The 121,896-nt window shown below is 42.5% G+C and overlaps 7 protein-coding genes across 25 annotated transcripts; 2 read left to right on the top strand and 5 right to left on the bottom strand.

The window, feature by feature from the left end:
* The first annotated feature begins 1,136 nt into the window (after positions 1-1,136).
* On the top strand, positions 1,137-11,698 carry ACTA2 (actin alpha 2, smooth muscle). The gene is made up of 9 exons (XM_038140239.1): positions 1,137-1,195; positions 3,683-3,854; positions 5,559-5,687; positions 7,008-7,118; positions 7,612-7,696; positions 7,777-7,938; positions 8,187-8,378; positions 9,290-9,471; positions 10,248-11,698. Exons 2-9 carry the CDS (start codon positions 3,726-3,728, stop codon positions 10,389-10,391), a joined length of 1,134 nt encoding a protein of 377 aa, XP_037996167.1. The 5' UTR covers positions 1,137-1,195; positions 3,683-3,725; the 3' UTR covers positions 10,392-11,698.
* On the bottom strand, positions 11,516-34,519 carry STAMBPL1 (STAM binding protein like 1). Of its 3 annotated transcripts, none has more exons than XM_038140230.1 (11): positions 34,469-34,519; positions 22,502-22,695; positions 21,405-21,622; positions 19,954-20,029; positions 18,432-18,527; positions 17,454-17,808; positions 16,742-16,866; positions 15,715-15,852; positions 14,953-15,065; positions 13,363-13,462; positions 11,516-12,420 (listed from the first exon to the last, which is right to left on the bottom strand). In XM_038140230.1, exons 2-11 carry the CDS (start codon positions 22,583-22,585, stop codon positions 12,364-12,366), a joined length of 1,362 nt encoding a protein of 453 aa, XP_037996158.1. In that variant the 5' UTR covers positions 22,586-22,695; positions 34,469-34,519; the 3' UTR covers positions 11,516-12,363. The 3 variants fall into 3 exon arrangements, with proteins under 3 accessions (XP_037996158.1, XP_037996156.1, XP_037996157.1); XM_038140228.1 differs by lacking the exon at positions 34,469-34,519 and adding an exon at positions 33,788-34,071; XM_038140229.1 differs by lacking the exon at positions 34,469-34,519 and adding an exon at positions 33,586-33,781.
* Positions 34,356-61,137, top strand: ANKRD22 (ankyrin repeat domain 22). 6 transcript variants are annotated; one of them, XM_038140245.1, is made up of 11 exons: positions 34,356-34,406; positions 49,185-49,243; positions 50,582-50,802; positions 51,644-51,717; positions 51,852-51,955; positions 57,562-57,710; positions 57,792-57,983; positions 58,746-58,853; positions 59,163-59,240; positions 60,083-60,181; positions 60,836-60,970. In XM_038140245.1, the coding sequence occupies exons 6-11, from the start codon at positions 57,576-57,578 to the stop codon at positions 60,911-60,913; spliced, it is 690 nt and encodes a 229-aa protein (XP_037996173.1). In that variant the 5' UTR covers positions 34,356-34,406; positions 49,185-49,243; positions 50,582-50,802; positions 51,644-51,717; positions 51,852-51,955; positions 57,562-57,575; the 3' UTR covers positions 60,914-60,970. The 6 variants fall into 6 exon arrangements, with proteins under 6 accessions (XP_037996173.1, XP_037996171.1, XP_037996174.1 ...); XM_038140243.1 differs by lacking the exon at positions 34,356-34,406 and adding an exon at positions 46,292-46,373; XM_038140246.1 differs by lacking the exon at positions 34,356-34,406 and adding an exon at positions 46,404-46,812 and having other exon boundaries at positions 58,749-58,853.
* Positions 37,235-46,302, bottom strand: LOC119702340 (lysosomal acid lipase/cholesteryl ester hydrolase-like). Its single transcript, XM_038140240.1, has 9 exons — positions 46,140-46,302; positions 44,166-44,280; positions 43,731-43,929; positions 42,841-42,950; positions 41,865-42,001; positions 40,797-40,937; positions 40,006-40,077; positions 38,652-38,720; positions 37,235-37,496 (listed from the first exon to the last, which is right to left on the bottom strand). The coding sequence occupies exons 1-9, from the start codon at positions 46,266-46,268 to the stop codon at positions 37,263-37,265; spliced, it is 1,206 nt and encodes a 401-aa protein (XP_037996168.1). The 5' UTR covers positions 46,269-46,302; the 3' UTR covers positions 37,235-37,262.
* Positions 58,039-78,188, bottom strand: LOC119702338 (lysosomal acid lipase/cholesteryl ester hydrolase-like). Of its 5 annotated transcripts, none has more exons than XR_005257335.1 (12): positions 77,839-78,170; positions 75,790-75,871; positions 72,395-72,533; positions 70,991-71,105; positions 69,744-69,942; positions 69,021-69,130; positions 67,382-67,518; positions 66,650-66,790; positions 65,450-65,521; positions 64,443-64,511; positions 60,025-60,167; positions 58,039-58,632 (listed from the first exon to the last, which is right to left on the bottom strand). XR_005257335.1 is itself a non-coding variant. In XM_038140237.1 (11 exons), the coding sequence occupies exons 3-11, from the start codon at positions 72,524-72,526 to the stop codon at positions 60,132-60,134; spliced, it is 1,011 nt and encodes a 336-aa protein (XP_037996165.1). In that variant the 5' UTR covers positions 72,527-72,533; positions 75,790-75,871; positions 77,839-78,170; the 3' UTR covers positions 59,258-60,131. The 5 variants fall into 5 exon arrangements, 3 of the variants coding, with proteins under 3 accessions (XP_037996165.1, XP_037996164.1, XP_037996166.1); XR_005257334.1 differs by lacking the exon at positions 58,039-58,632 and adding an exon at positions 63,120-63,465 and having other exon boundaries at positions 60,056-60,167; XM_038140237.1 differs by lacking the exon at positions 58,039-58,632 and having other exon boundaries at positions 59,258-60,167.
* Positions 78,189-78,332: 144 nt separating this feature from the next.
* LOC119702337 (lipase member M-like) lies at positions 78,333-88,886 on the bottom strand. 4 transcript variants are annotated; one of them, XM_038140232.1, is made up of 10 exons: positions 88,632-88,885; positions 87,093-87,204; positions 85,881-85,998; positions 85,001-85,199; positions 84,398-84,495; positions 83,522-83,658; positions 82,883-83,029; positions 81,792-81,863; positions 80,201-80,272; positions 78,333-79,060 (listed from the first exon to the last, which is right to left on the bottom strand). In XM_038140232.1, the coding sequence occupies exons 1-10, from the start codon at positions 88,646-88,648 to the stop codon at positions 78,827-78,829; spliced, it is 1,206 nt and encodes a 401-aa protein (XP_037996160.1). In that variant the 5' UTR covers positions 88,649-88,885; the 3' UTR covers positions 78,333-78,826. The 4 variants fall into 4 exon arrangements, with proteins under 4 accessions (XP_037996160.1, XP_037996159.1, XP_037996163.1 ...); XM_038140231.1 differs by having other exon boundaries at positions 84,386-84,495; positions 88,632-88,882; XM_038140233.1 differs by lacking the exon at positions 78,333-79,060 and adding an exon at positions 79,091-79,403 and having other exon boundaries at positions 84,386-84,495; positions 88,632-88,886.
* A 15,872-nt stretch (positions 88,887-104,758) lies between these two features.
* Positions 104,759-111,899, bottom strand: TMEM72 (transmembrane protein 72). Of its 5 annotated transcripts, none has more exons than XM_038141344.1 (5): positions 111,430-111,897; positions 107,486-107,552; positions 107,025-107,096; positions 106,210-106,349; positions 104,759-106,027 (listed from the first exon to the last, which is right to left on the bottom strand). In XM_038141344.1, exons 1-5 carry the CDS (start codon positions 111,497-111,499, stop codon positions 105,567-105,569), a joined length of 810 nt encoding a protein of 269 aa, XP_037997272.1. In that variant the 5' UTR covers positions 111,500-111,897; the 3' UTR covers positions 104,759-105,566. The 5 variants fall into 5 exon arrangements, with proteins under 5 accessions (XP_037997272.1, XP_037997277.1, XP_037997275.1 ...); XM_038141349.1 differs by having other exon boundaries at positions 106,896-107,088; positions 111,430-111,491; XM_038141347.1 differs by having other exon boundaries at positions 107,025-107,088; positions 111,430-111,491.
* Between the last annotated feature and the right edge of the window lie 9,997 nt (positions 111,900-121,896).

Here is a 121,896-nt window from a genome sequence, read left to right as displayed (position 1 = left end):
AAACAAATGCACGGTGCCTCTCCCTGTTGTAGCAAGACTTGCAAAGCAAGGATCTCACTTGGATTATCACATCTCTCTTGGCTTGTGTGCTTGGAGAACTTTTGAATTTTAAGGTTCAGTATTGGAGTTAAGAGATGCTGTTTCTTGTCTGTTGTACAAACTTAATGACAAAACATTGTTGGCTGTGAAAGGGCTGCTTCACCAGAATTAATCTGTCCACAGAACAGTTGGCTACAGCTGTAGAAATCCAGGCCTGTGCTGAAAATAACTTGAACAGTGAGAACTGTTCCTTTGTTTGCTAAAAGTGTGTTCAGGGAAAAAGATAGCTGGGGTTATAAAATTCAACAACTTTATTATGAACAATTTGGGATGTGAGTTTTGACAGTCCAGATTTGTGGGCATCAGTGGAGCAGCTCTAAGGCAAATTTGGTCTGCAGAGCCTATAGCTGGAAAATAAGCTTTCACAGAAACAGAATGGATTCTAACCCATCACAGACCAGAGGGGATCATAACAATCTTTTAACTGAACATTTTCACAACTTTCAAGGTCTTTTCTGTGAATCTTATACAACAGCTGGTACTTTTCTTACTACCCTTAAGCCTGTGGGCAGTATTTCTTATACAAGCAAAATTATAAGCTTTTAAAGAGACTTCATAGAAAAATTGAGCAGATGTTTAGCTGGCCAAAAATATTTATTCATTGTTTTTATCAAAATCTTCAATGACAGCAAGGTGCTTGTTTAAAAAGACTTTCCCTGTTATAAATGACTGCTCTTCCAATTTCTCATTCTGCTTCTTGGATGTTACTGTGTAGTCCTGGACTTCTCTTGTTTGAGCACATGATCCTCCTGCCAGAGGATGTCTAATGTGGGCACATTCTCTCTGTATTTTAGCAACTCTCCTGAAGTTTTAAAGTGTTTATCTTACACAGCTGAAAGTCTCCTCCTGTTTCATGAGCTCTACACTGGAATGCAGTGGAAGAGACCCAGGGCCTGTGGCCACCCAGATTAGAGTTTTTTGTATTAAGGTCCCTATATGGTTTTGTTAGAGAGATCAGCTCTGTCTCTGTCTGTCTCTGCTCCTTGTTTGGGAGGCTAGTGGGAGGAGAAGAGCTGAAGGGGCTATATAACCTCTGGGGTTTCAGATACAGAGTGTACCACCCTAGAGCAGCCATCCTCAGCCAAGTGCTGTCAGGGTAAGTGGCACGGAACCAATGGCATGATTTACAGGTTGCTGGAGGAGTTCAATTAAATAATGTCAAGTGGAAGCTGTTCAGGAGGATGTACTGCTGTGCTGTAATTTGCTTAAAAGACTTATTAGAGTTGAGTTGATAAAACGCTTGTAGTATCTATACTGAGTTGTCTTTATTTTATATTCTGAAAGGAAAAGTTCTACCCTAATAATTTTACTGCTTCTATCAGCACTTAGCAGCTGTATAAAGAAATGGTTTGTGTAATGCCACTGTTGGAATTGCAGATATACTCTGGTTTAAATGAACCCGTGTGACATTGGGGTGTTAGTATGGGACAGAGTTCCTGATGGGGTATGTAGTAGTGTTTTCTAGCAGATTTGCTTCAGTGCTTTCAATCAAGTGTGAGGTGAAAGAGTATTTCGTGAAATGTGACTGCTGGAAGTATGTAAATCAGCAGGGGCTAATAGGATAAAGTGAGGATGCATGTGTATTCATCCTTGTCTCTATGCATATGAAACTACTGTTCGTAAAATGCCAAACATTCATTAACAAGCAGGCTACAACGGCAGCACTTGTGGAGTTCTCTTTATAATTTATTGTGGAGATTGGGGAAGTGATTGATTATATTTGCATGTAAAATGGGGAAGAAAGAGGCTAAAGACTGTTTACTTGGGAGAAAAATTTCCTTTCTTCCACAGCACTCAGTGACATTTGCTGCTCTAAGATCTTGCTACTGCCTGCCATGGCAGTCCTGAGCTGTAACCCATTGGTTGGTAGCAGAGCCCTGTGTCTAATTTTTCAACTTTTTGTGCTTTATTACTAAATATGGTTTTCATTTAGAGTCCACTAAGCTCAGAAATGTAGCCTTTCCTGCCCTGTTCTTCCCCTCCCCCAAGTGATTTTTGGCATTGCATTAGCTGCATTGGTTTGAGCAACCCCCCTGACCTCAAACGCTGTTCCAAAAACAGACGGCTGAAAAGCATATTTCCTAATTAGGAAATGGTTTGTCCAAACCAGTCTGTTCATTCATGTTAGATAACAGTTGTACTCCATTCAGTAAATATTTTAATATAAAGAGTCTAAGGAGTTTAATAAATGAAAAAAATGCAACTTACTTTCCTTCCACAGCTATAATGATAAAATATCTGGAATACAAAGTTAGGATTTCCCTATCCTTGTGTTCTCCTGGGAGCTCTGCCCACGCAGCCTGCAGGAGCAGGGCTGCAGCCATGTCTCGTGGCTGCCTGGCTGGGAAGAGACAGAGGATCTCAAATGAAGCATTTGGAAGAACTGTCTGTGCCTGTTCCATCCATTGCAGAGGCTAAAGAGATTGTGGCCTCCCTTGCTCATTGGCCATGGCTCTTGCTGACCCCATTCTCATTTCTGCCTGCACTTCCAGTATTCCTGCAGCAGAAGGCTTTGGAGACTGCATGGGGAGCCAGCTGGTCTGTGGATGACAGCTGTCTCCCTTAGCTGTTAACACACTGCAATTTGTTGAACTCTGCATGGAAACCCAGGCTTGGAGTGGGCCAAGTGATTCCCTACCACGCTATAAATTCTGAGCAAATAGTTCTCCTTGAGTCCTGGTATTCAGTGCTTGTTTCTGTAATTGACTTCAATACAAAGCCTTCAAAGCATTTTTATTACCCATATTATCTTCCTGTTGCCAGAGGAAGAAAACAGTTTCTTTTTACTGAGCCAAGGAGCCAGCATAAATTGTTCTGTCACTCTACAAATGCCGTTTATTAGCTGCTTTGAAATGATGATAGAGCAGACATTATGGCCTGTTTTTAAAACACATACTGTCTCTGACTTAAAGGTGGGTTTATTTTTCTGACTGATTAGGGGAGAACTGGAAAAGACTTGCTTCCATTTTTTTCCCCCTTTTTAATTTGGAAAATTTCTACCTTTTTAAAAGGTAAAATGTAAACTTAATTTGCCATCTTCACCAGTGGATTAATATCTGCATCAGGAAACATTCCTGGTACATGCACAGCATTTAATATAGCTGGTTTTTGGGAAGCCCAAGACTAGAAGGGGAAGTTGAAGTGCTCTTACCTTTTAACAGCTATCCACATGTGTCAGGATTTTGTCAGGGTGATAGAAAAGCAGGAGAAGTTGTGCTGAATTCAATGCAAATGAATCTTTGTTTTTGCAGCTGTCAGTCCAGCATTCTCTTTTATCTTCCTCCCCCAGCCGTGGATTTCTGAGACCAAATTTAGACAAACATTTGCTGCTCCCTGATCTCTCTGCCCGTGCCGCAGGGCTGGAAGTCTCCTCTGGAATTCCCTGGATAATGTCTAGTGCACACAGGCATGGTTGATACCTCTCATGTTTTCAGAAGGAAGCCCATTCCCTCCCACAGCCCCGCAGTCCTTGTGATTCCCAGCTGGGGCCATTCCCCTCCTTGCAGGTTCTGGTAGCCAGGGTGGCTCTGCTACCCGAGTGTGATTTTGGTTTTGATTTAATTCTTCCCTGCTGTTTTCACAGGGCTGTTTTCTGTCTGGAAGAGCAGTAGGCATTGCTGTAGAAGATGTGTGAGGAAGAGGACAGCACTGCCCTTGTTTGTGACAATGGGTCAGGACTCTGTAAAGCCGGCTTTGCTGGAGATGATGCTCCAAGAGCAGTTTTCCCGTCCATTGTGGGTCGTCCCAGGCACCAGGTGATGAACTACTTTGGTTGCTCCTTACTGGGCTTGTGGAAGGCTTTGCTGCCCTGTCCCCAGCTCTTCAGCCTGGGCCATCTGTGTCTGGGGCTAGTTCAGCCTGGGGTCATCTGTGTAACACAGTATTTCCAGGCAAAATGAGTCCAGCAGCACACTCCCCTGAATCAAGGGAGGTCTCTTGCCTTGTAAAGGAATCCTTTTAAATTTTTTCACTCCCTTCTATGCCATCTTTTCCCTGCCCCTTAATTTTGAATCACCCGGAGAACTTGGTGAGTAAAACTAGGTCAAAGAAACCAAACCCAAAATCCAAATAAGCCCAACACAGGAACATCTAGAAATTCTGACTGCCCTTAAAGCTGATAATAGGTAATGTGTGGAAGACTAAAGGAGGAAGCAGAAGTTTTCAGTTAGCTTTCTCCTAACCTTTCTGACTTTATTCATTAAGCTGTACCAGAAACGGGTACCTGTCTAGGGTTGAGTTTCCTTAGCTTCAAGGCTTACATTTGAGTATATGATGCATTCCACTATATTTTAATAATTTGCAGAATACATTTATTATCTGAGCTGTTAATTATAGACCGTTTATGACACAGATCACCATCAGCACCAATTAGAGCAGCTTGTCTAGGTCACAACAAACTAATCCAAGTAATTAACAGATCCACCTAATTGCTTCTATGTCACTCTAGGCCCTGGTGGAAAGAGGCAAGCTCTTTGCAAGATGAAGACTTTATATACCCAGCAAATGCATTTTAAGTTCTCAGGGACTGGAGAAATACCTGCCTTTCAATATAGAAACTAGGAGTGGAGGGCTAATTGATGCCTCTGGGAATTACCATAATTTGAAAAGTGCATTCAAATGCCATCATCTTTAGCTAGTGTAAATGATAATAATTGCTCAAAACCAAACCATATAGTTACAGTGGAAACAAATACAGATTTCTAGAACCTTTCTTTCCTGATCATTTAGGATGCATGATCTCATTAACAATTGCAAATCTGGGATGCCTGTTTTTAAGACATGGATTTAGAGATGCCAAGGTTTGGAATCTGTAACGACTAAGTTCTGATAGGAGTAGTATGCACTAAAAGGATCCTACTATATTATATTTTTCTTTCATTATTTCTGACTTTAACATAGAGATTAGCATATATCCAGAGTAGTTTTCAGCTTCTGGTCCTTTAATAATTTCTACAGGATTTATTAAAATATCTGTAAAGAAGTCCATACAGTAGATTTAAATTGTCCATCCCTAATCACAGTATTATGGCATTCAAATAGAGGATTAAAAAGTGTTGAAACTGAGGTTTTGGGAAATGTCAAGTGTGTATCACTCCATCTTGACCCTTAGATGGCACAATATCACTTTCTGCTTTAACTCCGCTTTATTATCATTAAGCAGACTGTTCATCCCTAAATAATAACAAACATGAAACAACTCAGATTTCCCAATTTATCTTGATGCATTTAATATTGTACTTGTTCTGTTCACTTAACTGTAGTGGAAATATGAACTCCAGAGATTTAATTACCAAACATTTAATATTGGAAATTTAGGAGCAACTCCATTTTTTATTAGTAGTAAACTATGTTGTAACTAGTATAAATGGCAACTGGATTTATTTCACAGCTAATGTTCTGTCTACTTCATGACACTTTTCCTTCCCTGAAAGACTAACACAATTCGTATGATTTTATAGGGTGTGATGGTTGGTATGGGTCAAAAAGACAGCTATGTGGGTGACGAGGCTCAGAGCAAGAGAGGAATCCTGACCCTGAAATACCCCATAGAGCACGGCATCATTACAAACTGGGACGACATGGAGAAGGTACTTCAGCTTTGAAAAGTCAATGTGTACTACTGGTAAACAGAACTATTTGAACCAAATATTTACAGAATATCCACTAAATTTTAGATGAAAGTGTCATGCTACCCAGTATGGTTCAAGGAGAAGCTTGTTAACAGCCAAGGTTAAAATGCATCTAAAGCTTGAGTAGGAGTACATCAAAATTGTAATTACAAGTTCTTTTACTCCAGCCTGATCTTTGCTAGTTATTGAGAAGGGGGCAGGGGGAGAGAGAAGGGAAGGAAGAAAGGAAAAGGAATAGATGAATTTGCTAGTAAAAAATGAAATTTAAGAAGTTATCAGTTTCTGCAAAAATGCAAAGCATGTGTGTGATTCTGATGAGAAAGGCAGTCTTTATACACATACTTTTTAATGCTTGGAAGATTAGCAATATTGCAGTGCAATGCATCCATTTCAGAGCCAGTATTTGACTGAAAGGCTTCCAGAACCATGTTTATACTCATAGTCTGTACAGATAATACAACTTCTAAGATTCTAAAATGGTATCTCCATTTAATGTTGTTCTGTGAAAATAGGGATATTTGGAATGGTCTGGACATCCCAACACACTGCAAGTGTGTGGAGTCACCCAGCACTTAATGACTCTCAGTATTGTAGAATTTGCTTGAAAGCAAAATCTTTTAGATACCAAACATGTCAACCAGTCCCTAATGACCACCAGCTTGAAAATAAGCTTAGGAAAGACTTCTTGGCCTTCAGACTGAAATCTCTGGTTGCTTTACTTCTTATCAGTGTATTAACCTCCTCACTGCCGCATTTGGCCTCAGATTTTTACAACTTGTAGGAACAAGTGGAGGTTATAAACACAAGTTGACTTTCAACCTCACAAACCATTTATCTTCATTTCTTTTCATGAATTCTTGGGCTGGCCTGTACAAACCAAAAGAGGAAACTGTCAAGAGACCCATTATCTATTGAACACTGTGGTTGTTCTCTGAGTTGTTCTGGAACTGTTTCCCTCTCAGTCATTATTGAAATAGCATTGCTGGAACCAAGTGGGTCCTGTTACAACTTTTCTGTTGTAAGAGTACTGTATTCATTTTCCTTATATGTTCTTAAAGTAAGTCATATATTACTGGTAGCACCACCGGAGGATGGTGCTTTTCTTTCTACAGTTATTCTGGTAGTCTCTGTGGAGGCAGTAAGAACAACTGCATGAGAAACATCACCAGCCTCTATCTAGAGCTGTAAGCAGTGTTGTAGCTCAGTACCTGTCTGGAAGTGATGCTGAGCTGCTGACTGATGGTGTTTCTTTCCCTTGGCTTCTCTCACTATCCTCAGATCTGGCATCATTCTTTCTATAATGAGCTCCGGGTTGCCCCTGAGGAGCATCCGACTCTGCTGACTGAAGCACCCCTGAATCCCAAAGCCAACCGTGAGAAAATGACACAGGTGAGCTCACACTAAAGCTATGGAATAGTCCAACCTTTTCATTCAACACGATGTGAATGTCATCTTTCCAGTTAGTCATGCTGTCCGGCAGTCTGTCCCTCTCAGTTATGTGAGATGGAAAGCACATAGTGACCCCCTGTCAGATTTACATATTATTACATACAGTTTAGAAAATCAGTGTATCCACTTTGAATGTGAACATTCCAGTCTATCCAAACTTTGTCATCTTAATTTGTTTTTATGCCCAAGCCCATTATAAAATTATCTTTAATATGTGCATGTGGCTATATTAATATGATGAAGATGTCAGCCAAATACAGGGAGATACCTTACAGGACAAATATTTTTGGATTTAGATTTTGTATTTTCCTTCCTTGCTTTTACCAAGCATAGAGAAATATGAAAATCTTGCATTCTACCTCTTTTTCAGTAAATTGCTTCAACTAAGCTAAACCCTCTAGTGTTAAAGACAATTATTTTAATTGCATTTCAGATTATGTTCGAGACGTTCAACGTGCCAGCCATGTATGTGGCTATTCAAGCCGTGCTGTCCCTCTATGCCTCTGGACGTACCACAGGTAAGCCTCAGGGGAACACGGCACAGATCTAACACATCCGTGGGGATGATGGGAATGAAGTGTGTGTTACACTCTCACAGGGATCGTGCTTGACTCGGGGGATGGTGTCACCCACAATGTGCCGATCTACGAGGGCTACGCCCTGCCACACGCCATCATGCGCCTGGACCTGGCTGGCCGGGACCTGACAGACTACCTCATGAAAATCCTCACGGAGCGGGGATACTCCTTCGTGACCACTGGTAAGGACACACTGCTGGCTGAAAAGGAGAGTTGTTCATGGGCAGTGTTTCTACTGGCCTCAGAGAGACTATCAGTGGTTCTGCAGTTGAACAGGCATGAGAAGGTCTCCAGCATGAAAGTCCCTTGAAAGATTAGCAGAGGATTTGTTTAAAATATGGGGAGGGTGTTGGAGAATGAAAGGGAACAACCAGTCAACATGTATGGGTCCTTCCTGAGTGCCATTTTAAAGAATGAATCCTCTTTACAGCGGAGCGTGAAATTGTCCGTGACATCAAGGAAAAGCTCTGTTACGTGGCCCTGGACTTTGAAAATGAGATGGCCACCGCTGCATCTTCCTCCTCTCTGGAAAAAAGCTATGAGCTTCCTGATGGTCAGGTGATCACCATTGGAAATGAACGCTTTCGGTGCCCAGAGACCCTCTTCCAGCCATCTTTCATTGGTGGGTTCAGTGACTGTTCTGCCTTGGTAAACTGCACAGAAATACCAAGTCCCTATTTCCTTTCGCTTGTACTCCATTTCTAACTCACCCAGACCTACACACGAGCGTGTCCTAACACCCATTATAAAACAATCTTTTAGAACAGTTCTATAAATGTGGTGGGAAGAACTTCACGTTAAACAATTAGCCGAAATGCTTTCCCAAAATAAACCCACAATGTTTATTCCTGCCTTCTGGCATTGGGCCTGTGCCATTTTGTATGTTTGAATATGCTTGCCAGGAGTGGGAAGAGGTGGGAGGGGCATGCAGGCAGCAAGACCTACTTCTGTTTTTCCAAAAGACTGCTCCAAATTCTGAATCCATGGTTCACTGCCTTGTCAGAACAGCCAAGATGATGCCATGCTAATCAACATCCATGAAGGCAGATTTGCAACTAGGTCACACAGAAATCCAGTGTCAGTTCTGCCAATAGGCAGAATTTCAACTCAGAAATAAAGCAGTTGCATACCTAGAGGTATTAGGACATATTTTGACTGTTCTGTCTCTGAGTTGACTTAATTTGAAAAGAAAAAAAAAGGAAAAAAAAAAGAAAAGTAATTATCCCAAGACCATAAAAGGAATTCTTAGGACAATTGAGGTTGCCTGCAGAAGCCTAGTGGAAACTTTGCTATTCCACACCTCCAACTTTCTTTTTAAAGAGGACTTGTTGTGTGCAAGGGAGAGAGGAGGGCTGTACACCAAGGAACTCTTAAGCAAATAATTTAGGCAACTGCACAATGACTTTCCAGATTTCCAAAGCTCGGAGACTGATGTCTTCCAAAGAGTCACTAAACAGCATGTCAGTTCTGCATTAACAATTTTAAGTCTCTGTATGGAGTTGCTTCCTCAGTGTTCTTCTGTACCTTCCCCAGGCATGGAGTCCGCTGGCATTCATGAAACCACTTATAACAGCATCATGAAATGTGACATAGACATCAGAAAGGATCTTTATGCCAACAATGTGCTGTCTGGAGGCACCACAATGTACCCGGGTATTGCAGACAGGATGCAGAAGGAAATAACTGCTCTGGCTCCTAGCACCATGAAGATCAAGGTATGTATGGTGCAATCATTTGTAGATTATACGAGCTGGCATTTACAAAGTCCTCCAAGATCTAGTGAAACATGCAACACTTTACAAAGTGCGTGCTTTCAACCCATTCTGAATCACATCTGGATTATCTAGCAAATAACCACCAGCTAGTAACTTTGGTGCTGCAAAAAGAGAACTTTCTCTCATTTTCTTGTTCATGTTGATTTCGGTCAAATGTCTTAATGTGGCCAAAGAACAGCATGAACCCAGGAACATAAATTTTCCTCTGTGGCTGTATGTGAGCTTCTTCAGCCCTTCTAGTCTGAGGGACAGGGGAGAGAGGAAATGCTGGTTTTGTCTTTGGCTTACACATTTCAAAGAGACCCTGACAAGCTAATCTTTGTTCTGCTGCTTCAAGTCTTCTGTTCTTTACTTTACAAATATTTTATCAGCTATACCAAAAGTAGTGCTCCATAGCTTATTGATTTTTTTCAAGCCCAGCTGGACTGTCATTATATGTTTCCAGAGTAATTATCTCCCCTTTTCTCATATAAGCTCAGGAGCACATGAGTGCACCAGGGGTAGGGGGTCACTGAGGAGGCTGAGTCAGGCAGAGAATTTGAGGGCATAGATTTATATAACAAATTCTAAACTTTCATGCTTGCTGCAATGGATAGCACTAGCACATAGATGCAGTGTTTTGGTCAATATCACATATCACTGCTTTAGTATTTTTGTATAAAAATGTATTTTATTCATAGTTGACAGTCATACTTAATGTTTTATTTCTTAAACAGATCATTGCTCCTCCTGAACGCAAGTACTCGGTCTGGATTGGAGGCTCTATCCTTGCTTCCCTCTCTACTTTCCAGCAGATGTGGATCAGCAAACAGGAATATGATGAAGCTGGCCCATCCATTGTTCACCGCAAATGCTTTTAAATTGCTTTTTCTGTATATGTCTCCTTAGTGTGAATGTATGCAGGGAAGTACATTCTTATAATTTCATTCCATAAATCCTTCATCATAATTAATCTAATTAATTGGATACTGTGTATTTCTTAAAATAAATTTTAAATGTGCTATGAAATTGCTGCTCCTGTTTAAAACAAAAACAAAAGCCACACCATGAGTGTGGAGATGCCATTACAGCTGGCTTGAAGCTCCATCTTGTGACATGAATTTATTATTACACTCTACTGGGCTTAACAGAAATGGTGGTACCTTTAGCTTGATGATACCAATGCCAGAAGATGCTCATCTGTCAGGCTGCATGTTCTCAAAGTTTAGCCTCAGAAAACATTTTAATCTGCAGACAGAACCAGCTGTGGTTCTTACAAAGTTCTAGGCAGTACAAAGGAGCATGGCATCTGTTCAATATCAGAAATATCATGTTCAATATCATGGGCACGCTGCTTTGCATCTGCTCTATCCAGAAATATTATCTATCCACATCACTTCTTACTTCACAGCTGTCATGCTGGAAAAGCTAATTTCTTACAGTTCATGGCCCAGGGGTGTATGATATGTACCACAACAATCCTGTATTTTCTTTAAAGAAATAAAACCTGTTCCTTTGGGAGCATATCGAAACACTAATAGTAGGTCAAACATATAACTTTCCTATTGTATGCCCTCAGGATGAGTGCAGCCTATTATTTTTATTGTGTGATTTCTAGCAAGATCTAAAGGGTAATTAAGCTGGCTTAATATACTTTCTTTTCAGAACTTTTTTTTTTTAAAGGGGGGGAGTAATGTGTTCAAAGCAGCTAAAATACTTTTGGCAATTTTCTTTTTCTGTGATTTTTCTGCTTCCATTTATAATCTCAAACTCATCAGCTAGAAGTATATGCTTAGAAGCTGAAGCCAGTAATACTGTCTTAGAAGTATATATATATGAATAAAGAATTCACTGAGACAGACCTGGAAAAGGTCACTTCTAAGGAACTTGCTGCAATCTGTATCCATTAGAGTTCAGGATAAAGGATGCTATTTATTTTTGTTAACCTATTTTCCTCTCTTAACTCAATAGTTTACCTCACTTGCCTGTTACTTGTTACCTTTCAAACTGTAAGCTCTTTGCAACAGCACCTTATTTACCATGTCTTCATAACCCCAGGGTTTCAGATCTTGTCCAGCTTCTGACTGTTAGCACATGTTGCAAACCTCTTTGTACTAACCTTATTATTTAAAGTATAGGTCATCTAGGTTCTTGGAACAGTTACTAAATAAACTCTTGTAAAAGCAAATAACTTTGTATGGCTCTTTCTTCTAACTCTGTCTAGATCTTTTTATCTAACTCTAGATAGAGTGAGGAAATCCTTTTCAGGATAAGAAGTGTCTTTCAATTTAAAGTCTCTACTGGCAGGTTGCTGGAGAAGACACATTTCTCCAAGGGAGTCTGATGCATCCCTGCTATCCCAAAATAGTGAGGATCAGCTCTCAGGTAAAGGATTTGGATATTTCTAAGTATCTTCTGCTTAACAGCTGAAACTTGAGCTATAGAAGTTGGACAGGAGAAAAAGATGAAAAAAAAATTGCCTAAACTGATTGATTTGCCTCTACTACATATAAAAAGCCAACAACTGTTTAAAATACCTAATTCTCAGAAGGCAATTAATGCAAAAAAGTGACAAAAGAAACATTATTTCAACACAGTTACTGTAGGTTTGAAGTTCATTTTATTGTTGTGTTGTATGGGTGAGATTTGTTTACAGATTCAGGGTTAATGCCACTGAACTCCATCTTGACAGAGCAACAAAATAACTCCAAAACAGGCTAGAGCAATAAATATCAAACCATTCAATCTAAAATGTATAAATATAAAAGTAATTTCTGAAAATGTAGGAAAAAACAGGAATCCTTTTTTTTTCTTTTGGCCTTTTGTAGAGTACATTGATGTGGTTCATCCGTATCACCTCAGATCCAGCACGATTATCTTTATGTCTTTCCCAACCACATGGGCACATGGCTGCAGAAGAAGTCAATCCATTACTCTCAGAAATCTCAGTAAAATACCCAGTAACTTCATCCATAAACTATGTCTGTAAAAGACTGCTGAAAAGAGCCTACCTGGAACACAAAATCTTAACTTTTTTCAGAGTTGGACTACCTTCTCATTATCCCTACACTCCATGATGAAAGAACAGAACAAAACAAAAAACTCTGACCTCTCCTTTTGAGGACTAATGCTGACATTCAGAGAGCCTGACAACACAGTAATTTCCCATGTCTCTCAGCATGACTTCTCTGTATTGGATCATTTTATTTTAAGCTACAGGAGATGCCTCTGTATTTGAAGTGAACCCCATTGAAAAAACCCAAACCCTTAATTATTCAAAGGTAAAGGCTCTTATCAGAAATGCCAGTGTTAGCTGGAAGACAGTTCTGGCTGACTGTACTGCTCAGCCACAGACACACCATTGTGCTGTTGAAACACCAAAAGACAGAGCAGTTGCAGAGGAATGCTTGGAGGAGCCAGGGCAAACTTTTGGCATTGAAGGAAATAGGACTTAACCTACTTATAGATGCACTTTAAAGCAGCTGGGATGTTTTGTTGGGGCACCAAAATTGGAGAGATGAACTGATTCATTGCTTAAAAGCTGAAGAGCTCAAGAGTAACTCCCATTTGAAAATGTGGGTTTTGCTCTTTCTGAAAGCGGGTAAAAGTGGTGACTGATAGTAACTACCTCTGGTGAACCACCATTTGAATGGCAGCTTGTAACACTCACCTCAAGGCTGCTAATGACTGCTTAAGTAATCTTCTGATGTCTACCTTGGTCAGTGAACTAAGGGTAATGAATTAGTAAAACAGGGGGAAAATTATTAAGAAATATAATCTCAAGTTTCTGTTTGCAGCAGAACCGTGGTCAGGACCTGGAATAGTAAAAACTGTGTTGAATTATATACTTACATTAAATAACCTAGGGTCCTTTGTATGTGGATGGAATCCCTTCTTTTTACAAGCAGAAACTTCTAGCATGCCAGCATTAGTCAGTCTGAAGATGCCAGTGCTGAAAAGCAGAACAGGAAACTCCTGTTACACACTGCTCCCATAGCAGAGTCCAAGGTTTCACATACAAATTGCTTAGCTTAAAAGAAGGACAACAGAAAGGTGCTTGGTGACCTTCAATACACAGGAGCCCCGGCTGAGTTGGGTTTTTAAAGGTATTTTAAATCAAGGGGAGTTGTATTCCTGTAAAGGAAGAGATGATGAGGGGAAGGGGAGAAAAAGGATCCCAGTACTGGTGCTGTTCCTGTTAGATAGGTTAGGCCACTGAAGGATAAGGCTGGTTCACACAAGAACAGATGCAAACCAGAAACTTACGTGCTCTGGATTGCATTTCACCCAGGGCAACTTAAAAGATAACAGCCTTTAAACCAGCTGTGTAAATGACTAGTAGGAGTACATCCTCGCCACTCTTTTAGGTAACCACACAAGCATTAGAAAATGCACTGCTGCAATTCTTTAGGTATTGAATAAAACGTTACAAAGCCATTCTTCTGCAAAGAGAACCTATTACCTACAGGGCAGCGCCTGTCAATATAAATGTTACAGGTTAGAGTTGGTTACAGGGTATCAGCATCACGGTGAGAGAGACTTATAAGAGCAGAAATTTGGAAACGTGTGCAGGCATGCTCAGGGTTAGAAATGCTGGTGTTTGTGCCCTTGCCTCTCAGTCTGTGTTCACAGCTCTGCTACCTGAAGAGCCCATTTAGAAAGTTAGGGAACCAGGACAGGATTCACATCTACTGAGGCAGAAGGCCAGAAGGAAAGGCTGGAGAAATGCACACTCAAAAGAATGGAGTTAGCCCTCGCAATCTGAAATGCACACCAAAGGAGAATCACAAATTTGTTGAAGTTGGAAGGAACTTCTGAAGACTGTCTGGTCCAGTCCCCCTGCTCTGGCAGAATCACCTTGAGCAGGTTGCTAGGACCATGTCCAGTAATGTTTTGCATTTCTCCAAGGATGCAGACATCATGACATCTTGGGAAACCCGTTCCATTACAAATCTTCACATTAATATTTTCACTATTCTAGTTGTTTTCCAGATACATAGTTTGTAATTTATGAAATACAAAAATAGATCCCCATTATCAAAAAAGTGAATTTTACCCTTCTGCTTTGCAAACTGCAATTTTCATATCATTCTAGAGAAATAAGCCTAACCTCCCTCCACACTCTTAAGCAGACAGAATAAAGACAGATCTGTGGTAGGGCATTGGCAATCAGTACTCCAGAAGAATGGCACCTGTAACTATGTATAGAAAAAATAAAATTTAAACCCTAGGTCTGTGAAGGGCGGAGGAGAGAGAAGCCAGAATCAATGCTGTGCATAAAGACTGACTGAAATGCAAGTCTAGGCAACTTATAGAAAACAAAGTCACAACACAATGTTCGTGCCCTTCATATGAGTTGACATGTACCCTTTGCATTTGACCAAATTTTATGACAAGAGGCAGGGAAAATACTGAAATATTACTTTAAAAATCCGAACTTACTCATTATGCTTTGGTGAACAAACAATTGCAATGGCCTCTGGCAACATTAGCTGATAAGAACAATGAGTATGGAGATCAACACTGGATAAGAATGCAGTTTGTGTTGGATGTGTCTACAAAAAAGAAAGGGAAAACTCAACACCATGAAATATTTCTTACAGGTCAAGTCACCATACATTTAAGAAGGAAAAATAATTTGTTACAAGTGAAAGCATCAATACTTCCCCAGGCTGGTTTCTAAAGTTCTTATTAGCCCAGGGTCTATATTATTCTACATTGTTCACCCTGGAGGTTGAAAGAAGGCTTTTCAGGATGAGATTCATGGAGGCATGTTCACAATCAGATATACAAGCAATTTTCTGATCATGGGGGAGAAAAGGTAGAATGAAGAAGCACATGACAAATTGAAATTACTTAATTGTTGAAAATCTCTGAGAGAAAAATTAATATACAGTTTAGACAACACAGTGCTCCCCTCTCTGACTTCTGAATATGGCATTAGAAAGTAATAAAATACCTCTAAATCAACATTAAAAAAAGTTGCACCAGCAAAAGTAGGCCCATTGTGTCAACTGGATGACTCAATTGTGTTAAGGAGTTCTCTGTGGAGAACATGAGTGCTTATTTACATCACTACAATTTGAATTCAGTAAGCAAATTTGTATTACTCCAGTTGTTTCTTTTGTTTATGTCTTTCTTTTTTCCCCCCACATAGTATGTAGAGTCAATATAGGAAAACCAGAATCTATGAGTCATACATACATGGATCCAACCCAAAGTGAGGAGATCATACTGATCCTGAATACCAAATAATTCTTCCACGTTCTCCATGTCACAGTAGTCTGGTCCGGCAGTTTGCTTTGGCACTATTACATGTGTAATAGTAAATTCATTGTGAGTCTGCAAAACAAACATTGACTTGGGGTGGAACAGACTTTCTAAGGAATAAATGCTGAATCAAAATCTGAAAGATGTCAGCTAAAACAAAACAGTACAGCTGCACTGATTCCAGCTCCACTGATTCCAGTGCAGTTCTACAAACATACTGTACCTAAAAATATGCCTTAGCATTTTATCATGAAAGCATACAGGGTAGTATTAGTCACAACACAAAACTGTTGTATTGAACTGTTCTCAGTGATCAGTGTGAAAAGACTGTCCTTTAAAATAATAATTAAAAACACATAAAAGAGCTTTGAGAAAACTATAATGATTTTCTGTGAAACTTGGAACAAGACTAATACTGCTGTTCTTTCCCTTCATGCAGTTCAAATACACTTGGGATCATCTACAATTTGTCATGTCAGCATCAGCCATGACATCTTTCCCTGCTCTCAAAGGACATTAAATGTAATCTAGGTCAAAGGAAAAAAAAAACCAGCCTGAAAATCAAATGTTCTACAGCTTGATGGGGGGATTTCTGTTTTGTTGTGCCATTATTCATTTGATGACTCCAGTGGATTCTGGCAGTCTTTATATTTCATTGTCCTGTAACTAAACCTCACTTACCTTAGATGAATGCCAGAGAAAGTACTGGAAAAAGCCTGTATTGTACAGCATGCTGAAAAACTTGCTAGGCTTTACAACAATAGCAGCGTACTTTGAGCAGATGTTTCCCCAGTAAAGCAAGCCCGCAGTGCTGAAATATCCACTCAGGTTATAATATGAAGTTCATTACATGGAACAGTAACCATTTATATCTGCTTTTGCTCTGAAATCAATACATCACAGGATATTACAGCACTCTCAAGCATGTCTTCCCCATAAAAATATGAGGGTTAAACTGTACCAGTTTTCCACAGAGAATTCCACATGTCTCTATTCCTCTTACTGTATTTGCCTCTGCCAGCAGCAGAAATTTGTGACAGAGATCCCTGGGCAAAATGACACCTCTGAGTGCTTCGGCCAATTGAGCTAACCAAGAATAAAAGAAAAAAAAGAAAGAAAAAAAAAAGAAGAGAGAGAGAGATAAAAAGGCATTTACATCTACCAGCTAATACAATGAAGATCCCTAAAATAAGGAAATATACAGTGTATATTATACTATATTACAACAAGTGGAAGAATTATACTTACCACATCATAGACTTCTAATGAGAATAAATCTACAGGACAAGCACTTCATCCAAATTGAAGTCACCAACCCACAAGATACGGTCACCAGCCTGTCCCTGAGGTGACAGCTGGGACCACCTTCCAAGCCAGGGCTTTCCAAGGGGAACCACTGCAGGTTCTGTTTCTGTGTCCTTGAAGCCCATGGCAAGATTCAGACTTCATTTCCCAGAAACACTAAATCTCAATCTCTGTACCCATCCGTTGGTACTCAAATGGAAAATGTGAAACTGTGCAACTCTCCCTCTTAAAATGAAGAAACTATACGGAACTGCTGTGTTTGCACAAACCTGTTCATGGTTATTTCAGTATGGGCATCCTCACAGAGAATAAAGACATATGCAGGTAGACAAAATAAAATAGAGGAAGAAAGAAATGTCTGCACTTACTCTGAACAGCACTTAGAGTAGCTGCTGGCTTTAAGGCCCGTTCCACTGGCGGCGAATGTCCAGCACAGCCAGAGGTGCCGCGCCTCTCTTTTTTCTCCAGCAGCGCCGCAGATAAGGAGCTGTTCTCTGGTACAGAAATACAAGACAGCATACTTCCATCTATCTGTTCGGACATGACTACACTCTCTTTGATTTTCTGATCTCGAGCTAGCTCTTGCTTCTTAAGTTGATCCTCAAAGAACTGAAACTGTTCCGATTCGAGCTGCTGCTGCCGCATGTGTGCGATTCGTTTCTTCTCTGCCTCTATTAGCTTCTGGTGCTCCAGTTTCTTCAGAAATTCAGTTTTACATTTGTTCTGAAACATACACAGCATAGTGACATTCTCAGCACACCAAAAATGCTAGGAAAAATGGAAGGAAAGGAGCAATCTAACAGTTCAATAAAACGATAAAATCCTGTCATTAAAAAGGAACTCTTTTGGAACCTGGTTACTGAACTGGAAAATACAACTATATCCCCAAAGGTAGGATGGAAAACATAGCATTGATGGATGGAACAGAAAAGATGTTTCTTGGATGCTTTTTCCAAGACAAGGTTTTAAGCTATAGATCCTGTTTTCAGTGGCTTCAATCTCAATTCAAAGTAGAGCACATTTGGAGCCAAGGAATATTTTCCACTTATTGACATGAGTATCAATTTCATTTTCTTTATAAGGCAGAATCAAAGTATACAAAAAACCCGTTTGGATCTTTGTAGACATTATTAAGTAAATATGGCAGCACAGGTATTTCCTAGCACACGTTTGCATTACGTATTTTTAAATGACCAGCTGATTCTCAAGAAGAAATGAGAAATCATTCCTAAGCAGCTCAGGAAATTATTAGTTTCTTGTAAAACTGGCATTTTACAGCTTAATTTTTAAGTTTTATATGACAGAAAAATATTCATGTCAACATTTAATAATCCTATAAAACTTACTTTGTGTTGCATGTATTCTTGATATTCTAAGTTATATTTTTTTAAAAGATCTCTTTTCAGTTCATCTGTCCGTGGAAATGCAACCTCCTTCAATTTCTTTGAGGTGGGATGGGGAAAAAGATAAATAAGTTTACTTTTCACTTTTAAAAGAGCCACCTGGAAAACAAACTCAGCTGTAACACAGATTTTTTTGAAAATACAAAACAGAAAAAAACCCCTGCTCTTCTCACAGGAAAAAAAAATAAACAAAAGAGAAAATACCCACTATATCATCAGTTTATGAAACTTCTATAGTACACTGGTTTCAATAAATATATTGATTTACATTAGTGAAACATGTGACATCGCTGCTTCTTATCTCAAGGAAAGATTAGTCCTCTCAGAAGGAGTCTGTTATTTCTGTCTTGTTTAATAGGTGTGTGATGACTAATGTTTTTGTTGTAGGAGTAATTCTTAAAGAAAATGCTAAAGCCAACTTAGAGAGTTTCAGGTAGGATCATTGCATTTTTCTCTGAAACTTCCCAGTCAGAAATACGTCTGAATATGCCCATTTTCAAGTGGGAAAAAATGGTTTTAGAGATAGCTATACTTGTAGCTTTCTGTCACAGACCTGGCAAAACAACATTTCTTATAAAACAAAACTAATACCCAACGGTTTCCACTCATGTGAAGCTACCACAAAATAATTCAGAGGCTGCAGGCAAGGGAGGGAAAGCGGCCATGTGCTTAATGCTACTGAGTGCCACAGGAGAAAGCAACGTTAGATGCCCTTTCTCAGTAGGGATGTTCTCCTAGTGGACCACAGTTGGAATTTTGGCATGGATTGTTTTGGTTTTGAGTAAAACATTCAGTTTAACAGTAGAGAAAGCAAGCAAACATGGGGGCATGGAGCAAGAGAGACACTCATGGTCCTACTAGCAATTCTCACTGGGCAGTTCCAGATGTTTTAAGTTCAGTATAAGGCTATACTTAAAATTTATATAGGATTTATTTTCTAGAGGGAAAAAAACAAAAGTAAAACTATTTTGTATGGAAGTGGAAGGAAAAAATCTAGTAAAAACTAAGTAAATACATATTTGGTAATAAAGAAAAAAAATACTTCACTTATTTAGCAGAGTAAGCAAATACTGCACAGGCATCAGTAATGCCACACTTTTCTCCTTCTGTTTGCAATAGCCAGTTTGGACCATTTATCCATTCACATAACTGGGATCAGAATCAAGCTAAGTACTGTTAACATGTGCATTTTTAATATGCAAGCTTTCAGAAATAGATGTACCTGGGCTCCCAACAACCTACCAACTTATTCAGACCATTCTCATTCATGTTTTAGATCAATAATTTAATTTCCAAAATAAAACATGTATGAGTAGTGGAGAAAAGTATCAGAAATTGAAGCTGTGATGGCTGCTATGGGCTATGGGTGCTCTGGGGAAAAAGAAGCTATGGCCTATATGGGCTGGGAAAAATGAAGAAGTTCTGAATAAAACATTTCATAAATACCAGGAAACCATAACCCTACCTTAATAATATCTTGTTTTTCTGGTACTGCACATTGGTGATAGTCTCGGTGACTGGGCAGCTTTTCTACAAACAATCTAGAAAATTAAATATGCGTGTGTTTAGTCAGAAGAATATCCATAATAGCTTGCATGTTGGCAGAAAAATCAGTTTCACATAACTGTTAAACACTGAATTCCAGATGACTTGGACCAGGGTTCTACACACATGTTTAAACTAACACATTATGGTATGGACCTGTATGGGACACACAGAAGAAGGATGGGAGATTATTTTCCACATCTGATATATTTTGATTTCCATTAGTATTGGGTTAGGTTAAAAAAAAGGGCTAACTAGCAGCCAGCATCTAAAAATATCCCTCAAAAACATCCTCCACTCTAGTCAGTGCTAGTAAATCCTATTTCTACTCTCTTTATCTGCTCTTAGCCAAAATGCTGGCTCTCCAATGGAAGACAAGAATGCAACACTGACTGTCACTGAAGCAGGTATTTTTACCAGACCAAGCTGCACAGATAAATTATGGCAACACTCAGCTGCAAAGAGTTTGTAATGCACAGCTGCTATCATTCTTTCAGCAATTTGTACAATATTCACCTCCAGACCCTCTTTTTGTAGAAATAATTACATTTGAAAACAGGTGAGCTAAGAAAGGTTTGGTCTAGTTTTCGGAGTATGAGGAAAATAAGGAGGGAGGAAGGATGTTTCCTTTACAAAAATTTTAAAACATGCACATTAAAAAAGCCCCAAACTTTTCCGAAGTAATAAAAAAACCAATCAATCCTACAGCAAAACTAGCTAGGTTAAAAGTTTAAATCTGCCAGTGATATATTTTTCAGCTGTCTATTTTGAGACTTGTAATGAAAGCTGGCCAGATTTGCTCTTTTGTGGTAAGGAGAATAATCATGAACATGCATTGTAGATTTTGCATTTATTCCTGTAAGAAACAATAAATTATACTTAATCCTTTTTGGGGAAAAAAAAGTAAAATGAAAGCAAGAAAACACTTGTCTCATGCTTTTTTAATTATAGTGCAATACTACCATCCTTAAGATCAGCAGATGCTCATAGGACATAACTACTAAAGGCTTAGAAATCTCATTTAAACATTGCTTTTAAAGTCAAAAATTGTATTTAACCAATACGATGACATATAAAGAATAATCTGGGGGCAACAGTGCTCATGGTATGGCCTGGCAGAGTAAACTCAAACCTCTAAATGTTAGGTTAATTCATGCCTGGCAGTTCACACATGGATAGGACATCCACATGAAAAAGTGAGAGGAAGTTTTAACAAAGGCCACACTCAGTGTAAAATATCTCCAGAGAACAAGGTTGTTCTGCAAGAACACATTAAACAAACTTCTCCTTATCTAAAGGGGCTCTCAGGGCAGCTCTCCATTTCAGTTGACTCAGAATTGTAAGCTGTGATGGCTACAGCTGCTTTCTCACGTTATGAACTTGTTGTAGAAGACAAAAGCGTTCTCCAGGTTTCCCTCCTCCATGTACACCGAGGCCATGCGCTCCATCTCCACTCCCGATCGGAAGTAGCGCCGCGGAGTGATGTCCTCGTTGATGGTGATATTGCTGCCAAGCTTGCTTAAGGCACGCACTCTCTCCTCTGGGCTCACAGAGATGTCTGTGTGGTCAGGAATAGCTACCAGCTTTTTCTGAAAAAGAACAGTCTCATTAGCTGAGAGAATATTCCGTTTCGCTTTCAGTGAGTGGTCTCAGTCAAGAAGCTCAAGGGAAATATTCAGCTATTTTTTTCTGAAAATAGGCATTGGTTTCCCCACCTCTAGCCACAGTTGAAACATTACAACATGTTTCTCAATTGCAAGTAAATTGTGATCAAAAAGAAAAGTGGTTTTATTCCCTCCAAAAACAACAACAAAAAATGATAAAATTAGGAAAATACCTGTAGGAAAAAAAATTAAGTAAATTGCTGTAGAAATTACCAAAAGCAGTATAAAATGTGTCCTCTTAAAAAACTGCACGCATGAATTCTACAAGGTTCTGTCTTAAGTTACTGAAATAATTTGATGGATGTCCTGAATACTCAGACTCCCACTACATGATGTATAGCATTTGACTGCTAGAAATAGTTCAGGAAACAAAGAGCAATAAGCTCCCCTGGTGAGTCAACAGTTCACTTCAAATCTTCATTTCCAGTTTTAAATGAGGCAGTTAAAGACTAAGAAGTTTGAATTAACTACTGAAGAAGAACCATAGCTGCTTATTATGGTCATTACCTTCCTGGTAATTCATAAATAAATAAATGGCTGCTGCAAGTTGTTTCCCTCTTACTTTGATGAAATTTTTTACTCTTTCTATTCAAAATGCTCATTTCAACTTCTTAAAAATCTGGTTGCTGACACCCCATAAATCACCCATACAGAAGTACAATAAATTCCAACAAAACTGTCAGGCAGCATGCAGGAAGAGACCCATGGAGCTGAGAGCCACCACTGCTAAACAGCTCTCTTGAAAGTTTTCCTAATTGAAAGAAAAGTTGCTCAGCCACTGAAACATTTTCTTGTAATACAGACCAACGAGCTGACAGTGAATGGTTGCTCCATGTTGCTGTCTGCCTGTAAACCAAGGAGATTGCTCTTCTCCTCCAAAGTCTCCATCTGACTGAAAGGCCAGTATCAATCCTGAGCTCAGTATTCGCCACCAGATGTCTCAGGGTTCAACTCCCAAAGGGAAACTGGGATATAGATATGTTGATTGTGGTCGTGTGCTGGAAAAAATAAATAATTTGCATTAGAAATATATTCAAATGTCACTGTGACTTTGCATGCCAGCACCCACTCATTACTTTGGTGGCACAGTACTTACACATTTAATAATAATTTAAAACTTACCAGGTGTCTAGAATTTAAATTGGGAATGCATAACGGCCTACGCGCAGCTGTGGACTACTTGACCTGCACTAAGGCTATTTCAGTGGATTTGAACACAATAAATTATTTTTACAATTTTTATAGCAACTTAAAAACCCTTAACTTTCAAGTATTAAGTGAAAACCACAGAAGTTTGAGGACTTAGAATCTGTGCTTCCTTGAGCATATGTTTACAAACATATTTATAAAAAGTATGAATCTGGTATCTTTGTTTTCTGCTAAGCCTATAAGAAATAAAACTTTATACACAAATTTGTATCAGTAATATAAAGTAGAAAAAATACTTCAAACACCATGTGTTCCACCTGCACAGCTTGCTGACTTCAACACTCAAAATACAATCAACTCTGATGAGCCAACTAATAAAAATTCCTCCTTGCACAGATTTGAACAAGTAGAGAGAAAATGTAGATGTTGTGGTCATCAAAAAAAAAAACCCAAAAGGAAACTAAGCCAAAACAAGAAAACCCAACACTGAGAGAGGAAAGAAATACTCAAATTACACAGGAAATGTGAAATTTACGTTTCTAATGTGTTTTTTCACTTGTGTGCTCAGTCTAAACAGATTTGATCCTGCATGTCATAGGCTCTTCATAGGTTGCAATAAACATGCTTATGCTTTTGTAAAAGCATAGAACAGGTTCAGCAAATATATTTTCTCAGCACACCTTTCCCTAGAGGCCAGAGGACTCTGGGTTGAAGGAAACAACCCTAATGTGTTTTTAGATGGCTGTATTTCTCCCAAAAAGCAATACTATCTATTAGATCAGTCCTTAATTTTAACCATTAGTGCAATTCATTTTCAAGAAGTTTTGCTAATTAAGGTATTCAAACGGCTTGCACAATTTGTAACCAAAAAAAAAAAAAAAAAACAACAACAACAACAAAAAAGCAAAGCTTATACATCTGAGAAAACAACCTTAGTTGTGGTTGCAGTGCTAATAAAAATAGCTCTCTAAACCATTTAATTTTATGGACATGGAGCTCTGGTGTAAATGATCACCTTGGCAGGAGAGCCTATTCATTGCCTCTTCACAAACTGTAGAAAGGCCCCATGGGACAATGATAAGCAAATATTTTTGCTTTAGCCTACTCCAAGAAACTTTCTGCTTTAGGGCTTGTTCCACCTGAAACCCTTCTTCACGGAAGCACTGTAGATGTGGAAGGCTGTGAAAGGAGAGAGCTAAAAGCTTAGCCAGGGCACAGTTTGTGTCAGACTTCTGGCTCTACAGCCCAGATTCTAAGCAGAAATAAAACCTTCAATGAGACACTCTGCATGCATATGCTTTGAGGAACTCAGGAAAAAATACCAAAACCAAACCAATCAACCAAACAAAAAAGGATGTAAAAAGCATATATTTTACAAATATTTATTCATTCACTTATCCATCACATCCATAAAATTTTAAATTTTATTTCCCCTAGAAGCATCTGGGACAGCTAAAATACTTGAATGGAAGAATGAATTTGGTCTAAAGCATGCATCCAAGTGTAACAAACTGCAAAATGTTCCAGTCACTCATGTATATTAAAAATAATTGTTCAAAAGTAAAGGTGCAGAAATGTATTTCTCTCCAATTCCTTATTTCATTTAGCAGCTTCTGGCAAGAAATCTTTTCTGTAGCAGACTTCATTCTGCTTTCAAGGCTTTCTCCCTTAACAGTCCTTCTGCAAAGCCTAGAGAGGAAATGGACATTTAGGACAATGCTCTTGAGATGCTTCCCACTGAAGACGTGGAATATGGATCAAATGCTTCTTTCAACTGTTACCACTCCTTGGAGACCTTTCAGTCTAGCTGGTAGGCAAGTGCAAAAAAAAGTTATTGCAAGTGGCAAACACAGAAGCCACTAATTAGGGGTTTGGTTTGGTTTGTTTTTCTGAGGCCAGTGCTCCCAAAGAGGTCTTTGTTAAAGAAGCCTATGGTATTCCCCTGTCAAAATCTCTTTGGAAATGCCACAGGAAGACATCATGGAACCCTTTACTTGCAAATATTTCTCAACTTGACTGGCTCTAAGAATATTAAAGTTATAAACATAATTCAGTGAACTTTAAACCTAAAGAAGCATTAGTTAAAATAATTTTTTTTAAGTGTAATACGAGGTATTTTAAACAGGAGACATCTGGTAATAGCAGAAACTCACGCTTCCTCAAAATTGTGTCAGAGTCTGGAAAGGATGAAGAAGCTCTGCAACAGACATAAGTCACAGTGCAAGAGCTTAGCAGAAGAATGCCTGCAAATAAAAGAAGAAACTGGCTTTTTAAATTTAGTTTCAGGAACACACTAAAAATGAGACACTGTAAATAAAGAAGAAATACTAAGATGAATTTGTATCCCTTTTATAAAAATGTCATATAAGATTCAAATACATTCACTATTACAGGTGGCAGTGTAACTCAGGAAAAAAGAACTCCTATAAAGACTGTGGGCTGACTTATGACTGCACTATAATATATTATCCTTAACATGTGGACACACTGGCAGAATTATGAATGATTAAAATGCTGAGAGTTAAGCTTTACTAAAAACACCACCAGAGGCATGTCTGCCAGCTGCCTGGAATGCCTGTGTGCATAATGCTCCTCACGGCACAGCTTCACAGTCACCTTCAGCTGCTCCAAGGGCACAGCCAAGGGGCTCCCCTCACCCTCACCAGCCTTCTTTGTGCTCTCACTGTGCTGCCTCCACTGACTCCAAGGCAAGTTGTAGCTGATCCAAATTAAAATTATATGGACTTTTACTCCCTTCTCCAAATCAAAATGCAAAGGAGCAGGCAGAACCATGAAGAGCAGAGAGGTTTATCACTTTCTGAGGCAGTGCTGCCCTAGATTGATATGAGCTGGCTTTGAAAGGGCACCCTAAGAGCTTGTATATATACTTCCTACAAAAATTGCCCAGGTCTGGCAAGTGACTCTGTTTTCTGGAAATATACATTTCACTTTACAAGAGTAAAGATAAATTCAAATACCAAATCTCTCGGTATAGCTGAAACTAATTATACTCAAACATAGAAAAGACTTATGCTAATACAGTGAACTACACTCCAACCTCAACCACAGGGGATAAATACCAATGCTAGCTTGGAGCTGCCTTAGTCTATTCTACTCTAAAATGCTCAAAATTCTAAGAGTAAAGATGCATTTTTCAACTTCACTATTTCAGCATTCCAGTTAACTTAGATGGACTTAGGTAATGTTTGTTTGACGAGAAATGCCAGGACATTTAGCATTCAAATTAAGTTTTTTTCTAGTTATGAGTTTTCTGAGAGTCATTACCAGATAATAATAATAATCTAACATCTATCCAATGGTTAAGAAACTTTTCTGTATTTCATTGGGAATAGCACTTCTCATCAAATCCCATTTCCTCCTCAAAAAGCATTTGTTTTCCCATATGACCCATCTTATTATTGTATGTATTATTCCTTCAAAAATACAGGTTTATTAAATCAAAGCCATCCAGCCATTCAAGAAAACAGAGCAAACTGAAAAAACCAGCATTTTAAATGGCATTGAAAATGATTCCTTCTGTTCAGGCTAGCAAGCATGGTACCAAGCAGCAGGGAAATGAAAAGCAGAGAGAGCAATTTTAAATGGAAGTATATGCCAAGAGTAGTACATGAAGACAGAATAAGCATATCAAGTACCTCAGGAGCAGGCTCATGAGACAGAGGTGGTGTGAGAAGACCTGGGGAATGCACAGACAAACTAACCCTTCTGAGAGCTTCAATATCACAATTCACCACAAATTCTCCAACACCCTCACAGTTAGCTGCACGCTGGCATGTCAGAGAGCTGCCAGGCTGGCTTCATGTGGCCAAGCGGGGCACCCTGGCTGTGCTCAGAGCCCCGCAGGCACGGCCCTGCTGCCTTTCCCCGGTACAGAAGAGTGGTGTGGCCCTGAGAGGTGACACACATGGCTGCACAGCGTGGCTGCGGGGCTGTTGGAGCTGCACAGCTGCGGTGATGCTGGAGCTGCACAGCTGCGGTGATGCTGGAGCTGCACAGCTGCGGTGATGCTGGAGCTGCACAGCTGTGGAGCTGTTGGAGCTGCACAGCTGCGGTGATGCTGGAGCTGCACAGCTGCAGGGCTGTTGGAGCTGCACAGCGTGGCTGCAGTGCTGCTGGAGCTGCACAGCTGTGGAGCTGTTGGAGCTGCACAGCATGGCTGCGGTGCTGCTGGAGCTGCACAGCTGCGGTGATGCTGGAGCTGCACAGTGTGGCTGCGGGGCTGCTGGAGCTGCACAGCTGTGGAGCTGTTGGAGCTGCACAGTGTGGCTGCAGTGCTGCTGGAGCTGCACAGCTGTGGAGCTGTTGGAGCTGCACAGCGTGGCTGCGGGGCTGCTGGAGCTGCACAGCTGGCATTTGCAACGCCTGCAGCGCAGCCAGGGCACGGCCCAGCACAAGGAGCGTGCCTCCCTGCCTTGCTGGGACAGACCCTGAAATGCCCTTCCCTGGTAGAACCTGGCTGTGGGGGGTGACTGACCCAGCCAAGCCAGGGACACCAGGCAGGACCACGCTCTGCCCAAGGATGCCCACAGGGACTGAGGCACCCCCATGGGAGCGCGCTGCTGCAGCTCTCCAGAGAGGACACAAAGAGAAGCTCAGGGTGTCAGGACCTCCCAGAAACTGACTGCAGAGTGCTAGCATTGAATTTCAGCTCCTTGTTGTCATCTAGAGGCTGCTTTCCCCTCTTCAGCTCTTCAGAAGAGGTTGCTCGTTCTTGAGAGGTTCTGAGAAATGTTGAAGGAGCTTTATGGATTTTTAAACAAGTAACTGAGTAACTTCCATAAATAATAGTTAAATATATAGTTTTCCCTTTGTAACATTAGTTACTTTGAAACTAAACTACTAATTAGTTTCCTCTTTGTAACACATTTTTAAATTTCAAGGGAATTAATCATAATACAGACTGCACTGCACTCAGCAACATTTATCAATATTTTGATTGTCTTACGAAAAAAATCTTCGTTAAAGAGATCACTAGCAAAATTTTCCAAAGCATTTTCTTCATTCAAAGATTACATTAAAAATAATCTATTCAATGATTTATTCTCTGAATATTTTTAATGGCGGGTTATTCCAGAAATACTCATCCTTTTGTTTGATATTTTTGTGGAATGTAAAGCCTAGATGAGGTTCCCACCAAAATACTTCACTCCATTTGGATTAGGATTCTTAAAGTATATCTAGAAATATTTGCTATTATAGAAGCTAAAATGTAGTATGGTTCTACTTTTTGAAGCTACTCTTGAGAGAACTGTTCTGCAGCCATCCCATGGCAAGAAAAAGCTTACTTTAATTCTGCCATGAGAAGTTAACACAATCATAGTCCATGTTACTATACTAGGAAGTGCGATGATTACAGAATCCTAGAATAAAGATGCATCTCAAACCATAAGGAGGTCAGTCCTCATTAAAATAGCCAAATTAGCAAGTGCAAATAACACCTTTAAATTACCCATAATGGAATGAAGTTGTCTCAGCAAGCTTTAAATAGGTCACACCAATGATTGCCAGATGAAGGTAAAGGACCATTTCATACCAGTAACCTACCCATGAAGCAGGTACTTAAAATTCTGTACTTGGAAGTGGATACTCAAGTGAATTTGGTGAAAAACAGGTTAGAAATACAGGCACATTCAGCTCTTTTTGAAATTCCAGGCCATGTATTGGCACAGCACATGATTATTTATATACACACACTTAGGTTTGATATATAAATATGCTAAATACCAGCCTAAATAGCAAACTGCCTTCTGTTGGTTCTCTCCAAAAAGAAACAGCATATTCATCTGTCAAAATGCTTTTTGTAACAAGCATTCATCATCACAGCGAGTGATTCAGCTGGTATAGTAAGTAGTCTCTTCTGGAAAAAAAAAACAACAAAGCACTGAATGTCATGGCAAGATGATTCTCTTGTGCAGAGGAAATACCCAAATAACAAAACTCAACAGAATGGCCTTTCAATGAAAGGAATCACTGCGAGGAGCCAGTTCCTGAAAACCCCGTACCTTTCAATGGAGAAGCTGCTCTTTACAGCTACTACTAAGCTCAGCTCCAGAAAAGCCCATCTCAGTCACAGCTCATAGTTTGACAGTGCTCCTTATCTCCACAGCTCCATTTAAACAGCAGTTGCAAGACCACCTCCCAAGCTCCACTAACTGCCAGAAGCAGCTGCTGAGCTATACAACCATCTCTGCTGGAAGCAGGTCAAGAACATTTCCTCTTTCTCACTGGTGAAGGACCAGTGCCTCCCATGTCCCAGCACACTGCCCAGAGGCCTCTCTGTGTCAGTGGAGGATTGACAGTAGCACCTTCACCTGCTTGGGTGCTGAGAGGGAGAAATCATGGGCAGGGAAGATCCTCCATGCACAGGTCTGCCAAACCCAAGCCTTGCTTATACACTTAGGCCACTCAGTACTGTACCTTGCATCACAAATCTGAGCTTTATTTTCATGTAAAAAAGGAATGGGTGACACAATGGTCTGTTTTCCCACTTCAAAATGAAGTTTGAATTAATTGTCTGAAGACTGTTATAGTTGTTCTGCAAATATTTGGACTACTGCAATTAGCCAGTGTAGTTACTTGAATATCATTGACTACCTGTTTTCTAAGGATAGCATTCCTCTTGGCACAGCTACAAACATTACTGCATCAAGAAGCTATGTTAATAAAATTAGATTGCTACTGGGTCTGCTAAGACTCTGATAAACCACAACAATATGCAGATAATGTCCAACGTGGCACGTGCAAGAACCTGACCTCTGCTGCCTACAGAGTACGGAATGCAGAGCCTACAGGCTTCTCTCCCCTATTGCTTCAAAGCACAGAGGAGACCTCTGACTGTCAACTATTTTCTCATTCATTTTTATGCAGGCTGTTTTGAAATCAACATCTAGTATGGTTGCGCTACTACAACACAACCCTTTGCATTTGAGCTGTACACAGAGATGACAGCTCGCTACCAGATTTATTAACAAGCCCTGTCTATAATGATATATGTGACTTTTAAGAGAATGTCCTCAAAAATGGACTGGAAATATTAAACATTCAAACATGCATTCCTGAACTGACGGTTCTTTCTCTTGTGGATTCTTGTTAAAACAAAATACAATCCCTCCTCCTCCCTCCTTTCTTTAGTGACACCATTTTAGCAAAAATGCATTTTTAACACAATGGATAAATATGGTAGAATGTCTTGGATTACAAGCAAAATCTTTCTTAGGCAGTCAGTGAAGTATTACTTATGCAACACAGAACAGCATCTTTCCAGTGACCCACTAAAAGGATGTTCTAGCCATGATGCAGAAAAACAGTGCTATTTCCTTCCTTTGGGAAATACACAACAATCCACCAAGAAAATTGTACCAGGGCACAGTAACCCAGAAGAGGACAGAAATACAAGAAAGAGCTGGTTTTATACAATTTGTTCTTTGATGATTCAACTGAAATACTGAAAAAGGAGATACCTGCAATCCATTACATCAGTGATAAAACTAACTTCCACCATGAAGACAAGAAGCTGTGTTGCTAAGGGAAACAAATGAGAGGTTAAAATCAGCAGAGAGGCCTGCAACTTCACAGACTTCTGAGAAACAAAGAGAGCAAGATTCCTTGCAAAGCCTTAGGTTTCACAGATTTTTTCTGTCTGTCTCCCTATTTCTCTCAGGGACAAGGTCCCACTAGGCTAGAGGGGTTAATAATCTTCTGGTTCTTCTTAATAAATGCAATGATTTTTTTTTGGCAAAATATATCCTACATAAATTTAGAACACTTGAGGCTCCATAGCATCTAACAAGGACACTTGTTGATTGAGTGAGAAACCGGTTGCAACCATCAATTTCTGTTTCTATCAGACGACACATTCTTATGCTGTCTTACTTTCTATAGCTTAAAATATAGGGGACAAAATAAAAGCAAGCCAAATTTATTTGACATTTCTGACATATGAATTCACAGTTTATTTGAAGCCTATTAAAGTGCCTATAAAGAATGAAGCTTGTTTTCTTGGCCTCAAACCTAGAAAAAATAATTTGAGGCATTAGTTCAAAGGATTCTGACTGTTTTGTACACAAATAGGTAAGGAAAGGTAAGAAACGGATAGTGAGAATACCTCAGGATGAAGTGTGATCAATCAGTATGAACAACTACCATTTTATCTGGCATGATTCTGTTGTACAATGTTTATATCAAAATAACACAGTTAGCTGATTCCATAAGGAAATATTTGACCTTCTCCCCTATTCTAGATGATTCAGGATGTAACATGCTATGAGCAAAAAACACCCCAGGAAAAACAAGAGGAATGTCTGGTTCTATGAGAAGAATTCTGTGAGCTTTAGACTGCTTGTTCTACTTGGATAGTTACAATATTTAATTTCTCTTCCCTAAGTTTCTAAGATTGACAGTGTTAAGCACATGTTTTATAGCAGCACTGGCTGTAACACAGTCAGCTCACAGGGCTGCTTGACAGTCAGCTGAATTATCCAGGATATCAAAGCTGAGCACGATGATTTCTGGTTAACATTTGGTACCCCTGCAGGCCGACAGCTTCACCCCAGCGAAGCTATGCACAGTCTACTTTTGAACCTTCCAGATTATTTGCTTTTCTCCTCAGGATGAGCCCATTGATCTTTGCAGCCTATACAAGCTCCTTTTTTATATCAACATCAAGCAATAGATGTCTCTGAAGGCTTTTTGACAGCGGTTCAGAGATGCTAACAGTTCAGAGGTGCTAAAAGAGGAAGATGCTTCCTACGTTGATTGTGTGGAGAGCCCACAGCTTCCATAACGCAATTCCGTATGTTGTGTGCTGAATGTGACTCATCCAGAGCTGCCAGTAGGAAGTGGTAGGCAGCAGGTTGTGTCTGAGGAGCTGCCTGACTCACAGCACTTCTGAGAGGCACCAGCACCTGGGCAAGACTGAAAAGGCTGGATTTTTATAATAGGAATTTCTTTGCAACAACAGTACTAAGCCACTGCACAAGGATTGTTCAGGAACTGCACAAGCAAGATCATTTTCTTTCATGGACTGATACTTCTATTTATAATGGAAAGTATGACCAGAAAATATGTTTCTTGGCATGACAATCTAAATGTTCTAATTTTACTAAAATTGTATAAACAAACACTTCCTTTACATGGCAGCAAACTAATTTTCAGAACACAAGTTGGAAGTGTAACCTTTGGTGCAGAAAGAAAATTTCAGGAGTCTGATAAAACCAGAAAAAACCCATTATTCATACATGTCCAGCAAACAGAGACCAAAAACCTAGTTTTATACAGTATTTGTTCAGTGCCTTCATGCACAAGTCACCTTGTCATTCCCTCAGCAGCTGAAGATTTTACGACATCCCTCACCTTGAGCTACACTCTTCCTGATCCTGGTGATTAACTTCCAGGAAAAGCCTTAAGGCCTAACCTTCAGCATGTTTAATGCACATAAAAAAACCACACAAGAAATGCCTGCACAGCGTCTGCAGAGCAATATCAAGTAATACAAATGACTGCAGGATTGATCAAAACAATTTTTAAACATAATGCTACAAAATACCCCCCTGCACTTACAGCCATTTAAAATACTGTACACACACCCCCACACAAGGACCCCCAACTATGAAACTGGTACCTACAGGATTATACAGAATTTGGGATGAATGCTTCCTGCATTCCTACAGTATCCTGTGATCTGTGAAACTCCAGACTTGTAAACACTGGCCTTTGGTTTAGTTATCCAAATATTTAGCACTTAGACATGCAATATACCAGCTGCAGTGCATTTAGTACATGAGAAAACTCATCTGTTTCAGAGTAAATTGCCTGAGCAGCACCCACAACAACAAACCTGGGCTCCATTCTCCTGGGAATATTCAATGAAGTTCTGGGTCTATATCCTATTTTCTACAACTTGGTTGTCTAAGGCAAGTCATCAATATATGCTAACTACAGTTTTAGATAGTAGTCCACTTAAGCCCCTAACGAGGAGAAACCTCACCTCTGTGCAGACAGAACTTTCTCAAAGCTGATCTTCACCTGGGGAATGAATGTCCTGGGACGTACAGTGTCTCCAAGATCTCATAATCTCACTACTTCCCATTCTCAGAAGAAGGTGGGGGTTTTCCCGCCCATGACTTCTCAGAGCACTCAGAATCATGTGCATATTAAACACAAATAATTCCAGCTCAAGAGGAGTTCCCCCAGAAGAGACTTTTTGGCATCCTTCTGAAACAGGGCAGCATGTGCAAGACTGAGATACATTCCTCAGTGCACTTCAGAAGGACACCTGAAATCCTACAGAGGTCAAAAGGAGGCAGGAACAAAACCAAGTACATGAACAGAAAAAGCTCATCAGAGAGTTACAGATGCTCAGCAACCACAATTTCTACTGGTTTCGATTCTTTCACTTTCTGTTCCGATGACCATCTTTCACATATATACGGAAATAATTTAAACCAGAACACTGTTATCAGTTTGATTTGTCTCTGGCACACGGCAACATTCCGGACTCCCCACCACACTGCCACAGCTCTTTGCATAGACGCAGCGGAGTCAGCAGGTTGAGCCGGCCGGGCTCGCTGCCCGGTACCCCCGCACAGCCCCCGCTGCCCCGCACTGCCCCCGCTGCCCCCGCTCCCCGGCCCCGCCGCTCCCGCCCGGGGCCGCTCCCGCCCGGAGTTCCGCCCTGCCCGGAGGAGGGCTGTTTCCGAGAGGCCTCCGCGGCTCCGCACCTGACACCGGGGCGGGGACGGGACGCTGGCCGGGCCGAGGGGCAGATGGAGCTGGTACCGGCCCGCGCTGCCGCGGCCCGGAAGGGGTACCGGCCCTTGTCGCTGCGCCCGCAGGGGCCGCTGGCGCAGAGCGGCGGGATGGAGGCGGGAGGCAGCGCCTCGCCGGCTCCGCTCCCGCAGCGGGCAGGGCGGTGCTGCTTACCGGCTCTCGCAGCCGTGCGAGCGGCGGCGCGGCGGCTGCCGGGGACAAAGCGCGGGGCGGGGGGAGGCAGGAGCGCCGGGGCGGCCTGGGCCTCCTCCTGCTTCTCTTTCTCTTCTTCCTCCTCCCGTCTCGCCTCGCCTCGCCTCGCCCCACCGGGACGCAGAGCCCCGGGTGCCCAGCGCGGGAGCGGCCCCGGGCGGGCAGGTGGCGGCGGGGACCGAGCGCCCTGCGCCGCCGCAGCCGGGCCGCGCCACGGTGCGGGGCGAAGGGAGGAGCCTGCGCCGCGCCGGGCGAGCGGCGGGGCCGCGTCCCGCTCTGCGCTGCGGGGTCCGGCCGCCGCAGCCCCGCAGCTGCCGGGGGCGAGCGGCGGCGGGAGGTGCCGTGCGTGGGTGGCGGCGGGCGGGCGCAGAGGGGGCTGGGGTGCAGCACGCTCCCTGCGCACCTGGGATGTGTGCCCTCCGCGTTTCCCGCGGTGCCGGTGTCAGCCCGGCCATCATTAAGTCAGTCTTTATCTGCTTGGGTACCGGAGGGTATGCACACCTCACCTGGACTCTCCTGAACTTTGGGAAGGGCTGACTGAGGGGAAATAACGTTAGCACCGTTGCGGAGGAAGCTGTGGGTAAGGAGGAAAAGGACGAAAGATTAACTGAAGATGTGGTTGTCAGTGTGGGGCTTTTGTACCTGGGAAGAGGCATGCTGGACAGGAGGACCTTCCTCTAAAGCACAGGAGGTGGGCTGGCTTTCTGAGGAGGCAGGGCAGTGCTCTGGGCTGGCCTAGAGCTCTGCTGGGACTGTTCAGCCAATGCAGCAGTTACTCATTCCGTGATAAGTTTGGATGACCTTCCTGTTGTCTTTTTGCTGAACTTACTTGGCATGTATTGATCATGATGATGCCTTTTCTGGGCTCCAAACCTGAACATGGAAGTCTAGACATGGTCTAAAAACTTACATTTAACTCAACCTGTGCCCCCAAATACAGTCATTTCCTTCCCTCCCTTTCACTGTGTGTGAGGCTGTTCTGGCTGCTTGGCTTCCCAGCCTTGAAGTGACACTCTTGGTGCTGGTGGCTGTGGAGTGAGGCAACAGGTCTCAGTCCTGGCTTTACGAACAGGAGGGACTGATTTGGGCAAGCAACAAAAATCCAGTATATTCAAACACTTACCTTGTTATCTTGGATTTGGCTGAGCGAGTTATGAAATAGAGGCTTCAGTCTATGCCATGGAGGGTTTTCAGTGGACTCTTGAGTTCATCCTATCCTGAAGCAGTCATGGAAAGGACACTTTCAGTGCTGCAAGGATTTTGTCTGGATAGCTAAAGGTTTTCCAAGGGGAAGTGTAAAGAATGGCCATTCCTGTTGTCCAGACCCTGTGCATTCCAGGACTGCATTTCTGATGGATGGCAGTAAGAAGATAAAGTTTGCTTGCGTGAAACTTTGGGAAATGGAGAGCCTATCAGATGGGTATTTGGAAATTGTCTTCTGTTTGAAAAACTGGCAATCCTTTCTAAAACTGAGTTATGTCAGTGGTGAAATCAGGCTGAACATTAGACTGATTTAGGTGTTCAGTATTGAAAACACTGCACATGGTGCTCTTTCCCAATAACTGTTGGTCACTGACCTGATGTTTCCCTGTAACCTCTTGCAGGGTGTGTCTGTGGCTGTTTTTTTTTTTTCTACAGCATGGGAAGATGCTCTAGAAAAGATTGAACTTGATGTCCTGGGGCAGCCCTTGGTGGCTGCTTCCAGGATGAGTAAACTTAATTTCAGACCCATGTCCACACAACCCGATTTTGAGGAACTGCTAGATCCACCTTCCTGCACCTCCCTGAAAGGGCAGTGTGTCCCCACTGCCTTGTTCAGTTGGGCAGAGCCATGTGCTCTGGTTCATGGGGAATCAGTTCTAGTTCACGGTTAGCCCTGACTCTCCAGCAGGGAAAATGCACCACTGGTGAGGGTGGAAGGAGCTCAGTGCTGTGATTCTGTTTTTTCCCTGCCTTCATTGTGCGTTTTGTGCAGAGTCACAGTGTCAGGTTCATCCCGTGCAGCTTGTCTGAATGCTGGGTGGTGCTGCAGAAGTGTGAATGAGAGCAGAGCTGAAGGGCTTTGCTGCCAGATCCTTCTGAGAGGCCCTCTCTTCCTCTTTGCCTAAGCTGGAATTGTGGATCCCACTCCCCCTCCCTTCAGAGCTGAGCCCGTGTCTGTATGGGGTGCAGTGTTTGCTGTGCCGGTGCTGGGTCTGCCCTGCTGCTGTATGGGGGTGGGCCAGGTGTGCTGTGAGTTCCCTGGGGCAGTCAGGACACTGGGATTTATAAATGGTGTGGTATGGGCAAGAGAAACCACTCTGTGTCTTGGGCTGCAGACGTTCCCCAGAAGTTGAGAACTCAGTTCCCAGTGGTACCACAGGTTGCTGGAGGAGGTGTGTCATTTGCATGTGTTTGCGTGAAGGTGGCCTTTGCATGTGTTTTCTGTATTACGAGAGACAAACATGTTTTGTTTATATTGCTCTCTATCTCCCAGATTATTATCAAATGGGTTTCACTTTCCACAAGTCCTGACTGAGGAATCTGGGCTTATGCCCCCACCCAGCAACACCCACAGTGCCTGAGCTCTCCTGAGGTGCCCTGTAATGATGAGCCCTTTGGTGTGATCTGTACCCTCTGGAATAGTCTCATAGGCAAGCACTGACATGATGAGCTGAGGACCTAGAAGAACTTTAACTCCTTTACTGATGGTGGCAGGAATATTTATTGAGATGGATGCAGTTGTCTTTTATGTACAGTTTGCTGCTATTGCCAGGTTATGAGCATGAAGACAGTTGTACTCTTTGTAGTAAGAGGGGTAACAAACCAGTAGTGTGAGGGTGAGAGAGTATCGGCATCTGTCCGACGATCAAGTGTTTTTTCTCTGACATATATGTTATGGTGTTGGATTTCTTGCATTTGGGTCAATATAGCCAACTCCTGTCTGCTTAGATGCCAGGGTAGTTTTACAAGTGAAAATCTTTTGGGCCTTCCTTGCTGCTGTGGTATTGCGAGGAGAGGAAAACAGGTGAAAGGCTATCAGGATGATGAACTTCAGCAAAGTTCAGTAAACAGAGAGATTATCTCCCATTTTGGGTTTTCAGGGGAAATCACCTTTGTCTCAAGTGAAATCTGTAGTGCAGCTCAACAAGGAAACAGAAAATGTAATTTTAGCAAAATCAGTCATATAAAAACTGAAATCTTCCCAAGTGAGGGATCCCTGAAGTGTTCTATGTAATACATTTGTATTTTCAGTGATCATTCACATGTACATCAGCTTCTTCAGAAAGACTGCAATCACCAAAATAGTGTAACACCATTGGAAGCAATGTACAAATATTGCAAACCAATTGTCAGTAGTTTGTAAACCTCTATATCTATCCCTATACCAATAATCCATGGCTAAATAGAAATCTCTGGGGTTTCTACTGCATGAATTAAATCTTTCTGTGGCACTCTAAGCATATTTCTTTAGTAGTTCAATGATTTTCAGATACATTTTCTCAGTTGCATCAAGTCCCCAGAGGAAATCAAGATGTCCCCATGTAGGAAAATGCTCGTGGTAAATGAGATTAGTAATCCGAGGAAGTAGCCTTGCTATGTCTTTTGGATTTGCAAATTTGTCCAGTCCACCACTCCAAACAGCAGTTGGTGTCTTTATCTCCTCTATCTTGTACTCAGGAGGAGCAGTCTGTAAGACAGGGAGGAGACCTGAGTGGATGCTGCTGTATCAAAGTTGTGTTTAGAGAAAGGTTTCTGTGCAAGCACCTCTCTTTGTCTTTTGCTTCTGCACTGCCTACAGTAAAACCATAAGGATGAAGGGCACCCTCTTATTGCTCATTGCCCTAACCCCATTCCCTGCCTTGCTTGTCATCACAGAAGAAGTTAAAGAAACACAGAAGGTTAAAATGGAGATCGTGTGAGATCTGAACCAAATGCCTTAATGCAGGATGGTTATTTGTCAGTGTGGTAAGGGACCATAGACAAGATGTTTTGAAACTTATCCATATCAAAGGGTGGTTCGTTTATCTTTCTTCTTGACTGCTTTTTGGGCCATTTCCCAACCTTCCACAATATTGGGAATAAAACATTGCCCATTTCAAAGTTTAAACTTCAGGTATTTAAAGACCATATGTGTGTATGTCTGAGAAGGAGGGTGTCCTTGGAATGTTTATCCACTTGTAAAATAATGCGCCACCCATAAAATAACCTGCCGTGACTCACAAAGCATACTACAAGTCTACTGATACTATCAAACCTCAAAAAATAATCAGATAAGTGTTGCAAGAGGAGCAAAGCATTTTCAAGTGTTGACTACACAGTAACTAAAGCTGCTGCAGACCAATTTTTGCCTGTTTCCTTTTTTCCATACAGGATACTTTAGTTGTCCCCAGCAGTCTCCACTGTGCCATACTGAACCATCCCCTTAAGTTTAATTTTTACAGCAAGTAGCCTCTGAAAATCAAGGTATGCATTTCCACTTTTTTTTTTTTCTTTTTTCATCCCCATTTTAGCATTTAACTGAAATGCAGACTTTGAGGATTTTTGGGGAAGAGCTATGTACTTATCCAGTCTAGGACCTGGGTGTGACTCTTAGCCTTTTGGGAATGGCGGGTAAGCTAACACATTGTTGGACACATCCCTGCGTCAGTAGGGGAGGCTGCAGGAATCTGTATGTGCCATGTTTGTGAATAGACTCTGGCAATTATGACTATTAGATTCAGGTGAAGCTTTACCTAAGACCACCCTTCTTTTTGTAGCATTCAAGGTGCTAATATATGAATTTTTCTATTCTTAGTTTTGCCAGGACCCAAAGATGAGTTCACAGAAAAATGAATTTCCTTACCTGGTTGTATTTCTTCATGTTTTCCTTACAGCCGTAGTCATAGGCTTGAAATTGGTCTGCATGTTTTATCTGTTAATATTGTAAGAAAAACAGATAAAATGAAAATGTTAAGGGACAGAGTGCAGGAATTGTTTTCTTGCATATGATTGAACTCAAGTCTCAGGCAGTAGATAGGATTCCAGGGTACTGAGGAGGGATTGTGGGATAAGTGGTTTCACCACCTTTCCCCTTACTAACATTTTCTCCTCATCTTCAAACACCACCCTTGTTATGGTTAGTTATTAAAGCCTTGCTGCCCTATTTAATTGGCTCTTTAGTTAGCTAATGTAGCTCTTTATAATGCAGGAGCATGTCAGGGCTCTCACTAGCCTGGGATACCTCTTCAAAATCCTCAACTTTTGTGTGCCTGCTTGGTCTGGTCTGGTCTGCTCACAGTAGTGGTGATGATATCAGAGGCTCTGAACTGCATACAAGTGTATTGGGAGCAGAGTGTGATTACCTTAGCACTAAACTGTTGTCTTCTGTGGTTTGTCTAAAGGGAATATCAAAATAGTAAAGGATTAACCTGTCTTACTGATAATGTGTGTGCATTTTTTTTAATCTAAACATCTAAGTAACTGAGGATATGATAGAAATATGCTAGCTCATTTCTGTTTTCTGGCTCTGGGTGCTGAGTTTCTGGTCTGGATACCAGGAATTTTAGGCAGGGGATATGCAGCAGCACATATGTATTTAAGGGCTGGTGTAAGTGGCACAGTTCACTTAGAGTTCACTTAAGTTCACAGTTCACATAGAGTGATGTGTTTCTGGGCCAATGCCATCTTGCCCAGGTCTGATTTGGAGCCTAAGCAGAACAAGCTTAGGTCTGAAAGTGGCATGAGGTACCAGCAGAGGAGGCAGTTCCCCATTTTGCCATTGTGTCAGCAGAAGCATTTGTGCAGTAAACTGGCTTTTGGAGGTAATCAAGGCTGCAAAAGAAAAAACCCTCTGGGACACAAGCTTTAACCTAGATCTCTTCTTTGTCTGGTTCATCCCTGACTGTAAAGATCTCACTTATCCCACTTATGCCTAGACTGTGCTTGTGTTCACTTCTGCAGCTTTCTGCACATCTCCATAAATAAGGATGAAAGCTGGAAGCCATTAGAGCTGAGAGAGGTGTGATGTGCCCTGGAGAAATCTCAGAGCCTGGTTGGAGAATGATCTGGTGAGCCATGGGGAGCAGAGATCCCTCTGTGACAGGTGAGAGAAGCTGTGATGGGCAGATTTCCAGATCTGTCACCTCTGGACTTCCCTGTTGGCTGCCAGTTGCATAAAAAGCCATACTAAGGGTGTTTATATGTCAGCACAGTTATACCTGCTGCCAGTGAATAACGTTCTGTACCGATGTTCCAGCTGGGTAGTGTCCTGTGTATGAATCTGTTCGACTCTGGAGACAAAGCAGAAGTGTTATGAAGGCAGAGATCCAGTGCTGTGACAGAATAAAACTGTGAAGACCCTGAGCAACATACTGCTGCGTACCCCATTTTTGTAGGATATTCTTCAGATATAAAAATGGAAGTTGAGGAAAAATTCACAAATACACTAGTTCACAGTAAGAATGATTACATAGGATTTTATATCTTTGGGATAATCTTTTCAACATTCTCAACATAGTGAAAACATCATTTGAGAAGTGTGTATGGCCTTTGTTTTCCCAGTTTGCATGATTTGTATAATACTTTTAAGTAATGCTGTGCATAATCAGTAGAGAGAGATTCTCTACCATTCTCTTGGGCATAATGAAGCTGTGTGTGTGAGAGCTTTTTATGGGTACCCTTGTTAAACAGTCTGAGAGATGAAGAGTCTCTTCTGATTGGAGAACAGACATGTGGAAGGTCTGTAAGAACAAGAGGTAGCAGCCAGAGTAAAGGAATGCAACCTTTCTGCTGGGAGAAGTGTGAAGAAACAGCTTTGAGTTTTGGCTGGAAATGTTTCAATGTGTAGCAAGTAAAAAGAAACCATCTCTTATGTTCAGAGGAGTCAGATGTGTTGTTGTTTAGGAAGAAAAATATATGAATTGTGCAAAAGGGAAAAAGATCTTTGTCCAGTTGCCCTTCAAAGCTTCTTCAGATTTACTTGTATGAAGCTTTTCTTGGAGGTGCTTACCGTATTCATATTTTGTATCATGCCCCCAACTAGGTAGCAGAAGATACTGCCACAAACTTTCCCCAGACATGCACAGAACTGTATTGCAGGTCCTTTCATCAGCTCATTGGATTGAAGAACTCCTTTGCAGCCAAGTAGTAACTGAGGGGAGGAAAAGTGCAAAACTTTTCTTAGCTGTTGCAAGATTATTTCATGCAGAAAACTCCCTCCTCTTTAAGTCACTCTCTCTTCTTTAATAGCCTTGCCTCTTTACGAGAGGCAAGATTGCCGAAACTGCTTGCCATCCCACTATCCTCTACAGAGTGTTCTTCCCAAGGACAGACTACTTGTTCCTCCTTCTCCTTGAGACGAGTGCTGGAGGTCACTACCCATCTGTTCTTAGTGTACTGATCTCAGTGAGAAAGGAAGTTGGCTGCACTGATCGCTGCAGAATATAGGAAGTCCCTTTTTGCCCTAATACCTTTTCCTGGCAGGTACAAACTGTACTGTGAGTACCACTCCTAAGTGAAGAGGGATCAGACAAATGAGAAGGGTGTAGAGCTGAATGCTCTATAGTCAACATCATGGGTGCAGCTTGGACAGAAAGAAGATGTGCTTCTGTGGTTTGACATAGCATGCATGATTTCCACATTCCCAGCAAATTCTATTAAGTTGACACCGTCTGGTGTTTAAGTTTCATTTATCACTTAACAAGTAAATACTTTACAAGCATAAATGATCTGCATGTCTGATAAAATTAAGATGTGAAATGTCTTACTTGTGGTTTTTATTAGTGCTTAAGGCTAGATTTAGTAGACTATATTAGATTTGTTTAGTTCTGGTATTTGAAAGTTTTTTTCAGAAATATTTGACTTAAATAAATAATGGTGAAAGTATGCCTGCTACATTAAAGAAATTGCAAAAGCCATACCATGTGAAACCTTGCAGTTTAGCACTTTGGAAAGAGCTGAAGTCTGATACACTGAATTCAATTCTAACTGATCACCCCTTAGAAGTTCAGGTTGAGTGAGTGCAGTAAAGACAAAGCAGACAATTATGTCTTTCTCTTTAGAAGGAGAAATTCCTTACCCTGATCAGTGGCTGGGGAAGCCAGGTGATGGCTACCAGAGGACTGGTAGCATGTGTGATGGTGGTCACTGGTGCCAAAGCAAAGAATGCTTTAATCTTCTGAGGCATGTCAGGATAAGTATTAAGTGCTATGAAGCCTGCAAGCTCAGAAAAAGAAGTCAAGTTGATGAAGAGATCTCCACAGACCAAATAAATGAAAAAGCAGTGGGCAGCAAAGGAGTGAGGCTAAGTTAGCATCCCATGGGCTGTTTTCTATTTCTGTGCTGCAGACCCAAAGAGAATGTTTGATTCTTGCTTAAAACTTTTATTTGGAAGATAAAGTTCATTCTAAGGATACAAGCTCATTAGAGCATGTCCTGATACTGCTTTTGTGAAAACTGATAATTTTGTGTTAAGGCCAGTTTTGGTTGAAAAGGTATATTAATTAGATATTTGAAATTCAAATTCTCTCTAAAGTTCCCTGAGTTCAAAATAAAAAGTTTCTCATCTTGCAGTCTCTAAAAGACTGTACATGTGTATGCTGCCATTCAGCAACACAAGAATTATCTGAAGATTATTAAATTTTTTCCTTGTAATTAAGCACATACTTGCATGAAAGTGAATTCACACATAAAGGAAGAGTATAAGGAAGGCATTAAAGCTAAAAAAGGTTTGTCCCATCCTGTTTTCTGAATGTGTTTAAATTTCTCCACTGATGGATTTGACTGGCTGACATAATTATCTGAAGACAGAAGGTGGTGATTTTGTCTGAACTATTAATTTTGTAAAAAGACTCTTAGAATGCACATATGGGAAGAAAGGAAAGTAATTTTCTAATAATGCCACTTCCCCCCCATTCTCTCCTCTGTTTCTGAGTTTGTTTTTGTAAAAGGACAATGTTACACTGTGACATAAACCCCAGAGTCTGCTCACAGACCTTATCTATAAATCATAAACATGAACATTGACTTTGGTACCCAGACAGTTCTAACATTACCTGCAGCTGACCCTTCAGAGTGGCTAATATAGTAAACATCCTTCTGTCCAGTTTTATTCATGATGAAGTTCACCTCTGCTGGAATATCATATTTACCTATCTCATCGAAGCTGTGGAGAGAAACACAAAAAGCTGGCAGACAATTTGACTGTCCCAGTGTGAGTTACTGACTGTCAGTTTTGTTCATTGCACCAAGCAGGAGCCATTGAAGGAGGAGGCTGCACACTGTGTCTGCATCCTTGCTTGAGCTGGGGAAGTGGGCAGAGGGGTGCAGCTGTGCAGCCTGGCTGCCTGGTGCCTTGGGCTCTGTGTGGATGAGGTGCCAGTGTCACCTGACAGCTGCAGCCCTTGGGGAGCTGAATTTAATCGGTGCTTTCACCTGCATGGGTTACAAGAAATATTTTTCTATCAGATAACATCAGTTGTAGTAGATCAGATTTCTAGACTGAGCTGAGCACTCTCCTGTCCTTTCTGCACTTGGGACGTGGTGTCTGGTGGGAGACTTCAAGGTTACAGATGCCTCCCAGTTTTGGAAGCCTTTTCCCACAGAAACCAACAAAGGTGACCTGTGTAGTTCCAGCTTTGCTTCTGTGTGTGCTGATTCCAGAAGAGCCTGTCCAGCTCATGCGGCCAATTCCTTCTTATAACCTCCCTGATATGCCCAGGAGTGGCTGCATCTGTGGAAAACAGTTTCTCTAGTCTCCTTAAATGCTGCATGTCCCACATGAAGCCAGATTATGTGAAAACATGTCATGTTTTCATATAATTTAGAAGGTTTTTTTTTTTCATATAGCCAGAAGGGGAAAGGTTCTGCATTCTAGTAGCACCTGCCTAATCTTGCTAGTTCCCTGATAATTGCTTTCTTCAGAAATTCTTTCACCAAAGAATACCTGAACTGCCAGAATTCTTTCTGGCAGGGCTTAAGGGTCTTATGTTTTAAAGACCAGGTGTCTCCTCGGCTGTTTCCCAACCAAACATCATAGCCAGCATCTGCAAGGATGAAGCCCAAGCTGTTGTTGGGAAGGTTGGCAATCCAGTGAATAGAATCTGATAAAATACCATGATGTAGCAGGACTGCAGGCTTCTTCCCTAAAACAGAAGAGATTTTCTTAAGCTGTAATAGTAATAGGTAATGTGTACCTAAATCTGGGTTGCAGAATTTAGTTTTGCAGGATTATACAGAATTCAGGCTACATTCTAGGCTGAATGACTGGGTACCCTCGCTGAGATGGAAAGGTATGGAACTTTGTATTTGCAAAAGGGAAGGATGGGGAATCCATGTAAGAGTTGGCTCTCAGACTGCCCTTATATCCTATTTGTCATACCTGTATTTTTGCTGTTCCTTCCAGAAGGAATTCTGAAAACACCAAGAATGTATCCGTCCTCCGTTGGAACTTCATATTCCTCGCTGGGGAATCCGTGATATCTGATAATTTCGCTCTTTGGAAAGCCAAAGGAGAGTTTGTTATCATGCATTTACAGTGTAGATATTGGTGGAAGAGCTGTTTGGAGGCTGCTTCTGCCCAAGAATGTGAAGCTAGCCAAGAACATGCCAGGGAGATAAATGTGATAGTGTGTTGCTAGCCTTTCTCTACTGCTCTGTGTTGTACTGGTAGGGAGGGACAGGGATTCCTGCAGGAAAACAAACCCAGGTCTCTCTTTTTTGTGGATGATCCTATAGCTGCCATGGTGTAGTCACGGAGGCTGGAGGATGCAAACAGCAGCAAGAAGAGTTGGGATGGGTTTCTGTGAAGTGGTTTGTGTATTCTCCTTAATGCTTAATATCACTCAAATTGTAGTAATTGCTGTAGCTGTGGCACTCAAGCACTACACAGTTTTATAAGAGTAGCAGGATGCAGTAAAGTCTTCATCAGACCTGTTTAGATGTTAGTTGTCTGGAATTTGATTCCCTATTATGGAGCAAAGTGAGTGACTAACCTTTTGGGAGTTTATCCTGTTTTGCAAGGCTGACACAGGTCTGTAGTATGATATTCTGCCTTGGAATGTGGTCAAACCACTCAAATAATGTCCTATTTTGCAAGCTATCAGTGGTAGGCTGAGAAGGAGCATCATGTATTCCCGTTGGTGTTGAATTATGTTAAAACAGGTCTGACACATCAACCCCAAATTAGCATCCTGATAATGAAACAAAGATCTGGCAAAGATAAACTGCTAAGCCAACCTGGACCCATAAGGTTGGTAATCAATCACTTTATACTTTCAAAGTCCATCCACTTTCATACGGTTAAGTTCTCCTAACATATCCCTTCTTGGAGTGTGTAGGAAGATTTCTCCTTTGGGTTGGGACACCCCTCAAAGTTACTCCTAGAGGCTGAGCAGAAGAGATTTTTCCCACAGTTGTTGGTATGGGTGAGGGTGAGTTACATCAATCTCTTCTTTAATAATTGTTTCTTTTTGCTAGCTTTCATACAATTGCTTTTATACAATTGCTTTGATATAATGCCCTGTCCTATATTATCTTATACCAGTAGTTTTAGCTACTCTTCTGTATAGCAAAAATTTCTGATTAGGTTATTTTTTTCTAATCATTAATTATAATAAATAATTCTTTTTAAATAGAAATAGATCTGGCTTGCCATGATTAGTCCTGCAGAACAAAGTTGTAGAATGGTTGAATCTTACCTTTATAATTCCTTAGCCTTCAGCAGTGAGAGTCAGAGGCTAAGAGTGGATTCAGCTACATCTCTTTGAGGAGGAGTTTAGAAATCAAGGGGGTCCCTTCAGCACCTCACAACTCAACAGAAGGGCTTCTCTAATGAACACTGTCTGGAGCTCCCACTGTCTCCACAACAAGGTTGTACCTTTCCAGACAGTAAACATGCAGCAGTGTCTCTATCTAATCCACGGGGAATCCTTTCTTGCCGAAATGTGGTTAAGCAAGCCACAGAGGGTGGATCTCCTATTTCAGACTCACAGCACCACCTACTACACTGCTGCCACAGTGAGGAAATCTTTGGTGATTCAGAGTAAGGGGTTTTTGTTTTGAGAATCTGTTATTTGAAGAAGGGGTACAAGCACCCTTACCACTGTACTAGGCAAAGAGGTTGTTACAGAAGGGCAGGCCTTGAGACTAGAAGCCAGCCTTTATTTCCACTGCAAAGGAATACTTCTCTCTAGCTCAGACTGTTTGGATAGGAGCATCAACATCTCCTTCAGATCTGTGGTGCTGGAGGGACCCCTTTGAAGGGAACTTACTTTAGCCTCCTGATAGGCACTGTTAGTCAGTGGTAGTGGGAGAGATGCTTTAGAAAAAAAGGAAAGAAGGCGACCCAACTTACAACATTCATGAAACATTCTGGGTTGTGACTCCTGCAGCGGCTTGTGTCAACACCTGCTTTGGAGGCTGCTGTGAATCCTGCTGAAAAGGCAATTCCTTGGGAGCAGAGCAGCACGAGGAAGCACCACATCTTGGGGCTGTGTGGAAGAGCACGTGCTCTTTGTTCATTAGGAAGAGAGTGGTGTGGAATTCCACAGGAGGACCCAAGAGGAGAGTCTCCTGAAGGTTGCCCAAGGTCTGTTCCCCAAGGGCTGCCAGAATAAGTACCTGTGTAAAGGAAGGATTGTCTTCAGCTTTTCCTGTTTAATATGGACTACAAATGAGTCAAAGGCTCCAGGATGGGAAGGAACCAACTTGAGGGCATGTGTTTATATGACATCAATACTAGTTTGTGATGAGTACCTTCCTTTCTCTCTGAATATGGTCTTTTCTATTGTAAATCTGTCTTTCTTGGAGAAAAGGCTGAATCTTCCTGGATTTTAGGCATTATCTGGTGATCACATTAAAGCTTGTCTGAGCAGAAATCGTTGTGCTCTCTGTGTAGTTAATGCCCTGTTTTTTGGTTGTAGCCACCTTTGTAATTAGCATGGATGGGACAGGTCATAAACCCAGAGTGTTTTATCTGAATCACCAAGGGGAAGACCATTAAGGTTTGGAGAGTGTAGAAAGGACAGGTAAATTTTTTTTTATTTGTTTCCTCTGAATTTCTTCAGGACAGAGGGAGTTAGTGGGTTGTCAATTATCTTAATTTTTTATTAAATCTATCATATCCCTTGAATGACTACAACATTTGGATTAAGCCACAATTGGAATATTCTATATAAATGGGTAGATATAATATAAAAAGTATATATAATTATATATTATTAGAATATATATACAGTGTAATATTATACTTTTAATATTGAAATCCAAACTCATTGTGGTCTATCCACTTTGTAGAGAAGACTCCAGTTCTTCTGTCAATACAACAGAAATTCTCCTACCTGTGTGCTCTGGAAGCACAGTTTCAGAGTAAATATTCCACTGCTTTCTGCTATTTCATTTAGTTCAAACAAAAGTAAAAACCACATTCCTCTCTTTCTGCATGTGGAGCATTGCTTGGGAAAAAACAGAAAAGTTCAGCATAAGTCACAGTTTGTACTAAAGATGAATCTATGTGGTAGCTAAATTATTACCTTTTTCATGGCGTGCAATTTTCTATGTACTGTACTGAATATGAAAGCTTTGTAAATCAGACATAATGGACACAGTCAACTCCAAGGCTTGGCACACAGCTGTCTCATTAATTTCAATGGCCAAGTCATAGGGGCTTTCAACAATAATCTAGTCTTTTTATGCAATGAAACAATGCCAAAGAGTGACATTTACCATGGCAAACTGGAAATAACTGAATTATTTTAAAAAGGAAAAAAAAGGTAAAGGAAGATGCTTGAAAGATACATTAAAAATGCCATTTCTGGAGGTTTTTGATATTAATGAAAACAAACCTTAAACCTTCTAGAAATTCATCAGTGTGCTCTCGAGAGAGTCATATGGATTTCACACACACTATAACTGGGACAGAAAGACACCAGGCTAGCAGGTGTCAGAATCTCTGGGTTAACTTGCAGGGAAAACTCAAATGCTTTTGCAGCTATAAGAACAATATTTATTTAATTTATGTACATGCTTTCAATGCTGAGATTTCCATGCATCCACAGTGACATCCCTAGGGGAAAAAAAAAAAAAAACAAGGAGAAGAAAATGAAACCATCAATTACTCCTTTTTCCCATTTGCATGGGCCAAAGGCCTTTTCCTCTCCACCTCTGACACACCTGCCCTTTGATGCACAGCAGTCAGGAAGGATGGCTGGCTGCTCTGAGAACCAGGACAGCACATCTGCATGGAGACAGGCAAGGGAGAAAGAGAGCATGGATGCATATGAGCAAACTCACCTCTGGTTTGACTCCTGTGCTTGCACCTCCTGCTGCAGTTTCTGGTCAGTCTCCTGCTGATTCACTGCCAGAAGCTTGTGCCAATAAAAGGAGCAGCAGTAGAGTTCTGTGTGAGATCTGCATGCATAGGAGAGCATGTTTAAGTGCTGCTTGTTTGGCAGTATTTAAAGAGTGGAGTTATTCTATGTTAAATAGCACCGTTGCATGAATTCTGAAAGACCAAATTGCGCCATGGATCTGGTGAGGTAAAGAGGCATCTAACCTGTCATTAGAATACTTGTGAGGAACTTGGTTATTCTTGTTCCCTGAGGCTGTGGCAGATCTTTATCTGTACTGCTACCTGTCTTATTAAGTGCTGTAGCTACTGTATTTTGGGATAAAAAGGAGGAAGAATCCATCTTTTCTCAAAACTTTCTAGCTGTGAATGTGATCTCTGTTGCTGTGGGTAATACAAAAGCTGTTTTGGTCACTGGTTCCACACCAGTTGCTTGTTTTCTGAATTGCTGATTGCTTGGGACAATCCGTCTGTGTTAGATAATCTTAGAATAAAACCAGAAGCGATTTGAAAGGTGTGAACCCCACAACATACAAAAAAGAGTTGGCTCTGAATTACCCTGCTTCTGTAGGGATTCTCAGGAACTGAATTAAGTTTGAAAACATTGTTTAAACTTTGAGTCAAGAGAGGGTGCTAACACTAATTCTTATTATTTCCAAGCCACCTCCATAAACTCTGTGAACACCATATATTAGAGACCCCTACCTAACCATTGAATTAGTTGAAGTCAGCCTGGGGGGCTTGATCCTCACTGAAACTGGCCTGGCTTCTTGATGCTGCAAATTCTTTGAAACGTGGGTGCTAATGATATGCTGCCTTGCCTGGGAAAATGAATGAAGTAACTACTTGTTAGTAAACAAAACCTCAGAGTCACCACAGAAACAAATCTGCTGTATGAAGTAGGGCACAGTCTGTGGAAAAGCCAAAAAGGTGATTTCTCAATGAAAAGCATCACAGTTCAGCAGGTCTGATACCCCCACTTCGTGAGAAATATTGAAGACTTTTCTCTGCTCTATTCCCAGATAACACCATCCTACATTTTTTGTTTTATAGAATTTCCAGCTGGGAATGATCTGAAACATTTTACCTATATCACCTTGTGGTGGCATATGGTATGTATAATGTATTTTCTGATATTGTTGGTGGGAACCAAATGAAGAGCAAAATATACGTTAGCCCAAAGGGAAAAGAGAATCAAAGTAATAATTTAAAGAGAGAATAAAGCCCACAAAGCCTAGAAACAGAAACTTCCCAGGATAGGCTGCCCTTGCATAGAGAACCAGGGAAGCTGAGATAGTAAGTATTCTGTTTCAGAATGCTGTGTCAAAACTGAAGTCCAGGTGGTCAGGCCTGGAGCTGGACATAGCATGAGCTCAGTTTAGTGTTATAAAATTCAGGCTCTGGTCCATGCCATGGAGGGGTTTCTTTGTGTGTGTTGGAACTGTTGAGTCAATCCTGTCCTGCAGCAGAGGTGCAAGGGACCTTGCAAGGATGTTGTACAAGTGGTTAACAATCTTCTGAAGGAAAGTGTAAGGTATCAGCGTCCCTCTTGTGCAGACACTGGCCATTCCAGGACTGCATTTCTTGGGAATGTGCATTTGGGAGGACAGTTCTGCACACATGACTCCAACAAGCCACAGGTTGCTTTCCTGAGAGTAACTTAGCTCATGTGATTTGTGGCAATACAAATTCTAGTGCTTGGAATTGAAAAAGAAAAATGATCTTCTGTGACTTTTATTGAATACACTGTTCTTAAGCTATTGATATCTAGTTTTAAAAAAATAGTTTACCTTATTATTGCCCTGGTGAAGGCCCTTCTGAAAAATATTTTATTCCCTTCTGGCTCACATGAGACTTTTGAAGTGTTGTTGAATTCTGTCAGGAAGTAAGAATCATGTTTCCTACACAGACTGGGTAGGGGATAGTTTGCCCATGCACTGTCTTGACACCCTAAAAAAAAAAAAAAAAAAAGGTTTTCAGGACTCTAATCTTCATTTACAAGTATGGCAAAGAGCACTGAAGCAATAGGTTAGTCAGAAGTGAACCTGTGACTATTTACATTTGCATGAATTTCATATCTCATCATGGTTGGGCTGCTTGACTATTCAGTTGAAGCTCTGACCAAAGTAGTCACTTCAGTGCTTTTTAAGAGGACCAGGGATGTGATGCTGGATGAAATGGTAATTTACACTGTCTTGGGAAAAGTGTTGCCTGAAGCTTTTGCTCTGCTTTGGAGAGGATGAGCTTTTTTCTTTTTTTTTTTCTTTTTTTTTTTCTTTTTTTTTTTCCTTTTTTTTTTTTTTTTTTTTTTTTGTTGGTTTGTTTGTTGGGGATTTTTAAAATACTTTTTCAGATTACCATACATTTATATATTTTTGTTAGGAGGAGATTAACTAAGCTATTAAATTGTTTCATGTAGCATCTTAGTGATTCAATATTTCTTTCAACAGGTTGCAGTTTATAAATTCCAACAAGCTGATCAGTAGATGCAGGAGGATGTGACTATCTTAGGATCTTGATGTGAAGAAGATCTTGATGAAACGCTGGTGAGGAAGACCTTTTCACCTTTGGGGTGTTACTTGCTCTTCCATGTCCTTAGTCCAACGTCATATTCACCACATGCTTGAAGACCAGTGTGTTGAGAGGATGGATCCCAGTGAGTCTGTCACAGGTAGGTGTTATGTCTGTGTCTGTTCCCTGCCAGCCTAACTTTCTTCTGATAAACAGCCACTGAAAGGGCTAGAGCTGGTGCCAGCAAAAAAACCACTACAGCCAGTGATGTTGTACTACATCAATTAGACAAGTCTGGAGATAGAATAAGAAATTTTATATGGTCCTCCAACTTGCTGAGAATAAATACAAAAATGATTTGGAAATAAATGTTCTCAAATGTAAGGCAGAGGGCTTGGATTTAAGATGCATGCTTACATGAATATGTTTTAAAACTTTTTTTAAAATTTGCTTGAAATGCATGAAATGTGATTTAAACTATAAAAGGAAAAGATATTTTTGAGGTGAATGCAGAAATTTGAAATACACATGCCTTGCTTGGAAAGACTGAGTGTAGTACAGAAATGCCACCAGCATCTTATCCTCAGGGCCATCAGCAATAATTCTCTTCCCAATTAGCATATAAAATTATCAGGTTAGGCATGAATCATATTCATTGGTTGGGCTGGGCTAGAAAGAGAAGACTGAGCAAAAATGATGAAAGCAGCCAGCCTGTTTAATTAAAGAGTGAGAGACTAATTATACTGGGAGTTTTCATTAAAGGCGTGGGATTTAGTTGCTTCCCTTTTCTTGACAGGCATTTGAGGTGCTCTTGCAGAAGGCGTGGAATGTGTTTTAGTCAACAGTAGCTTGGGTGGCAAACTAAGTACAATTCTTCATTATTTTAAGTTTTAGACTTCATGCCTTTTATTCTTTTCACTCCTCCATTTCTTTACTTGTGAAACTTCCTTCCCTTCTCTCTCCCTTCTTTCTTCAACCTGTTTTACTACTTTCCTTTTTAGGTAACTGGAGGATGTTACTGCAGAAATGACAAAGGAAAATGCTTCTGTGTTGTAACTTGTTCCATCAGTCTCCCGTAAGCTGCTGTTCTCACGTTTACCTCCCTGGGTTGGGTTTCTGAAGACAATTGTTTTATGCTACTAAATAGAAAACACTGAGAGGAAACATAGCTTAAGAGAAAGTGATACTTTTACGTTAACTATTAACCAGATTCGAACAAGCTTGAGCACATTTCAAGTGAGGGTGACTTGTTGGGCTGTTGAACAAGAAGGAACTCCAGAGTGAAGAATAGCATGGGGATACTCTATTCAGAGGTACGTGACCATTTTCTGCAGTTACTGACGCTGTTGAAGGTATGGATATTCACACTGGGCTTGCTTTGTTCCCTTCTCAGCCTCCCATACACGGGCTTATAGCGATCTGGAAGTTTTTTCCCTTTGGAAATGTTTTCCTTTGTCTATTACAAGCTGTCAGTGGTATCGTTTATAGAAGCAAAGAAAATGCAATAACTGGCATAATTGTCGTAGCTTCACAAAGTATGTGTTCAACATTTTCTGTTGTTTTGTGTTGAGATCAGAACAATTCTGTACATGGTGCAAGCAACAAACAGCTTTGCAAAAAGCAGAAAACTCTTTGGCTTGCACTGAATACAGATAATAATGCCTAAGAAAACTCTCCCCAGATTGTTTTAGGAATGTAATTATTTTTTACCTTATCTTTATGGGTTTTTCCCCAAATCACAGTTCATTTAACATTTTCCTGTACTTTAGCATAAATTCTACCTAAACGTATTCTCTTTTAAATTTCCCATTTGTACGTGTGGGGACAAATGAGGATTTTGGTCCTTTGTGACTGTGAAAAGAGTGTGTTGCACTGTGTTTGTTTTTCTGGAGGTAGCATTACATAGCTGCTGCTTTTAAAGGTTACATTTCTATGCTGAAAGCCACCCTTTTATTTTCAAAAAGCTATTCCATGAAATCAGGAAATCAATCTTCTCCTCTTTCAGTATTACAAGGAACTTGAATCTGTGCATTCATAGGGTGATCAGCTGAAAAGACTGTAGCTAATTCTGAAAGGATTTCTTGCCTCTCTCCAGATCTGCTACTCTGGGATAGTATCGCATTTGAAATGAATATTGTCTAGCTTAATTACACAGGTTTTTAAATAATGTTTAAATGCTGTCCATGTTTTTCATGCTTATTAGTTAATATTTTCATATAAATGCATTTTCTCTCTTTAAACTATTTGAGATACAGTTTTCCACATAAAGTATCGTTCATTTATACAGGATAGAAAGCTAGGGAACTGAAAATAAAGAATTGTAAGTTGCCTTTTCTGAGAAGCAGAACTTGGATATTAGTGTATTCCTTGGCATCCTAAACATAATTTAGACTTTCATCTTAAGTTCATAGCATGATTTTTGTATAATTTTAGTGCAAAGGAAGAGGCTGTGGATTGGTTCAGAATATTTTGACATTGCAAAATGTTTTTCTTTTTTCTAAACAATTGCGAAGAGTTGATGTAATTTAGGCAATCCCCTGGAGTTCTGAAGGAGGAAGCAATTGTAAACTGAAATTGCTCTCCAAGTTGCAAGACAGGCTTTACCTTCACCTCCTCTCTATTGGTTGAATGCTTTGTCCTTCATACTGTGCCTTTAACCTTTACTTGTGTGGTAGAACTTGCTAAGCAGCTGGAGGTTTATCACTAACTCATCAAAGCTGTGCAGAGGGTGATGCAAGAAACTCTGAAAACACCAGACAGGTTCAAGATATGGTGGTTCATCTGGTTCTGGGTAAACTACTAGGACCTAGCATCAATCGTGTTCCACAACTGATTTAAAAAAAAATTTAAAAATCGGTTCTATAACTGCCCTTTCTGATAATGAAAGTGTTATTGCTTTTCTTGCACCATTTATTTGGCAATCTTGTACTGAGTCCTCTCAGCCATGAAAACCCTTGCATGTCCTGTGAGTGTTTCTCACCTTCCCTGAAGCCTTATATACTGAATAACTAAATTCTGGTCTGAAGGGCTAGCAGAAGAAGAAGTATTGTAGAAAGAGAGATTTTAAACACTCAATTATTGGCATATCTAATCTTCAGACTCTACTTTCCATTCTTCAGTGTGTCCCCACTGCTTTTTCTTTCAGCTGGGCAGACTGTGCTCTAGTTTATGATTAGCCCTGATGCTGTGGCTGGGAAAAGGCACCTCTGGAGAGGGTTAAAGGAGTGTTTGGGGTTGTGATTCTGTTTTTTCCCTGCCTTCATTGTGCGTTTTGTGCAGAGTCACAGTGTCAGGTTCATCCCGTGCAGCTTGTCTGAATGCTGGGTGGTGCTGCAGAAGTGTGAATGAGAGCAGAGCTGAAGGGCTTTGCTGCCAGATCCTTCCGAGAGGCCCTCTCTTCCTCTTTGCCTAAGCTGGAATTGTGGATCCCACTCCCCCTCCCTTCAGAGCTGAGCCCGTGTCTGTATGGGGTGCAGTGTTTGCTGTGCCGGTGCTGGGTCTGCCCTGCTGCTGTATGGGGTGGCCAGGTGTGCTGTGAGTTCCCTGGGGCAGTCAGGACAAGAGAAGCCACTCTGTGTCTTGGGCTGCAGACGTTCCCCAGAAGTTGAGAACTCAGTTCCCAGTGGTGCTTTCTTCAGAATTCGTTGTTGTGGGAGCACTTCTCTTCTCACACACCCCTAAAGGAGACTCCACAGACACATCTGCTCCATAGCCAGTGCATCTCTGGGAGCAAGGGAAGCTGCAGGGACTCTCCTGGCTGTCCTTCACTGCCATCAGACCTCTGCTGTCATCATCCTGCTCCTTGCCACAGCTGAGCATGAGCACAAGACATGAACTTTGGATTCCTTGGGTATGGCTTGCCCCTCGCATGTGAAGCTCAGGTATTCTGAGAACTATCCCATAGGTTTATTTCTCTCTTGTGTATGATGAGTGGATAACAATAACATAGCAACAAGAATAACCAAAACACAAATATGAAACTGGCTGTATCACTACTGAGGCAATCTTCTAACACTCTAGACAGTGTCTATCTGTTTGTAAGGAATTCTATTATTGTCTTATGAGCAAACTTTGGGAAATAGTTTGTCTTAAGCACAGTTAGTCCTCCTTTAGATAGGGTTGCCAGAGTGACAACAGAAAAAAAGTGAGAGGTGGAAAAGAGTTTTGTGGCTGAGGCTTCACAACCACAGAAATCCTGGCTCATGCTCAAACCCCAGCCTGGGGCCAGGCAGGTTTTGTGTCCAATCTGTTGCTACTGGAAGTGTGTTTTGTTACTTTACTCTGCTTATGAATACAAATTTCTTTCTAATTTTCATGCTAAATTTCTTGGTCAGATGAATCACCTTTTTACCATGTTCCTTGAAATTAATTGGTCTTCTTTAACACTGACCCTTTAATTTATTTTGGGGCACCAGGGACAGTACTGTTTCTCCCTAGCTTAGCTGACCAAATCAACCCTTCTTCAGGCTCTTCAAACTCCTCAGTTATAGAGGTGTTTCATGCTCCTGCCATGGTCTGATCTCATTTTACGACCCAAATGACAAGAACTCTACACACTATCCCAGTAAAGTGTCTTCTATAACATCTGTTTCTGTGATAGACACTATCTAATATTGCATTTGCCTTTCTGGGACAAGTGGCTGATTGCCACCTATTTGTAAATTTTCTTATCTTTACATTTCCCTAACACATTTTTTTGTGAATCCTTATTGTTATTGATGTCAATATAATGAATTTATAGTTGCTGGCACTGCTTTGTTCCTTTACTTAAATATTCTGCTACTATGTTTGCTTTTCCAGCCATGGAAAAGCCAATTTGAGAGATATATTACAAGTTTGGTCTTTTAAAAGGTGAGACTTTTCACCTTTCTTTGACTAAAAGGTATTTTCAAGAATACAAACCAGCAGAGTGGGCCTCAAAAAATCCCATACAAATTGGAAAAAATTTTGTGTTTCTTTGTTGATTTTTTTTTAATGTGAATGGAACATGTTCATGCAGACAGTATAATTTCTACAAAGCACCCCCACTCCAGAGGAATAATAGTGATTCAAAATGCATCTTTACTTTACATCATACTTTAATACATCAGTTTCCCAGGTATTAGTTGCTGGAATGGATGAGAACTGCTTCCTTACATTCTCTGTGCCCTGGATGTTTTCTGAGAACAGCTGGTTTCAGTAGGTGAAAGAGCACCTGTGACTTGTGTGTGCTGGGCTCTGTGCATGACTTCAGCCCCAGATAATGTGGTCTCTTAGGGAGTGGTCTGTGTGCCATCACTGTTCATGGCTCTGGAATGGAGTTCAGCAGTAGTGTAAGGTTTGGAGAAAGATCCCACGGATCAGTGAGAGCATCAGTCAGAAATGCTTTGGGTTTAACCACCTAGCAAGTAAAAGTCTTGGAGGCAGTACAGAAAGAAAAGCAAAAAAAGCATATCCTTGAGCTGCTGAATGAGCAAAACCAGCTTAGAAAGGAGCAAATTTCTATGGTAAATGACTGGGATTTGAACAGATGTTCAGCCAAAGAGCAAATCTCCTGCATCTTTAAATAAGCAAAGCAATATCTAAGACAAAGAGTAGCAGGGAAATCAGAGGTGCAGACACACACCACAGGATCTTCTCTCTCCTGGACATGAAGATACTGTACTAGACACCAACATGACAGAGAGCAAGGTTCTAGAGAAAAACTGATCTTTTAGATGGCACCTGTGTGCAAATCACACCAAAAGGGGTTTGAAAGGGGCTTTTCTCCTCAAAATCATTAAAACAGTTCTGGTTCTGGTGAAATGCAAAATCCCAAATTGTATACGTACACTCCTATTCAAATACAGACAGATGAGCACGTTTAAAATCTGGCAAATGTTCTTTGTAGATTTTTGACGCATATAATAAAAACAAAACAAGAAGTGGTGCAAGGTCTGGTAAGTATGTAAATGCTTTCTTTGGAAACAAATCACTTCTCTTATGCAGCTGTCCAGAAAATGAAGCAGTAATTATGCTGGAGATAAACCTGTGTTGTAGATCAAAGTTTGGCTGAAAAAGCGTAAATAAGATGAATATTTTTAAGGCAGGAAGGTGTAGGGGTAGAGGGGAGGACAGAGGGAAGGAAAGAATCTGGAGAAGTGAGGAAAGAGCTCAGAGATCAGGACTAGATCTTCTTCATATAAAGTATTTAGGATGTGAAAAGGAGAGTGAAGAGGAAAAACTACAGCTAATATTTAAAGAAAATTTCTATTTTGGAAAATGTTGGGTAAAATCCTCAGTACTAAAGCAAAGAAGACTTATTCTGTTTTTGACTGGAGAGTTCAAATGCTACCAGTCTGTCCCACCTCTAAATGTTAGTTTCTGCCTGTATTAGGCTGTTAGAAATCTGCAGTACTCCTGCCCTTCTCAGCTTCTCCTTAGTCTGAATTCTTGCTGCTGGAGAGGGAAGGAATTGCAGTTTAGGTCAAGGATGTGTAGAAATACTGAGCGAAATGCTGACCAGCAAACAATTCTCAAAAGCCAAGCAGGATCTTACCTGTGGGCACACCGGCACTGGCATGTATTTTTTTAGGTATTTCAAGGTCTAGAAAAGAAACATTGGTGGGGGCTTGGTTTTTCAGCTTTCACCTGAAGTGTGGTTCTCTTCTGGGAACAGATGAGTCAGGAGTGGTTCATTCTGCTCAGCCTAAAGGTAAAGCCTGAAGTAAACTCGAGCATGTGGGCTTGTCCCTGCTTGCTGCTTCTCACAGTGACCAACTCCTGTGAGAATGGAAGCCAGATTTGGTGGTGGGTTTTTTTTTTTTTTTGTTTGTTTGGGTTTGGTTTTTTTTTTGGTGTGGCGGTTTTTTTTGGTGGTTTTTTGTGGTTTTTTTTTTTTTTTTTTTTTTTTTTTCCCCTAATGACTGCAAATAAACAGGACTTATTTCCTGGATTATAGAAATAGCATCCAAAATGAACAGAAAATCCATTCCACTGTGCAAAGGCTGTGACTTCGGGGCTGAGAGCTGTGTAGCAGCTGCAGGAGTGTCTCCTACCACCATCTTCTGGAAGACACCAAGAACTACAGCCTCTGCCAAGTGTTTTGGGGTGTGTGAGGAGTAAGCCAGAATGGGAAGTATGGGTGTCTTAGTAAAACTCGTGCTGATGAATATTGTCTTCTCACTTCAGCCCATCTGTCAGGCAGCTTATAACAACGATTTCAACAAAGTTCATCTCCTTTTGGAGCGCAACAGCAGCTATTTGAATGTCCAGGACAGCTTCCTTGGAGACACCCCCTTAATTTGTGCATGTAGACAAGGAAACAACAGGATTGTTAACTATCTTCTTAGGAAACATGCTGATGTCAACCTCAGAAATAAGGTAAGTGGCCACTGACTCTTCCTTTGTGGGACTGTTCTTTCAGATCCTTGGAGTGCCAGTGGGGACACTGGAAAGCACGGATAAACCTCAAGTTTGTTTCCTACTGAGGATATGTGGAGAAACAGGTGGAACTGAAAGGCTCCTCTGCTTATTTTGGGGTCCTGTGTCCAGCTCCATTTTGACAACATGTAACAAGTTTAACACTGTAGCACAAAACTTTCCAGACCTGCCCTTTAGTTGCTTTGGTATTCAGCATTCAAAGATTTTTTAAAGCTCTATTCTCAGTAGGAGTCTCTGGTGGTTTTTACTGCTTTTCTGTTTTTCCCTGATGTCCCAAAAGAGATATCCTAAGGCCTCACATATCCTTGCTTTAGTAGCCATCCCCCTGTAAGAATGGGGGCTGTGGTGATTCCTCCTGCAGATTTACCTTGCTGTGTGGCAGCAACAGCCACATGAGATACCCACTCTCTCCTTTGGATTTGTGCAGCCAGGTCCAAGTTTGCCAACATACACATGGAATCCTTTGGATCCCACATCCTCCTTTCATGTGTAGTCCCATTTCCATGTCCGTCTATGTGTTAAATGTGCTTCTGCTTGAAGGAAGCAAGATGCATGTGTCGATGTCTGCTTGAAAATCACAGGAGATTTCCTATTAGACAGTATAAAAGAAAGCTTGTGGAATTTAAAACGGTCTGCTCTAGTCAGTATTAAGCAAAGTGAGTTCACAGAATCTGGTACTAATCAGAGTTGCTTTGTGTTTAGAAGGACTGCACTTGCCTCCATTATGCCGTGAGGAAACGGTTCACCTTCCTTGACTATGTGCTCATCATAATCCTCATGCCAGTTATGCTTATCGGATACCTTCTCATGGTGAGTCTGGATGGAAGCAAGAACGACCCTGTATTTTTCCTTGCCATTTTTTCTGGCAGTGTTTCAGGCCAGGAACCTCTACAGAATATGGGCTGCTTTCTTAAAGCAAGACTGAATGTGTACAGCAGAAGGAGCAGGGATTTTGCTGTGGCTATAACTGGTGAAGGAACAGATTTGTATTACTGCATCAGTCTGACATTTCCAGAGACCTCTTTTTGGAAAAAAACCATGGTATTTAGTACAAATATACTTAAGCCTATATGCAGATTTACTGTTTCACTGTGTTACTCTTTCCCTTGTACCAAACAGGTCTCAAAGACAAAACAGAATGAACACCTGGTCAAGATGTTGCTTAGAGCTGGAGTCGATGTGAATGCTACAGACTCTGTAAGTGGGTTTATACAAATGCAAATGTGGCTCACACGAATGAAACAATACTAAAAACAGACTACAGAACCTTCTAGCAGCCTAGTTGGAGTAGGAGCATCAGGGACTGAACTGACTAATGTACCAGGAGGATTCAGTGTTTCTGCTTGACACTCAGGCAACAGACTTATAGTGTACACAGAAATAATTCCTCACTGATCAACTAATCCTCCCTTTCTGAACAATGCCCTCATAAGAGAATCCAGGCAAGCTGGGCTCAGGCACTTATGTATTAAATACCCAATTCTGTAAAGATTCTAATGATATAAGCATCTGAGTTTATCAGCATTTATTTTGAACTGGAACAGAGTTGTGGCCTACGGGGCAAGACCCTGTGTCTATTCTTGGTCTTCAGAGGGTGCTGATCTGCCATATACAGAGTTATGTATCCACTAGCCTACTTGGGTGAGGTAAAGAGCTCCTCTTCTCTGAGGTAGAAAAGGGGAAACACCAATTTTAACAGCAATGAAATTCTTAAACACTGAAGTGCAAGCAAACAATATTGCTTAAGATGTAGTTTCTGAGGTCAAGCTCATGTGATCCTCTGAAATTACTGGTTTCCTGCTAATGTATCAAACCTGTTTTAGCAGCTGCATCCCAGGGAAGGAATTAAATTTTTTGATCCTGTTTTTCTCATGGTAACGTATTTGTTTTACCTTGTAGTGTATTGTGACAGGAAATGGTATGTGTGTTTTGCAACCAGCTGTTAGGGGGAATCTGATAGCCTACAGGTAGTTCTACTTACCTAAGCTCTACTAAAGAAGTCATAGAAATAAAATTAATTTGCTTCCATTTCCCTTCAGTCTGGCAGCACAGCTCTTCACTATGCTTGTGAAATGAAAAACCAGGCAGTCATTCCTCTACTGCTTGAAGCTCATGCAGACACCTCTATAAAAAATCAGGTAAGAAGGTGAAGTTGATGAATGCATTTGCTTATCATGGTGGTCAAACAGTACATACATTGCAGGCCCTAGCTGGTGCACAGCAATGTAAAGAAAAGAGTACACAGCTTCCTGGCAGCCAATTTGTTTCCTGTTTTCTTTTTAGCTCAGAGCTACTCTATAGTTGTTCCTAAGATGTAGGCTGCAGGGCAAGAATAAAAGTCTTCCTAGGTGTTTTTTGTGCTGTTGAGCACCCTTCTTCTGAGAGGCTAAGTCAATGTGCTTCTGTCAGCAGAACAGCAAAAGTGTTGCCCAAATCAGTATTGACCTGGGATTATGTTTGCAACACAGTTAATACACTGCTCACCTCAACTCAGTATCACTGCTGAGCTGAGGTGAGCAGAGTATTACCTATGTTGCTCTTGAAATCAAATCTTAGCTGATCTCCGTACATTTGGATATTACTCCCAGGAAGCAGTGGAAAGGCTTTCCCTGCTGTAGGGGAGGTCTCTGTTCCTTTCTTTAGCCAGAGCACTATTAGGCCCAGCATATCCTGAAACCTTTATTTTAGAGCAGAAGTGGCAGGGGACCTTATACAGGTGGCAAAGTTAGGAAATCTCTTTGTATGTGACCCATGTCTGTCATATTGCAATGTATTTCATGTGTTTCTTTCAGGATGGGGAGACTCCCTTAGATATAGCAAGAAGATTACAGTTCCACAACATTGAAAGCATGATAAGAAAAGATTCTTAGCCATCAAGGACTCTCAAACATGCAGAAAATTACCTCATCTGACAATCCACCTTTCACAAGAGCAGATATGCTTCAGAGGATGAGGGCTGCTACTTGAAAAAGATTCAGTCCACATCCACCCATTCCTTGCTGCAGACTTGAACAATTTTGTATGAGATTTATCAGTACCCCAAGGCCGTGAAGTTAATTTTATTTTACTAATCCATGAATTACTACAATAGTGTTCAAAATATTGCCCTTTCCATCTGCATCATCAGTTTTGTTACTTGACTTCTGCAGACTATGGATTTTGAAAGCTAGCTGTAAAATATCTGGAAGCCTAAGCATTGCATATGATGGTTGGCAGCCAATGCAAAAATAAAATATTCTTTAGAGTGTGTGCTACTTGTTCCATAGGGGAACTAAACAATATGCTACAGCAGTTTTAAAAGGTCTGGTACCCTTCTTCTTAGTATTTATCTTCCTACAATGGGAGGGGCTGGGAAAACAGATCTCTCAGTTGACCCCTTCCTCCTTCCGTCTCTCCTAGGATTTTCACACACCTTAATTCTCACTGTGTTGCTACAAGGGTAGGACTTAGGTTTCATCTAAGAAACAGCAAAAAGAGATTCAATGCCTTGCTGGATTAAGAAAGAAATTCAATTCCCAGATCACTTTAATGCATTGAGAAATAATAAAGAAAATATGTTTGGCTCAGTAGAGAAACGGGTCTCTTGACTACCTTTCCAATATAAACAGTGTACTAAAGGAAAAAAAAGAGTCAACAAATGAAATGCTGTTAATGGGAACTAGATGTATCATTCCCATGGGACTAGACAGGATAGCATGCTGTACAGAGTGGTGCATGCAGCAGGGGATAATGCCAATCATCAAAAAAATAATATATCCATGAGTCTTCTCTTGCATAAGTGAAGGCAGAAGAAAATCTGCAGTAATCAGCAATGTATTAAAGTGGTCCAGTGCTTTGTGATTTAATAATGCAGCAATAAAGGGGAAACTCCTTTCAAACGCTGCTGTGTTGTGCCTCCTTGGTCTAATGGAGCTTTATTTTTGTTGACAATTTAGGCCTTTTCCTGTAAGCTGTCAGAAGGGCAGTACAGCATTGCTAATGGGTGCCACAGTAGGTGAGTGGACAAGCTAGTGTACTTTTCCTGTGTTGCAAAGACAGATATATTTTTCTGTGTAACTATTGCATTGGATGTCAACTCCAACTATTAAGGGTCTTGGCTGGAGCAGATGAGCTTGAGACTGAAGCCAGAAACACTCCATGAAATAAATCTCCTTGTTGGAGCCTATAATAATGAACATTTTTTATGCAGTCTGGGGACAGACACTCCAGATCAGCTTTTAGGTGAGAAGAGGGGAGGCAGCTGCATGGATTATGAAGACATCATCTCTTAGGGCTGATGGCTGGAAGGGGAAAACATCCAACTGCTTTGCCATGTTTTAGGAACTGCTTGAATGAAGAATGGCCCAGAGATACAGCTGTGTAAAAGTGAATGCTGACAGCTGAGAGTGCTGGCAACAGCTTCATTGCCCGTGTGAAGAATAATTCATAGGGTGGAAGCAATATTGCCTGGAGTGCACCTTGCTGGATGTGTCTACATCTCCTTATTCCACAGCTGCCATCTGTGGTCTTTGAAACTGTGAGGGGCTCAGGGTGTGTGAACAAACTTTTGCGTGATTTGTAGGCATGGGGGGCAGAGGAATACTTCAATGATTTTTTTTGAGGTTGGATTCCTTGATATTTTTTAGTCATCTATTATCTGCTGAGTTTCTTGTGCTTGAAGATCTCTTGGTTGTGTTGACATTAAGGGGTAATTTGAGGAGGGAAAACAAAAAAGACAGGTTCTCTGTCAAGAGGATCAATAATTTAATTTAAACATCATTGTTCATTTCAACAGAGAAATGATCAAATCACACTTTTGGGTCTCCAAAGGAAGACAAAAATTGGGAATGAGAATGCCTCAATTGGGTAAATAAGACCTAGCTGAAAACAAGAGATTTTGGTTTAGGAAAATTAGTCCTGTAGAAATAAAAACTTTTGAAATTCAGTGATCCCTGCAGTATGAACTCAAATGTATTCATGTTTTCAGCTTTCATTCTTATATGCCTCAGACTTCTCAGGAAGACAGCAGTCACAGTAATACCATGGAAAAACTCAAATTATGAGAAAAGCAAGAAATAAATAAGAACAAATAAATACCTATAGAAGTATCCATTATGTGTGCCTGTGTGTTTTCCTCTTCCCCAGATACCACTCTTATTGCCAAATAGAAATTTTGGAGGTTTTTACAATCAACACTCTGCTCATGGTTTCAAAAATATTTTCTTAATAATTCAATGATTTTCAGATACATTTTCTCAGTTGCATCAAGGCCCCAGATGAAATCAAGATGTCCCCATGTAGGAAAATGCTCGTGGTAAATGAGATTAGTAATCCGGGGAAGTAGCCTTGCCATGTCTGTTGGATCTGCAAAAGTGTCCAGTCCACCACTCCAAACAGCAGTTGGTGTCTTTATCTCCTCTATCTTGTACTCAGGAGGAGCAGTCTGTAAGACAGGGAGGAGACCTGAATGGATGCTGCTGTATCAAAGTTGTGTTTAGAGAAAGGTTTCTGTGCAAGCACCTCTCTTTGTCTTTTGCTTTTGTACCACCTACGGTAAAACTGTAAGGATGAAGGGCACCCTCTTATTGCTCATTGCCCTAACCCCATTCCCTGTCTGTGGAATGACCCATCCTATTCCTGTTCTTCCTATAAAGCATGGCTAAGGGTTGTCTTGCAGTTTCATCCTGGCTTGTGCTCTTCAGAGGTGTGGGCATGGAGAGAACAGTGTCAGTATTCATCAGTCAAGGACTGTGGAGATTTTACCTGTGTGTACTCAGGGTGAGGCCATCTATAGGTTTTTTTGGGCATACAGAGTGCAGCTTTTGATCTTAGTTTTCATGCTTGGAACTGAAGTGAAAAGGAAATAATTTGGTCATTTATGATTTCACCCTAGAACATTTCTGAGTGTGCGAGATAGAATTGACTGATTGTAGTTCTGTAGACTTTCTGTTTGTGAAAAACAGCATTTTGGTACAGCACAGGACACTGCAAGTCAAATGTGCTGGTTAAAAGTGAAATGGTTGCCAGTCCACTGGAGAGGTCACTGTGAAATCTGTTTCCTCTTAGATGAAAAGCAGGCTTTGAGGATTTTTGGGCAAGTGAAGAGCTCTGTACTCACCCAGTCCTAGGACTTGGGGATGATTCTTATTCTTTTTTGGAATGACATGTAGGTTGACATGTCATTGAGAACATCCCAGCATCAGTAGGGGAGACAAAATGAACTTCTGTTAATTGTCCGTAAAGGTCAATCTCTGCCTTGTTTGTGAATAGACATTTACACTTGTGTGTGATTCAGCTGAAACATTGTCTGAGACCCCTCTCCGCCTTGTTAATTCTCACAGGTACTAAAATTTGAGTTTTTCTATTACTAGTTTTACCAAGGCTCAAGGGTAAGTTCTGAGGGAGTCCATTTTGCCTTACCTGGTTGTATTTCTTCATGTTTTCCTTAGAGCCATAATCATAGGCTTGAAACCGGTCTGTATGTGCTAGCTATTAAAAGAACAGACAAAATAAAAGAGATGAGAGATGAAGGAGTAGCGTGCAGGAGGCATATTCCTGCCCGTGAGTTAAGTCAAGACTCAGGTAGTGGACTGTGTTATTCCCACACCTTCCTGGTTGCAGGCTTCCAGGGCACTGAGGATAGATCACAGGGTAAGTGGCATCCTTGCCTTCTCTCTTGCTAACTTTTTGTCCAGATTCTTATCTTCCACCCTCAGTATCTTTTGTTACTTAAAACTTTGTTTTACTACTGTAGATAACTAAAGTTGGGGGTCACTGTTTGTCATGCAGAATTGGGTCCAGTTGTCACATGGAAAGAGAACCTGAATATATACATATATACAATATATATATATATATAAAATGTGTCAGGGCTATTACAAGTCTTGTGTAATTTGCCTTGCAGGACTGGTGAGTGCATACCTGGAGTTTTTTGTTTTGGTAATTTAATTTTTTGCACAGACATGACAAGTAATTTCACTTGTGAGTGGTGTGTAATAAAGGGCAAGAGAAACCCAGGGTCCGTCAGTTTAGAAAACCTTTGCTTCCAGGATTTAAGTAGCTGGGTATGCGCTAAAAATCTGCCTGGTGCATTGTCTTTGCTGTTCTATCTTCCTGTATCTGTGTTTGCTTTGCATCCACTTGATTTCATTAGAAGTTGGCAAAATAGACCATAGAGTCACTAGCTGTTCATGGTTTGTGTCCATTTCCTGGCTGGTTGTATCCTGTGGGACTGACTGTTGGGAATCTTTGTCGTCAGGAACACATCTATATTCTAGACCATATTAAATGTGCAGGTGCTCATGCCAGTAGGTGAGAAGGTATGATGGTCAGTTTCCCAAATCCAAGCCTCTGGATTTCCCTGTAGGCTGTCAGTTGCATGAAAAACAGTAGTGAGAGACTGTTTACATGTCAGTGCACAATCATACCTGTCGCCAATGAAAAATGTTGTGTACCGATGTTCCAGCTGGGGAATGTCCTACGTACATATCTACTCGACTCTGGAGAGAAAGCAGAAATTTTATAAAGACAGAGATCCAGTGCTGTGACAGAATAAAACTGTGAAGAAAATGGGTTTCTATTAAAGAAGTCAGCTTACAAAACATTTTTATAGTTCTGTTAGGGAGATGTCCCAGTTCTATCTCCCTGGATTCTTCTTCAGCTGTGTTGTCTTGCTCTGGGAACCAGGTTAGTGACTTAAGCAAGGCAGGGAATATCTTTCATGGTTTAGCTCTGCAATTCAAAAGCTGCAATTGATTTTGCATTGAGCCTTTGAGTGTAACTGCTTTCCCATATGTGCTTTTAAAAAGGATTATAGATGAAAAAAATGAGCCCAGTTGTTACAGACACTGCAGTAATAAACATTATACAGGCCGGCTTCTGCATACTTTGCCCACTGTAAAAGGGATTGGCACCACAGCATTCATATACTGGCAAGCAGAGGGAAAACTCTGCTGTCTCTCCTGTCTCCTCTGACTGATGCACAAGTGTTTGTGAATCCCACTGTAGGTGTGCTGCACTCCTCAGCACAGTGGCAGGGCTTTCTGTAGCTCTACACCTTGTGGATTGAGCTGTTGGGCCCAGTTCTAACGTCAACAAAACCAGGAAAATGTCCCTTACAACAGTTCTTTGGGACCAATTTTTTGGTGCAAATAGTCTGAAAATTGGGAAGAAGAAGTTTTTCTCCTGTTTTTTAGCTGTTTCAGTGTTCAGAGGACCCCAGTGTCTATATGCTAAAGAAGGAAACTGTCAACTGTATTGGCAAGAAGCCTGACCCATCACTCATTGTCTCTTTTTAAGGAACATCTGTGTGTGACAAAAATCTGGTTGGCTTAGCCACAAAGGCCGTACATCCTGACATTTGTAACATAGCTCCACTTTGAACTCAGTTCTTTCTCTCTGCCACTGGAATGTGCCTAGCTGTTGGTGCCACCCATCACTAGCCCTAGCCATGTTGCCACTGCTGACAGTACACTACAGCCTGGCATCCCCTCTGTCTGCTGAGAGCTGCATTGTGGTTAATGTACATTTACATGCAGGACAGTAACTAGACAAGGGTATAGTGCACAAGTGCAACTGCCAAAATCCCTTTAGTTTTGCTCTGAGTGGGTGTTCTTGCATATACTTACCGAGTTGATATTTTTTACACTGCCTCCAGCTATGTAACAGAGAACATGGGCACAAAACTTATCCAGGCTTGTGCAGAACTGTGTCACAGGTCTTTTCAGAAACTCAATCTGGTGGGCAGCTCCTTTGCAGCCAAGTACTAACTGAGAGAAAGAAGAAGCGCAACACCTTTTTTTCTTGTTACGAAGAATTTTATGCAGAAAATTGTTGCTAATAATTGTTGCCTAGCCTTCATAACGCAGTATTCAAGGAGTGCTGAAACAGCTTACCCTCACAGTACCCCTTAAAACACCCTCTTCTCTACAGCACATCATTTATTCTTCCTCCTTCATATTATTATCATCAATCCTCAAGCAAGTTATCCTTCCATTTCTAGTGTGCTCACCCTAATGCTTACTCATTTTTAAAGTCCTACAGATTGTCATGTCTGTCATTGCAGTTCTGGTTTAACTCCTCCTGCATGAAGCCAGCAACATTTTAGTTAAACAGAAGGAATCCTAAAATAGGACAGAGTTTCACAAATCTCCTACTTTATTGGAAGCTGCTGCTACAAACTCTATATGCAAACTATTTTCCCCACTGGGTTTGGGAACAGTTTTTTTTCGAGAGCACTCAATTAATCCCAAGCTCAGTGTCAGCATTGTCACTTGTTTGGAAACACTCAACCTCAGGCTGAGGGAGCCCTGTGAAGATTAGTCAGGCATTGGACCTCTTAGAAGGAAAAAATGACATACCCTGAGCAGTGGTTCAGGAAGATTTGTTATCTTAACCAGAGGGCTTGTAGCATGTGGGCATGCAGTTACTGGGCCCAGAGCAAAGAACACTTTCACCCGTTTAGCCAGCTCAGGGTATGTATAAAATGCTATGAAGCCTGCAAACACAGAAGAGACAGCCTGAGTTAGTGAAGATATCCTCCAGAGACAAATTAAATACATGAACAGCAGATAGAAAACAAGACATCATAGCAGATTTGCAGCCCAGTCTGTTGTTTGTGTTTGTGCTGCATGTTTTACTTAAGGAAAGTGTTGAACCAAAATCCTGAAACTAATTTTATTTGGGAGGCAAAGTTCATTTTACGGTTTAAAGCATGTCTGGGCATTGTCTTTTTCAGAACCGTTTTTGTAGGCAACAAGTCAGTGAGGTTTTGAAGATATAATAAATTCCCTCTAAAGTTTATGAAACTCTCATTAAAAAAGATTTTTTCAAATTACAGTCTCTAAAGATCTATGCATGTTTATGCTTTCATGAAGCTATAGAATAATTAGCTGAATACTGGGAGCTTTGAGTATTTTCAACTGATTGCTTGCACCACAGGCAGATGAAGAAAGCCTAAATGCCTGGTTTGTTTTGCCATGAGAGTCCTTAAATACTCTTATGAGAGGCAAAAAAGAGAAAAGGTCAGAATTCATGACAATATATGATTTTTCCACACTTCCTTCTCTTTTTTTCTGGGTTGTTTACACCAACAACTGGCAGTGGCTCTTTTCTAATCAATGTCCATTTATGGATCTTACACATAAACCATAACCATCAAGAAGTTTCAACTGATGCTAGCTGCATTTAGAGGCCATGAAATGAGTAACATCAAAGGCTGGACCTAAGAGAAAATAAACTATTATTGTTTCTACTTTCCTGATTTTTGTTCTCTGACACTATGTTTTTAAACAGCAATGTGGCCAGTTATAGCCTGTCATTAACTACAATTTAAATTGTAAGATTGAAACTAAGTCATGACTTAGTAATGTTAAGGTTATTTTTCCTTGCCTTCCAGCAATTTAATTTAAATAAATGTATTCATGTAAATTATGTATTATATGGGCTGTTTTATCTTTTTCGTTTTTCCATCCTGTTCACAAGAACAGGGTCCCCAGGGCAGTGGTCACAGCACCAATTCTGCCAGAGTTCAAGAAGTATTTGAAAAATGCTCTTAGGCACATGGTGTGAATGTTGGGGCTGGCCTGGGCAGGGCCAGGAATTGGACTTCAGTGATCCTATGTCCCTTCCAGCTCAAGATATTCTATGATTCTATGATTCCTATTGTCTGCCTTAATAAAAAACAACTTCATGTAAATTCCCATTGCTGAGAAAAATACCCTATAGCAGTACACGAAGTACCCAGTAAATGACTGTTATTATGTCTGTAATTATTTTAAAAGTTGAACTATCACTGCATCTTCTTTTAAGATTATTTGCTTCTTAAGGGTAACCAAAGCTGATTTTAGAAAAGTTTTGCATATTTTCCAAATCTCAACACAGAAAAATCTCTGTTTTTCTAACTCTCTACAAACAAGAAAAACAACAGAATCAATGGGGAGAGTCACCTGCTGATCAAATAGGAACACAAATGGTTGTCAATAATTCTCCTGACATTACCTGCAGTTGACCCTTCAGAGTGACCAATATAGTAAACATCCTTCTGTCCAGTTTTATTCATGATGAAGTTCAGCTCTGCTGGAATATCATATTTACCCATTTCATTGAAGCTGTGGGGAGAAACACAGAAAGCTGGCAGACAATTTGACTGTCCCAGTGTGAGTTACTGACTGTCAGTTTTGTTCATTGCACCAAGCAGGAGCCATTGAAGGAGGAGGCTGCACACTGTGTCTGCATCCTTGCTTGAGCTGGGGAAGTGGGCAGAGGGGTGCAGCTGTGCAGCCTGGCTGCCTGGTGCCTGGGGCTCTGTGTGGATGAGGTGCCAGTGTCACCTGACAGCTGCAGCCCTTGGGGAGCTGAATTTAATCGGTGCTTTCACCTGCATGGGTTACAAAACACATTTCCCTCTTGGCTGAATTCAGTTGGGAGAGATCAGATTTCTAGACAAGGCTCCTCAGCGTGTTCTAGATGAGGTTCTTGCTCTCCCTCTCACAGTACAGTCTCCCTTTTCATCAGCATCCTTTTTTGTTTCCCAGTCTCTGAAATCTCTTCCCCAGCCAATGCTCCCAACTCTGGGTAGTACTGAGCATCCATCTTTGTCTGGTTCTTTATTCTCCTGGTGTAGAGCCTGATCTGATGCTGGTTTAGGTAAAAGCCATCAGACTGCAGCTATCTAGTCCCCTCGGATTTTCTATGTTGAGTCTTTGTCTCTCAACTGAGTACCTGAATTGCCAGAACTCCTTCTGGCAGGGCTTAAGGGTCTTGTGTTTTAAAGACCAGGTGTTCCCTCTGCTGTTTCCCAACCAGACATCATAGCCAGCATCTGCAAGCACAAAGCCCAAGCTGTTGTTGGGCAAGTTGGAAATCCAGTGAGTAGCATCTCCTAGAAAAGCATGTTGCAGGAACACTGCAGGCCTTTGCCCTGAAAAAGATTTAAAAATATTTTTATTGAAACAGCAATTACTCTGTATTTAATATTGGAGCACAGAGTTCAGTTTGTCAGAGGTTTCTGTCTTCTAGAAGCTCCCAGAACTATACATAGATGCTGGTTTGAGAAACCTGAAGGATTTTTTCTATGCAAGCAGGAACCATTTAATAACATTTCATAACCATTTTACCACAGGTCTGGCAAACAATGAATTTACTGACGATGATTTTCTTACTTCCTCTAGCAGGGGAAAGCCATCTTACAGCCCCTCTGCTGAAACCATCTACCCAAAGGTGAAAACTGCTGAAGGCACAACAGCGTATGGAAGAGGAAGAAAAATTAATCCAAAGAAGGAAATCCACCCTTCAGTAACCATTGAGCAGGGCTGAGGGGCCCCTGATCTAACTTGGCTAGCCTTATTTTAAGAGTCAGGCTTGTCCAAATTATCTCCAAAGGAGATGCAGTTAGGGGAAGGCATCCAAATAAATCATTCTATAAGACTAACAAGGACTAATAACCAAAGTAACAGTACCCGGGGTACCTCAAATTCCAGCTAGAAATTTTTATTCAATTCAGAAAGTGTGATGAAACTGATGCAATGCATTTGCTTTTCACTGACAACCTGATTTCTTTCCTCCTTTCTTAAGAATATCTCTGTCCTTCAGAAGCCTGGGAGTTATTCATATGCCTAACATCAGAGGCTTTGTTGTCAGGCTACTATTTTATATGTGTATGATTTAGGCTGTTAAGGCAAAACCTCCCCAAATCCTGTTTACCAGCTTACCTGCCAGACCATTTAAGGGAAAAAAACCTCCAACCCTTGGATGTAACAAAATTATTAGGAATGTCTGAAATAAGGACAGAGACACTGAATGTGTGGACTTCAGATGGATTCAGGATTCGAGTCACACTTCTGACTAGGTGCCCTTGTGGAGATGGAAAGGTATGGAACATGCCATTGCACATTAAAAGGGGAAAGATGGGAAATCTGTGTAAGAGTTGTCTCCTCTCAGACCTTCCTTGCATCCTGTAACTTTCGCACCTGTATTTCCGTCATTCCTCCCAGCAGGAATTCTGTAAACACCAAGAATGTATCCATCCTCTGTTGTAACTTCATATTCTTCACTGGGGTATCCATGATATCTGATAATTTCACTCTGTGGAAAGCCAGAGGAGAGTTTGTTAATGTGCCAGTTGTCCTGTTCTAGAGCCTAACCAAGATGAGCAGGGCAGATGTGGGATGTGCTCTGATGGTAGTGCAAGGCCCCAGACAAAGAGACCATGGCTGAGAATAAACATTACAGATCTTGTAAAAAGATGAAGCAAAGTCCTCTTCAGACCTGTTTAGATGGTGGTTGTCTGGTATTTAGCCCCCTGTTATGGGACAAAGCAGAACTATGCTGAGTGACCAACTCCCTTCTGAGAAGTAGTTTGTCATGTTATGCAAACCTTATACAATTGTATCTTTCTACAGATTAAATATGCAGCTATATCTGTATGAGACAATGCCAATAGCTGTGGGGATGGTCCATAATGAATCCCTTCTTGGAAAAGTGTGGTTAGGCAAGTCATACAGGCAAAGAAAACAAGGGTGGAGATCTTGTCAAAGGAACTAATGGGACCACCTACACCTAATTTTGCATGTACTCTGAGGAAATCTTTGTGACTCAGGGCAAGGCATCTTTGATTGGTTTGCATTGTGAGAATCTGAAGAAGGGATTCAACCTCCCTTACCACTGTTTTGAGCAAACAGTTTGTTATGGAAGGGTAACACTTTGCTTCACTTGAGATTAGAAACCAGCCTTTGCCTCCACTGCAAAGGAATTTTTCTCTGTCGGAGCCCAGACTGTTTGGATAGGAAAATCAAGGTTTCTTCCAGGCTAGTGCTGGAAGATTCCTTGTTCTCTTGCCAGGTTTGCATTCCTCCTGTTCTGCAGTAGCCTGAAATACCAACGTGTGTTGAGAAAGCTGATTGCAAACAGGTATCATGAACCTGCTCCACATTTATCATACATCTGTTGGGCTTCACCCTAAATGCAGGCAGCAAAGTCTGTTGCTCAGTTTAGTCTGTACTGTAGCAGTAGTCTGTGCTCTGTCCACAGCCTAGGGCTGAGTCTGGTCACTGGGATCAGAATTACATAGTGTGGATCTCCAGTGCCCCTCAGGAGGTTCTGGGGAATTGCCTAGCCTTGGAAGCAAAGGTAGCAGCCAGCAGTCCTCACTGCAGTGCTGCATGTCTGTCCTCATGCAATGAGCCACAGCTGTCCCTGGCACATTCAGAGCCGGCCCTCGTGGTGGGAGTGACCCTAAGGCAGTGGTTTTGGAAACAGCAGCCTGGGAAAACAGGAGATGCAGAAGGGGCTCTTTATGGATCTCCTGACAAGGAGTGTTAGTTATGCAACTGGAAGAGAAGTTTTAGAAAAGGAAAGAAGGTGACCCAACTTACAACATTCATGAAACATTCCGGGTTGGGACTCTTCTTGCAGCGGCTTGTGTCAACACCTGCAGTGGAGGCTGCTGTGAATCCTGCTGAAAAGGCAATTCCTTGGGAGCAGAGCAGCATGAGGAGGCACCACATCTTGGGGCTGTGTGGAAGAGCACATGCAAGGGTGTTTGTGTTAGGAAGAGAGAGGTGTGGAATTCCACAGGAAGACCCAAGAGGAGAGTCTCCTGAAGGTTGCCCAAGGTCTGCTCCCCCAGGGCTGCCTGAGTAAGAACCTGTGTGGGGATGGGCTGTCTTAAACTTGCTCTGTTTAACAGGTAAGGTTGCAGAACCGGAGCAGAAAGCACCTGGGGATACCGTGCATGAGTATGCCTGAGCACTCTGCAGATTACAAGAGAACTGGGGTTTGCAGAAAGGGCCAGCTCTTGGCACGAGCCTAGCAGAAGCTTGACAAAGAAGCATGATCACCTGAGATGACCATCACCCAGCTTGTCTACCTTTATCTGTCTCCACCCTTCTGCCAGCAGGAGATGTGCAGGGAGAAGAAAGCACTGTTTGTTTCCTGTCTCCTCAGGAATGAGGTGAAAGAGGTTCAGGATGAGCTCTCTTTAAGCTTGCCTTCTCTTCTTGGACTGAATGCTATTCTTGTGTCTGTCAGTGGTGTGCTGGGGGAAGGGACCAGACAATGAGGCTGATGAAGGGGTCAGGAATAATTCAGGTATTCTGTGAAGAGATTTAATAGATGTTGGGCAACATGCTTCCATGTTCAGTGCCAGTTTGTGCTTTCTTCATAGGGTGATGTGCCCCAGAACATAATCAGCTCCTCTGAGAATATAGAGCAAATAAGATGACCATGTGTGGCTCCCCCAAATCCCCATGAGTCAGTTCCTAGTCAGCCTTGCCTTTTGGCCACCAGGCAAGCAGCTGTGAGGAGAGAGCAAGAGATCCTGAGACTGCCTTTGTGCCTGTCTCCATTACCTCTTAGAAATGGTTGTCTATAGTGCAAATCTCGTATTGGTCATGGGGAAGTGAGACCTTGCCCTTTCCCGGGATGATGAATGGTTCCAGATTAGCATTTCTGAATAGAAATTGCAGAGCACAGTCGATCTAGGACCAGTTTATGCCAACTCCATGTAAAATAGATATGCTGCCAGGTTTTAGTCTTTATTTTCTAGAATCCAGATCAATGAGTGCAGGAACATTGCTGTCTCTGAGCTTCCCAGACTTTTTTGCACAGAAAAAGATTGGTCCAGGAAGCTCAGTACTGCACTTACACATTCAGGAAAAGCCACATCATCCATCATACATCAGATTTTTGTTTTATGCTGTGCTTTAATGTGTGAGGAGAGAATGATGCTGTGAAGAGAAGAGTAGTAGTCATTCTGCATGTGTATAAAGACCATAAAGATCAGGCAGGAGACCTAAATATTCAATAGCAGAATCCATGGGACTTAATGCAGTGTAAGGCTTCAGCTCATCACAGCATCTTGTAAGAATGCCTCACCAGGAGTGGCTGGGGACACCACTGCTCTTGCAGGCTGGGCTTCCTCAGAAGAAGAGGGCACGTTTCTGTGACCATGGCATGTTTGTGTTCACCATCCTTCCATCCTTTAATGGACTTTTGATGTAATTGTTAAATATCTGCCAAATCCAGCACTGAGACTGGGGTTGCAGCAGTTCCTGAGGACTGTTTGTCAGGGAAGGACAGGAACTCCAGAGAGTTCAGCCTTGCTGGGGGGAAGGCAGGCAAAGGCAGCTGGTGTTATGCTCAGCAGCAGCCAGCAAGAGTGAGATTGTCAGCATTTCAGTCCATGTAACTTCACAGTAGCCATAGCATACATGGTTTGTGAGTGAATTTCACAGGAGACCTTCCTGTCTTACAGCTTTTGTTAGGAAGTTAAGCAGGCTCAGGAGACAAATCTTTTGGGAACAAGGCATTAGACATGGAGAATGCAATTTTTAATGATGAACAGAGGTTCTCATGTAGCCATATGTTTCTTGAGTCTGCTTCTAGCATAAGACATCTGTTATGATGAGATATGGTGCTCTGTGAAGTTTACTGGTACTCAGGAATGTTCAATATCAAGATCAAGAGAAAATAAGGAAGTATTCCCCATCAAGTAATGGGGAAAAAGAACAGAATTTGTGGGATGAGAGAGAGATAAACAAGGAAAATATGTTTCGACTTTTAGTGATCTTCAATTTGGCCTTTAAATTTGACTGAACAAATTTAAAGAAGTCAAACCTCATGAGTCATCAAACAGTTGAAATGAGGCAGCATTTGGAAACACCCAGAACTTTAAATTTGGCATAAAAACACACTTCATTAAATTCCCTTTGTATATCAAATACTTCTTATTTTTTTTGTCAAAACAGGAAGCCTCACAACTATATACTCAGGCAGTGCAACACTCTGTTTTACTTTCTGCTGTTTCACTCTGTTATAGTGGGAGCAAAATATGCCTGCCTCTCCCTGCACTGGGAATCTCAATTTGGCAAGAAAAAGTTCTGCTAATATCTCAGCTTGTTTTCACATCACTACCAAAATTATTTGAGGCAATGCTGAGGCCTAATTATTCCTCTTGTTAGGGTAAATTTTCCTCAGTGCACTCTGTGATCACCTGGCTTAGCTGGCATGGCTTATGGACTTCCAGGTATTCATCTTTTACTCAGATGCAGGGGGCCAAGTAGCATCAACCTTTGCAGGCCATTGCTCCCTTAAACTCTAGGAATAAAGACAGGAAACACGAACAGCTGCTTTCATCTAGTGAGATGAAGCCATAAGTAACTATTGAGCATGGTAAACTATCATAAACGAATATGCTTAGATGGAAAAAATATCAGAGAGAGAAATGTCCTTGAAAGTTCCTCTACGTACTTTTAAGATTTAGTGAAGCTAAGATGCAAGCCATTCTGAAATTTGTCCTTTTATCCTTGTGCCTTAAGCAGTCTAAAGTTTACTTCATAGAAGCTGTAAGGCATAGGCACCTTACCAGAAGAGCATAGACACCAACCAGAAGAGCAACTGTGACCAAACATGCATGAGAATTAGCTGCCTTACTCACTAATAAAACATACACCCGCATTATACAGAAGGAACACGAAGTCCAGATTACACATTGTTGCAATACTTGCACATTCATTCCCTTGTTCTCAGAGGGAAGAAAACAAGTAGGAAAAAATTAAATAGTTTCTCTTTTTGCCCCTTTTGTGCAGGTCAAACTTCTTTGCCTTTAGTTAAGGCAGAGAAGCACTTCAGTGCATAGCAATAGATTTACAAATGAGAGGAAAAACACTGCTTACTTTTACAACCAGCTGCACAAAAGCAAGGCAGCACATCTTTATGGAGACAGGAAACAGAGAAAAAGACCGTGAGCATGTATGTACAAGTAACTTACCTCTGCTTTGACTGCCTTGCTTCTGTCTTCTGCCACGGTCACTGGTCTGTCTCCACCAGCAGACTGATTCACTGGCAGAAACCTGCGCCGATAAAAGGAAGTCAAAACAAAATGAGCACTTCAGGGAAGCAGCTGTGAGTGTCATGAGTTGGCAGCACGTATTGCAGAGCGTGTTTAAATGCTGATTTGGCAGTATTTCCGAAGTGGGGAAATCTTTGTGATGAAAAAGATGATCTGGTTTAATTTGCCACCCCAAAATACACCCTGGAGCAGGAGAGTGTAGAGACTACCTACAAATCAGTGGTTAGAATGTTTAGCTGGGACCTGGGAGTTCACTGGGGCTGTGGCAGACCTTGATCTGTACTGTTGCCCAACTGAGGGGCTGCTTCAAATGTAATCTTTTAAGATGAAAAGGAGGAAGTGTTCAGCTTTTCTCAACATGGTATCTCAAGAACACTTGTCTCTGCTATTGCTTTTCATTTGGTTTATGTTAACTTTAACATTGCAGACTGACCTAAATCTGTTTTCCAGTGAGAAGTACAACTACTGAAACCCACCTTATTCTGCATTAATCACACTCCAGTGCCAAAGGAGGCTTGAACACATGTAACTTTTTTCCCGTGAGAGAAAAAAACAAGGGTTCTTGTTTATCCTAAGCCATTTTCATCACCTCTGAAAACACAGTATCTGGAGATCTTTGCTTAACGGCTGAATTAGCTGTAGTCAGCCTGAGGGCTCACTCCTCACTGGGATTGGCTCGATGACCATGGGCAGAAGGACTTGTTCCATGTCCTTGGGCAGCTGGGCTATAAACTAAGTAGAATCTTCCTACATGAGGATCAACCTGTTCAGCCAATTAACTCACAAGTGTCTTTAGGAGAACTTGAATTTCACCATGACTGATGAGCATTTAGAAGAGCACCAGATAAGAGGGATGTGTTCTTGGGAGCACCATTGCATGGTATGATGCCTTCAACTACGGGGGGAAGGAAAGGGGTGAAACAACAGGATGTCAGCACAGTAACAGTTCTGCTTTACATACAAAGTAAAGAATATTGTTTGGGATAGTGGAAAAGATAGTTTGAAAATTTCTCAGTGAAAAGCACTATAACTTGACTTCTCTGATATCTGTAAGTGACAATAACTATCATCAAACCATAAACTGATCACTCAGAAGGACTTCTGCAACATGATGTCTCATCCCTTCTCGTGTCCCAAGGTGGGATCATCAGACCCCATTATGTGTCTAATGGTCTTTGCTCAACCTGCTTTTCCTGATTTTCCAGAAAATTCAGCTCTGCCTCCTCTATGGTGTCCCAGGTTGCAAGATAGCTGTTTGCAATTCCAAACTCCTTTCTAGATGACTTTATGGAATGCTCTGCCTACTCTCAGGTATGATGCTGTTGCATTTAGCATGGAAAGGATTGAAAACTTATAAAGCAGGTCTCATGTGCTCATACATTTTCCCTCCAAGCAGTGAGTTAGTTGAAAGATTTACTCTCTGTAGGGCATTTGTCTCCAGGAATTCGTATCTGATGGAAAGACTGTCCTTTTCTGGATGGGCACTGGTTTTTTTGGATCAAACTCTAGTTACATTTGTGAAACAGAAGGAAACAGGACAGCCTTCAGCAGTGGGCTCAGGAGATGAAAAAGGCCTGTTGTTTCTCTTGGAAGGGAAAGGTGCAGAAGTGGTAACAGCCATGGTTAATTTGTTTGGCTAATGAACCATTACTGGGAGTGAGACATTGGTCCTTTGGTCTTACAGTGTCACCAGTGAACTGCCCCAGTGCAACAGCTGCACTGTGCTGGCCAGGATCCCAGACTTGGCCCACATTAACATTTCATTGAAAAGGAGAATGAGGGTGTCAGGCTGAAAGGAAACCCCTAAATGCACTGTGCTCTTTTCCACAGTGGAGCTAATGGAACTTTGTTTTGGAGGAATGGTGACCTATAATGCTGTAACCTAATAACCACAGAGGTTACCCTTCAACTGAGTGGTTTTGTGCAGTAACTACCAGTTTGAAACAAAATTGGTAGAGTCATAATTACCTCAGGAAATTAATAGGATGAATAATTCTTTAGCACTGTCTTGAAAGCAGCTCTTTCCAGTAGTGGTCAAAGTGCTCTAAATTTACATGGGATGAAGATAATTAATTCTTTCTAACAATGTATGGATACTTCTCATTTTAGCGTTTAAATTCCAAAGAGGCTGCTCAGAGACTTGACAAAGGTTGGATCATCTCAGCTCTGTGATAGTAGCTTACATGTGAAACAGCAGGCGGTGTGAGGTTTCTGCTGGTGTAACTTGGAAATAAATGGTCCCATGGAAGTGCTGCCACTGCCAATATGATTAAGATTGAATCAGCAAGGATTTCTCTTTTTCAGGGTGGGTCTTGAAGCCAAGTTTCCCAGCTGCCAGGTGCATACTTGAACCATGATACTGGCTACTGTTTTCTATTTGTCTACCATGTCCCTTGCTCTTCCTCATGAAAACAGGGAGCATTCCTGTTTCAAACAAAGACAAACCATCTTCTTTTCAGGAGTGAGGTGATTTTTTTTTGGTATGAACTCATTTTTTTGTTTAATAATCTTGCTTAGTAATAAAATTATACAATACCATAACAGTTAGAATAAGATTTTGATTACACTAAGCCTTTAAATAACTGCCAGCCCAATAAACTGAGCAATAATCTTAAGAATGGAAAACATCTAGAAATCACAGAATGTATCCAGAGAAAGGAAGTGCTTTCATTACTGTTACAGTCTAGAGAGGAGAGTAGGCTGGAAGCAAACCCTGTCTTCTGTTAGCAAAGTGTAGTTATTGCAGAATTGAAGATGTATCAATTGAAAAAGTATTACAGATCCACAAGGTTGCCAGAAAACATGAAGTGCACTATCAGGATGCAAAAGGCATTGTTGTGACATGTGGTGTGCAGGAGGAACCCTTTCCCTGACTCCAGATATAACAGAAGGGGGTTTTTGTACCCAGTGAATCTAAGTGCTGTTGAATGAGTCAGGTAAGGCTTCTGGTTGTGGGCTAAGGATACTTCTGCATCAGGTCAATAATTTCATTGTACACGTGTAAAGGTGCATCCAATCCCCAGATGAAATCCAGGTGTGCCCATTCAGGAATCTTCTTGTGATAGATAAGCTTCTTGATTTTAGACAATAAAATGGCTGCGTCCTTGGGATCTGCGAGCAGGTCTTGTCCCCCAGTCCATACTGCGGTTGGTACAGTCATCTCTTCTATGTTGTAGAGAGGAGGAATAGTCTGGAAAACAGTGCAGGAATGAATGTCCAGGAGAGCACAGCAACTTTCAACATTCAATTGGGATTTTCTTCTGTCACTGCTCAAAGTAGAAGTGTCTAAACCAAAGAGGAAGGATGTTCCCTTGTTTGCCTTTTTTATCTGTTCTCACAGGGATTACTCAACTGATTGCACAGCCAAAAGTAAAACACCTCCTGAGCTGACAAAGAGTTATTGTTGGGTCTTTGCTTTCTCAAGTGGGAATCTCAGGGCCGGAACCTGAAACTATACAGAGATATGAGGATGCCTCTGGATAAACCCCCATCATGGTCCTTTTGAAGTACTGTTCAGTCCCAGGAGACATAGGCTAGAGAGAAAACACAACATGCAACAAGGATGAAAAGGATCGTGGAATGGCTTCTGTGGGAGGAGAGGGAAAGCAGCTTAGGACTCCTGTGTTTGGAAAAGAGACACCATAGCAAGGGCAGGAGGCAGGTTTATACAACCACAAACGGTAGGAAGAAAGAACACTGTAAGTAATTATCCCAAACACAAAACCTAGAAGGCATCCCGTGACTTTTCAGGAGCAAGCAAATTCAAGGCAAACCAAAGGAAGCTGCATTTCATGCAATTCATCATTAAAACATGTAACTTGTAATGACAGGCTGCTGTGGAGACCTAAAGGCTAGGAGGGTCAAGGATGGGATTCGATTGTTGAATGGAAAATGTGTTCCTCAGGGTCTGCTTGAGGACAAAGTCCTTTTGTCTCTGGCTGCTAGAATCTAGGGGTGGTTGCTAGTTTTCCAGTTTTCCTATTCCTAATGTTGTCATCTGCTTCAGTTACCCTAGTAGGCAAGATGGTTTTTGTTATTTTCTTTGTACTCTTCTTTTTCAAAATGAGTTTCTATTTTTTCTACCCTTACTTCCTCCTATTCATATTGATCATTTAATTTGAAAGTTTTTCTCTTCCTCTCTCTCTCTTTCTTTTAAAATGTATTAAACGTATTATTGCCACTAATGCTTGCATGCTTTTTCTGTTGACTTCCAAACTAAAATGCAATAATAGTTTAATTTACTTATGTTCTGAAAATGTGTCTCCTACTACGTCCTTGCTCTCTTCCTGTGTGTTTCTGTGCTGTCCAAGGTTGCTTCACCAAAACATACCTGTTGGTATTTTTCCATGTTCTTCTTTGAACTGCCCCAGTCATAAGCTTGGAACTTCCCCGAGCGGGCCTCCTAAGAGGATGAACAAGAGAAGGGTAGTTATAAAGCCATCATTTGGGAAGTTTGTGTGTTCTTTCCCTGATGAGCCTCTGACTCCAATCTAAAGCCCCAACAGAAGTTCTTCAAAGAGCTATGAAAGAGCCGATAGTAAATTAATTACAGGTGTCAAAAAGTGAAAAGAGTCAGATGTTTTTGTCATAACAAAAGAAATTCACATCTTCTGCAGACAGACCCAAGGATTTCCTTGCAGGCAATTTGTTCAAGTTTGTAAAACTGTTGTTAACAACTGCTGTCAGCAAGTTCATCTCAGTGCTACAGCCTTGCCCTATTCTTACAGTCACATTGCCAACACTCAGCTCTGTGAGTTGTTCTATCTTATGTTTTCTCTTCCCACTCTATTTTGAATATAGAAATTACTATTTTTAGTTCTTCCCCTTCTTGGCTATACCTACATCATGGGTTGCTCCTGCTCTGAGAGACACCTTCACCAGAATCTTAGTATTGAAATTCTGTTAGCTCCTTTAGTTGTAATAACAGTAAGGACTACAAAGACTTAGGAGTATTACTTCTGCATGTTTATGCTTGTAGTCTGTGGTTAAATGCTGAATTACATCTGAGTCAATTTGCAGAACTCCCCCCGCTCTGCTTTTGTAACCCTTTTTCTTTACAGAAAAAGGTCTAGGTCATGGTTACAAAAGCAATTTATTCAAACATACTATCTAATGCAATCTCACAGCCAAAAGTACAGTTCTATTTTGAGTAAGTGCCTGTGCAGATGTCAGTCAGGCGTATCTGTGTGTTTGCTTTGCTGAAAAGGGCATGAACACTCCTGCAAGTTTTATGTGCTCACACCTGCTTCCAGTGCTGCCCCAGAGCCTGTGGTGCTGCCAGCAAACCTGCCCCTCTGCAGAGGCTCCTCCAAGGGAGCTCTTTGGATCCTCAGAGTGTGAGCCCAAAGACAGAAAGGCAGCTCCCATCAGCACTGCTGCTGAAGAGGTACTATGGCAGTACCTTATAGGTAAGGGATACAAACAGTCTACTAAATAAAGTATTTATTATTTATGGTCCTACTGCTGTCCAGACACTGACAGCCTCGAAAGCAAGAGAAGAAACTACAAGGGTTTTAATACAATTTATGTGGCAGCCTAAATCCTGCTTATTTCTTGACACCACTTTGGAAACATGACTAATTTAAGGTAAACTCCCTACAAACTGTGGACATCATTTATAAAAGGTACCAGATACACAGTAAGAAGAATGATGTGTACACCTGCACACACAGCTTCCAGCCTACATATTTTTTACTCTTCATTGTTGGCTTCAAATGTACCTGTATCACACAGGGCATTTCTATCCTGCTGGCAAAAGAAGGAGCAATGAAAAATAGTGTTCTGAACTGAGTTTTCAGCTGCAATTCACAAGTTGCATGTGTTTCCAAGAAGTTGGCAATGGCTTCACAGTTGGTTATCTCTTACATCTCTACTCAGCTCAAGGTGAGTACCTATCTTCTCTTTCAGGGGTTTGCTCATACCTGACTCCAGTGGACTATGTTCTGCACAGAAGTTCCAGCAGAGGTTTGGGCAATATACACATTGATTCGGTTCTGAAAGAGAATATTCAGTGAGCATTCTCTTCTTCCCTTCTATGCAGATGTACTTCAAAAAATATGCTACAGCAGTGTCATGTATCAATTAAACCAAAGGAAATTGGAGTGGCATGATTGGAGACTCCCTCAGATTTACTTCACATGTGGCAGTGTGTCAGATTGGGAGTAGCACTGAAAGAGCAATCCCTAACCAGAGCATTTTCCAGGATGACTAAGAATCTGAAAGAATCTACAGATGAGAAGGAATGAATAGAAAGCCAGCAATTTAGACTGCAATCTGTGTGGTGTTTTTCAGAATTCTGTATCACACTCTGTGTGAGAGAGGATCACTGTTGGACAGAACAGCAAAGGGAAATGCAATTTCCTGATGAATGCACAAATATTTGAAATAAAACACACCCTAGTACTGCAGGGCTTTCTTTGCAAGCTGCTGTGGGATCCTTTCTCAGTGAACAATTTCTGAGGCTTTTTTTGAAAAATGCTGGAGCAAAATTTTGACTCCCATGTGATCTGACCTACAGCTGCACATAGTGTGAGGTGCCCAGGTACATCCTAATACTCTCCTATCCTGGTGGCCCAAGGCTTGGAGAATGAGGGCAAGGAGGAATATGTGTGTTCCTTTTTGTGTTTCAAAGTGAAAACATGAAGCAGGTAGACTTTTCATTTCTTCTTTTTCAGTGTGCCAGCATGTGACATATCTCTGATGAGACCAGTGGCCACAGTATGGACCAGGATATGGTGCCCTGGGTGAGGTCTGTCAGAAGGCAGACTGCAGAATTCTGGGGGGCTCTGAGCAGCTGTCAACTCCAGAACTGGTGCCAAATGCTCTTCTGAGGGCAGAGGCAGTGGTTCCCTGCTAGACATAGGGCAATCAGCAGATACTGCTGTCCAGTAGTGGGGACCATTCCCTGCAATGTGATACTAATAGAAATTCAGGATTCACACTACAGGATTGAAGGTGAATTTGAGGAGCATAAGCTTAAACTCCCAGAAGAGCTGATGAAAGTTATACGTACCACATCAATGTTTTTCAGGTTACAGCCACCCAGATTGAAGAAGACACTTCTACAAAGCCTGGCAAAAGCTCGGTGGCTGCAGACAGGGGCTATTATCCTTGTTAGACACTCAGTCTGGGGAAGGAATTCTCTGTTGCCAAGCATATTCTGTGAAATACAAAGGTAAAAATAATTTGGGAATGTACACACTTCTCCATCAATTAAAGAGGTTCTTACTTGCCTTTTCTCCATTTGTTAGATGATGTTCCCACAAACAAGTGAGAAATTACTCGGTTTTCAATTGCATCAGCCTGCTTGGGCATTACTCAATCTGGGTTACATCACTTTTAATGAAGAGATGTGTTAAATTAACTCCAATTCATAGTTTAAGCTTTTCTATCAGTGGCTTTGCCTGGAGGAATCTGGGAAATCTTTGAGGATCTGCATCTTTGTACCTCTCTGGGTGACCTGTCCCCATGCTGCACTGATGCCTTGGACTAAAAGCTTTTCTTATTCCCCTGTCTGAACTCTCACCACAAGGTAAACCTGCCCACATGCAAATGAGTCAACTTCACAAAGCCCCATACTTTCTATTTATCCATTTTAAGAGCTGAACAAACAAGTATATGGTTAAACAGTGGAAACCAAGATATCACACACCCTGAGCATTTTCTCAGGAAGGTATAGGAGTTTTGTTGCTGGGCCTTTAGCATACTTAATAGCAGTGACAGGTGCCAATGCAAAGTAGAATTTGATTTTTTGAGCCAGCTCTGGCATTGTTGAAAATGCAATGAAAGCTGAAAAAAAAAAAAAAAAGAGGAGTTAAACCCCCATATTTTTACAATAGACTGTTTTCAGTATTAATATATGATATTGTGCACTTTCAATTTATAAGCAACCTTGTTAGTTGTTCAGAGACTATGGTCCAACCTAGATTTGTATGAAAACCCTCCTTTCCATAAGTTACCAGCTTGTAAGAGTTTTCTCCTATTCAAAGACATTTCTTTCTATATTTTGCAGCTTTCTTCCAGACTTGATTAAAAATGGATGCACATTTTTGATGTACATTCATGTATTTCTAATACTATTGGGAGGAAAAATAATTTTTCCTCCAGTCAATCCAACTTTGTATTTTCTTTTTTCATGCCTACATCTGGTCCAAACTGGCCAACTTCTCTCTCTGTACTCTCATCTTCCTGTTTTGTTTATTTTGGTGAACTGACCAGCTGCTGTTGGGCACACCCTTGCATCTTGGAAAGAAACAATTTGCATGGCCCACGCACAACATTTTCCAGATTAATTCTTAGTTGACAGATTTCCAGCAGCAGTGCATTTGATCCATTATGCTTCATTATCTTTATAATAAATTTTAAATGCCTACATGTTGAAAATTGCTCATACTAACACAGTATTTCACAACTACAAAGAGTTAATGAAAACTTCAAGTACATCCAGTAACTCAGTATCTTAAATCACATTTTACCCCTGTTTTCTGGAAGAATTCCTCTCTTTTGTGTAACTTACCAATGGTAGTACCTTGTGAATAGCCAATATAGTACAACTTCTCCTGTCCTGTTTTCTCCAAAATGAAATTTATTGCTGCTGGAAGATCAAATTTTGCCATCTCATCAAAACTGCAGACAGGAGATTGAAAGAGAGGCACGCATAAATTAAAACCCAGACTTTAAATTGAATTCACAATTTCATTAATAGCTTGTCAGCAAAGAAAGAGTCTGACTGATTTAGTGAATCATTCAATTATTCTAAGTTCTTTGTTTTTCTGGCACTGGATATGGAAGATACTACTCAAGTTTTTTTTTGGGTTCTTGTATTACACAGACTAGTGTTTCTAAGTAGCTGCCAAAACTGGCTCCAGGGCTGAGGAACGCCTTGGAGATGGCCCGGGCAGGTTCCTCTGAGTCGCTCTGCTGCTGTGCCTCTAGTTTGAAGAACCTGATCAAGCAGTAATTAAAGTTGTCACCATTACTATTACAGTTCACATGCTTTATAGGGGCACCTCAGCAAAAGCAAATGTAAACAATGCTTATTAAAAAGTAGCATATGTAAATGCCTGATTTAACTATCTGAAATAAATATGATGGATAGGCAATAGATATCCCCTTCAGTGGTTCTGTCTACCTGAAAGCCCAGAATTCATCTTGATCAATGGAATACTTCTGATGTTTTCTTGACCAGCGATTCCCTCTGCTATTTCCCATCCAAACATCAAATCCAGCATCAGCTAGCAGGAAGCCCAAGCTGTTGTTGGGCAGGTTTGTGACCCAGTTACGAGCATCTCCCAATAATCCATGCTGGAGAAACACAGCAGGTCTTGAAGCTGAAAAATAAAGCAAAACCAAAACAGTTTATAATTGGTTTATCGTTTAATTTCCTGGTTGTTCAGAGACATTATTTTCTCATATTCAATACTGGGATCTTTTCCTGAATCAACAAATCATAAGAACAAACCCCCTCTTTTTGTAAGGGACAACTTCTAAGCTTCTGAAAGAATTGATGGAAAGATCTGCCTGACAGCACAGCAAACTAACTTGGCACCCTCTGGTCATTGTTTGTACAGCTCAGACACATCAGCTTGAGATTCTCAACACTGATAGGAAGATGAAGGGGTGGGATTGTTTTCAGAGATTTCCTTTACCCAAAATATGAATCAGACACTGATACTAACCAGGTGTAAGCAAAAGCAAAGCAAAATTAGAAGCTGCAAAAGCTTTTGCAAAACAGGTTGATTAGGCAACCTTTATCCTATTTTTAATTTTTTAAAAAGTTTTACTCATCAACTCTCACTTGGAAGAATATACTTAATATTATGGTGGATTTTTATTATAAATAGGTGCTTGACATTAATTCTGTAGATCTTGCATGTTGTTCAGGGCAGCGAGAACTCTTTGCTAAAATTTCCTTCATGCATGCATTTGGTGGATGTTATAAAAATACAAGTTGTGTCTTTTGAGAATATGCCCTATCTAGACTGGTATTGTGTCATATTAAATAACTGTACCTGGGCTTCCTTGATTCTGAGTACCATAAGGGATTCTGTTAATGGTAATGGTATAACCATCTTCTGTCATCACTTCATACTCCTCACTGGGGTACCCTTTGTAAGTTATGAGCTCATTCTAGGAGAGAAGGTTCAAACACATTTGTTTGCACAAGTCCATTTCATATATTTAAGACAGTCACAATGAAGAAATGTTAGCAATCGGGTACAGCTGGGGATTTAACCTACATACATTAAGCATCTGAATGTATGTAACCCTAAAGCAACAAATTTCATTTTTTCTTTATGTTATACCTAGGGGTTTACTACCTGGTTAAAACATGTCACATAAAACCTGCCACACAATCATAAGCCCTTGCATTCTGGTGATATAAGAACCTCTATAAGCTCATAGCAGGACTTTATGAGCTAAGATAAGGTGGGTGGCTGAGATGAGGAGCTGTCTGGGTGCAATGCTTCTGATTTTCTTTGATACAGCCTGAAACCAGCTTATTTAAACTACCTTCAGAGGAATCCAGACAGCTTCACAGCTCTGGTTTGCTGAACAGCATAGATGCAGTGAGCACTGCTGAAGAGCTGACTACATTATGGAAATAAAAAGATCAGACATTTGCACAGTTGCAAGACAAACTAGCACAGCCCATCTTAAGCTCTGAAGTAAATATTACTTTTGACCTGTAACGTTCCATCTGTTTTGTTACAAAAGAGTATTCGTTTTTATAACTTGTACTCAGAGAATTACTCAATGTATTTTGCCATGCAGGACAGAACCTCGAAGATTTTAACAAACAATGCAACCTATGCAAGCTTGCTTGGCAAGAGGTGTTTTTCTGAAAAGCTGGCCATTTCTGGTCTCTGCTGATCACCACCAGTTGTTTACAGACCTCATTGCTGATGAAATGCTGACATTCCAGATAGTCATTCTTTCAGATAGGCAGGCACTGCCAGCAATAGCAAGCTGGTAACTGATATTTAAAAGGAAAACAAGTCTGGAGATTTACTATTTGCTTTAATTTCTACCAGAGAGAAGATGGGCTGTTACACATGCAGGCAGAAGAGAATAGAAGAGAAAGCAGTAGTATATACAATGACTAGAGAGGATAGGTTAAACAAAGGCAGCTTATCTACCCTGTTATTTCTAACACTTAGAAACCCCTCTGCTGTAAGTCATGCATACCATCCATCCTCAGGTCACTCCATCAACCAACTTACAATACTCATAAAGGCTTCAGGATCCACAGCTCTCTTCATTCTTCTCAGTTTCTCTGAATAAGTAACTCCCTGAAACAAATATGTCACAGCAACAAACAGCCATATCTTCTCTCTGCAAGATCCAATATATTAATCTGTCAGTAGTCCTCCTCTGCACTTGCAATCCAGACAGGTTCTGTACTTTTCTGATGAGAAAAGTGCTGTCTAATAATGAATGGAGCCAGTCTGGTACTCCCTACTTGTTAATTAAATGGGACAAAACTGACTTCAAGTGTCTGTCTGAGGGTGCTGGGCAGCAACCTGGACTCTCTGCTAAGGTTTGGGGTAGGATGCTGCTCTTGATCAAGGCAAAAGTATCAATGAATCCAAGAAAAGGAGCAAATCTTCTGGAGAAAATAATTTCACCCATTTGCCTAAGAAGTAGGTCACTTGCATTCCCATACTATGCATTTGATCTGTAGGTGAATTTGGAAACATTTCTGGCTAACTCTGTGAAACACACAGTTATTGGGTAACTTGTAAGTAAATCAATCATTGTCACAGTGAAGATTTCAAAGTGGAGATAACCAAGTTGTATGGATAGTTAGTGAAAAAAAGTAAAAACAATTGCAAATAAAAAATTGAATATTTACAATTTAATTAAAAACTTAGAAACCTAAATAAAGCAATTATTTATATTTTCAAAATTTATACAAATCTGCTTAATGACAAAATTTATCCACTCCATAGGATGAGGATGGATAAAGGAAAAGAACACTTAGCTAAATGTAATTCCTACGTAGAGACTGAGTGCAGGATCCAGTTTTGTTAAGCAAGAAAGGAACAAAAAAACCCCTGGGAGGTAGCTATGCTGCTTAGAGGCACACATGTAGCAGCTCCACTGCCTGTGAAGACCTACATACTCTTGGCTCAAAGAAAATGCAGTGCTTGCATTAGTATCTTTACACTGTAGAACTCCTCTAGAGGCCACACCTAAACTTCTGTTGTCCCAGTGATAGATCTTTCAGTCAGAGTGATTCAGCCAAAAATCTATTGCATTTATTGTTTTCCTATTCAAGAAGACTTTTAAACTATTTTCCCCTCAAATAATATGAATAGCATTTTTTTTCTTCTCACAGAACAACAATTTATACACTAACTTCCTAGCACTACATTCTGGTACAATCTGTGTGTTGAAAAGGCTCCTTTTGTAGAAAAAGGGACATTTAGAGACCTTTGTTTTACTGAGTTAGCCCCCTTTCTTTTGGTTTAAAATCACCACTTTCTGGTTCTCTCACTTGCCATCTTCCCATACCTCTGTAGCTACCCCAGAGTTACCTCATTTCAGGCTAGGTGAGCCAGGCCTGAATCTCTTTAGTCACAAGGAATCTTGCAAGAAAATGCCATACTTTCACCAACTTACAAGCAAAACAACACAACGAAATACATTTGTTCCCAAATAGTAAAGCAACTCCTCAAGCTCAGGTTTCATACCATCTTTTGCAGCTCCCATGAAGCTTCACCAGTTTTGGATCATAAATAAATCAAAGCATTACTGACCTTGTGCCCAAAGTCATGTGTCTGGCTGAGCAGCTGCGGCTGCAGAAGAATGAAAACTCAATTCCTGGCTGTTTGGAAGCGGTACTGGCAGTGAAAGGATGGTCATGCACTGTTTTTTCCCCCAATCATGCAGCAACTTGACAATAAGCCTCTGTTTCTTTCCCACTACTCATTCCTTCTACTATCACTTCAGCTTTTCCCTGATGAAAACCAGAGGGGTGACTCCTTTTATTCTCAATCCTCATGCTTTTCAGCTCCTCAGCCACCACAGCTACAACAGGGCTCTTCTACTATCACAGATTGCTGGATTTTTAAGGAGAATACCAGCCTCTGTAGAGTGGCAGAGAAGGATCAGGAATTTTGAAAACAAATATATTCATAGATATACCTTATCATACCTAATGAAATTGTCAATAGACCTGCAACAATTTTCTCTTTTACTAACAACCTACTAATTCCAGCTTCTCGTGTTATCTGGAAAGGAAGGAAGGAACTCTGATACCTCTACAGATATTACTGCACATATTTTCCTTTTATTTTTTAATGCTTTGGTTGCTGCTCCATAATTCTACATTGCTGCTGGAGTGCTTTCAGGAGATTTTCCTCCATCTATATTTCACCTCTTAAATGGGCATAGAATTGAATGGATATTCCCTAAATGAATAGTTATGAAACTGGAAGGCTTTTCTGTCATCTGTATGGACTCAGAAAACATTTCTGAGGTGGGCATATGTGTGTCAGTGGTCTCAAGCATACTCTGAGTGGGCCAGAATTGTTCAGCAGTGGAAATTAGGTAGGCCTGAATAGAGATTCCAGGCAGGTCCTTTTTGAGGCATTCAGGACAATGACCTTTTTAAGTCTCTTCTTTTTGTGGAGGACAAGCCCGGTGCAGCTGTGCTCCACCATGAGAGGTGTCCTCCCTACTGCAATACAAGCTTTGCAAAAGTATGAGTGAGGGTCTTTTTTTTTCTACTTGTGTACCCTGGTATAAACCTGATGGGTTTTTCATTCTGCATGTTCCAAGTATTTCTAAATCTTGAAATTAATTATTCTTTCTTGTTCAGTTCCCAATTTTTATTCCTCCAAATATTCTTTCTGTCTCACAAATAATGTTCATCCACATAGAACAGATCAGCTTAAACACTGAGATGAAGATTGACCAAGTTTTTGAGCAAGATTTGATATTTCTATTTATATTATAGCTTGCATGCTTTCTTCTTGCAGTACTGCCTGTGGTTAGGATCAGACATATTCAATATATTCTCAGAAGTTATTTTCTTTAGCATTTACAGATCAGAAAGAAATATAAAAGAAAACCTCAGGAGAAGACCTGTTCCTACAAAACTTGTTATCAGGCTTTCAAAGAGAAATAGAAACATCTGAGTTCAGTTTCTGGCAGCGGATAAGGAGAGGAAATGATTTGCAAAGAGCTGGCTTAGAACATGGAGTGTTTTCAAATATTGATTCTACACACGGGATGGGATGTTTTTGAATCTTCTCATTATTTCCTTTATATGCTCCAAGCTCTTTCATCTTTCCTGCAACAAAAGCAGGTTCCTGCCTTTCTAAAATCTGTGTCTTTTGAAGCTTGACAAGAGTTTCATGAGTGAACTGTTTAAATTTGTACTTGCCTTTGAGTACCTCATGCTATTCTAAGTCATTAAGATGTGCTATTAACTCACTGTGAACAAAGCCAGCTTCATTCTTTAGTGCAAAACAATGCTCCAATAACAAAAAACTCACTAAAACATTGCATACACATGCCATAATACCATAAATAGCAAATGACTGGATAAAGTCATTGCAGGCTGTATGTGCTTAAAGTGAGTGTTTGAGATGGGCAAAGAAGGTGAACTAGGATTAGTGTTGGGCTGATTTTTTTAAAAACCAGACATGCACACTCTGTTGTAAATGATCAGGTTTCAAGGGAAGTTACTCACACTATAATCAGGTGTGGAATTCAGTGGAAATGCTTAAAGGTTGAGATGTTGCTGTCAGAGTTGTGGCTGCATCTTCACAAGTGTGGTCATATGTAAATGAACTTTAAACTGGTCAGTCTAGGTACCCTTGTATAAATAAGTGCTTTTATATAAATTGTTCTCTACATGCTCAGTTTATGAAGCCTCAACTCTTTCCAGTGCTTTTTATGGATAAAACCCCCATCAAGGTACAGAATATAATCTCTAGCATTTTTGTGTTTTCTGTAAACTCTTTGCTCTCCCCATTCTGTTCTGCTGCAGGAATTGGACCTGGCTCTGGAAATTACTTAGGAATGGAAGATATTTTTACACAGCTGAATATAGCAGTTCGTCATGGATCAAATATGTCCTTTTGGCTTCTTCATGCAGCTAGTGAACGTAGTTATCAGAAATGTTTGGCTATTTTAAGTATGTCAAGGAGGGCCTTTAAGGGGAGGTATGCTCTATTGAGAGACAGACTTGTTTTTGTGGAAGTTGCCATCCAGGAGTCTCCAAGGGAACACATAAGCAAAACCAGAAGGATCCCCTTGTGCACTCATATGGCTTTAAAAACATTTCGTGTCATAATGGTGTAAACAGTTACTTCCTGAGAGTGAGAAAAACACTGAAAATTAAGCACAGGGTCTAATAGTGAGCTCTGCACTGAATCCCTGGGATAATACCTGGTTCCCACAGCATACAACAACTGCCCTCAACCCACCACATGCTGTTGCCTCAGCTGGAGTGCTGTTGGCCCCCAGCACAGGCACATTTTGGGGGTAAAGGCAGAACCTCCCTATTCAGCAATGGAACCTAGATCTCCAAACAACAAAGGAACTGCTCTCAGGGGAGTCCCTACACACAGACAGAGGTGCAGAAGCATAAAGCACTAATGAGAACAGGCACTGCTTGGGTGAGAGATTCTTCTCAGCTCTGTCAGGCCTGCAAAAATATTTCTGGTGGTCATCATCAAGGTTAATGGACTTGCCTGGGGATTACCAGTACTAGGTTGAGTGGCACAGTATTTGTAGGTTATGAGTGAGTAGCTCTGCACTTGGATAATTATGAGTGTTTCCTGTGACAAAGGTAAGCTAAGAAGTGTCAAAAGGAAGGGCTCATGGGGGACAGAGAGGGCTGCATGCCAGGCTGTGCTGCTCACACTGCTGATGCCTTGTCTGGAAATATCCCAGGCAGCGCTGAGCTCCTGCTCAAGTGCCAGTTACCTATAGAAGGGCAGCTTCCACATGAAAAGCTCAGCACCAGCCTATCTGTTAACTTATCCAAGGGAGATACAACTTGCGAAAAGAGCAATTATTTCCACAATACTTTCTGGCTGATGCTGAAGTTTATGAAATGTCTGCAAGCCAGGACTTCTTCACCTCTGCGGGTGGATGAAGTCTGTGTTGCAATTTATGAGCTTTGCATTGTTAAAATTGTTTTGCCTCACAATCTGCAGAAAATTTTTTTAATCCTTCTGCTAATTTTGTAGCAAGGTATAGAGAAATGTATAGAGCAGTTTTGCAGCAATGTACAGAGCACTCCCACAGTCACCAGATATCAATTATATCAACTATAATTAGAGAAGAAAGGAATTTACACATCTGCCAACACATGTGGAAAGCTGAAAATTACTTATGCTTTGTTTCTCTTGCAGTTGTTGCTAAATGAAAATCTTGGGAGTGTGAATTGAAATCCTCTGGCAAAAGAACTGGGACCAGTAGGAGCACTGCAGGCCTTGTACTCAGTGTGCAGCAGTCTCCTGATGAGCATGGTAAGCACAGACTGAAGAAGTCTCTGGTCAGCTTTGTGTTGCCATCAGCAGGACCTGCCCAGCTATTTTTAGGGGTGAAAGGGCCTGTGGGCAGAGAGGCCTTGGTTTTTCTTAATCCTAAGAATTAAAGTAAGGGGTTTGCTGTGGAAAACAAGGAAGGTGCTGGGGAGATTAGAGACAGCATCACAAAACCTCTGTCCTCCATTCAAACTGGGATTTTTGCATACCTGTAACTGGGTTGAGTGGGGGCTGAGTCAGCAGCATCCCAGAGTGGGCTGGGACCCCTGTCTCCCTTCCCATGAACACCTTTCTCCTTGCCTTCTTTCTTGAGGAAAATTCTCATCAAATATGAATTCCATTACTAACCATCTCCATCATGGTTTGTTCATTCTTTTCATGCATTAAAACCAACTTCTCCCTAGCTTCACACAGAATCACACAGAATCACTGGGTTGGAAGAGACCTTCAAGATCATCAAGTCCAACCCATGCCCTAACACCTCAACTAAACCATGGCACCAAATGCCATATCCAGTCTCTTTTTAAACACATCCAGGGATGGTCACTCCACCACCTTCCCGGGCAGGCTAGTCAAGAACTTTATCAGTCTTTCTGTAAAAAACTTCTTCCTAATATCCAACCTATATTTCCCTTGACACGGCTTGAGACTGTGTCCTCTGGTTCTGTCAGCTGCTGCCTGGTGAAAGAGACCAACCTCCACCTGGCTCTAACCACCTCTCAGGAAGTTGCAGAGTGGTAAGATCACCCCTGAGTCTCCTTTTCTCCAGGCTGAACACCCCCAGCTCCCTCAGTCGTTCCTCACAGGGTTTGTGTTCCCAGCCCCTCTCCAGCCTCGCTGCCTCCTCTGGACGTGCTCGAGTGTCCCAACACCCTTCCCAAACTGAGGGGCCAGAGCTGGACACTGCTCTCAAGGTGTGGCCTCAGCAGTGCCGAGTACAGGGGAAGGATGACCTCCCTGCTCCTGCTGGCCACGCTGTTCCTGATACAGGCCAGGAGCCATTGGCCTTCTTGGCCACCAGGGCACACTGCTGGCAACTTCTGCTATGGCAGCAGGTAAGATAGTCATGGACCTGTTATTCCAAATTGTAAAGCACTCATTTTTTCACTTGTACATTTATACATATTAGGAATTTCTTAGGAAACAGCAAAGGCTTTGCTGACTTATAGATCATTTATCTTTAAAAAGTGAAGATACAGTTACCAATACAAACTAATGGTTTTCTCTGAGCCGCAACATTAATTTTTCCACATGAAATAATCTACTGTAAACAGTGAAAGTTTAAATATACAACAATGATAAAATTCAGGTGATTATTTTTTACTTAGATGCAGAATATTGTTTTGATCTTTTGTAAGGAAAAAGGAAGTATTTTAACCTTAGCTATAGAAAAGCACTTTAAATAGCAAAGCTGCTCATCAGATATAGCCTGTGTTTTCAATGGAAGCTTTCCCTTATTAGGACAAAATTTGCCTGCTGACCCCAAAGTGATACTTTCCAAACCAAATGAAGAACCTACATGTTCTATTTTACTTATGTCAACAAAATGTTTCATACTCTTGCTACGTGAAGGAAGTTAACTTCTAAAATGTTAGTGCCAACACATAGTTCCACAACATTGCACAGGGGAACAAATGAAACTTATGGACCTCTTTCAACCTCTGCTCCCCTGAATGTTGAATTAGACACCAAAGTTTTCATTAAACAATGGAGTATTCTTTCATTATGACAAACAATGTCAGACAAGATAATTCTTACCATCCCAAAGGAAATCCATGTCTTTTTGATGATCAGGATGACCTCTTTGCTTTGGAAGCATTTTGTGAAGGGTCTTGAGGCAGGAAGATCCCTTTGCAGAGGAGTCTCGTGGCTGTTTTGCTCCCCTGGAGCAGATAGTAGCAGCCATCTGAAAAGCAGTCAGTTCTCAAGGTCTGTGTAAGAGAACACTATGTCCCTCTTTGCTAGTGGGACTGTCAATCTGCAGGGGAGAGGCTCCAATATTAGAGGAGAACAGGTCTGAAAAGCTGGTAATTTCTATTGTCCTTTTGAAAACCAACAGGACAACTAGTCAGGTCTTCACTGTCCAAAAAGTTGTGGTGCGGTGATCCTCAGGTTGATTCTGGTCTGAGCTGGCAGCAGCCCTACAGAGCAGCACACAGGGGTACCAGCTAAGACCGGGCCCTGGCAGCACCAGTTTTAGGCTCTGTACCCCTTGCACTGTGCCCTGTCCTTCAGCTGGCAAGGCTGGGCTGACATGTCCCTGCTGCAGCAGTTCCCAGCCAAATCAGTCAGCACTGGTTGTATCCACAGTCTTGCTCAGGTCATCCTGACATCTTGAAAAAGTGCCTGGTGTCCATGTCTAACGACTGGGACATTGGGCCACTCATCACTGTTATTCGATCTTCTCAAGTAGTTCTGATCTCCAGGGCTTTTGTTTCCTTCCTCGGCTTCAGCTGGCACCTCCAATTAGGAGGATTTTGTGCACAAACTGTCCCTGCTACTTGTCTGAACAGCTTCTAAGCTGCAATCTTGTTAATCTGAATAAATATTCAAATAAGTATATGAAAATTGTGCCCTAAGGGATGTCAGATTTTCTTTTTCATATAAATCATAAATCATGTCCTAATTATAAATTGTACTGAAAGAGACTTCAGAGAATGGAATACTGGAGATAAAAATATCACCTTTTTTTTTCTGCCTTGAGAAAAAGAAATATCTGGAAGAAATATTTAAACAAAAAAAATTAACAGGTAGGTAAGTTCTTACAGTTAGCAATACTGTAAAAATTTTAATTTGATCCTATCAGAATTCTTCTTTGTTTAATAAATCATTCCCTGAGCACTAGATGAGGCCACCCTGGTTTCCTGTCAGTTTGCACCCTACAGTTGATTGCAGATGCCAGTCAAATACTGAGGGTATCTCTTGCTCTTCTTCTTCCTCTTCTGATTTCCTAATCATGCTGCATTCTTTACAGGTCAGGACACATGCAATCTTTCTCTTCTAGTTCATCAACTTTTTGTTATCATACAACAAAGACTTAATTATTTTGTGGAGGATTATTCTGGAAACCAGGGAACCTGCAGACAAACACAGAGGCAGTATAATCTGCTGAAAATTTTCCCTTAGGAAGGAAACTGAACAATCCTCCCTTAAGCCTTTGAATAAAATCACTGTATGTTTCTATACTTCTGCTGGATTGCTCATCTTCATGTTTTGAAAATGGATTGTGCCATTGCAAAACAGTTTTTTTTAATACAAGTATGATTTTCAAATAATGAAGACATGCACATGTACTTTTAATAAATGAGTTATTCTGATATTATGGAACTTCTGCAATCAGACTCACCCTTAAACTTAAGGGCAAGGTACAGTGCCAAATTCATATGTGATGCATATACTGGGTACCTGTTGTTTTAGTTTCAGAAGAAAGCATTTGATTCCACAGAAGGCAGAGGATTAGGAGGCACCCTGAAGTTAGTGCCACTGTTTTCTGCATGGCTGTGCATGGTTCACTTTTAACGAGGGAGGAACTGAAATTAGACCAGTTCAGAGAAAATGGGATCCATCCAAAAATGGATGGGAGTTCCCAGTCTCCAAAGATCTTGGCATGTATGTGGAAAGGATCATTACCACTTTGTGTACTGTGAATTCTCACCTGGCATGTTCAGCACCCTGGAGGTTGTTCCAGATTGTGCAGAAGTGAACCACATCTCCATACCAAGTTCTAGCAAGGGACCTTGAAGAGGGTCTTTGGGATGATCCATGGAGGAGACAGCCTTGCCTTCCCCACTGCAGGACTGCTAAAATCAGCAGATCTTCCACATGATTCCTTCCCCGCACGTGATGCCTTCCCCATGTGCGATGCTGTCACTGGCGCCAGGGAAGGGGAGCAGCATGAGGGGCAGGTCATCTCTGAGATGGTTTCTGTGACCACTGGTCTATAATTTTCACTTGGGACTGCAGAGAATTACAGCCTTGGACTTTATTTATTAGAAAATGAAATCACAGCCAGGGCTAGATAATTGCTTATGGCAAACTGACCTCTCTATGTGGTACACCAGCCATCAGCTACCAGTGGGTAAAATTGCAAATGCAGGGTGTATATACACACGGGGTGTGATCATGCAATCCTCTGCTCACAATGGCTACTTTTCCCCTCACATGGCGATTCACTTCAGAGGGAACTTTGGGAAAGATGTTTTTTGCAGAATTGCAGAATTTCAGGCACTAATATCTCTGCTTTTTTTCCTTTTTCTTTAACCTTTGGTCACTGTTACCTATGGGACACTGGACAAAGAGTGGAGAGTAGCAAAAGAAGGGATTACTCAATACACCAGTAATCAAATCCTGGATCCATCAGCAAGAAGTAACCAATGGGCTTCAGTGCTATTTCAGATGCCTTTGGGAACCTTGCCTGCCTCTGGGATTTGGCTCAGGCTTTGTATGTAGTCATTTTGGCTGAACCAGTTTCTTGGTTGATCATGTCTGGACTGTGTTTAATCTTAATCTGCTAAAGATTGCTTTATTTACAAAACTATAAGTAAATTATGAAGACTGGATTTTCAGGTAAACTTCACTTGGTTTATGCAAAGCAACAGCCATATTTTCAGGTGTAGAAGAAATCTTCTATTTGTGATGACTGATGGGCACAAGTTGTTTAAAACCCTGAACATTTGTGGTTTGCAAAAGTTACACTGTATGTAGATGAACATTATAGGGGGGAAAAGGAGGAAAGAAGTGGTCATTTATGAGAGGAATTCTAAACATTTTCCCTTTTCCTAGGGAAGACTAGTCAGTTCTGTGTATTCAAAGCCACAAACAAATTTACAGGATCAGCAGGTGCTCCCAGTTTTCAGGATCTTTCCCTGTGACAGAGCCATCTCTTTGAATAGGAACTCAGTATCTGATATCCCCACATGACTCCAGGAGTAGCAATCTTTATGGAAATGCCAACCAACCTTTCAATAAAATCTTAGTAAATTCATTAATTTATAACATCATTATAATTTCAATTGTGGCTTTTCATAGCTGTGACAAGCCTGGGAATTATTATCAGGTTTTTATCCAGTTTGATATTATCCTTGGACTTCAGAATACTTGATAGATAATATGCAAGTTTCTTATCCAGTTCTTTGATGTTGTGCAGGTTAGAGGGGTTTGGTGTATCTGTTTGTTTGTTTTTCCTTTTACTGATATATTTGGTTTTAGTATTTAGTGTGGTGGTGAGGCTATTTTACACCATTATGTCTTTTCTAGCCATCATATATTTTCTTACGTGCAACAGACTTTGGCTTGCAGAGATCTGTCCAACACAGAGCGTGTGTATAACCATGCTGCAGAGGTTAGCTCTGTGAGGATGTGAACCCCAGAGGGGTTGCTGCCTTTGAAATATCAAATGCACGATGCATCAGCTACCCAGTGTGCACACACTATTTCTGCCTGAGAAATCGCGGTCAGATATAGTGTCACTGCATCTAATTGGAGACAATCACCCTGATATTTCCCATCAAAGCAATGTGGATTTAGCAAGTGACACAGAATGAAATAACAGGCTCTTATTATGCAATGCACATTGTCTAGTTTATTAGTAATAGATAGGGATGTTCATCTAAGATGAACCTGGTTTGCTAAATACAATCATAGCTTGGAAAGGTGTGGTGTCTCCTGGATGAGCGGAGGAAAAGCTGGTTAGCTCCAGTGGTGGTGCTACAAGGACAAGCCATTCCCACACACACCCTGGTGTGCCATGGCTCACTGTCCCATGCAGTGACCTCTCTGTGCATCCTGTCCTGCTGCTCCTGCCACAAAATCACACAGCGATGCTGCAACAGCAGAGCATTGCACAGTGTTCAAGCCACCTCAGAACTAAAAAGCTGATGGAAGAGTTATACAGGGCAACTAATCCTCATGTATCTGTATTTGCTTATGTTTGCTACGTATTTGGTTTTTTTGAGTGTGACTTCTGGTCTTCGAGGGGGAAAGAGACACTCTTAATGTATGTGGCAATTTCAGTTCCAAATTCAACTTTATGTTGCCATACTTCTGCTCAGAGAGAAAGAAAAAAAATAAAATCTTCATTTTCCCTCTCCTGCTTTTCATACATCTATTTACAAGTGATTCATCCAGGGCAGAGTAAGTTTATACACTTGTGAACTCAGATCTAAAACATGATTAAATAGATCAAATGGAATATAAACCTCAGTAGAATAAAACAGAAATTCCCCTTGGCTTCAGTTCTTCTTAGCAGCTGTTCTGCACAGGTATTGAGCCACACACCTACTCAGCTTCACAAGAAAGCTTTTCATAGATGTAAAACTTTTTCTTCAAAAGGATAGAAAAAAGGCAAAATGCTATTAATAAAATTATCTTTCATCTTAGTACCTCCAGCATTAAAATAATTGTAAAACAGATTAATGTTTTCAGAAATATTATTTAACTTGTAATTTCCAATTATTGTTAAGTGAAAGCTCTGTAAAACTTGATTAACAATTATCATTGCTGATTTTCTACTTGAGATTGAATGGCTGATCTGAATGCCAGTAACATGTGAGTCACAGTTTTATAAAAAAGGTTTAAGACATTGCTCAACTTGATTTTTCTTACACTTTTGTTTTGAATTGTTATACAGACTTAGCTGGTTGTAGGGCAGTTATTTGAATAATTACTTTTTCCATAAAAGTATTGAGTAACAAAGCTCAGCTTGTGCATGGCAGTTCTGTGCAGTCCAGAGTGCCTGCATGAGCATTTCACAGGTGACACAAGAGTTTTCACAGCTCTAAGCAAGTAACAAGAAAGGGAATCTGTCCAGAATGGCACACAGGACATTGTTTTGGGGCAGTACCAGCACAGTGGTTGCAATAGCATTTCCATGGCAACGAAATTCTATGCGGTATTTTATTTTACCTTGCCTGGTAGTTTGTCTCACGTGATCTGTCATGGTACCCTGTCTAGATACACAGTATTGATGCAGTAATTCACACCTGTGGCATGGTTTCAGGACAAGTAGCACTGAAATTAATGGGTTTGGAGCATTCTTAATTGTAGCTGTGGGACATAAAGCAAAAAATATTTTGCCATTTTCTGCCAGTTTTTCCATGGTTGAAAGTGCTATGTTAGTGGAAAACAAAAACATGTGGAATTTTGATTTAGAAGAAATTAGCTTGAATAAGGAAATGTTTGTGTCTGTGATTACTGGTTGGAAGTGAAGAAAACATGAAACAATGAGCTTGATTAAATGATTATAGCAGAAATGCAGTATTTTAGTACTGGATAAGAGCCAGGAAAAGTAATGATAAAAGCAGAGCCTTTTCCATTTTCAAACCAGTCAGCAAGAATTTGTTTGCAATTTCCCTCTCAGAGCACTTCCATGAGATATGTTGACAGTAAGACTGTGATTTTTTTACACTGTCACAACATGTAGTCCCAATGTGAAACACATAACATGTCTCTGCTGGAGAAGACACTGAATTTCCATTTAAGCAGCTGATGATTTCTTCTGAGCTTGCAGATACTTGCATGAGAAACAGATGCAGAGATGGAATAATAATTAATGAGAAACTAATGAGATGGAGTTCACTTTCCTGCCTGGGCCTGGGTTTTTGAGGGAAAGGTGCTGGCTAAAGGGTGAAATTTCTTTCTCAAGTCCAATCTCCCAAGAACTACTCAGATCAAGCTTCCTTGCCACGCTGCTGCAAAGTTAATACACCCAGAAAAGGGCTGGGGACTGTTTCCTCAACAGGCACAAAAGTAAAAAAAGTTATAAAGAACCCAGAGCAAGACTTCCCACCTTGAAAGGAAGAAATGGAGTGGTATTATATCAAATTCAAAAGTCCTACCACTATACCAAACTCCCCCAGAGAATTTTACTTGAGCCTGGCTTAGAGAAGCCAGTGTAGAAGAGCTTCTTCCTCTCAGTTTTGTGCATAATAAAACCTTTCTGTGTTCTTCTGCCTTCTCATGCTATTGAAGGAAGTAATGCAGTCTAGCAAAAACAACCAAAAAAAAAAGTTTTTTTTAATTGCACAAATTATTTTTGTTTATGTGTTGGGTTTTTTTTTACATACTGCATCAGCAGGCAGTTGGAAGAGTTGGAAGGTGAGGTTTGCCAAAAAAACCCTGGAAAAACGTAACGATTTAGCTAGGGCTGCTGTATGATCTCTCTTTTCTGGGCACATTCCCTGTGTCTGCTTCCTTCTTTCCTTCTAGGCACAATTTGGAAGATGTGAGCTCCCTCTGCAGTGTTGAAAGCCTCATCCAAAACTGCAGCTGGGAGCGTGTGTTTCCAGGGAGCGTGGGGGCAGGCGGGGAGCTGGGTGCCAGCAGGGTGCTGGGGGCTGACGAGCAAGGTCGGGCATCTGGTGAGTGCCTAACACAGCCACTCTTACAGAGGGGTTTTGAAAAGAGAGGGGCAGGAAGGAACTGTGCAATCGTGTCTCAGTGCATGCAACTTTGTTTAGCATGACTTGATCAAGACAGTATTTCCTTTTAAATAGTGCTCTGGAGGGGAAAAGTTTGGGGTGAGGAAGTGGCTGGGCAGAAAGAAGAGATGAGAGTGGGATAGGGATTAGTGTTAAAACGCTGTTCACCTTCCTCCTGAGCTGTAGGAAGTCCAGGATATGATGATGAGGAGCTGCCAATAAACATTACTCTTATTTTTTTTCCTTTTTTTCCCCTCTCTGACATATGGATTCCCTCTTTAGTCTGTAGTCCAAAGACCCGGGTTGGTTCCTGGTGTTTGCCTAGAGCCTCCAAACAAGATTCAATAAAGTCACATGCTGAGTGAATAATTGCCTAGAATTAGAATCCAAGAGGTACCTCAAACATTCATTAGGATATAAACTATGCAGTCACTTCTCTACTGGTACGTCAGATGATACATGGTGGCTGGAAGTCATATTCCAGCTTTTGCATCATGCCAAGCAGACAAGGGAGCTGACAGCTCCAAACAATCCTAAGCAGCTTTGGGATCTAGTTTCGGTTTCTGTAACTTCCCTCACAGAACAAACTGCAGGAGGCCAGCCAAAACAGAAACTGCATTCTTGTCCCAGCACACGGGAGAATCTCCTGGCTGGGACAGGAGAAGGTGCAGGGCTGAAGACTGGTAGGGTTGCAGGTGTGTTAGTATGCAGCATTTGGAATCAAGTGGAGCCAGGTCCCCTCCTGCATGTGGATATGACTCAATACTGAATTAGAAACCACCAATGCCACTGATGCTGATACTGGTGTTTGCTGAATTGAGTGTTGCAGTTACAGGCTCAAGCAGGGCATTTTTGATTTTAATTACTGACACCGCAGAAACTGAACACTTTTCCCTCCAAGTGTGCTTTATTTTCCTAACACTGGTGTTGTTTGGGTAAAACATTAATTTCCATGTTTCAAATATGGAGCCGTGCTCAGAGAAACGGGGGCCAGAGTCCCAGTGGGGATTTAGGGAATTAGGAGGGTGACCATCTGAGCCCCTGGTGTGAGGTGGGAGCACTGTGGTGGGGCAGGGAGCGTGCCTATCTCCAGGGCTCTGCAACAACTGCTTGTGCATTGGAAGAAGAGAGGAATTGTAAGTGAAGCTTGCACTGAAATCTGGTTTTCCTGCATATAAAACTTAAAATGGAATAACTGCTTGCAACATACCAGTTCACTGTGTTTTGATGGGGGCTATCAAGTAGCATTGTGGAGTGTTTCCACTTCACATGTAAAGCAGGCAAATTTTTCCTAATGCAGGGGAATCTTTGCTGGAAATTTTGAAGGAAACAATTTCTGCCAGGATTACCTCACAGAGTTTTACCTTACACATGTATTTCTTTTGGATGATTCATCTCATTTCCTTTCAGTATGTGAATCCACAGGAGTTTATAGCTTTATGCACTCTAACTCAGTGGATTAATCTCAATGGACCAGCCGAGTAATGAATTTTCGCAATACAGGCAAAAATTACATAGCAGAGTTCATGTAGTGGTGTGTGGACTTACAGTTCAGGCAGCTCATATTCAGGTACAGTGCACTGCAAAGTTAATAGCATCAAGTTCTAACCTCTTTTTCTGTCCCTGCAATTACCATGCATATATGAGAGCTTTTCTCATACAGACCCCCCACAGCCCTCTACATCATCTCTGGTGCTTTCAGTAGCCCTTGGGATGGCTCTCACAGCTAGATGTAGGGAGTGGGGCCAACAGAGAAGTGCACACTTGAGTGAATAATCTCTGAGGCCTCTGCAAAGTCATCTGACACCCCCTGAGGCTGAACATTTCCTCTGCACTGGGTTTTAAAGAAAGCCTGAGGCTTTGTTTCTCTAAGCAGTTGAGCTGCTCTAACAGCCTGCTGATTCTGAAAGAGATTCTTTTATCCCCCATCCCCTTAATTTGTGGCTGACCCTCCCTGAACTTATTTGGCTCATTACCCAGGAAGATAGTCACCTGCTTTCTTTTTCCTAATCATTGTTCCTCTGGACTAACAGGTCTGCACACTGATGGAGCTGGAAGGTGGCACCAGGGGTGGCATGGGTGGTGAGCAGCAGAGGGGGGATGTACTAATGGACTCGTTGGCAGGGAGAACCTGGGAAGCAGCTCAGGTGCTGTTTGAGGTGCAGCTTGTCTGCCTCTGGGGGAGCAGCAACTTCCCCAGCACGGATGCAAACTCTTTGCAGACTCCAGGGTGAGTCAGCCATGGACCTTAACTGAACAGGCAATTTAATACCACAGAAAAGACACGAAGATTTTTTTTTTCCCAGCCTTTATCTCCTAAGCCAACTAGCTGTAGGGTTGGAGAAGAACCAGACAAACACAAGGGAGCGTGCAAGAAAAGCAACCAGGTCCAATGCTGGCTCCATGAAGCCTGAAAAGACATCTCACCTGTAGCTTCCTCCATTCTTGGTTCTGAAGGGAGACCTACAACAGACTTTTAAAACATGAGCCTAAAAATGGAAACCTAATTGTGCAGACTCTAAAAACTGCAAACACTTTTTAAACACTTCACAGAAGAATGAAGTTTGCTCCCTACAAACTTCCAAGTGCCAAAGGTGCTGCCAGCACATTGCTTCACCCCTTGTGCTGCCCCACAGGTAGAAATTATGGGACTGGCTGATTGAGTAAGGGCTGAGGGATGAAATCTGTGGCAGAGTATCTGTTTCCACTCAGGCTGCCCAGGAGCTTTGCTAAGGAGAAAAGAGTCTGCAGCAATACACTCTTTCTCTAGTCAGCAGATTGCTCCATATATTGGGGGCAGTGCCTGTTCAATGAAGTAGATCTCCCTGTGTGTAATTAATTAAGCAATGTTCAAAGAAGAGCCTTGGATGATGCAGAAAGCTGACTTTGCTGATGAAAGTGGCTTTAATTGCAGAGCAGATGTGTGGTGAAGCTGGGGAGCCAGCTCTGCCTTTTTGGGCAGAGTAGGCCAGGGTGGTATCCTGTTAGCACGGCTGGGTTGGGACCTTGGTTGGTGCAGGTATGTTTGCCACTAGGTTTAGAGGAAAAGAGATTTATTTTTTATCTCCTAATGTGATGAATACACCAGGTGGAGGGTGAATTGTGGTTGGAACATGGGCTTGCCGCTATCAGTTGTGCAGTGTTAACTGGGCACAATTTTCTGAAGATATTTTCACAGGTGCAAATCCACCCTAAAGGCACATGTGTACGTGACTCTTCCCCAGCACACCATGACAGGGTGGGAGGTTAATTTCTGCAGCCAGAAACAGGGGGGGGTCTCTAATCCATGTATCACGTTTAGAGCAGATTAATACCAGCTACTATTTTAAATGTTGGTGATGCAACAAAAAATTTTTTGTCTAAGTCTCATTGTAGGACTGACAAGTGTGTGTAACCCTTCATAAACTGCTCTTGTCAACAGCTTCATTATTAAACACAGGCAGTCAAATATTGTGAGTCAATATCTTTCATCTTCTTCCTCACCCATATCATAAATTAGAAGTCACTTAAAAGGAGTTTATTAAAAAGTAGCACTGGTTTCTTATCTCAATTGCCTTTTGATTACACTTTGACCTACTTTCCTAAATGAACATGGTGATTGCCTCTTGGAGAGCTGAGATCTTAAATAGAAGAAAAAATGCATTTACAAGAAAAACAGCCAGCTAACTGGCTTCTACCTTATAAATAGTCTAGCAGGTCCCAGGAGCTTTCTCTAATTACCATCACTTCCCCCCAGTGCTATGTGTCTGGGCTCGGAGCATTTATAGATTTGTATCCAAACAGCAGTGACAGTATGGCTTCTTGTCCCATGCCCAAGGGAACTCAGCCACCTGAGCTCTTCCCACATGTCCTCAGGTGGGAGCTGCATAGGAGGGAAATGCTTGATTATGACTGAATGGTCCTCAAAAGGCAGAAATTATGCCAGAGTTAAGGGGTTTGGGGAAGACCTGGCATGGAAGAAACTGGTGGGACAATATGGTAATTTTATTATTGCCTCTGCCCTCTGGGGGCCATAATTACACACATTGGAGTTACACACAGTCTGCTGTGCCAGTGTGGTGCTGAACCTCAGGACCTGGGCTGCCGTATCGTCCCAAAGTTCTTCTAATTCAAGGGGGCTGTCCAAGCAGGGAAGGCCTCTGCTCCTGCATAGGTCCCCAAGGCCAGAGATGATTTCCCTGCTGGGCTCAGAGTGCCTGGGGAGGTACTAAGCAGGTGCTAATGCCAGGGGTGTTCTTGGTCTCAGCACACCTACAAAATATGCTTTGCATGTCCCAAGCTGCTGCAGTGGGTGCAGGTGCTGAGAGGGAACCTGCAGGCTGCAGTGCCTGTGCTGAATGCAGCCCAGCCCTGAGCTCTGCCATGTGCAGTGAGGGCCAGAGGGACACAAGTGCCCCAGCAGAGGCTGCTCTGGAACACAGAGGTGTCCCCTCCTCCTGCCTGTGTCTGCCAGCAGGGAGGCACACGCCGTGGCTGTGATGTCAGGAGGAGCACGGCAGTGGTGTGCAGTGCTGCACAGGGGAGACACGGGTGAGGCCATGGGAGCAGAAACCTCGCTGTGCTGGCACTAGCCCGGCTGAACCCCACAGGTCCCCTGGCCTGCCACAATCCAGGGGACCAGGGAGTGCAGGCAGCCCCTTGAAGACAGGGTGTCACAGTTGTCACCCTGAAAGCACAGAGGGCAAAAAGGGCCACCTCCTTGGGCCCTTTGGCTGCTGGAGCATCTGTTCCAGGGTAGCAGGTCTGTCCTGTCCTCATTCCTGCTGAGGGCTCAGAAGAGGCCGGCAGAGCTGAGAGGGGCGATGATGATGGGGGCATCAGGTGGAGTGAGGATGGGTGTTGTGTCTGATGTGGTCTCCTCAGCCTCACTCTCCACATCCTCCACGTCCTCGCTGACAGAGGGGATGATCTGCACCACCTTCTCCTGAAAGTGCACTTGCTTGCGAGGGACTGGCACGGCCGCTGGCTGGACGGGAGTTTCAGGGGCTGAGCTGCTGTCCTTGCTGCCCTTCAGGATGCTCTTCATATGGCCCAGAAGCGAGCGGTGCTGCTCCCTCTGGGCCCCGTGGAAGGTGTAGGTCTGCTCGGTGTCACCAATGATGGTTGGGGCTGCCTCAGTGGCTGAAGGGTCCACATACTGACCCGCCTGGGGATGCGTGTCTTTGTGCCCTGGGCTCTTCCTCCTCTTGCTCAGCAGGAAGTAGGCCAGGGCAGTGAGCACCAACATGGACCCTGGCGACAAGACTATGTTGGCTGTGGGCTCTGGCAAGTGGGAAGGCCTTGCCAAGCAGTGCTTGTTCTGGCTAGCCCAGTGCCATTGGCCACCAGCCCAGCTCCCTGCACATCCCCACCCCCACCACTTGACAGACCATGCTCCTCTTCCATCTGCACTGCTCCCCACCCAAGCTTCTCACCAGGGATGGTGACATGCCAGACGAGGACAGGATGCAGGAAGCAAGCCACTGAGAGCAGCGTGTACCCCAGGAATTTCTGGAAGCTCCCTGGGCATCTAGCTCGCTTCCAGAAGGCCTGCGCCAGGAATTCAGGCTTGTGACTGGGGAGAGAAAGAGAGGTCCTTGTGGCACCAACCATATTCCAAGATTTGGTCCTAACCATGACCCATCTAAACGTGCAGATCCTCACTCTGGTTTGTCAGAAGATGGATGTGCTTTTCAGGGAAGATAAGCAAAGCCTGAACATCTCCTGTTGGGAGAAGAGCAGTTGGCAGAGGCCAGCATCTCAGTGCCTCACTGATCAAGTGCCTACTATTAGGAGTAAGGTGTTGTCTCTAAGCTGTGAGGACTTTTGAGTTTCTGCTAGAAGACAGCAGTGCTCAGCCTCTGAAAAGGACATAAGGATTGTAGACATTTTAACTTTAACTTCTGTGCGGTCTCTGGAGGGAGCTGAAGCTCGCCCTGGGGATCTGGGTGTTCCTCTAACCCTGGTACCTTGTGCCTACACACTGTGCTAAGGAGATGCTGATGACCAGGGTTTGTTGCGCTGATGCTCAGGAAACTAGGGCACAAGCCTAGGTTAAAACACAGGTTTAAATGGCTGTGCACATGGACCCATTTACCTCCCCCCGTCTGAGTGCACTTGCCTTGGCATTGGGGGCAGGACCTTTGGTCTGGCACTTGCAGCTCCCCCAGATCTGGTGTTGCCTGTAAGGGGCAAGGTGCCTTTGGGAGGTCCCACCGTGGCTGGAGAGTAGTGGGCAGGGTCTACTCACGTGAAGCACATCTCCAGGAACAAACTGATAAAGAAGAAGCCTTCACAGACAGTAACTGCAACCCCTGAAAAACTGAAAGGTGGAGCTGTCAGGGGAGCAGGGCTATGTTTGAGTATGTTCTGCAGGGGGGCAGAATTTACTATCCAGTTCTCAACACAGTCTGTATGCTGGGGTCTCAACACCCTCTGCTCATCTGGTTTGTGGAAAACTCACAGCCCTTCTGCCCCTGGGGAATCAACTTGCAGCCAGTGTTGCCTCTGGCCTGTCTGAGTCTGCAGTAGCATTTCTTTTCCTAACAGAAATAACTTATTTTTCTTAAAACTCAATATGGAGATCTGAAATACCCAAAGCCTTGGACACTGTCTCCTGCTGCTGTTACAGTCTAGTCTGGTGCTACATATGGTGGAGGGGTTGACCTTGTCACCCCTGCCAGATCTGATTTCAAGGGCAAAAATACTCACAGCAGATAAAAAGCCAGGCTTTTAAACTGTCCTCGCTGCAGAGTTTCTACGCCCACACCGATCAGCACTAGAAAGAGAAGGCAGGAAAGATGCTGACTGCAGGGTTCATTCCCAGTTCCCTTGGGTTAGTTCCCAGCTCCCAGGATAAATGTCCCCATTTCCCCAGGGACTAGCAAGGCAGCTTCTTCCATGCAGGGCAGCATGTTAGGACTGCCAGCACCGGTGATTCATGCTGACACACCCACTCAGAAGAGTCAGAGCGGAGTGCTGCCCTTGACATACAGCCCTGAAATTCATCCCAGCTTCATCCCTGTGATGGCAGCCTTGCCACTATGTGGGCTTGGGTAAGGTGCTCTGGCCTTGGACAGCTGTGGGAGGTGAGCAGCAGTGTCCTGTGACCATTCCACTCTCTGCCATACTGCCACATCTCAGCTGCCACGGGCCCACTGCCCACTCTCCTCTGCCCAGGTCCCCCCAGTGCCTGCCAGCCCTACTCCCTTGCCCTCCTTGCTTGCCCAGCCTGCTGCTCCCAACACGTGGCTGCAGAGCAGGGGAACTGTGCCAGCTGCCTTCACGAAGGGCTGTAGCCATAGCATCAGGATCCTTTGCTAGCCAAACAGAAAAACATATAATGGGAGCAGGCAGATTAAAAACAGGGAATGAACGTTCTCTCAGTGCCTCAGCCAGTACAGAACACCAGGGAGTCAGTTTTAGGGGGATTAAGAGTATTAGCAAGGCTAAAATCTTTGATGGATTGGCCAAAAGCTTCAGGGGATGGAAAATTTTCTTCAACATCCTTCAGTTCTCTTCAAGATTATTTCTAAAATGGAGCAGAAATGTAATGCCTCACACCAGCTGCAGCAAGTTGGTCGGTACCTGCCAATTCACAGGGCACAAGTGTCAGCAGTGTGGAGCTGAATGAAGCCCAGCTTTCACAGCCACAGCAATCTCTTGTCTGCACCTGATGCCTCCACCCCTCAGTGAGCAGTCCCCACCCATCCACTGGTGCTCAGGAAGTTCACCAGTGCTCCTGATCCATGCACACTGGCCAAAGTTTGAGGTGCAGGTTGGATCCATTTCTCTGAGCTGTGGCTTGCCCTGTCTGGAGAAGGGTACCAGGCCCCCAAACAAGGACACAGATCAGTGTCCATCGAGACTGCAGTGTAGGTCAGTGCCAAGGGTCAGCTTTCCCATCTGGGCTGAAAGTAATCCCTGGGTGTTTTCCCTGCATCTCCTGAAGCTGCTGGCCCCTGTCAGCCAAGGGAACTTATGGGGCCCATGTGCCACCCTTCTGTACTGCCTTTCCAGTCCTGAGCAGAACACAGGGAAACCAGTCTCATCAGAGGGCTGTGAACCTGCAAGAGCTGTGTAATCCTACATGCAAAGTACTGTCTTTTACTATCTTGTGACTGAGGACCATTCTTTATAATCTTTCCTACAAATGTGGACTTCATTCATTCCCATTCATTCATTCATTCATTCAGTCCCTGAATGCAAAATACTACAGCTTGGCTGCTAGCTCAAGCCTCTGCTCTGGATGGGGAGATTTCCTCCTTTTGCACAGCTTCTGCTTTATCCACAAAGCTGTTTGGATGAAGAATCTGCAAGGAAAAAAAAAGCTGTTTCGAGGTGTTTGTTTGGACTAGTCACTGCCTTGATTTGGATCTTGTCCAAACCATGTGGCTAAAGGCACATGACTAGGAATTAAATGGTTGAAAGTATGAGAATTAAGAAATAAGTAGGAAATCTTTCCTAGATGCAAAAATCACAAGGCCTAGAATCACTGACCTAGAGATGCTGCAAACCCTACAGCAAATCACAGGGCTGTTTGACGACTCTTTGCTAACCTGCCATGAGACCAGTTAGCCATTTTCTGATACAAAGGAAGCCCTGTAGCCTCACCATTGCAGAGAGCCATTACACTCCAAGATCCTGGGGGAAGGGGAGGTTTATATTATGTGGGTAACTTGTATTTACTAGCAGCATAAGGAGCTGGCCAGGCCTTCTCAAAATCAATTAGTGAGGCTGATGCACTCTCCATTTCATAGGGTTTTTTTTAAACAAAACCCATGGGAATTTCTTCTGCATGGTTTCCATTTCATTCAAAAGCCTCACACACCTCATCAGACACTAAACACTGCATCAAGCTGATTTCTTACTCCATTGAAACACACAGAGGAATAAAACACAGGCACATCTCAGTCTTCATGGGCCTTTTGGGAAAGTCAGGTGATACTGGGAATGCACCAGATCTATGGAAAAGCACAGTGAGTTGTAGTGCAGCTCTCCATGCTCTGATGCTAAGCAGACAAATAACTGCAATGCTCATTTAAAGAAAAATTAAAGAAAGATGTGCAGATGCTTCAAAATGATGAAAAGAAAACATGCAGGAGAGAAAGATGATATTCCACTCACACATTTCTACATTGTAAACTACTTTCAATTTTGTTGCTTTAGGATTACTTTTCTCACGGCAACAAGCTCACATTTTCTCCCAGGAAGGTCTCTATGAATTTCCCTGGAGTTTTAAGTGAGAATATGACCAGTGTGAGGCTCATGGGGGCTCAAAGGGATGGGGATGAAGAAATGATCTGCATTTTCTGATTAAAGCTGTGTCCCATCTCCCAGTGCTGCAGTATCGTTACAACATGCACTTATCTACTGGGAGTTTGTATAAACTCAGAGACTTAGATCTCTCTGCCTGTTATCAGAATCAGTCCTTTAAAGCACATTCCAGAGCTTCCATCACCCCAGCTGTGTCCTTGGGAACCTGTGCACACTTCAGCTGACCTGTGTGCTTTCTACTTAGTCCCTGGTTTGAGCAAAGTGCCTCTTCATGACTGTCTGCAGTTCGTAAAGGAAATACAAAGGTAGGAGGGCCTGCTGTGACTTACTCTGCAGTGTCTGACTCTGAAATCCCTGGGGTTCTGAAACAGGAACCACAGGCACCACCTCAAGTCACCTCTCACCAGAAACCTCTGGTTCACCCCTCCAGCCTTTAGACAAATCAGACCCTTTGATCTCTGCTTTACTGATGGGGAAACTGAGGCAGAGAGTGCTGCCTGTCCTGTCCCATAACAGCTAGTCAGCAGCAGTGCCAGAGTCATCCCCTGCACCCTCTGCTTTAGCTGATTCCCCACGTCCCATCGGGAGATGCTCCCTGTGAAATGGTGTTCCATCTACCTGAGTGAGACACTGTATCTGACACCTGGCTCAAAACTCCTGCATTTTATCTGAAACCAAATGATTCAGGTTGTGCAAGCACTTGGGTGTGTCACCAAACCCAGAACAACCTGGTCCAAAGCAGCCCCTGGCAGTGGGTGAGAGGATGCAACTCCTCAGGTACCAGGAGGGTGAATTTATGGTGTTTGTACTGCAGCTATAACCTGAACTGCTCTGAGCTGCTCCCTGACAGGCTGCTAGAGAGGCAGAGCAGGGCTTTTATAGTAACTATGCCATGATGGCTGGGACAGAACCTCTCTATCCTACCTGGTACAGGACATCTCACTGTGCACACTACAAGGAGCTCCTCCTTCATCTTCACATCGCACAGTGTAGCCCGGCAGTTTTGCATAGCCATGAATATTTTGCTTTTCAGTCTCACATCTTGCCTATGACTCTGTCTGTTTTAGAATAATACAGTTTAGTTTTCTTCTTTCTTTTTTTTTTTTTTTTTTTTCTTTGGCATGCTTTATCTTGCCCTCTGAATACTGGCCCTTCCTTTCTGATGTCTCACTGTGCCTCCCACAGCATTTGGAAAGAACCTAGCCAGGCAACCACCTCTCTCCCACTCTAGGTCCCAAAGCAAAAGTAAGCAAATTTTCTTGTCCCACTCATAGGATGGGGCCGTGGCTGCAGCTGGCCAAAGGTAGGGAGGCAGCCTGGAGGTTCCAGCACCCGCTCAGTGCCTTTTAGAGGCAAAGACAGAGAGAATCTGCTCTTACCTGCTGCGGTGGAGATGCCCAGCAACCGGCAGGTGTACTCCAGGGCACTCCAAAATGCCTTGTGCTGCATGGCGAAGGATGAAGGTACAGCCAGGCGGGAACTCCTGGGGTTTCAGAGCCCCCACTCACACGTAGCCCAGCAGCTCCCAGGAACAGGCAGAGCCTCTCGTTCCCTGATCTGAGTGACCTTCCTGAAGGAAAGGGCAGTGCGTGCAGGACTGGCCACCTCCACAGAGCCTCCCAGGGGAGGGTGGTCGGAGAAGGAGCTGCCACCCCGGGGACGCGGTCAGCGCTGCTTGCTGCTGCTCCCGTGGGGGCTGTGGAGAGCCGGCCTTTTCCTGCCCGCCGCTCGCTCCTTCTCGGCCGGGGTGATTAATGATTGCTGAGGCAGGGGTGCGGCTTTGGGAGCATGGGTGCACGGCCTTCCCTGCTCCTGAGGTGGACGCTCTGGAAGCCCAAGCTGATTAAATGAATGTGAAGTCATTAGTGCTGTGCAGCTCCCGGCAGGTTAACCATTTGTGAGGATGACGATGTTTGCTCGTGGCAAGAGAGCAGCACGTTTCTGGCAAGTCACGAGCGGCACCCCAGGCCCGCTGCCTCCTGCAGCTGAGCCGTGGCTGCTGCTCACCATCCAGGCTCCAGCTAGTACGGCTTGGGAAGTGTCTGTGCTGATGTGCAACCACAGGAGCAAGATCAAATGTATTCAGAGGGGTCCCACAGACGTGGGACAGCACAGCAAGGGGGATCTGATTTTCTTTCTGTTGGAACACCAGTGAAATGTGTTTTGTTTTGTAGCTACCAGAGCCATTTGAACAGCACCAGGGTCTCACAAGTGTCATAATGTATGGAATGAGCTGCACAGGCACTCTGACTTCTTTGCCTTGGATTTGGTAGACAGCCTCTGAGTCCTTGGCTTGTCCCTGCAGGACACTCTGGCTCAGGAGAGGGGCATCCCTATGTATGTCTGAAGGACAAGACAAGAAAACAGTGGCTGTTCTGGACCCCAGCCCCACACTCCCTTGTGCTTGAACAGGGTACATCTTGCTGGAGGTCACCATCGATCCCCACCTGCTGCCACCCAAGGAAGAGGCGGTGTGGGCAGCAGTCCCAGCAGGAGGGTCGTGTGAGCACAGCACAGTCCCAGTGGGCAGCACGGACCTGTGGTGCCTGCAGGGCAGTGGGTTCACAGGCCAGTGAGCTCACCTTGTGCTGGACAGTCACTGCGCCCTGCCCCTGGCAGCACTGACTGGGAAGCTGCTGTGGGCAAGGGACTGGGTGAATCATGCTCAACTCACACACAGCCCTGCAGGGAGGGAGCAACCAGCTGAACCTGTCCCCTTGTGATCCTTTCTCACCTGCCTGACACCACAAAGCTGAGCTGGGCCAGTATGTGTTGTACTGACTTATGCTGGCAGTAGAGATGACTTGTGCCAAGGGCAAAGTGACAGCTTCTCTTCCATGGATTCTTGATCTGTATTTCAAACTCAAATTTTTCCACGGCAGCCAAATGCCTGAGCTTATGAAATGGGTTTATGATTCCTGTAAATAACTGCTGATATTACTTCTTTGAATGTTCACAAGGTTGCGAGGGGCAGAGATTTTGCAGCAGGCAATCCTGACAAGGTTTGGGCAGAGTGCACGTTTTCCATGTGAAAAATAGATAAGGCCCACAGGAGAAGGGTTTCCAGAGCATCCTGGGGGGTAATGCTGAACAGTGCAAACCCAAATAATGTCCTTGCTTTGTAGCACTGTCGCACTTAGGGTGTTCCCATTTCCTCTCATCCTCCTGCACCACCTCAGGTGTTTGATGGAACTACCCATTTTTCCACACCTGGTGACTCAGTGGTGAGCCTTCCTTTCCAATAGGGTGGAAATCAGAGGCAGCCAACTGGGAAGGTCACACGAAGGCTGAGGAAGAACCCAGCAGGGGTACCTGCTGCCCTGCCTGCTATGGCTGGGCATTGCCTGGGTGATCCCCGTGCCTTCTGATGGTGCTTTGCTGCAGGCTCCAGGAGCACCCTCTGCCTCCAGTAATCACCAGAACTGCTTAAAGGGCCTGGCATTTACAGAATAGAGATTCACAGAATATTCTGAGTTGGAAGGGATCCACAAGGGTCACTGAGTCCAACTGTTAAGTAAATGGCCCAAATGTGGATTGTGCCCACAATCTTAGTGTTACTAACACTGTGCTCTAACCAATTGAGCAAATCTCAGGGATTCCCAGGCTGTACAGGTTGTGCAGGTTCTTTCAGGTTGTGCAAACAGTCTGGATGCTTTTTTCCTTGCTGTCATGTCCTTTTTTTAACATTGATATATTAAATGGAAGGTGTCTCTTTACAAATGTGAAAAGTAGAAAAGTACTTTAAAAGCAAATAGAGGAAAGGAAGACATAAGAGTCTCGGAATCAGTTAGAGCCATGAGCTTAGGCTTGAAGACATGCAGAAAACAGTGCAGCCCTGAACTGTGACCACCCATCCTTCAGCAGCACCCAGCACTTCTCAAGGCAGCAAGCTGCTGCCTCCTCCCAAGGTGAGGGTCCTCTTAGCCAACATGGGCAGTGCAGCATACGGGGCTCTTACTCTGGCATTCTTATTCAACTTCACTGACCTCTCACCCAGAAAGTACATGACTTTGTCTAAGTGCCCTTGACAGCAATGTTTCCTTTCTGGAAAGCAACATGCCCCAGGGTTTTAAATAAATGTAAATGTATGGGTGCCAGTGGTGGTGGTCACGGAGGAACAGAATCTATTTGGAAAAGGTAGATTAATACATTAACAATTTAAAACTTCCATCTCCTCCCCATGTTTCTTTGGCTACTGTCCAGCCTCCGTCCTCTGAGTGGGTCTATATTAGCCTTCCTGAGGGTCCTTGTCCCCCATGTGGGGAGACCCTTAGCCTGGGGCAGCATAAGGCCTTCACTCACTCTTCCTGGGTGCACTAGGTGTTTCTCTCACTCCAATGCCCAGCAGGGTTGCATGGAGGGAGCTGGTATCCTCAGACTTCATTTGTATCAACATCCATCTAGTAGCTCCTTCCATTCATTTAGGATTTTTTTGGGTAGTGCTCCTACAAAGCAACCTCACATGAACTTGATTTTTCTTGGTACAAGGGTCCCTTCTCCTTCTGCCTCTGTTCAAGTGGGGAGATGATACCCTTAATGAAGGTGTGTTTTAGTGAGGTTTTTAGGAATGAGTTTATGCAGTCAGAAGAGGACTGACCACTTCTGAGCTTAGAGGGTTTAATAGCCTGTAACCAACATTGCAAAACCTATGCACCAGCACAGGCTGTTCTGGGACACGTAACAGCAGTGGTCGCCACAGCACATTAAACCACTTCTCTTGCACAGGGATTTACAATTTGCACTTTGGCTGCCAGCCAGGATTCACATTTACAGTCTGCTACCCATGATGTATGGGCTGATTTGAGAGGATTTTATCTCAGGGTTATGACTTCATGGTCGTGTTAGTCTCTGTCTTCATCTCTCCCTACTCACACTTTGCTCAAGTTAGTTTTGCTGTGACATGACCACCGTGGCCATTCTCCTGTGACCAAGGCAGCATCTGGATTGGCTGCCCCAGTAAGGATGCAGGGGAGCAGCACACTCACCTCATGTTTGTCTCTGCAAAATGATGATGCTGCAAGAGTGATGCAGATAGTGGAGATCCTATCCTGGGGCATAGGGTACCACAAACCATGCTCTGGAAGAAAGCTACAGGAACATGCTTAACTTAGCTTGCCCAAAGTACAAAAACAGTTCCCAAACTGCCTTGGACAATGTTCTGGAAAATGGTTTCTGATATTTCACCTTCTCTTCTCTCCTCAGCCCTCAGCTATAACCACCATGTCAGGTAGCCTTGCTCAGCAGCCTTGGTCCCTCTCTGAGCAGCAGCAGCTGATGTGCTCCCAACAGAGTGTCCAGCTGAGAGAGACTGACACCAATGCTCTCCCTGACCCACCAGAGGACGGGGAGCCAGCAAGCAGCTGCCCAGAGCCTTTGCAGTGGTGCCAGGTGCTGCATCCCTGCGCTCTCCTTCCACCAGGTCTCCTGCCATGGAGGGGAAATGGACTGTCACAACAGCAGGCTGATGGCAGATGGACCCATTTGATTGGAAGCGCCAATGGACTGCAGCTGTGGGTTCACTGGCTATGAATATCTCCTTGCAGTCAGCAAGAGTTCACTCTGCCGTGCATCCCCAGAGGTCCACTGCTGTCCAAACCAGTCTGAATGTACTGACAGCATCCTGAGGCGAGCTTGGCAGACCTCCCGCTGCTCCTGAGCCGGGGAAAAACATGGCAGAGGGCTGCCTGAAGTCACAGAACCAGCAGAGCTAAAGAGAAAAATCTTACATGTGCTGCCCCTTCCTTTGCTGTAGCAGGAAACGATGCCCTCTGCAGTCCCAGACCCGGGGCAGCAGCGCAAGCCGTGCTGGGGATGCCCGGCAGGGGACAGCAGGACCCCACCGCGGCACAGACCGGCTGCTCCCTGGCACGGCAAGCCGCAGCCAGAGCTCGGCAAGGTGCGGATGAAAGGGCATCATTAAGTTTTACTGTTTGAACAAGAAAAGCGTGAAAGCCACAATATGGATCTGAAGGGGACTGGGGAGAGCCCAGAGCTGCAGTGAACACAAATCAACAACTGGCCTGTTTTGCTTTATGCTCTGCGATCAAAGGAATCAACATGCTGCCGAACACTCGTCTGCTCCTCCGGGGATTTCCCAGCACAGCAGAAATAGCAAGGCTCAGCAGTGCTGCCCCGACTGTCCCACATCAGCCTAGCCGGCCCCAGGAGGCTCTGGTGTGCAGCTCCAGGGCTGCAAGCTGAGCCAGCAGAGAAGGTGAGCCGGAGGGGCTGGTGAGGAGCCTCTGTACCCACAGCCCCTCCTGGGGACCCTCTCCCTGCCGGCAAACTGGAGAGACACTGCATTTATCCTGGGGACTGACCTTTCATCCAGGCGTCCAGTGTAATGGAACTCACGACACACGGTGGTGTGGGATGATGTGGGATGATACTGGGGAAGGGGGCTGAGGTTGATATCTCCATGGCAAAGGCAATCTTAAGCAGAAAATGCATGTAGAAACCCATCTGATGCACTTGTGGGGATCTCACAGACCTCTACAGCACCTCTACCACTCTGACTTGCTGGTGATTTCTGCTTTCCCCGTGAAACCTGTAAGCCTCCTCACCCCAGCCCCTCGTTCAGGACAGCAACCTCCCAGCATGTCAGCATGAACTTCCCTTTTCTTACTTGCTCACCTCTTTGGCACTAACTTTAGAGGCTTTCCAATATCAGTTCCCTGTGGCAGCATGTGTGAGGGGCTTCTGGCTGGCCATCCCCCAGGAGTGAGGCACAGCTCTGTACAGCTGGGATCAATCCCCATCCCAGTGCTGCTCTGCTCTCCAAGGACGTGGGCTGAGCAGTGTGTGCTTGTGTCATTTTACAGTATTTGGCAGAGAGATGTGTGATCAGGATGTATGCATACATAGGCAAGTGTATGTATATATGTGTGGAAAACCCATGTGTTTTTCTTAAACTAAGCTGTAATAACAAGAACTATCAAAATTACATTTATTTATTATGCATTTGATCTCCACTTCCACAGCGGGGCTCCCAGAGATTGGTGTCCAGCTCCCAGAACCATGTGATTATGCAAGACTTTCCATGAAAACACATTTCTAGCTTAGCAAGATGCAGAGAAAAAATGCAGAAACAGACTGAAAATCCAGAGAAAAGAAAGCTCCCAAGTTAAATCTTTGTTTCCCATTACTAATAGTAGTATTTCCAATAGTATGATTGAAATGCATGATCTTTGGGGGATTACAGTAAAGCTAAACAAGAAATGTCACAGGGAACTAGGGAGAGGGGACATCAGGAGCTGAAATTAAGGTCAAGGCAGTAATTCCAAATCTAAGCCCCAAGGCAAAAAATACCTTCAATCTCAGCACTTCACAGGCAGTAGGAGGACTGAGGCAGGAGTAGGGCTGGGAGCTGCAAAATACCATGAAGGCAGCAGACGCCTGCTACCTGGGGGATATGGGTGCTCCCCCAGATTAACAAGGGACAGGGGATGCCAGCCAGCGAGATGTATGAGCCTTCTGTCCAGGGAGCTGCCAGGGAGCTCCTCAGGGATGTGCCTGGTGCACAGGGGGGCTGCTCCATGTTGCAGCTATGAGCCCTCTCCAGCGGGACTGTCTCCACTCCACTGGGAGGCAACACAGCCACGGGGCTGGTTGGCAGCTCCTCTGAGAGGCACTGGGTGAGGAGGGACTCTCAGCCTGCTGGGTTTGTGTGGTATGCCCAGGGCAAAGGAGCACAACTCAGTGCTGGCCTTGGCAGTGGGGACTCGGGGGCTTTGTCCCTCTTCCTTAGGAATCTCTGGTCTTTGTGAGACTGATTTTGGCTCTCAGTGGATGACGGGATACCTCAACTTGCATGTAAAGAGAGAAGGGAAACGTGAAGGGAGCTACTTATGTGATCTTAAGGCATGGCTACACCCTGCACAAGTCCCTGCATGTCCTCTATGCCTGCTGTCCCTCAGTTCTTATTCTTTCTTACAGACAGACTCGCTTCCCATGGGAGCCGTGGGAACTCCAGACATTTTCGAAGATGTCATGTCACAAAGACCATGTTGCCCACACGTACAGGAACCCCCTACCATGAAGCAGTCAGCTGCAGAACTTGGGAGAGACTCATCATGCTGAAATTGGCATCTGTGCCTCTCAATGGACTACCACGCTAGAAATAGATCCATCTCCTTTTTTCCATGTCTGGGCTGTCTAAATCATTCCCAGAGTCTGAGTTTGAGGAAGTCTTTAGCAGGTGGGTTTGTTGGTTAGCATTGTCTAAGAGGCAGCTAGAAGTGATCGGTATGGCACACACAGGCAGGCAGAGCAGATGGAAAAGTTGTGCTTAGGATCACTTACTGCAATATGGGCATGGCTTGGGATCTGGATGTGAAGGCCATGGATTTCGCCTCACATGGATCCAGTAAGCACACATCTACTTTTCCCACTGACACTGAAAAATTCCTCACCCCACAAGAAGTCCCATGGGACTGGAGTAATCAAATAGGGAGGTAATTGAAGATTGAAAGACCATTTCCTCCTTTACTAATTACAGAGATGAAAGCAATCACACATCTTCTGCCTGAATTTGCCACTCAGCTGCTGCTGGGACCTCTGAATAAAGACTGTAGCTTGTTCCCAAAGCCAGGCAATTCCTTCCTCAGTAGCTGTCAGTGGATATGAGCTTTGGGCTGTTACAGTAGGTGTTTGAACTGCTGGCCAAGCAGCTCTGATGTTCCATCTCTCCTCTTCCAACTTCTCCATCCCTTCAGCTTCCAGTCCACAGAAAAAATTCCGTCATCTGCCATCACGCTGGGAAACAGCATCTTGCAGCAGCAGTGCAGGAGACACATGCAGGTGTGAGAGGGTGTTCACAAGGGATTGCTTTCCCTGGAGCAGTGTGACATGTTACAGTGTTCTGTATCTGCTGGCTGACTCTCATCACTGAGACCCAACGAGGCCAAGAGGAATGCTGTGTCAACATAAAGTAAATATTCTCAGTTTTTCTGTTGCACTGATTAATTTTCAGTTTGAATGGGGAAACTGAGGTGGGGTGATGCCTTGATCCAGATAGTATCACACTGCATTGTCAGCAGCACAGCTGACTCAAGGATGATGAATCTTGCCTGCCTGTCTGTAAGTCTTCACTTCCCTTGTGAAATACAGTGCTAGCTCTCAGTCGAGGAGCTTACTTAGCTAAACTCTAACCTAAACCCATGATTCATTTCCTGAACTAAAAGTTGTGCTATAATGATGAAGGATCCACCTCTGTGTGGAGCAGGTCTACAACAAGACTAAAATACCACCTTAACACCACAAAATAAGGCTGTTGTTTTACTTATTCCTGTAGAGAGAGAAACTGCCACCACAGGAGGAAATGCAATAGTGTAAAAGGGGCTCACAAAGAGATCAAATATTCATGTGCAGGCTCTTGGTCCAGAGTATATTTCCTAAGGAAGGCTGGTGGAGCAGTGTTTTATTAGTGAGGGGGAGGAGGGAGAGCTAGTAACTCAGTATAAACAAGCTCTGTGCATGGGCTTTATCCCACAGACTTTTATCCATCCATCAAAACCATTTGACTCTTTGCCCTCTTTTCTGGCAAAGGGGACTGGTGACTTCTCCCTGCATGGGAGCAAACAAGGTGTGCACAGCAGTGATTGATGCACCTGGGGCTTGAGACACATCAAAGAGCCTGCTTGCTGCATTTCGAGTCCCAGTGAGCAATTTATAGAAGGGTTTATGTAGATAAATAACCAGGGAGATTTATGTGAAGCAATACAAAACACATGTTTTTGGCTGCAGAGATGTAGAAATGCTCAAGGACTTGGAAGCTGTGTAGCTGAGGTTATTTGTAAAAGTGTTCCTGTTAGTAGGATTTATTCTGGGGCTTCATTTTACTTGGCATTGCCTCCAAAAGGCTGCAGAGCAAACAAGCATAGCAGGATCCATCACCTCTTTTACTGTATTGTCTGAAAGAGTTTTGAGCTTTGAAACCACAAGTTTGGTCACATCACCCCTAGTTGGGGCTGGGAATAGGAAAAGGCTGAGAGCAAGGAGAAGCAGCAGCAAAGGAAACAGACCTCCTGGAGATGGAGGTTGAGTGAGGTCAGACAAGTCCCTGGAGAGACCCCAGATGCCAACTTGGTCTCCCAGCCTGGGCACCTGGCACTGGATGTTTACCTCTGAAAACCTTGCAATCCTGCCATGGCTAGTGTGATTTGAAGGGAGAAGAGGAGACAGTCTTTGCCTTAGCTGGAAAGCTGGGATGTAAATTTGAATTTGTCCATCACATCAGGTGTATCTGTGGTAATGGGAAAGGGTTTCTGCCATGTATTATATTTGCCTGGCTTGGACATCCCCTGCAATCCTGTGTCCCTCTGGCTGTGTAGTATTCCCTTTGCACTGAGATCCAGTCCCTGAACCTGTCATGGGCTCCTTTGTGCCTGCTGAAAGTTAGGAGTAAGTTCAATGCTGTGTTAGTGTGGCAGTGAGCCAGAGCCTGGATGTGCTCTCACTGCTGTCCCACCCTGCGAACTCACAATCTGAGGGAGCTGCGTGCCCTAGACCACCCCCCTCCTGCTCCTTTGCCCTCGTGGGATGGCACAGAGGACTGTCAGAGTGGGCAGCTTGACCAAAACCTCTGGAGTCAGAAGAGACTCACTGTGGGCCAGACGGCAAAGTCACCTGCTATCTCTCTGGGGGTGTGCACCAGGGAGAGCTCACAGCCCTCACATGCAGACCCTGACACCTCCACTCACCTGACAGAGGGGCAGACCCCCTACCACCATGGGATATTGCACAGGAAATGGATATTGCACAGCTGTCTGGCAGCCTGAACTGCTTCATCACTTATTTTTCAAGTCTGAGCTGTTTCTGTTTCAGGAAGGAACATAGGAGTCATTCAAACAAATCATACCTAACTGTCCCCATAAGGTGTGCACCCCAATGAACACTAATGTGCACATGTATCAGCAACAAGGGTAAGACTGGTAATCCCTTCTGGTTGCAGGCCACTTATCCATAAAATTCCTCCCTACATATCTCCCTGTCCTCTGACCTTCTCTCCTCCATGTCTCTGTCTCCTGTTAATGGAGGCAGATCTTGGTGTGCCAGTGCCTGTCATTTTGTACCCTAGGCAGAAAAAAATATCATCTGTTTCAAGATAAGTTGTGACTGCTCCTAAATCTTAGGCTCCCTTTCCCTGTGCAGAGTGCAGAGCTTGGGATTTTCTTGGCAATCAGCCCTCCCATCGATGGGAAAGGCCCCCTGCCCTCGTGTGTGCTCACCACATGGGCCACTTTATTTACATAGCTGGGTCCACACATTTATATTTAGTATGTTTGAGAGGCCACCATGGAATGAGAAAGCTAAAAATGAGGATGGAATAAAATGTATGGAAGTTAAGGGGGAGATAGGAGTGAAAACTGAAGAAGCTGGAGGTAACTCCAGGGCTCACTTGGCTGTGTGACCATGAATGCCGGAGTCTCCTGCTGTGACCAAAAGGACCAGAAGTTAAGGTCTCCTTTGGATATGAAGCCGGATCAGATTCAGACCCGTCTTTAAACATTCTTACTTGAATACAGCTTGAAATTGCAAAACCAACCCAGTCTTATAGACTACAGGACATCTATATATATTATGTCTGTATTTGTCCTGATTTGGAGATTTTTAGTCACCACATAAGTCTGAGCAGAGCTGGGCCTGAGGTTTCTCGTTGCAATGCTTTAACTCAGGTGTCTCAAGTGAGCACCCAGGGGATTATTATTCTTTCCCCCAGTAAACAGACCCCCCCCCAAAAAAAAAAAAAAAAAAAAAAAGAAAAGAAAATAAGCCATTTGATGAATTGGGAGTCAATTATGCATTCATCTTCCTCCCACACCCTACACACAGGGAGGGAATGGGGT

Source organism: Motacilla alba, chromosome 6 (genome assembly GCF_015832195.1).
Source record: "Motacilla alba alba isolate MOTALB_02 chromosome 6, Motacilla_alba_V1.0_pri, whole genome shotgun sequence".
In the NCBI taxonomy this organism is placed as follows: Eukaryota; Metazoa; Chordata; class Aves; order Passeriformes; family Motacillidae; genus Motacilla; species Motacilla alba.
The sequence above is the reverse complement of the archived record's forward strand: the minus strand, read 5'-3'. Positions and strand labels throughout refer to the sequence as shown.

Coding starts and splice junctions, on each gene's coding strand:
- ACTA2 (XM_038140239.1), top strand. CDS start 3,726: ATGTGTGAGGAAGAGGACAGCACTGCCCTTGTTTGTGACAATGGGTCA. Junction 3,855..5,558: donor TGGGTCGTCCCAGGCACCAG/GTGATGAACTAC, acceptor ATGATTTTATAG/GGTGTGATGGTTGGTATGGG. Junction 7,119..7,611: donor ACCGTGAGAAAATGACACAG/GTGAGCTCACAC, acceptor ATTGCATTTCAG/ATTATGTTCGAGACGTTCAA.
- STAMBPL1 (XM_038140230.1), bottom strand. CDS start 22,585: ATGGAGACTTTGGAGGAGAAGAGCAATCTCCTTGGTTTACAGGCAGAC. Junction 21,623..22,501: donor CATTCACTGTCAGCTCGTTG/GTCTGTATTACA, acceptor GTTCTTTTTCAG/AAAAAGCTGGTAGCTATTCC. Junction 17,809..18,431: donor AAGAATACATGCAACACAAA/GTAAGTTTTATA, acceptor TGTATGTTTCAG/AACAAATGTAAAACTGAATT.
- LOC119702340 (XM_038140240.1), bottom strand. CDS start 46,268: ATGTGGTGCTTCCTCGTGCTGCTCTGCTCCCAAGGAATTGCCTTTTCA. Junction 42,002..42,840: donor CTCTGAAGGGTCAGCTGCAG/GTAATGTTAGAA, acceptor CTGAGCTTGCAG/GCTTCATAGCACTTAATACT. Junction 40,078..40,796: donor TGATACAAAATATGAATACG/GTAAGCACCTCC, acceptor CTTTGTCTCCAG/AGTCGAACAGATTCATACAC.
- ANKRD22 (XM_038140245.1), top strand. CDS start 57,576: ATGAACAGAAAATCCATTCCACTGTGCAAAGGCTGTGACTTCGGGGCT. Junction 57,711..57,791: donor CCTCTGCCAAGTGTTTTGGG/GTGTGTGAGGAG, acceptor TTCTCACTTCAG/CCCATCTGTCAGGCAGCTTA. Junction 60,182..60,835: donor ACACCTCTATAAAAAATCAG/GTAAGAAGGTGA, acceptor TGTTTCTTTCAG/GATGGGGAGACTCCCTTAGA.
- LOC119702338 (XM_038140236.1), bottom strand. CDS start 72,526: ATGTGGTGCCTCCTCATGCTGCTCTGCTCCCAAGGAATTGCCTTTTCA. Junction 69,943..70,990: donor GAGGAATGACGGAAATACAG/GTGCGAAAGTTA, acceptor AATCTTTTTCAG/GGCAAAGGCCTGCAGTGTTC. Junction 66,791..67,381: donor TTCCTGAACCACTGCTCAGG/GTATGTCATTTT, acceptor TCTTTCTCTCAG/TTAGTACTTGGCTGCAAAGG.
- LOC119702337 (XM_038140231.1), bottom strand. Junction 83,659..84,385: donor TTCACAAGGTACTACCATTG/GTAAGTTACACA, acceptor TTTTTTTTTCAG/CTTTCATTGCATTTTCAACA. Junction 83,030..83,521: donor TTCCTGAGAAAATGCTCAGG/GTGTGTGATATC, acceptor TGTATTTCACAG/AATATGCTTGGCAACAGAGA.
- TMEM72 (XM_038141344.1), bottom strand. CDS start 111,499: ATGCAGCACAAGGCATTTTGGAGTGCCCTGGAGTACACCTGCCGGTTG. Junction 107,553..111,429: donor GGGCATCTCCACCGCAGCAG/GTAAGAGCAGAT, acceptor TTCTCTTTCTAG/TGCTGATCGGTGTGGGCGTA. Junction 106,028..106,209: donor CTGGCATGTCACCATCCCTG/GTGAGAAGCTTG, acceptor TCTTGTCGCCAG/GGTCCATGTTGGTGCTCACT.